At 42.7% G+C, this 144,179-nt stretch overlaps 1 protein-coding gene across 1 annotated transcript; it reads right to left on the bottom strand.

Annotated features, from left to right (window-relative positions):
• Nucleotides 1–39,363: 39,363 nt before the first annotated feature.
• Nucleotides 39,364–138,977, bottom strand: TBX15 (T-box transcription factor 15; the record flags this gene model as incomplete). Its single annotated transcript, XM_082833055.1, has 8 exons — nucleotides 39,364–40,549; nucleotides 49,814–49,911; nucleotides 63,342–63,406; nucleotides 72,259–72,426; nucleotides 73,544–73,715; nucleotides 75,274–75,375; nucleotides 80,572–80,785; nucleotides 138,773–138,977. 8 exons carry the CDS (start codon nucleotides 138,975–138,977, stop codon nucleotides 39,765–39,767), a joined length of 1,809 nt encoding a protein of 602 aa, XP_082689181.1. The 3' UTR covers nucleotides 39,364–39,764.
• Between the last annotated feature and the right edge of the window lie 5,202 nt (nucleotides 138,978–144,179).

The raw sequence follows: 144,179 nt of genomic DNA, 5'->3' as shown, positions 1-144,179 counted from the left end.
ATATTCCGCCAAACACCTAGCTCCGTCAAGTCCTTTATTTTCTACCACACCACAACTATGGAGCCTTACATGAAGTTAAGTTTGTATTCTGCTGCCACTTTCTCCAAAATATAAACTGTGAAAGATACAGTCAGAAGCCCCTTAGTTGCACAGATCTGTTTCCCAGTATGTGCTCCATGAACCACTGGCTCCATGAGATTCAAGCTTCCATACTCTTGCTAACACCATCCTCCCTGCCAAGGAGGCCCTTCACCTCTCATGGCTCTCAAGGCACACCTCCAGTGCCAACTTCTTGGGACATTTTCTTTGACCCTCTTTCAGCCAGGTCTCCCACATGGCCTGACAACTGTGATTCCTGTTGGGTGGCTCCAGACACCTGGCACCAAAGGGAAATCCTAGTTGTCCACAAACCAGATAAAGAGCAAAGGCCAGTGAACACCTCTGAGAACTAAGTCTGTGCTTCAGTACTACCCCAGTGCACAATTCCAGGGGACATTGGTAACACTGTATTCTCTGAGAATGGCACCCTCTATAGCGAAAACAATTGCATGATGTCTCCTGGGTGTGTGCAAAAAGGCAGCTCTACTATATTCATTCATGGCCCTACCTCCTTGCACTTAGCCATGCTACTCAGGACACAGAAGGGACAGAAGCTCACGTCATAGTTGAAAGTGGAAAGAAAAGTAGGACCCTGTAATTCCAATGGGAGAAACCAAGATGTGGAATGGCTTACACATTGGTCCAGATTTAATGTGGGCCAGTATTTCCTAGAGTATATTCTGTGAGATGATTGAGGTGTTACACAAAAATAAGGTTCTTTGGTCAAATTAGTTTGGATTTTCTCCAAGATTTCTTAGAGCATGTAATATGTGATTTTTCCATCATAAATTTCCAAGTGGAAGTGGAGAGACAATTCGGTAGTGTTTCCCAAACTCATTTTGCCAAGGAACCTATTTTTGTAAAGCATGGTTGTGGCTTTCTGAGAACCACATAAAACAAGAAAAAAGATGTGGTTTCCTGCCTTTTTACAGTATCCCACCTCAATCTGACTGCTTCACTTCAACCCAGTAACAGTTACTCTGCACCAATTGTCATTAATGTGAAGTCCATGGACGGGTTACAGGAGGTTTGTGAATGTCCTGAAGTCGGGTGCAAAATTGCATTTGCATATGTATTCTTAGGAAACGAATCTTCAGATGTGAAGAGAAGGCCAAGACTCTAAAGTAAGGCAATTCTCTCCAAAGCCCCTCTTCAATACCTTAGTACAATGCAGGGGGCTGGGGGAAGGAGTTCCTTTCATACACAGGTAAATGAGTGTGCAGTAAAAAAAAATCAATAACATAAATGTTTATCTTGATATTATTACCCTCTGGTCTGTAACAAGGTGAGCAATGTTCCTAATTTGGCCCAGAGTCCTTTTCTAGGCAGGATGTGGAATTTCTACTCTGAAAGGCCTGGTTTGGCATTTAACCTCATGATGAGAATTCTGGTTTCCAAGACCCTCACCTCACCCTCTGCCGTTCTACTGACAGGCAGGCTGGCAAGGGCGTGGATGGCAAATCCATTGGAACGGCCCCAGATGCCTTTAGGCATCACAGAAATGGGTCTCATTGTACAGGAAAAGGATCCAAGAAAAAAGGAGGGAGTTCAAAAGATCAAGATGCATTTTCATTGATCTTGGACTTGTAAGAGCTGGACCATCAATCAAAATCATTTAAAAATTCCTATTAATGATGCAGAGTGCTAGAGCTCCCATATGGTTTGTCTTTGTAACATTTGGTTTGGGCATCTCTTTGGAATCAGCATGAGAATCTGTCAGTGTCAGATTCTGCCCTGCGCCTGCTGCCTCACTCAGCGCAGAGGTGTAAGGGAAGGAAGGAAGAACATGTGCTTAATTAGATGCTTTAGGACAAGGGATATTGAGGGCTCAAAGAAGGAGCCAGAAGACTGAGAATCCTTTGTCCCTGGGAGAAGGCAGAAAGCTGAAGCAAGATTCAGCCAGCCCAAGGAGAAGGTCCTAGGACATGTCCTGAAATGATAGTGTGGAAGCAGAATGTCTGGAAAGGAATTCTGTTCTGTCCCACGTACTGCTGGCACCAGGGTCAGGGCTGGAAGTGATGCTCCTTGTAGAGAAGCAGTGGGTATTTGAGGGGCTGCGTGTTTGGGACAAATCAACAGGAATTGAGAGAACATCATGAGGCACAGTGCAAAGCGCAAAGGTTTTCCTTTCTTGCTCCCTCTCCTGCCTTCGTTGAAGTAAGGAAATGCATACAGGCTTGACACAGGGAGAGGAAAGTTCAGCCCTGCACTATCCACAATGGAAGCCGAGAGTCATGTGTGACAGGTAAAGACTTGAAATGGCTAGTTTGAAGTTGAGATGTGCTGTACATGTAAAATATACATCATAAATGACAGCCTCTTTAATAAGTGGTGCCGGGAAAACTGGACAACTACATGTAGAAGAATGAAATGAGAACACTCCCTAACACCATACACAAAAATAAACTCAAAATGGATTAGAGACCTAAATGTAAGGCCAGACACTCTAAAACTCTTAGAGGAAAACCTAGGCAGAACACTCTGACATAAGATCCTTTTTGACCCACCTCCTAGAGTAATGAAAATAAAAACAAAAATAAACAAATGGGACCTAATGAAACTTAAAAACTTTTGCACAGCAAAGGGAACCATAAACAAGATGAAAAGACAACATCAGAATGGGAGAAAATATTCACAAATGAAGCAACTGACAAAGCATTAATCTTCAAAATGTACAAGCAAGTCATACAGCTCAATATCAAAAAAAACAAACAGCCCAATCCAAAAATGGGTAGAAGACCTAAATAGACATTTCTCCAAAGAAGATATACAGATTGCCAACAAACACATGCAAGGATGCTCAACATCACTAATTATTAGAGAAATGTAAATCAAAACTACAATGAGGTATCACCTCACACCAGTCAGAATGGCCATCATCAAAAAAATCTACACACAATAAATGCTGGAGATGGGGTGGAGAAAAGGGAACCCGCCTGCACTGTTGGTGGGAAGGTAAATTGATACAGCCAATATGGAAAACAGTATGGAGGTTCCTTAAAAAACTAAAAATAGAACTACCATAGGACCCAGCAATCCCGCTACTGGGCATATACCCTGAGAAAACCATAATTCAAAAAGACACATGCACCCCAATGTTCATAGCAGCACTATTTACAATAACCAGGACATGGAAGCAACCTAAATATCCATCAACAGAGGAATGGATAAAGAAGATGTGGTACATATATACAATAGAATATTACTCAGCCATAAAAAGGAACAAAATTGGGTCATTTGTAGAGACGTGGATGGACCTAGAGAGTGTCATACAGAATGAAGTAAGTCAGAAAGAGAAAAACAAATATAATATATTAATGCTTATATGTAAAATCTAGAAAAATGGTATAGATGATCTTATCTACAAAGCAGAAATAGAGACATAGATGTAGAGAACAAATGTATGGGATACCAAGGCAGAAAGTGGTGGGGTGGGAGGGATTGGGAGATTGGGTTTGACACATATACACTATTGGTACTATGTATAAAATAGACAACTGGTAGGAACATACTGTATAGCACAGGGAACTCTACTTAATGCACTGTGGTGTCCCAAATGGGAGGGTAATCCAAAAGAGAGGGGATATATGTGTATGTATAGCTGATTCATTTTGCTGTGCAGTAGAAGCAAACCCAACATTGTAAAGCAACTACACTCCAATAAAAAACAGTCATCTAAATCAGAAAAAAAGACTTGAGAAAAGAAGATTGTAAAATATAGCATAAATAATTTTATATTGATTACATGTTTAAATGATAATTTTGTTTACATTTTTTGGGGCCTGATCTTATTTTTTTAACACTGTATTGAGGTATAATTGATATACAAAAATTGCATGTATTTAATGTGCACAATTTGATGAGTTTGGACGCACGCATACCCCTATGTACCATCACCACAATCAAGGTAATAAACATATTTATCACCACCAAAAGTCTCCTCATGTCCCTTCATTGTTTTGTTGTTGTTTGTTTTCTTTGTGGTAAGAACACTGAACATGAGATGTACCCTCTTAATGAAAAATGTTAAGTGCACAGTACATATTGTTAACTATAGACACAATATTGTACAGATTTCTGAAACTTATTCATCTTGCATAACTGACACTTGGGTAAATAAAATACATTACTGAAATTAATTTATCTTTTAAAAATTTTTATGAAGCTACTAAAATGTTTAAATTTACATATGTGGCAGGGATAGATTGGGAGTTTGGGATTGACATGTACACACTGTTATATTTAAAATAGATAATCAATAAGGACCTACTGTAAAAAAAATAAAGAAAAGAAAGGAAAAAATTACATATGTGAATCCCATTATCTTTCTATTAAACAATGATTTTTCAGAGCATAGCTATGTTAGTTTCCTAGGGCTGCATGACAGAGTATCACAATGTGGCTTAAAACAACAGAAATGTATTTTCTCACATTTCCGGAGGCCAGAGGTCTGAAAGCAATGTGGCATGAAGCTTGTTTCCTTCTGGAGGGCTCCGAGGGAGAGCCTGTTCCATGACTCTCTTAGCTTTCAGTGGTTGTCAGCACCCTTTGCATTACTTGACTTGTGAATGCATGTCTCCAATCTCTGTCTCCACCGTCAAATGGCCTTATTCCTAGTGTGTCTCTCTGTCTGTGTCTTTTCTTCTTATAAGGACACTAGTCGTGTTTAGGACCTACCCTACCCCAGGATGGCTTTATCTTAACTTACTAATTACATTTGCAAGGGCTCTATTTCCAAACAAGGTCACATTCTAAGGTTCCGAGAAGGACATGAATTTTGGAAACTCTATTCAATCCAGTATAATGGCTAAACTCATTCTTTTAAGGAAACAGAAGCTCGTGCCTTCCCTTCATGGAGAACACACATTTTCTCATCATGGAGTAGTGAGGTATACCTGCCATGTCCATCCCCTTCTAAGCTCATGCCGTGGACCCCAAAAGAACTGCTATCTAATGAGAAGCTTGCTGAGATAAACACACTTAGGACAGGAAATTAGGAGACCTGGGTTCTAGCCCTGGCCCTATCATTAACCATCACAGTGGTCATCAGCAGAAACGCTAAACCACTCTGAGCCTCAGAGTGTCCCCATTTCTGCAATGGAAATACAAGCCCCTACACTTCCAAATTCACAAGATAGCTGTGACGATCACATTGGAAAATTGTGAAAGTGCTTTTAAAAGTACTAGTAACCTACATGCAAATGTAAGCCTTTGTTACAGGCTGCCTACTGTGGTCCCTTCTCTATAACTTTGAGAGAAATAGGAGAATCATTCTGAATGCTGGGGGATCTGGGATATCTCAGCCTCAAGCACAGCTGGAGACGGACTCCTGCAAAATCTTCCCTGCAGAATTGTCCCTTTTGATCCAGTCTTCCTGCTGCAGCTAGAGAGTTATTCATTTTTAAAAAAATTTTTATCATGTTACTTACTCCCTGCTTAAAAGCTTTTACATATATATATATATAGGCTCATTATATATATATATATATATATATATATATATATAATGAACTTGCCTACTTCTGATGCAGAAAGAGAAGGAGTTTTGGATGGTCTTTTGCTAGTCTCTCTCCGATTGAGGCTCTAGGATTGGAGTCAGGCAAAATAAACAGAAGATCTCAGTTGATGAAAGATTTGAAAAATTGTCTGATGTAGGGAGGAGGAAATGGGCACCAAGCTACCTGGAATACACGCAGCCATTGAGACCCAGGATGACTAAGCCAACTGTAAACCAGGCCCAATCATCTGGGCAAAGAGCAGCAACTTCTGCAAGACCAGGTTCCAACGGCACATCAGAGAGAGGAGGCCCAGAGGAAGCCTGAATTAGAAACACTTGCTGTTTCTCATTAGGCCTAAGATAGTTATTTATTTTGTTTTTCCCAGACTGTTTTATTTGGCAGATACTGGGTGAAATGGCATCCTCTTTTCCCAGGGTCCTTGAAGCTGCTTGTTTGTTTTTGCAATTGGCCGTTTTACAAGTAGGGGTCACGGGCACTCACATGGAGACCCAATACCACTGGTGAGCCTGTTACGTTGCTGAAATACAGGGCTTGGGTAGGGTAGGCTGCACAGCAAAAAGGCCTGGTCCCAGGATGGCAACGCATTTCCCACCTACATTCCTGGTGGCTACTGTTTGCAGCTCTGCCAAGCAGCCTTCCAAAATCGTCCTCCCCCACCGCGCACTGAAAATCTCTAAGTCAACTGTGAATTTGCTATTGATGCCTCCTGCATCTCCAGCAAGTCTCTATCAATACCACCCCCTTCTTAAAAATCCCAGTGCTCCAGAGCCATGCCAATCAGCCTGTTTTGTGAGAAGCTAAGCCTATGCCATCCAAGTAGGGTGACCAGATGTCCCCAGTTTACCTGGGACAGTTCTAGTTTATACTTGTTATGCAGATATAATAGTGCCCTAGCTTTTCTGTCTCAAAACTTTCAAGAGTATGTAGGTTCCCCCAAAAAACTGAAAATAGAGCTACCATATGATCCAGCAATCCCACTCCTGGGCTATATCCAGAGAAAACCATGATTCGAAAAGATACATGCACCCCAATGTTCATTGCAGCGCTACTTACAATAGCCAAGACATGGAAGCAACCTAAATGTCCATCGACAGAGGAATGGATAAAGAAGATGTGGTACATATAAACAATGGAATATTACTCAGCCATAAAAAAAGAACAAAATAATGCCATTTGCAGCAACATGGATGGACCTAGAGATTATCATACTAAGTGAAGTAAGTCAGACAGAGAAAGACAAATATCATACGATATCACTCATATGTGGAATCTAATTTTTATAATGATACAAATGAACTTATTTATAAAACAGAAACAGACTTACAGATATCTCAACAAACTTATGGTTACCAAAGAGGAAACCTGTGGGGGGTGGGGAGGGATAAAGCAGGAGCTTGGGATTAACATATACACACTGCTATATATAAGATAGATAACCAGCAAGGACCTACTGTATAGCACAGGGATCTCTACTCAATATTCTATAACATATATGTATAACTGAATCACTTTGCTGTACACTTGAAACTAATACAACATTGTAAATCAACTATACTCAAATAAAATTTTTAAAAATACACAAAATTTTCAAGCATATATTTAATAATTTTTTGTGGAAACAAAAATAAAGATATACCTTTAAATACTGTCAAAAAAATTCAGAATTGTCCTGGTTTGGATGAAAAGTTATAGGGACTTTCCATTTCCAATGTATATTTTCTGAAGAGTGTTGTTTTGAATGATTGTGCCAGGAGATATCTAGAGCAATAAGTTTGGGAAACACCACATGCCTTGTCTTAGAGAGTCACAGTTTACGTTAGCAAATTAAGGGCTCTGAAAAGTCCCTGAGTAAAGATTTCTGTTTAATTTTGTTTAATCCAATGTTCCCTATACTTATTAAACCACAGCCCTGATTTTTAATAAACACCTATTAATAGTTTCTTGGAAAGCAGTTCGGAAAATGTCTTCTGAAGTGTTAGAGACTCAATGTGCTGCTCCTCTCAGGTACCAAATTTCAGAGCTCCCTCAGAGAGAATCACACAATCATCTGAAGGGTAGATGGCGTCCTTTGCAAATTATCTGTGGTGGTCATAACTATATTTTTTGCACTAAACATCAGACAATGTGATCTGACACATAGTCTAAAAATGAGACAAGAGATTTCAAATCAGCACAGACCTAAACAAACATGAGTCTTCTATATACAGGCCTCCCTCCATTCTCCCTCACAGTTGGCCTCAGGACAGATTTTCAGCTCCTCACCAGAAGCCTGCGGGGCTGGTACCACCAACAGGTCCCAGCTTACCTCTGAAATTCCCCCAGGGCAATAATGAGGCACCATTGCTCCCTCCCATAGTCTTGCCTCCTATACTTCACAGAAATGAACCACACAGAAGCCAAGTGTGTAGGCGTATGGGATCTCACGGATTCTTGCAGAGGCTCCCGCCATGGGGTCATAACAGCCTCCTCCCTGATTCATGAGATAAAGATATAAATGACCAGAGCTAGCCCACCCGCTCTGTAATTGTTGCCATGAAAACAAACCAAATTCTACTGTACTTCTGACAAATCTGGGTGTCTAAAAGGGCTAAGCCCTTATCCCATTGTGCAGTGCCCAGTACACAGAAGGCATCTGCAAACATTACAAACTAAAGACACTTAGAGACTAGAGAAGTCAACATCTTTGTTTTTTTAGACATAAATTTAGTATTTTTTTCTGTCGTAATTTTTTATTTCTCTACTCAAAAGATCTATGCTAACAAATTGTTTCTGGCTTTGAAATTTTTTTCCCATTTGTTACAAGCTTGGTCATAGTCCACAGATATCATCTGTAATGTTCCTCTGAAATCGTAAACAATACCTAGGGGATGTGCCAGTGTCCACCTCTTATAAAATGACTTCTCCCTGACCCTCAGCAGAGAGAGAGACAAAATAGACTCTGAACAATTCTGGGTATAAGTAGTAGATGACATAAAAACTGTAATCCTGAGGTGAGCCTCTGACAATCCATAATCTATTATAATCTGCAGAATTATTTGGTGATATTGACTCTCTTTATCCTGGTTCCCAACCCATAGATCCCCTTTGATCTTTGGGGGAATATTTTCTTCTCACCCAAACTGGACACTAAAATCATATACTACTCAGAAGAATTTTATAGAGCTGGACACTATTGGCCCTATCAAGTCATGCTGACTGCATCCTGGCCTCCTCAATATTGAGGATTAAACTGGAAGAATGAACCCTGTTATCGGTCAGTTTCCTCTGGAAATTTCCAGGAAGAATATTGGATATAGCTGAACAGTTGAAAAATAAGGCCTGCATGACTTTATTAAAAAAGTAAGGATTGTTTCTCTGTGGAAGGTGAAGGCTCAGGATGGTCTGCACTTGGTTATATAGAAATGATGTCTACATTTCCACTGAAGCCAAAATAAGAGAAAGTTGGAGTAAGAAACAATTTGGTTCTGTGGAAGGGCTCTGGGAGAGACTCTCTGGACATAGGATGCTTCATTCATTCACTTTTTGTTCATCAATCACTTAACAAAAATTTACTATGGTTTGGACACTGCAATCCCTAAGCTTATGGAGACCAGGAAGAACAATGCTGGTTCTTTAGATACACACCGACCAGTTGGGAAGACAGCATGCAAATGAATGATGACCATATGTGAGTTAGTACTAAGAGAGGGGAATGAAGAACCCAGAGGATGGAGCAAGTAATTAACGTTTTGAACAACATCCTAGAGGGGGTATTTCTTCTCATGGACAAAGTGGACCAGGGCATTCCTGTTAACAAGTGTTAAACAGTATAGCATTAGTTAGCACAAAGAACAATGAGGAAGGATGAGAGAGGAGGCTGGTGCTAGATTGCCCAAAGGCACAAATTTCAGAGGTCCTTCACTATTCAGCAACTCTAAGATTCATGACTATTTTCCTCCAGGCTGTCACCAGCTTTTCTGCCATGAAATGATAGAGTAGCTCTTGTTAACCATGTCAAAAGCTCAAAGGAGAAGGTCAAACCAAAGACAGAATGAGGACAATGCTGATGGATTTCCCTGCCCAGTTTAAGAGGATCCGTATGCTCACTGGAAACTGCACCAAGGGCCAAGATCATGTGCATATATACAAAGAGGATCAGCTAGGTTTTTCCTGACGAATGGATGTTTGACCCAACCAAAGATGCCCCCAGCCACAGGAGAAATCATATAGTGATCTGCCTGCTTTAAAGTTTCATAATCATACATTCTACACCCAGGCACCCTTCATGAGGCTGCTTGAATCTAAAGCCTCCACAGAACAATAGTGCCACCCATCTGGTTAAGCAAAGTGGGTGGGAATTTCTGCTAGCCCAAGGTTAGGATTTGCCCCATACTTGAAGAGAGCAGTACTACTCTCAAGAGAGCGCGTTGCCCCCAGAATGGAGCCCAGAACTAATTGAGCACGTTTGGCTTTATAGCTCAATGGGGATGGCAGCAGCACCTGTGATTTTCCATGAGCTAAGCCTTAGAGCAGAGGTCCCTGGGTATCTTCAGAAGAAACCTAGGCATCCAGCACCAGAAATATTGGAGCTGGTAGGGAATTGCTACAGACATCATGCCCACTGGCCCATGCTTTGTCATAAACATTATTGAATCCCTTTGGCCCAGAAGTCTCTCTTTTTGTTGCAAATATAGTGACTTCTCCTAAAGAAAGCCAGAGAGAAGTTCTACAGCACTGAGAGTCCCAGGAGCTGGAGCTTTACTTTCTACTCTACTTCTCTGAACAATTAGTTTTTGGACTTTTTCTTCTAGAAAATTTCCTACAAGCTCAATTCGATTGCCCCTGTCACCTGACAGGGTTGGCTTCATGGGTCCCACACTCAGAAGGGACCACACCTAGTTTAATGCTCTGTTGTGCCATCTTGAAATTATCAGATTTTTAACAAGGAGCCCCTCATTTTCATTTTGCACTGGACCCCGCCTATTATGTAGTGGTCTTGACTGCAACCAACAGAAATAATAATCTTTGGCTTTGGATAACACCCTTTTACATTTTCAAAGTGTCTTCACATCTCTTATCTCATTTGATCCTCATGATTAAGCAGTCAGAAAAGAAGAGAAAGCGGTAGAGAAGATGTCACCTTGAAGACAGAAGAAATCTGAGTTCAAATCTAGGCTCTGCAGTCATCCTGGGCTAGTGATTTAATTTCTCTGATCCTCAGCTTCCTCTTCTGTAAAACAGTAGTACTACCTGCCACATTAAAGCAGATGTGATAATTATGCAAAATATATGTGACAGTGCCTGGCGCATGGTAGACACTGAATAAGTCTCTCCCCTCTTCTCTTTGAACTCTTCTTTCTGTCCCCTGACTCTCCCAATTTGTAAAGTATAAAAATTAAAACTGAGAGGTTGAAATGCCCTGCCAAGTGTGTAATTCTGCATCCTCTGAAAAGTAAAGTCAAGCTGGGATTAAATGTACAATTATTTAATTAGGAGAATGCCTTTGTGAGTGAAATGGAGAAGGAGCCAGAAAAAAGATGGAAGAGCTGTCAGACCAGGAAGCAAGTCTGATTCTGAGTTAAAGGGAGAGCAAGAGAAAGTTGGGTGAAAATTTCCTAGACTCCCGTACCATTTAAGGAAGATGCGGCAAGGCCACTGGGGAGTCCTTGGGCGAGCTAGAGTCAGCTGTCAGCAGAATCCCACATCTCCCAGGAATGGTCTCACCTTAATATCCTGGCCACACCGTCCTTGGCTGGAGCAGCTCATGCAAGGCACAACCTCAATACCAAACATACTGTGGATTTCAGGGTGCAGCATTTAGACCCTTGGTCAATTATTCTACCTCTGTCTGGAGGGGTGTGAGATGCATTTTCATGGCCACCACATCAAACTTCACAATGAGTTGATGCCCAAGCCAGATCCACTCTTGACTCTTACCTGCAAGGAATTCAACTACCCCAGCATCCTCCTGGAATGTGAAGGAAATTGTTTTTGAGCCATTGCTTTCTCAAAGAGCAGGACAGCTTTCTGTTAGAATCGGCAATTCTGCCTCTGCTCCTGGACCGAGAGGGTCTGTCTGCTGAGGATGCCTTTGTCCTGTCTCTCTGAGGAAGTGAAACATTACTACAGAACGTTTCTGTGGCTGCTCAACTCAACTATGAGTTTTTGGAGCCCAGGAGAGATTTATGCAGTCATGGAGACATAACTCCATTCAGGGTTATCCAGGGGAAATTGTTCAAAAATTATCTTTTGACTGCAATGGTCCATGAAATAATTTAAAGGAAAGGAATGGGGAAAAAAAAGAAAGAAGGAAGGAAACAGCAGTGAAGGAAAAGGAAAGCAACTTCTTTCTTACAAAGAACATTCACATATATCACAATGTTGACCCATCACTCTGAGAAGCAGGTGAAGATAGATCGAGTGATATTATTCTCATTTTAAAAACGTGGAAATTGAGATTCAGAAAGGTTAAACCACTGGCCCAAATTTCCATAGCTCGTAAAAGGCAGAGCTGGAACGCCAGCCCCTGCCTTCTGCTCTCCTCCGGGAAGACTGGGTCTATACAACACCAGTAAAGGCCTTCAAGTGAATCATAGAAAATGGTAGTCATTTCTAACCGTTATTCTAACTGCAAACCGTTATTCTGGCAGTTCAACACCATCCCCCAGTTCCATATACACCCTCTCAAGCTTTCTTAGGGCTCTAGAGCCCAGGACATATAGTCACTGCTACCATTTGTAGGAGGGAGAAGGGAAGACGACAAAAAGCAGAGTCAAACTTAATTAATCAAGAGTAAGCAGATGGGGCTTCCCTGGTGGCGCAGTGGTTGAGAGTCCGCCTGCCGATGCAGGGGACGCGGGTTGGTGCCCCAGTCCGGGAAGATCCCACATACCGCGGAGCGGCTGGGCCCGTGAGCCGTGGCCGCTGAGCCTGCGCGTCCGGAGCCTGTGCTCCGCAACGGGAGAGGCCACAACAGTGAGAGGCCCGCATACCGCAAAAAAAAAAAAAAAAAAAAAAAAGAGTAAGCAGATGGTGGGCAGAGGAGAAGAGGAAGAAAGAGAGTAAGTGGTCTAGGCCTATATAGGCATGAATCCAAATAAAGGAATGTTTTCAAAGTAAATTCACTTTTGCTTTGCTGTTTTCACCTAAGTGAAGTTTTAGTAGAAATTCTTCAAAGATTTGCCTGCAGGAACAAAAATTGTTTATAATATATGTTTCTTGCTCAGTCAACTGTCCCTAATTCAGAGTTTTTAATGCTGAGAACAGAGTCTGAAATTCAGTTTACTTCTCTAGTACACATTGAGAAAGATGATTTAAACTGATTAGTGGGGGGAAATAACAAGAATATGGGGATATTTGATATTAATCCATTTCAATGAAAAATAAAATTTTATTTACCCATTTAGAGCACTGATTTATTTACCAAAAAAGGAATGCACAGATTAAGTTAGGCTTGTTCACTAAAAACAGACATAAAAATAGGTAAGATTTAATCAGGTTGAAAATGATAGAATAAAACCAACTTCCTTTTAGCTTGTTCACTAAAAACAAACATACAAATAGGTAAGATTTAATCAGGTTGAAAATGATAGAATAAAACCAACTTCCTTTTAGCTTGTTCACTAAAAACAAACATAAAAATAGGTAAGATTTAATCAGGTTGAAAATGATAGAATAAAACCAACTTCTTTTTAAAAATATTGTTTTATTCATTTTTGTTTGTTTGTTTTTTTGCGGTACACGGGCCTCTCACTGTTGTGGCCTCTCCCACTGCGGAGCACAGGCTCCGGACGCGCAGGCTCAGCAGCCATGGCTCACGGGCCCAGCCGCTCAGCGGCATGTGGGATCCTCCCGGACCGGGGCACGAACCCGCGTCCCCTGCATCAGCAGGCGGACTCTCAACCACTGCGCCACCAGGGAAGCCTGTGTTTTATTCATTCTTAATTCCTAATTCAGTCCAGCTTTCTTATATCCTACTTCCTCTTTACCAACACCACCACAGCTTCACACATACCCTGCTCAGTTAATCTAAATTAAAGAAATTTTGTTGTGTTTGCATGGTAAATTTGTAGAAGCCTATTTCCATCCATGATGCCAAGTGAGAAAGTGAAGGCCCATGGCGAAATCTAATACAGGCATTGTGCCTTTATTTTCCCCCGCAAAAATCATAGAACCAAAGCTTCTACCCAATTTGGGAGTCCCCATGACAATATCCTTCAAAAGTACTACTGTCTCCATAGGAACTCTCCAGGGATAAAGACTTCTTAGCAATGCCAGGAATCATGACTTTCTCAAATGAATGACTCCAACATCTAGAAAATCATTTCTTTTACTTTAAGTCAAATCAACTCTTCAATTATTGGAAGATATTTATCCCAGCACCCATTCGTCAAGTTACACATAAATAGTTCTGTCAAACTCACATGACATCCATAAAGAGATTGGCCCCATTTCTTTGAAACATGAAACTTGTCCTTATTCTTGAGTGTAATACAGAGATCTGAACTGTTACACCACTGAATCTGTCTTTCCTTTCTTTAAAATGGGGTTACTAATAGTATCTACCACATAGACGTGTGTTGAATAGGAAAAGACATGATCCAGACTGAAGTGCTTACCAGCATCTGTGTTCTGTTCATCCTCTTGGGCACACAGCTGGAATATCAGTTCCAGTTTCCCTTGCAGTTAGAGGAGGCATATAACTGAGTTCCAGGCAATGAAAGGTGAGCAGAAGCAACAAGTACCACGTTCAGATCTGTTCTGTTTCCCCCACCAAAATTTCTTGTGTGTGATTTTCCTTCTCTTTTTCCATCTGCTTGTTGAATGGAGAGGATTCCAGGAACCTAGAGGAGGATGGAACCACAAGGTAGATAGAGCCTGAGTTTCTGCATGACTGCATCCCTTCACCCCCATCTCTCCCCTGACCCACAAAGGTGTGTCACATAAAGAATAAAATTTTATTATATTGTCACTGAGATTTTAGAGTTGTTTCAGCCATTAGCCTAATACTACTTCTATGTATATTAGACTAATTCATTCATGTAAAAACACAGTGCCAGGTACAGAAAAAGTACTTAATAAATATGAGCTACTATTACCACTAACAGCACCTTTATCACTACTACTGCTGCAGTTACCCCTACTACAGACGTAGTCTGACTGCAATCCAATCAATGTATTATTTCACTTGGTCCAATCACTTCCGCCTGAAATCGGATCTACTAGTTCAGGAGCCACAGCAGACTTTGACTTAAACTGAAATTTCAGTCAACAGCTCTAAGAAGAAAGATCCAGATCTTTTTTCACATGTGCTTCTTTCAACATAGTTCTCCCCCTTTCTGTATTTTCAAGAACTGAAAATTTTCAAATTTTAAAGTAAAAATAAATAGGCACCTTCGATAGTTTTGCTGATTTTCATTATCGGTCCATTTTGAAGATGGGCAATATATTTTTGAATCTTGATAATTTCATTCAGTGTATTATTTTCCTCTTTCAGTTTTTATATGTGCTCTGAATTTTTCTGACTCATAATCTGTTTTCATCCAAATTGCTGATAAAGAGGTCAATGAGGATAAGACCAAGTAGAGAACCCAGGACATAGCCTTACGGGTTCCCTCAAGAACTGAGAGGGGTCTAGTCATCAACAGTATTATCATTCTTTCCAAGTCTCACCATTTTGTGCACAAAATATCTTGAAATCCATGTCAAATGACACATCAATAGTGTGATTAGCTAATCCACAGCATTCACCTAATCAATTAGTTTAGTGATTTGAGATAAAAGTTAAAATGGGATTGGCTTGGGATGACTTTTTCCTAACAATCTTGGGCTGACTTCTAGTAATCATTGCTGTCTTTTCTAAACACTCTCAAACCATCTGATGATTAATATATTATAGAATTTTGCCTGGGTTTGACACCAAGTCTATAGTATTGAAACTCTCTTCTAACTACTCTTTCAAAATAATGACACTTGCCCTTCTCCACTTTTTCTAGGACCTCTCTCAATATTCGTGATTTCTTAACCATGACCAACAACAGTTTCCTCATCTCGTCTATAAATTCTTCTGGTACCCAGGGTACGATTCATCTTGATCTAAAGAACTAAACTTACTGACACCTGAAACTCCATTCCCTTGGTCACAGAAAGCACTTGCAGCTACCAAATACTGTAACCACGACTACAAATAATCCCAGAGATAGGTCAGGAAACTCTATCTTACTTCTGGAGTACCTCCAGGATGAGAAACCCGTGTGTCTACTTAGTTATGTGCTCAGAGTCTGCTATGTGCCAGGCATTTAACACACATACTTCATTTGATCCCAACCATCAGAAGTGAGGTTCAGAGAAGAAAGCTGACCAAGGTTACGCAACGAGAGTCAGGCTGAGTCAGGAGTCAAACCCAAATCTGTCCAACTCCAAAACGTATGTTTTGCCCACTGAGCCATGCCTACCTTCTCACTAGGACTCTAATTCTGTCTTCCCATCTATCTTGGCCTTCAATTTCCTTTTAATTATATCTGTTCTACACTTTACAGTTAAGATACTTCTCCTTGGTGAAGAAAATGAGGACTTGTCAGAAACTGAGGTGTTTTCTCCCCTTCACGTCTGCCGTACATTCTAAGTATTCTCCAAATGACTGAGCGTGTTCTAGCAAAAGGAGCTTTATCCTTCTTTTCACAAGCTTCTTATTCTGCACATTTATGTCAACCCCAACCTCACCCCCACCCCATTTTTCACCTAAAATCCCTCTGATTGTGTTGGTGAGACTTGGTTCCTCAGGACAAGCCTTCTGCTCCTTATCAGAAGTTAAAATTTCTTATATCAGTCTTATTTTTTGAGTCCCATCCTCCCATTCCCTTCTTGCTATGCTGTCCTGATCTTCGACTGGAAAATTCATCTCAGTTTCTTCCCCACCCTCCTTCAAGTGCATTCTATACCCTCATGGACTTATAAGCGAAAAACATAGCCGTCAACTAACTATCCTCTGGTATCAGCCAATGAACACTCTAAGTCTCCCTTTACCTGTAGGCATTTCAGTTTTGGAAGGGACTGATGAAGTGAGGGACAATGATTCCAGGTACAACTTCTAGAGAGAGAATGTGCCTGGGTCCAAATCCTGACTTTACCATCTACTACCTCTGTGATCTTGGCAATTTACTTAACCTCTCTGAGCCTCAGTTTATTCATATGGAGAATGGAGATAATAATTCTGCTAGGACAAATGTTAGCTCTTACTTATCATCAAGTGTATCTTAATGTTGGCATTTTTGCCCTCTAGGTAAATGAAAGAATAAATATTTGAGAGTTGGGAGCCCTGAAGTTTACCACTAAATTCATACTATGTGAGTGGTTAGCTCATCTGCTTAGAAATAAGTAGCAACAGAATTTCTGAGTTGTAAATGTCATCACAACCAAACCAGAGGCCTGCAGTTACAGACTCAAATGCCAGTGAAGCAGACCAGATGAAGACTGTCAAACTGGAGAGCTCATGACCCTTCTGAAGACAGCAGCCCTATCTGGCACCCACATGAAACTGTGGCCTCAGTAATATCAATCTTTGCTTTTTCCCCAAAAATACCAGAAGTACAGACTCTTCCGTAAAACCTTCTAATTTTTAAATTTTGGCAAATTATTTTTTAAATATTTAGCATCTTACATGTTTACTGACAACATACCAGCAGTTTGAACCTCTGGCCTAAAGACTGAAGTTTGAAGCCCCACTCCCCTAGTTATAGAAAGCACTTGTAGCTATCACATGCTATAACCATGACTACAAATAATCCCAGAGATAGGTCAGGAAACTTTATCTTATTTATGGAGCACCTCCAGACTGGGAAACCTGCGTGTCCACTCAGCTATGTGCTAGAGTCACCCTTTTTTTGCCACAGATATTAATTTACCACAAGACTGCTCTTGTCAGATCCTCCAGAATCTCCAGGTCAAATTCCTGGCCCATCCCAAGATTCCAGGCACTCACCGGTGATCTTATCTATGGTGTCAATTTCTAATGGTGCTGAGATTAAGAACCTGGTGAAACAGTTGCCAGACAAGCTGTTGCTAAAATTGTCTATGTATGGTTAGAGGCAGGGAGAACCCCGCCCCTGTCCTGCGCATCTGTGGAAGAGAGGGGGAGGTTACTGGAGCCAGCACCTAATGTGCTCACAGTCAGGTCTGCTGAAGCCCACAAGATGACCCATTTGGGGAAACCAGGGCTGGTGGCAGCTGCTGAGTAAGCCTTGCTCATTGGAGGATTATAAGAGAGCTGGAGAAGCCTTGATAAGTCACTATGAGTCAAGTCTATCTTTGGAATATTCAACAAATTTTCCAGCAGATTCAACCCATAAAGGCTAGAGCCTAAACTTATCCAACTTTTAATGCATACAAGTGGCCAAAATGTATATTTTTAAAAGCTTATTTCAGCATTGTTTGGATTCACAAATAAATAAAATAGAAGCAACCTAAATGTCTATCTGTAGAGAACAGATAAAAATATAGTAAATCATACTACGAAGTAGTATAAAGGCAGCTATGGGATAAATGAAATTAATTTTAAAAAGCTACCTATAGAATAATACATATGGTACTAACACTTTGGGGTTAAAAATATTAAAAAAAAAAGAAAGGAAGGAAATAAAAACCTATGAGAATACATGTGTAAGTGTGACTAGATATGTGAATATGTGGGCTGAAAAGACTTAGGAAAAGACTCTGGTAAGATACATACTAAAGAATCAACAATAGTATGCCAGGAAAAAAATATTTTTATTGAATATATGTTGGCATATTATTTTGTTAAAACAAACAAGAAGTAATTTTATAAATTAAAAAAGTGAATATGTAAAGAAAATATTTAATCCTTATCAGATCAAGTCAACTCATTATTAATTTAGTACCTATTGTGACTCTAACAGGTGCTGCATATCATCAAAAATATAAAAGAAAAACTCCTATCCTCAAGTGTTATAATCCACCAGGAGAATATATATATATATATTTAATACTACTCAAACCCAAATAACTGAGTCCTTCTCATTTCATCAATAAAAGAAAGTTAGTAAAGCTGTCACTGTTTGCAGATGACATGATACTATATATAGAGAATCCTAAAGATGCTACCAGAAAACTACTAGAGCTAATCAATGAATTTGGTAAAGTACCAGGACACAAAATTAATGCACAGAAATCTCTGGCATTCCTATACACTAATGATGAAAAATCTGAAAGTGAAATCAAGAAAACACTCCCATTTACCATTGCAACAAAAAGAATAAAATATCTAGGAATAAAACTACCTAAGGAGAAAAAAGACCTGTATGCAGAAAATTATAAGACACTGATGAAAGAAATAAAAGATGATATAAACAGATGGAGAGATATACCATGTTCTTGGATTGGAAGAATCAACATTGTGAAAATGACTCTACTACCCAAAGCAATCTACAGATTCAATGCAATCCCTATCAAACTACCACTTGGGGCTTCCCTGGTGGCGCAGTGGTTGAGAGTCCGCCTGCCAATGCAGGGGACATGGGTTTGTGCCCTGGTCCGGGAAGATCCCACATGCCACGGAGTGGCTAGGCCCGTGAGCCATGGCCGCTGAGCCTGTGTGTCCGGAGCCTGTGCTCCGCAATGGGAGAGGCCACAACAGTGAGAGGCCCAAGTACCGCCAAAAAACAAAACAAAACAAAACACACAAGCATAGTAAAGATGATCCAAAATCTTGGAAATAGAATAGACAAAATGCAATAAACATTTAACACGGACCTAGAAGAACTAAAGATGAAACAAACAATGAACAACACAATAAATGAAACGAAAAATACTCTAGATGGGATCAATAGCAGAATAACTGAGCCAGAAGAACGGATAAGTGACGTGGAAGATAAAATAGTGGAAATAACTACTGCAGAGCAGAATAAAGAAAAAAGAATGAAAAGAAGTGAGGACAGTCACAGAGACCTCTGGGAAAACACTAAATGCACCAACATTCGAATTATAGGGGTTCCAGAAGAAGAAGAGAAAAAGAAAGGGACTGAGAAAATATTTGAAGAGATTATAGTTGAAAACTTCCCTAATATGAGAAAGGAAATAGTTAATCAAGTCCAGGAAGCACAGAGAGTCCCATACAGGATAAATCCAAGGAGAAATACGCCAAGACACATATTAATCAAACTGTCAAAAATTAAACACAAAGAAACATATTAAAAGCAGCAAGGGAAAAACAACAAATAACACACAAGGGAATCCCCATAAGGTTAACAGCTGATCTTTCAGCAGAAACTCTGCAAGCCAGAAGGGAGTGGCATGACATATTCAAAGTGATGAAGGAGAAAAACCTGCAACCAAGATTACTCTACCTAGCAAGGATCTCATTCAGATTTGATGGAGAAATTAAAACCTTTACAGACAAGCAAAAGCTAAGAGAGTTCAGCACCACCAAACCAGCTCTACAACAACTGCTAAAGGAACTTCTCTAGGCAAGAAACACAAGAGAAGGAAAAGACCTACAATAACGAACCCAAAACAATTAAGAAAATGGGAATAGGAACATACATATCGATAATTACCTTAAATGTAAATGGACTAAATGCTCCCACCAAAAGACACAGATTGGCTGAATGGATACAAAAACAAGACCCATATATTTGATGTCTACAAGAGACCAACTTCAGACCTAGAGACACATACAGACTGAAATTAAGGGGATGGAAAAAAATATTTCACCCAAATGGAAACCAAAAGAAAGCTTGAGTAGCAATTCTCATATCAGACAAAATAGACTTTAAAATAACGACTATTACAAGAGACAAAGAAGGACATTACATAATGATCAAGGGATCGATCCAAGAAGAAGATATAACAATTGTAAATATTTATGCACCCAACATAGGAGCACCTCAATACATAAGGCAAATACTAACAGCCATAAAAGGGGAAATCGCCAGTAACACATTCATAGTAGGGGACTTTAACACCACACTTTCACCAATGGACAGATCATCCAAAATGAACATAAATAAGGAAACACAAGCTTTAAGTGATACATTAAACAAGATGGACTTAACTGATATTTATAGGACATTCCATCCAAAAACAACAGAATACACATTTTTCTCTAGTGCTCATGGAACATTCTCCAGGATACATCATATTTTGGGTAACAAATCAAGTCTTGGTAAATTTAAGAAAATTGAAATCATATCAACTACCTTTCCTGACCACAAAGCTATGAGACTAGATATCAATTACAGGAAAGATCTGTAAAAAATACAAACACATGTAGGTTAAACAATACACTACTTAATAACGAAGTGATCACTGAAGAAATCAAAGAGGAAATTAAAAAAATACCTAGAAACAAATGACAATGGAGACACGACAACCCAAAATCTATGGGATGCAGCAAGCAGTTCTAAGAGGGAAGTTTATAGCAATACAATCCTACCTTAAGAAACAGGAAACATCTCAAATAAGCAATCTAAACTTGCACCTAAAGCAATTAGAGAAAGAAGAACAAAAAACCCCCAAAGTTAGCAGAAGGAAAGAAATCATAAAAATCAGATCAGAAATAAATGAAAAAGAAATGAAGGAAACGATAGCAAATATCAATAAAACTAAAAGCTGGTTATTTGAGAAGATAAACAAAATTGATAAACCATTAGCCAGACTCATCAAGAAAAAAAGGGAGAAGACTCAAATCAGTAGAATTAGAAATGAAAAAGGAGAAGTAACAATTGACACTGCAGAAATACAAAAGATCATGAGAGATTACTACAAGCAACTCTATGCCAATAAAATGGACAACCTGGAAGAAATGGACAAATTCTTAGAAAGGCACAACCTGCCAAGACTGAATAAGGAAGAAATAGAAAATATGAACAGACCAATCACAAGCACTGAAATTGAAACTGTGATAAAAATCTTCCAACAAACAAAAGCCCAGGGCCAGATGGCTTCACAGGCGAATTCTATCAAACATTTAGAGAAGAGCTAACACCTATTCTTCTCAAACTCTTCCAACATATAGCAGAGGGAGGAACACTCCCAAACTCATTCTACGAGGCCACCATCACCCTGATACGAAAACCAGACAAGGATGTCACAAAGAAAGAAAACTACAGGCCAATATCACTGAGGAACACAGATGCAAAAATCCTCAACAAAATACGAGCAAACAGAATCCAACAGCACATTAAATGGATCATACACCATGATCAAGTGGGGTTTATTCCAGGAATGCAAGGATTCTTCAATATACACAACTTAATCAACGTGATATACCATATTTACAAATTGAAGGAGAAAAACCATATGGTCATCTCAATAGATGCAGAGAAAGCTTTCGACAAAATTCAACACCGATTTATGATAAAAACCCTGCAGAAAGTAGGCATAGAGGGAACTTTCCTCAACATAATAAAGGCCATATATGACAAACCCACAGCCAACATCGTCCTCAATGGTGAAAAACTGAAAGCATTTCCACTAAGATCAGGAACAAGACAAGGTTGCCCACTCTCACCACTCTTATTCAACATAGCTTTGGAAGTTTTAGGCACAGCAATCAGAGAAGAAAAGGAAATAAAAGGAATCCAATTCAGAAAAGAAGAAGTAAAGCTGTCACTGTTTGCAGATGACATGATACTCTACATAGAGAATCCTAAAGATGCTACCAGAAAACTACTAGAGCTAATCAATGAATTTGGTAAAGTAGCAGGATACAAAATTAATGCACAGAAATCTCTGGCATTCCTATACACTAATGATGAAAAATCTGAAAGTGAAATCAAGAAAACACTCCCATTTACCATTGCAATAAAAAGAATAAAATCTCTAGGAATAAACCTACCTAAGGAGAAAAAAGACCTGTATGCAGAAAATTATAAGACTGATGAAAGAAATTAAAGATGATACAAATAGATGGAGAGATATACCATGTTCCTGGATTGGAAGAATCAACATTGTGAAAATGACTCTACTACCCAAAGCAATCTACAGATTCAATGCAATCCCTATCAAACTACCACTGGCATTTTTCACAGAACTAGAACAAAAAATTTCACAATTTGTATGGAAAGACAAAAGACCCTGAAGAGCCAAAGCAATCTTGAGAACGAAAAACGGAGCTGGAGGAATCAGGCTCCCTGACTTCAGACTACACTACAAAGCTACAGTAATCAAGACAGTATGGTAATGGCACAAAAACAGAAAGATCAATGGAACAGGATAGAAAGCCCAGAGATAAACCCACACACATATGGTCACCTTATCTTTGATAAAGGAGGCAGGAATGTACAGTGGAGAAAGGACAGCCTCTTTAATAAGTGGTGCTGGGAAAACTGGACAGGTACATGTAAAAGTATGAGATTAGATCTCTCCCTAACACCATACACAAAAATAACCTCAAAATGGATTAAAGACCTAAATGTAAGGCCAGAAACTATCAAACTCTTAGAGGAAAACATAGGTAGGACACTCTATGACATAAATAACAGCAAGATCCTTTTTGACCCACCTCCTAGAGAAATGGAACTAAAAACTAAAATAAACAAATGGGACCTAATGAAACTTCAAAGCTTTTGCACAGCAAAGGAAACCATAAACAAGATCAAAAGACAACCCTCAGAATGGGAGAAAATATTTGCAAATGAAGCAACTGACAAAGGATTAATCTCCAAAATTTATAAGAAGCTCACACAGCTTAATAACAAAAAGCAAACAACCCAATCCAAAACTGGGCGGAAGACCTAAATAGACATTTCTCCAAAGAAGATATACAGACTGCCAACAAACACATGAAAGAATGCTCAACATCACTAATCATTAGGGAAATGCAAATCAAAACTACAGTGAGATATCATCTCACACCAGTCAGAATGGGCATCATCAAAAAATCTAGAAACAATAAATGCTGGAGAGGGTGTGGAGAAAAAGGAACCCTCTTGCACTGTTGGTGGGAATGTAAATTGATACAGCCACTGTGGAGAACAGTATGGAGGTTCCTTAAAAAACTACAAATAGAACTACCATATGACCCAGCAATCCCACTACTGGGCATATACCCTGAGAAAACCATAATTCAAAAAGAGTCATATACCAAAATGTTCATTGCAGCTCTATTTACAATAGCCCAGAGATGGAAACAACCTAAGTGTCCATCATCGGATGAATGGATAAAGAAGATGTGGCACATATATACAATGGAATATTACTCAGCCATATAAAGAAACAAAATTGAGCTATTTGTAATGAGGTGGATAGACCTAGAGTCTGTCATACAGAGTGAAGTAAGTCAGAAAGAGAAAGACAAATACCGTATGCTAACACATATATATGGAATCTAAGAAAAAGAAATGTCATCAAGAACCTGGGGGTAAGACAGGAATAAAGACACAGACCTACTAGAGAATGGACTTGAGGATATGGGGAGGGGGAAGGGTATGCTGTGATAAAGTGAGAGAGTGGCATGGACGTATATACACCACCAAACGTAAAATAGATAGCTAGTGGGAAGCAGCTGCATAGTACAGGGAGATCCGGTAGGTGGTTTGTGACCACCTAGAGGGGTGGATAGGGAGGGTGGGAGGGAGGGAGACGGAAGAGGGAAGAGATATGGGAACATATGTATATGTATAACTGATTCACTTTGTTATAAAGCAGAAACTAACACACCATTTTAAAGCAATTATACTCCAATAAAGATGTAAAAATAATAATAAAAAATAAAAGGAAGTTATCATTATTTCTATTTTATAGATGAAGGAAACTGAGGTTCAGAGAAGCTGAATGACAGCAAGTGAAGTAACTGGGTTCTTGTTCTAAACCCAGGCATCTTCACTACTGAATGTTTAAAGGTGAATGTCTTTGGGGTTTTCTATTTCTTGGAGTGTTGTGACTGTGAAGAAGAAAGGACATTGCAACAAATACTAATTAAGTAACATTTAGAAGGTGCTTGGGCAGAGATGAGATATCCAAGTTTTCCTGTCTGCAGAAGTGAGATTTTTCAGCTTATTGTTGATCTTTCTTTTCACTTATTTCCTTAAGTAGAATCTATTCCAAAGATTGACCAAAACATCATGGATGAGATCCAGCTATCTTTCATGGAGTAACAAAGATGGCAGACACCTTAGAAATCACCTCTGTGACATCTCTATTTTAAGGACAGGATACTAAGGCCCAGAAAGGCCTGAGGACTGTAATACAGCTAACTGGAGGCAGGCATGAACCTACTACCATTTTAGCCCTTTCACTTCATGCTAGTCCCCGTGAATATCCCAGCTAGTAAGATATCAATTGGTGGGAGCACCTGCCTGGTAAACTGGGGTATCGAGGGATGCTACTTTGATGTCTCACTAGCTGGCAAGGTTCTCGCTGGTTCAAAGTAACCCAGATCAACTTTAATGGAACAGGCAGTCATGCCATTCTAATCATGTCTTTTTTGAAACAGTTTTTGCTAACACGTTATTTTCTATCAGAAAGACAGATGCACAAACACCAGTACAACTAGCATTTATCAAGTGCCTATGTTATGACCCTCACTGTGAGTAGGACTTTGTTTTGTTTTTGTTTCTGTTTTTGTTTTTAGCTGTACGCGGGCCTCTCACTGTTGTGGCCTCTCCTGTTGCGGAGCACAGGCTCCGGACGCACAGGCTCAGCGGCCATGGCTCACGGGCCCAGCCGCTCCGCGGCATGTGGGATCCTCCCGGACCGGGGCACGAACTCGTGTCCCCTGCATCGGCAGGCGGACTCTCAACCACTGCGCCACCAGGGAAGCCCATGAGTAGGACTTTTGATTGCACTGTCTTTTAATAATCTCAGAGGTAGATGATTATTTCCATTTTACAGAACCGAAGGCTCAAATCCAGGCCTTTTAAAGATACGTCTAGGGCATGTTTCCTGTGTGATGCCTTCCCTGGTGTAGCAGCAAAAGCACTGGATATGGCCCAAAGACTGTAGCTTCTCTAGAAGCAAAAGTGCTAATAAAAATCTCTGCTTCCATGGGGGAGCCAATTGAAATCAAATAAGGGTAAATTTCATTCTGTCATCTCCTGGCCTATAAAAGTGAGTTAGAAGAACAGACTCCTGGAGAGTTGCTGCCTCCGGGCTCTACAAGAGTCTCTACTCATTTCTTATTGTTCCAGATTTCTGGATCTTGTCTTCTGGCCAGCTTCCTGCTCTCCTGTAATCACAGCAGCACTCCATTCTGTGCTTGGACAGTTTGTAAAATCTGTACTCCCTGGGAACAGATGATAGGTCTCAGGCTTCAAAATTCAATAAATCTCATCCTGTGAGTTTCTGGAAGTGAGCATTCAGGAGAGCGGAAGCCAAAAATAGATGCTCTTCATTTAAGTCTAGGGGTTACTCTATCATCCTCCCACTTCCTTCTTAATGTTTCTTGGTTCTGATCAGGTGTACTGCTTAACTCAGTGGAAGAAGAAAGATGGTCTGGGTGCAGCAGGATGTCCCACTGGAGCTTGTGCTCCTGGAGTACAACTCTGCAAAGCAGCATTTTCCCTGAGATAATGAGCTGGAGTGAATTTACCCCCTACTACTGGTTCTTCTTTAATTATTTCTTGAAACAGAAAGGACAATGTCATTCAAAGTATAAAATGCACCTAAAAAAATATTCTTCAGTGAAGCCCAGTGGAATTAAGGTGTGACATCCCCAAGTCACAAAAGAGCTAGTCATGCTAAAGGCCAAGTTAAATAACTCATAATTTTGGATCTCTGGGTCCTGCTAGCACTCGAGTGTGGGCTTAGGAAATGCCTGAACTGAACAGGCAAGACGGCCCCTGTTGAATCTTGCTTGCCTTGGCCCTTGCATGGGTAACTCTTCCGTGATTTGGCTTTCCCCACACATCTCACACCTTCTCACAAGTGACATTTTCACCCAGTGCTTGGCTTTTCTGTGGTGGGTTAAGTGTCTGCGTACATTTACGTCATCAATTTCCCAGTGTGAGGATGACATGGCCATACATGCTGTTGCTCTCCAGACATGCGAGAGGAGTTGAAGTGCTGCTAGGGTTCCTGCAATCTTTCCTGGGATAAATATGGATGAAAAGGATATGGTGTAATGATGTATGCCTTATGTGTCTCTATGATGCTGCTTCCTGTAGCATCTTCTGATGGCCAGCACTTTTTTTTTTAATCAAACTGAGTTTCCACGTGGTTCCAATGGCACCTGGTTCCTTGGAACTAAATCTTCGACCAAGTGTTGTTATTTCCTAATATTCCAGATTCACATCTGCTGATATGAGATTTCCCTGAATTCCACAGGTATACTGCAAAGTGTAGCAGTGGGCTTCTGAACTTCTTTGGAGCATCAATACAGCCACCCTGATTACAATCACTGGTCCTCAGCTTATCCCATGTATGTGTGAAGCAGTCTTGCTTTAATCATCTATCATCACCTCCAGGAAGTCTTCTCTGAACTCTGGATTGAACCAACTACTTCTCTTCTGTGCTCCTGCAGCATCCACGTTTGTCTCTACCATAGCATTTCTACAACACACTACATTAATTGTTTCTGTTTATGGTCTGTCTCCATACTAGAACGTGAACTCCTAAATTGTAAGGACTATATATTACTGACATCTAGCACCATGTCCTGCACAAAATAGATTTTCAGTACATGTTGATGAGCCATTGTTGAAGGTTTAGTTGAATGAGTTTGGGTGAATATTATTTCCAGGCCTGTGAATTAATTCTACTCCAGAAATTTTTTTTTTTGCCAGTATTACTTTGTCAGGAAATGTTATATATGGCTTGTGTTGACACTCAAATAGAAGGACACACATCCAGCTAAAGTTGTTACCACAGAAAGACTAAGTAGTTTTAACACTCAAAGGGTAACTGTATTTAGCAGGTCTTGTGGAGGCCACGTGGAGGGAGATGACTGACTACCCCCCATGCTTTCACCTTGTTAAGAGACAAGGAATTAGCAGCCACTTTGGATTGGCCTTTAGTTTGGTCTATAACTCAGTATCTTCTGACCGCATCTTCCTTAAATCCTCCCAAAAGACTCTCCTGGGATTCATACACATTATGAAATCCAACTGTATGATATGACATATGGATGCCTCACCCTCTATATCAGATTTCCATCCACACACCCCACGAGTGTGTTCGTGTTCCTATATTAGATACAGACTGGGAACCCCAGAGATAATCTTCTTTCCCAATTTCAACAACTTCAGCTTGCTTGAGGGATAGTTCTGTTCAGCTACATAATAGAGAATGTCCTTGAGTGATTAAGTCTGGAGGAGTCTTGCATCCTGGTGGTTTGAGGGGAAAAAAAAAAAAAGTCTTTCCAACTCTGGATCCTCTGGTTTTTGCCCTGATATTTTACTAGGGCCTCAATATTCTCTAAATCTGAATGGTTAAGGAAGACCTTTCCAGGCCATGTTTCAGAAGAATTAACCCATGTTAGAGTGAGGCTTGGAGAGCTTGAAGGAAAAGATGTACGTAAGCCCGTATTACAAAGAAACAAAATCAGCATTTAGGAAAAAGGCTCTACTGATGAAGCATGAAACCCTGCTCAGGCCAACAGACTCTGCAAGTGGGAAACGGATCTTGTGGCAGTTTGCCTACATGTTTCTGGGAACCATTTCTGGATGAAGGGATTGTTGAACCAGTTCTCCTTGGAAAAGAAGACTAATTGGACCAAGATGGTGGTTGGCTTGTTCTACTGGGTGCCTCACTCTCTGAGCTTCCTCTCTGAGGCTCATCACCAGCAACACTCTGAGCCCAAAAGCCTGGGTGTCGTCTCAGGGTCAGGCAAAGCCTAGTTCCAGAAACCCAGCTTGGGAGTCACGGAGAAAGATGTTACTGGGTCTTTGGCTATTGCACAGAACGTTACATGACAAGGCTCTCTGTGCTCCTACTTAGGGGTAGGAAGGGTCATTCCCCAGGCCTGCAGAATTACAGGCTGCAGAGAAAGTGATCCTGATACTCTAGAGCTGGCTTCCGTATCTGGGTCTGTTTTGAGATGGTCTCAGCCTATGAATAGTGATGTTACTGGCTAGGAATGCCTGGGGGCACTCACCTGGTCCCTACTACTGTGACTAACCCCCACAGACTTTTCCCCAGCCAGAACCAATGTTGTGACTGGACCAGCCCTTGTGGTTCTTATTATGATTGCAAGATGCACCTCCGCAACAACCATCAGGAAACTTAGAAAAAAAACAAGTTTTCTTCACAGGTCCTGAAAGGTACACGGCAAGCCCAGGGCCACACAGCCAGATCATGGAGAGAAAGAGAGAAAGACAGAGCGTGGACCTGGGGTTCTGCCTTTGTTGGAATTGAGGGCAGGGTGCCTAGTGTTTTGTGGATTCACTAGTTACTGGTGAATTTAAAACATAAGAGCAGGAATTAAGGTACTGGAAGCGAGAAGCACAGTCAGTCAAGCCCTCAGTTATCTAGGTGACTGAGGACTTTCTAAAAGGAGAAATTTATGGATGGGGTGGCCTTTATCTGGTTGTGTAGGTGACAATACGTTTATTGAAGATGGATGTCTTTGAAGTGGATCCCTTGGGAATCAAAAGCTTAAGATCAGGCACTTACATTATAATCAAAAAAGCTAATCCTTATGTACTTACACTACAATGTCATATGTGGCATCTTTCTGGGTGAAACCAAATAAGAGTCTATTCCTAGGTATCCCATGCTCTTGAATTGGAAGAATTAATATTGTTAAAATGGCCATATTACCCAAAGCAATCTACAGATTTACTGTTTTCCCTATCAAATTACCCATGACATTTTTCACAGAACTAGAACAAGTAATCCTAAAATTTATATGAAACTGTAAAAGACCCAGAATCGCCAAAGAACTCCTGAGAAGAAAAAGCAAAGTTGGAGGCATAACACCTCCACAAGACTTCAGACAATACTACCAAGCTACGGTAATCAAAACATCATGGTATTGGCACAAAAACAGACATATGGATTAACAGAACAGAGAGTCCAGAAATAAACCACACACCTATAGTCAATTAACATTCAACAAAGTAGGTAAGAATATACAATGGGAAAAAGACAATCTCTTCGGCAAGTGGTGTTGGGAAAGCTGGACAGCTGCATGTAAACCAATGAAGTTAGAACACTCCCTCACACTATACACAAAAATAAACTCAAAATGGCTTAAAGACTTAAATATAAAACATGACACCATAAAATTCCTAGAAGAGAACATAGGCAAAACATTCTCTGACATAAATCATAGAAATGTTTTCTTAGGTCAGTCTCCCAAGGCGAAAGAAAATAAAAAATAAACAAATGGGACCTACTCAAACTTAAAAGCTTTTGCACAGCAAAGGAAACCATAAACAAGATGAAAAGACAACTTACAGAATGGGAGAAAATATTTGCAAATGATGCAACCAACAAGCACTTAATTTCCAAAATATATGAAAAGCTCATACAACTCAATAACTAAAAAACCAAAACCCAATCAAAAAATGGTCAGAAGACCTAAATAGATACTTCTCCAAAGAAAACATACAGATGGCCAATAGGCACATGAAAAGATTCTCAACATTGTTAATTATTAGAGAAATTCAAGTAAAAACTATAGTGAGGTATCTCTTAACACCAGTCAGAATGGCCATCACCAAAAAGTCTACAACTAATAAATACTGGAGAGGGTGTGGAGAAAAGGGAACCCTCATGCACTGTTGGTGGGAATGTAAATTGGTGCAGCCATTATGGAGGACAGTAGGGAGGTTCCTTAAACTAAAAAGAGATCTACCATCTACCATATGATCCAGCAATCCCACTTCTGGACATGTATCCAGAAAAGATGAAAACTCTAATTCAAAAAGATACATGCACCCCAATGTTCATAGCAGACTATTTACAGTAGCCAAGACATGGAAGCAACCTAAATGAACGTCCTTCAACAGATGAATGGATAAAGAAGATGTGGGGTGTGTGTGTGTGTGTGTGTGTGTATATATATATATATATATATATATATATATATATATATACACACACAGAGATATATGTATATGTATATATATGATGGAATATTATTCAGCCATAAAATGAATGAAATTCTGCCATTTGCAGCAACATGGATGGACCTAGAGATTACCATATTAAGTGAAGTAAGTCAGAAAGAGTGACAAATATCATATGATATCACTTACATGTGGAATCTAAAATATGACACAAATGACCTTATTTACAAAATAGAAACAGACTCGCGGACATAGAAAACAAACTTATGGTTACCAAAGGGGAAAGGCGGTGTTGGGGGGAATAAATGAGGAGTTTGGTATTAGTAGATACAAACTACTAATATGAAATAGATAAACAACAAGGTCCTACTGTATAGCACAGGGAACTGTATTCAATATCTTATAACAAACTATAATAGAAAAGAATCTGAAAAAGAATATATATATACATATATATATATATATACACACACACACATATATATGACTGAATCACTTTGCTGTACACCAGAAAATACAACATTGTAAATCAACCATACTTCAATTAAAAAAGAAAAAAGAGGCTATTCCTTCTATACTATAAGCTCTCTAGGGCAGAGAACATGACTTATCTATAGCATTCTCAGCATTTTGCCAAGTAAATAAATATAAAAACAAAGAAATGAAAAAGCCTGCTGTAATTAAGTAACATATTAATTAATAGTGCAGGTTCTGAATGGGACAGCTTGAGCGTGCCCTTGGGCAAGATTCTCAGCTTCTCTGTATATTTTCTCTTACCTACAATATGGGAATAATAATAATAGTATCTATCATGTAAGATTATTGTTCAGAATTAAATAAGATGATGTATGTAAAGCACTTAGCTGGCATGTAATAAGCACTTGATAAATATTTCTTGCTTTATAGTTATTACCACTTAAGAAAATCTCATTCTGCATTTTGTAAATCCTCGAGATGTTTTAGGAGAATGGGAAGGAACTCCTATTGAAAGATATATCTTAATGATGAACTGAACCCTAATGGGGTAAAGTCAACTTCTCCGGGTTGTTTTGCAAAACATTTGAGTAGCTGGGACCAGAAGCTAGCCCTCCCTTTATCTGCTGGGTTTATAGGACAAGTAGATCTTAGAAAATAAGCCTAGACTGGCTCAGGGGCTTGCAGAGACTCCTAAGTCATACCTAACAAATCTGTCTCCCTTCCTTCCTAGGTACTCAACTAGACTATATTTCCCAGGTTCTCCTGCAGTTAGGCGTGGTTAGAGTTCTAACCAAAAAATGGGGAGGAAGTCATGTAACCAATTCCAAGCCAGGCATATAAATATTTCCCATGTTCAAGTTTCCATTCTTCCTCCATCTGCTACCTGAATGGAAAGGTATCAAGCTATGTGTTGAAGATAGTGGAATTTGGAAGGAGCCTGGTTCTCAGAATCACTGCTTGGAGAAGAGCCACCTAACCAGGAAGCCCATGCAGATTGTGAGATGAGTGAGAAATAAACACTAAATTGTTAATATTTGGGGGTTTATCTGTTACATCATCTAGAGACAGCTTAAGGGGGATTTTACCTGCCCGTGGGTGAAAGAGGAATGTACAGTGTGGCAAGACAGGGAGAGCTCCGAGATTCCTCTTCATGGCCAGGAACTTCTCCTAGAACGAGAATTGCAGGAGGGTTGCCTTGGCCATCCTTTGGCAGCTCACTTTATCTGTTTTGGCTTTATTGAATAAAAGTACTAAAAAGGACTCAAAATCTCTTTGGTTTTCTGTGCCTATACTGGGCCTGCATTAAAGTTTAATAAAAGCAAAAAGTATGAGTAGGAAGCATCTGAAGTAGGAAATGCCGTTAGGGTGACCCATAAAACATGAGTGCTAGGAGCAGTTGCAGGGACGGAAAATTTTCTCTTACCTTCTGGGTTCTTTAGCTGATTTAATAATTAAATTGACACAAGACAGATTAACAGAAGCAAAACAAATTTAATTCTGTCTGTACAGAAGCCCCCAGAGATATGAGACTAAAGGGCAAGTAGGGCAATTGAGGCTTACATGACTTCCTGAGCTAAAGAATGTACTAGGGGGGCTTCCCTGGTGGCGCAGTGGTTGAGAGTCCGCCTGCCGATGCAGGGGACACGGGTTCGTGCCCCGGTCAGGGAAGATCCCACATGCCATGGAGCGGCTGGGCCCGTGAGCCATGGCGGCTGAGCCTGCGCTCCACAACGGAAGAGGCCACAACAGTGAGAGGCCCGCGTACCGCAAAAAGAAAAAGAATGTACTAGGAGCCTGGAGCTTCAAAGGGGAGCAGGGTAACTCACTGAAAGGTAAGAACAACTGATGTCTGGTAGTTAGAGGTTTGCCCTGCCATGCAGGTAATCAGCTAAAACAAGATGTCTCTGATAATGTTTTTGTTTTTTTTTTTCTTTCTGGTACAGGCCCCCTATTTAACTCATTTAGGTAATTAAGGGAGAGGTAAAAATTTTTCCCCAATCTGCTGGGTCTTGCTTGCCTTCAGCTGAAAATAATCCACACGCCAAAGTGGCATGTTTGGGGTTGGCATATTCTGCTCCCCTTCACAGTAGAATGAGCTAAGAAGGGAAACATGATCTATGTTTTCTCAGCCTTAAGCAGCAAGTTTCACCTCTCTCCATCTCATGTGGTACTGCTTTGCCTGGCCGAAGAAAGCAAAGGGCTCTGTGCAGAGCTGTATACAAGGAGCATGGCACCTGAAACTAACCCTGGGGACCTGGTGGGGTGGAGAGTGTTGGGGGGATGTAACTTGACTCCTCGATCACCCCCTAGTCCCCACTGGTCCTTTCCAGAGTGAAGGTTCCCACTGAGACACTGGATGGAATCCTGAACTGCCCAAGTTAGAGCGTTGGGCTGCACCCCACAGGCTTACAAGGCTTGCCCATCCTTAAGACCGAAGAAAGAGCCCGGAGTCAGCGACAGAGACATCAATGGTTTAACGGATGGGAGAGCTTACCTGTCTGAAGCAAGGTCCTGGCTTGACTGTGTGCGGTAGAGGGTCTGGCAAGTAATGGCGGCAGGCTTCGCTCCCCGGGGGAGGGGAGGGGTACTAGTTATAGGAGGAATTGATGTCAGGTGGGCTCATCGGTTACCAGGGAAACCAGCGGAGGAGCTCGCCCCTTAACAACCCTTTGATAAGCATAGTGGAGGGTTCTGATCTAAAGCTAGAACAGTCCTTAGCTGGGGCCTGGGGCGAGTATGTAGGAGGTGAAGCAGGTACTGGTGAGGGGGTGGGGGAGGAGGAGGATGTCCAGAGAGCAAGAGAACAGCCATCTTGAGTGGCCTGACCACACACAGAGCTAGGACATCTCCTATCAGAAAAGGGAGTCCAGGAGCTTCCCTGGTGGCGCAGTGGTTGAGAGTTCGCCTGCCGATGCAGGGGACACGGATTCGTGCCCCGGTCCGGGAAGATCCCACATGCCGCGGAGCGGCTGGGCCGGTGAGCCATGGCCGCCGAGCCTGCGTGTCTGGAGCCTGTGCTGCGCAATGGGAGCGGCCACAACAGTGAGAGGCCCGCGTACGGCCAAAAAAAAAAAAAAAAAAGGGGGAATCCAGAGTCATCGTACTAGGAGCAGCAGGGAGAACATACGACTTAAGATTTTTGAGATTTGACTTAAGAGAGCGAACATCCTCTCCCCCAATCCCACTACCATAACTCATTGTCCCATGCAGAGAACACCTGTCTTTGCCATGCTACTTCCCACCCTCGCATCTGGACGCCCTCCTTTCTCCTCAATTTATGCGGTTTCCATGAATTCTGAAAGGACAATTCAAATTCAACCTTCTCCATGAACACCTCTCTTTATTATTGACCTTATAAATCTCATTTTGGGAAAAACACAGTAGTGGAAAGGCTTTGGTTGCAGCTCTTTGTTGCATACAAGCTGTGTTCATTTTGTGCACCTCACTAAACCTCTGTAAGTTTCAGTTTCCCTATCTATAAAATAGGGAATGAAATACAAATCCCAGAGGGTAGTTGCAAGGATTATAGGATAACCTTGCATAATATGGAACATGTAATAAAGACTCAATGAAAATTTGCTTCGTTCTAAAGTTCTGCCCCATATATGGTCTCTACCACCAATTTAATGCTTTTATTATTCACTGTTTCATACACATATATCTTGACTCCTCGACCAGGCTGAAATCTTTTCGAAGGTAGAAATTTTTGCTATCTATTACACAGAATAGTTCTGAGAAAACTGTAGAATACTAAGCCGTATTTAGTATTTTCTTATTATTATGAATATGATTATTAATTGGTTGCTTGATCACTTGTTGTAACCTTTAATAAAGTCAGAGAGAAGGGATGACTCTCATCCTCTACCAAGACATGAAAATAGAACTTCATCGGGACCATGTAGAAGACAGATTCAGATCTGAAGAGCCCCTAAATGGCCCTGGTCCCAGAAAGTCAGCAGCAGGGCTTTAGTAAATAAGTATCAGTGCTACAAAGCCTTTGGAAAGACAAAAATGCCTGGCTTCAGCTAATGCAAAACTAGCAGAGCACGTCTTCTGGTGAGGATATGGCTGCCCTTGTCATAAGCTGGAGTAAGCAAATTCTAAGATAAGATCTTCCTTTGCACTAACTCAAATGTCACCCACTTAGAGTAGCCCCCTTAGAAAACCCTGTCTAGATGAGCCTCATTCCCCAATCACTATCATCCTATTATTTTTAATTTCCTCAAAATGATGTTTGCAGTCTGAAAGTATATTCTTCATTTGTTTGCTATGTCACTCACACCAGACCATGAGCTCTTTGAAAGCAGGAGCAAGTTTAATTGTTCATTTCTATGTCTTCATGTCAAGGGAGGGCAGTGACTGATAGGCATTAAATAAGTATTTATTGAATTGAATGAATGAAGCCGGTCACAGTCATGGCCCTCTCAGGAAATCAAATCTCCAGTTGACAATCATAAGCAGAAAAGCTTTGTGGAAATGTGTCTTTGTGACTGGTTTTCCTTGAGAGGACAACTCTCCTTTAGCTTATTGAATGCAAATTGGTACAGCAGAGCTTCTCTGAAATCCTAAGTACCTACCAATGAATCAAATATGTGTCATCAGCCAAAGAGCTCTGCCCTTCCATCTCAGCCCTCAAAACTTCCACTAATGATACAATATTTCATAGAAGAGGGTATTAGTCTGTAGGCTGCAAGAAGCTTCCGAATACCTCCAATTTTATTAAATTGCCAGGTTTCAATTGAGATGCTATCATTTTCCCTCCAAAACTTATTTATTGTATCGACTTTTAAAATGTTATTTCATTCTTAACCCGTCATTCTTAACTTCCATAAAAATTCTGAGCATCCTTCAAATCTCAGTCAAGTTCTACCTCCCCAGTGAAAACACTCCCAACTTCACCTTCTTACACTGAATAACTTCTTTGAATTTTCAGAGCGTTTTATATCATTTGCCTCACATGCGCATGACTGCCTAAAAAGTGAACTCTTTTAAGGACAAAACTATGACATGTATTTTTAAAAACCCCCTATTATGTGTAATGGATGCTGCCAAGCTAGTTTCTAAAGTAAATTTTCATTAATCTGTCACAGAACGCTATGTGAAGAACAATAAATCTTTGATAATGTGGGTCCCATTAATTTGGACTGAATTCGGCCACATAACCATTTTGCACTATCCTTCAAAAGTGGGTTTGGCCAACAAATTCAACAGTAAGAATGACTATGTATTAGGATTCATATTGGGGCCTTGAGGATCAAAGGGGAACACGACAGCCTTTCCTCAAAAACATGAGCATCTTAACTCAAAGAAGAATAATCTTTCAATAGCCCTTCGTATGCGATCATTGTGCCAATTGAAATAAAATTTCACCATTTCATTAAAGATAATTGGGTAGAGTATATTCTTGACAATTCTTTATCCAGTTTGTGTTAAATATTTTTATTACTTTCTCAGTTGCAGGTAGAAATGTATGCTACAATTCAAACGTAACCACCTTAGATTGTTCTAATTCATCCAAATTATAGAAATTACCTATACTTAAAACTCTTAAATGATTATTGCTCTTTAATAGGAAATAATAAATAAAATAAGAAATTATTATTCTTACTGTTAAATGAAAATATGGAGGTTCTGTGTTGAGTTTGCTGCTCAACGTATCATGCTTATCTATTACCTAAAACCTCAAACACTGGTAGACCAGTGAACAATACTTGGTATGCTGCTAAGTCAGTAAGAATAACAATAAGCTTCATATGTAGTTGGTCTCGGTCTACCGTTATGAAGCGAAGTGTTGACTGCAAGTTGGTCTCAGTCTACCGTTATGAAGCGAAGTGTTGACTGCAAGGTTTTCAAATAGCAGTGTCGTTTTAAGTTTTGAGATGTCGCCCAGAGAGTTTACAATCCATGAAGATACTCAATCAGCTGCTGTCCCGGCTGTTTTAGCAACAATCTGATGGCTAATGGAATTAACTGGCATGTCACTCTTTGAAGTTATTCATAAAACCAAAGCAATGACTAATTAAAGTTTTTGCTTTCCCAACCCAAGTATGGTGGTCCAGCAGCCTCCCCCTCCCCAAATCAAGCCCTGGTGAAATGGGTCAGTGGGCTTCCGTGTAACTGTTCACTGGGAAACAGTCTGAGGCAGGTGTAAGAGCAGGAGATTTTAAGTCCTGGCTCTGCTGCTTCCCAGCCACATTTATGTATAGACAGGCCCCAGGTTTTATAACCCTAGTCTCCCATTTGCAAAACAATGTGTCCTGCCTAACCACTGTGAAAATGCTTACAAATGGAATAGCCCTGGGCACTTTATTAGTCTCTTATATAAATCGTCATTTGATGCATGACAACTCAAAATCACTCCTCCTGCGCTGGGTGGCACATTCAAGGGGGAGAGTATATATTTATGATTAAACATCCTAATCTGAGGTCCTAACCCAGCCTCAGAGACACTTTTGCCCCAATCCCTTAGAATTCTTTCTTGATGGTCCACGGGCGTCCTGAGACTGCTGGGGCTCCAGCAGAAAGGCATAATGTCAAATTACCAGCTCAATCACTTGCTACCTGAGGGCCTTGGTCCATTACTTTACCTTTTTAAAGTTGGTTTCCAAATCTATAAAAAATAAAAATAATACCTACCGCAGAATTGTGGGAGGATTCACGTAAGACACATGGTATGATATCTGGCACTTAGCGACGATGAGGATTGCTATTAGACTCACAGGTTTTTGCAGCTAACATGAAAGTGGGTATCCCACTAGAGTCACACCTGGTTTCAAGTCCTAGTTCCCTCTCTGACTGGCTGTGTGGACCTGGATAATTCACTCAGTCCCTCTGGAGCTTAGTAACTAATCATAACATGAGGACGATAATATATACTTCATGTGTTCTGAATAAAGATCATGTTACATAGTAGAGATGAGAGTGCTGTGCTTATTGTAAAGCACAATGTAAAGGCATCGGCTGCTGCTTGCTTTTCCCATATGAACGAACACACAGAAAACAATTGCAAAGATTTTATTTAGCGGCTTTCTGTGCTTGGCACTTAGAAACAGAGTTCCGTGCATAAGGGCAAATTTTTATACACCTTTTCTTCATACATATTTTACATACCCTTTTTATTGCCCCCTTTTTTAATATTCATAATACTGGATTCCCCACTAGGCACATAAATACATTTATCTACAACACCTCAAAACCAAAACTCTTAATAATATCTGTATTCTTTTACTTGGTATTATTTGCATTTCCACACCACTTAAAAAGTTTAGCTTGTACCAAACTTCACTTGTTTTCTTATCATTAAAGGATTTGAAGGGGAAGGGAAAGATGAAGGAAAAAAATCCAAAACTTCAAAATTGCAATGAACTATTTGATTAAAAAAAAAAGGGCGATCTAAGGGCAGGTCGAAGGATGCAGAAGACCCATCTGCAATTCTCCGGAACATGACAGGACTCCTCCTGCCACAGGGGTGATGGGCAGGTGATCCAGGTCAGGCGTCTGGACCTGGCATTCGGAAGGCCAGACCTCCATTTGTCACCTCTGTTCTTGGTATCATCTGTCGGGATTGTAAAACCCTTCCTTCCTCACACTCCTTCTACTTCCTTTCCCCTGCCAGGCTGCATGCTCTGGAATCGGCACTTCCTGTGTGGCGCCCCTCTCTTCTGGATCACAATGGTCAGAACTGTGGCATGAAGACGCATTCCTTGCCCCGGTGCTTCTCACCAGTGCTCTGACCATGCAGTGTCCCAGAGAGGTTTACTCCTCAATGACTTCATGGTTCCTTCCATAACCTGTGGGGGAGAGGGGGAGAAACAAACCCAAACCACATTTCCTCGGTGAATTAAAACTCTCATCGTTGCTCTCACTTCATCATTCAGTCTTGCTCTCCACCTCTCCCTTGGTCTCTGTTCGTTCTTCTTTCTCTCTCTCTCTCTCTCTTTCATCTGCTCTTACTCCCCTTTTCACAGGCACCACTGGGAACATCAATGACCGCACACCAATTGAAGAGAGCCAATGTTCAAAAGCAATCTTTCTCAGGAAGCCCGGTCCAGTTGTAGTACTGATGTCTTTCCACCCTCACTGACCGGAAGGGGTTCCAGGATACACGGTTCATTCATTCCAGAAACAGGGTAAGCTGCAGAGGAGAAACGCTGGCAGCTACTGCTGGCCCAGTCCATCTACTGTTGTACCTAGCCACATTTTTGGTGAAAGCACCCATGCTGGGCTTCCCTCCACAGAGTTCACCCAGTTCCGAGTCCGTGTGCATGTATGTTTGTGTATGGATGAGTTTGTGTATGAATATATATGTATGTGTGTATGCATGCATGCACATATTGTGTGTGTATGTATGTATGTATAGACCTGTATTCGTGTGTGGGTAATTTTCATGACTGCTACATGCTAGCATCTCCCTTAACATTATTATAAAATGATTATTCAGTCTCTTCAAAGGCCACTCTGGGGAGACGATGCTTTATAAAACTAAGATTTGGGAAGGCAAGAGAATGGCCACTGAGTCAGAGATGATTCCACCACAAGTATCCTTCAGTGGCTTAAATGTCTCTTGTTCTTGGGTATGTGCTTTCCTCCTCCAGTAAAAAAATAATAATAATAATAATACACAGTTCCTGTTTTTCAAAGGCGTTGGGCTCCCAAAGAGGAGGATCTGCCCATGGAGACTCTGGGGCCTTGGCTGCTGTAGGCTCGGTGGTGCTAGGACTGGCCACTAAACCATGTGAACGGACATCTGGGAGGAGGAGCCTGGGACAGCCCCATACTGCCGGCCATCACAGGTGTTAGTCGCCTGCTGATTATTGGCTGAGGGGCTAATCATGTGCATGCCATGCTCCATCCCTGTAGGCAGGTACTGCCTCTCTCCAAAGGCCCCATTGGAAGGAGAAGAACAGAGTAAAGTGCTTTGAGAGGTGCTCAGTTTTTCTGGGCTTGCAGCTAGCCTTGGGGAAGTGGGGAAATTGTATCCATATAGATTATAAGGGTTGTGGAGAGAGAAGGCATTGTAGGAGCTCTGCTGCATGTGGCTGCCCCCAAACATGTGTGGTGATGAGGAGCTGGACGCTGCATTGCCTGCCTGCATGACATACTGAAACTGGGAAGTGGGGAAGGACCCCAGCTGGCCACCGTAGGCTTCCATCTTGCTGTTGCTAGGCAACGAGGAAGGAGTAGGTATTCCTGAGATCAGGGATGGAGTCCTCTGGGGCATGAAGGTTTCGGAGGGCTGAGGGGCTGAAGCAGTGCCACTCTGGAGCCTGTTGTAGCCACTGTCACTCAGCCCTGGGTAGCTCTGCAAGGCAGCCATGTTGCTTCGGGCACATGGTGGGTAATCAGAGAGGTTTAGGTTACACAGCTGGCTCTCTCGGCAGCCCACGTTGAAAGTGTTGGGGGCCAGATGAAATGTTGGAGGAGAACAGGATGGAGATAAAAGATGAGAAGAAGCTGAAGGGGATGGCGTCCCAGTGCTGGAGGTGGTTGGGGAAGTGCCTGTGCTGCCTCCTGAAAAATAAAACATAAGTACCGTTGAGACGTGAGAATCACCTGAAGGGCTTGTTAAACCACAGATCGCTGATTCTACCCCAGAGTTTCGAATTCTGTAGGTCTGGGACAGGGCCCGAGAATTTGCAACGAGTTCTCAGATGATACTGAGGCTGCTGGTCCGAGGACCACTCTTTGGCTAGAGGATGTCCAGGTCCCTTTTATCTCCTAAAATACCTGAATTTGTATTTGAGAGAGTTGTTCTAATAACCTGGGGATATTAAAACTGGGTTGGTGGCCGATGCACCAACAGACAAAGGGCCAGTTCAACCCAGTCTACTTCAAATGTGTTCTCAGGTAATTTAAGAAGGTCAAAACTGACCTTTCCAAGTCTCCCCTTTACTGGGCTGGGGAGCAGCAGTGCTGCACCCACTTCCTGGCTCATCTCCTGGAAGTTGAAGGCAGTGGTGAGTGTCAGGGTTACTGGACCTTTCATGTGAATTCCAGAATGGGCAGCTACTTTGGCTTCCATAGGGAATCTCCCATGATGGAATTTCTCTATCAGGGCAAGGTTGGGACTTGCCCAGAATTGTTGAGCGCTGTGATTCTCAAGGAGCATCTTATCCTTTAGGTCACCCACAACTCATGCAGGGGGTCCTAGAACATGAGATGCTATACAAGGGGAAAGGAACTTTTAAGTAGAAGGGAGCAGGAATAAGGTTTTTAACAGTGAGAAAAAAATGTGAATAAAATCATCAGGATTCCAGAAATATAGGGATACAAAGAAACCATCCACAGTGTACCAGGGAGGAAGGTCCAGGTGTGCAAGCTGAGAGGCAGATACCTCAAAGAGAAACCCAAAGCTAATTTTTAGCACAGGAAAAAAAAAACAAAAAGCCTTAGCCTACCTCCACAGATATTGTAGCAGTTTTGGCTGTAGAAATACAAATTTAGCTCTTGTTAATGGTTTTTTTCAGAGTTAAAGTTTTCACAAAGCCCAACCAATATCATCTCTTGCTTGGTCAAAAGAATTTCCCCAATGAACTTCCAAGGTAGAACTGGATTTAGATCTAAACAGCTCCTGATTTCAGAATCATTTCAGGAAATTCTCCTTCTCTGTTTCTTGTTTATATCTTAAATTCCCTTAAGAGAAGTAAAAAGATTTTTATTCCACAAATTGAGATATGGCCAACATTGTAAATACCATTGGAGAAGTAAGCCAGCACTGACCATGGAAGGAAGGGCATCAAGCCTGATTCTAGGTTCTCTGGCCTCCAGCCAGCTCCTGACCACAGGCAAGGCAGGCTATGTCTTAAATCTCCTCATCTGTGAAACAAGGGCTCCAACTGATAGGATTCAGTTTCTGTCCTTCTCAGAGTTTATGTCTGAGGATTAATTTCCGCTAAAGTGTGAATGGCCAGTAACAAGTACTTTCCGAGGAATCATTTAAGCACGAGGAAGTTCTTGAAGGGGAAAGCTAAGAAGGATGATGGAAAACACACTTCTTGTTTTTGTACCCCTGAACAGCCTAGCCTATGGTGACTTAACGCAAAGCTCAGGGGTTCCTTTTCTGCCAGCATGGGGCTCCTCTCTGAGGCGTCTTACACATTTTCTCCCTTTTCCACCCTAAATGCCAGGCACTTCAGTGAAATAAGTGCTACGGCACAAATAGAGAAACTCAACTCCAGCTGTAAAGAGATTTGTGTTTTATGGGATGTGTATCTAGTCTCCTCTCTTTGAAAGTCCGTCCTTGCCCTCCCAGATCTGGTGTTTATGTGGTCCTGGAGGAGACCCCCTGTTCAGCACGCTGTACTGTCCCGTGATAGGTATGCTCCATCAGGCCCGAGCCCTAGCCCTGCAGCAGGAAGTGCAAGATGGAGCAGATGACTTTTTACAACCCTAAATGGTTTTCTCGGATGGCCCAAGATGGAACGAATGGTACTGATTTAAGGCCTCAATTGGTTTCACTAGAAAAAAATAAGACGGGAACTATTAACAAGTTACAGGGATTTCTGCTGAGCAGATGAGAGGCACATGTTAAAAAGTTTGTAGTCAGCTTGCTTTGGCTTTCAAATGACACTCACTGGAAATGAGACTTGGTAGCCTGCTGAGCTTCAGGGGGAGAGAGTGCCCATACGAGCTAGTGTTTGAAGAGGGAGAGCAAGCCTGCCCAGGAGAAGGTCACATGGCTTCCATTCCCTTTGAAGAAGTGCTCTTGTGCACGTAAAATACTCAGTACAGATAACAGCCGTTTTTCAAAGTCCACACAGAGAGAGAAACTATGGCACTCGTTTATGCAGAGAAGCAAACCGAGATACTGAGAAGTCTTTACTCTCTTACGATCTAACAGCTTGTCAGCTGTTAAACAAGATTGGGCGTGCCGGCCAAGTGCTAAAGAAGCAGAAGGAGGCAGGCTGCCCTCCCTGTGCATTTCAACACAGCTGCGTAGAGGCCTCCCGTCCTAGAAGAGCCAGGGCCGAGCGGGAGGCCAGGCCACTCTGATACAGAGGGGTCAGAGATGCCCCTCAAAGGAAAACAGGCCTCCCTTTCCTGCGTGGCCTTCTCTTCTTTCCCTTATTCCCCTCTGTGCTCACTGGGTCCGGAAGGCTCTACGAGTCTGGATTTAAAGTTCATTAAATGGATGAGTGTGGACTACAGAGTCAGACAAGCCCAGTACTGATCCCAGCTGTCTTACTGATAAGGGAACCTTAGCAAGTGAGCCTCTCCAAATAAATGGAATTTTGAATATTGACCTTGTAAGTATGTATTGAGAATCAGATGAAATAATACAGATTACAAAGTGCACACGGGCATAAAAATGTGTTTCCTTTTCTTTTGTCTTCTATCAGTGAAGAAGAAGTGAAGGAAGGGGAAAGGCATCTTAGGGCATTTGGGTCCTAATGGGGATGGCTGTGGGGTGTTGGCCTCTGTCCATGGAGATGAGCATCTCAGCCTCTCCACACTCTGGGCAGCATCATGTCACGGCCAACTGCCTGGATGTAACAGGCTACAGGAGCCTTCAGAACTGTGAATGATGGAGAACTGGACACCCACCGGGCCCATATCCCCAAGGCTAATCCAACTCTGTTTCCTCTCCAAACTATCGGCCCCTGCCCGCTCACTCCCCACCTGGGATGGAAATCAGATGCCCCATGTCTCCATCTCTTCTCAGATCAGATCAAGCAAAATGGAATTGAACACAAACAGGTAGGTTGGTGTCTTCCCCACTATCCTCAGAGGTCTTAATCCACATCTGAGAGGTGACTAAAATGTAATGCTCTAAGTAGCTGAAAATTCTCCAGCCTCTCAGGACCCATCCCCCACCACCGCACTTCCCTGCATCCTATTTTACCCACGGCCCAAAGTGAGAAGGTACCCGAAATTCGTACTCAACATTAACTTGCTCCAATATCCAAAGCTAACAGTCAAAATGACCAAAAAGAATACGTGTTTAGCAGCGATTCCATACAAGGGCAATAACCTAGAATAGACTTGTGTACCATGAAGACAAATTAAATGTGACCATGAAAATCCTGAATACCAAACCTGCTGACTTTTGCATCTTTAGATTGATCACTTCCAGACTGTAGTATGGAGGCTTTCACGTACAGTTCCCTTTGGGGTTTATGTTGTTGTGCTTTCCGCCCCCTCACCAAAAAAAAAAAAAAAAAAAAAAAAAAAAATCGAAACACAGTGAAACACAACCCCATCTGGGCTAGCGAAGAATAAATCTCCGTGTAATTGCTCGGTGCCACGAACCACACTCTTCTGTCATAGAACTTGATGGCATCTGTCCCTGAGGAGTGCTGATTCACTGTGTGTCCTTGAGTAGCCTTCTTCAAGGCTTTCAAACAGGTAAGAGGTGATATGTCAGCACCCTATGGACCGATCCCAGGGAATAAACCCAGAGGCCATAAAGTTTCATGATCAGAACCCAGTTCATCCCAACTAAGGAATTCCCCTTCGTTGAAATAAGTGCCCTTCTCAAAATGCAAATGTGAAACATTATAGTGCTAATGGGAATTGCGTGCTTTCAATCCTAGAAAGATTCCTAGTGCATCCTTCTCCGTAAAATTTAAAGATATGCATAGATCCAAACCTCTTCCCTTTAGAATAGCTTTTAATATATTCACCCGTGCTCATTTTTCACATGGGTTCTCTGGGTTCTGAGTCTCTCTGCTTTTTCAATGGCCCTATTTCACACCTATCACATTCCCTAGGTGGAATACCCCCCACTTTTTCACTTTCCATTAACTTGCTTGTTTTCTCTGCTACTTGTTTTACTGCCTTCCCTGCTGCGGTTTACATCTGTTGTTATTGTCATTTAGAACTAATCTGCCTCTCTCCTGGCAACAGTACCATTTTCCCACTGAGAGACACCCCCTTTCCCGCTCTTACCCCTTCACCTGTACCTCCAGGGAAGGCACGTGACGCACGCCTGGACAATCTAAGCATCCCCACACCCTGCCACAGTAATTAATTCAATGGTATCCCAACTAGAGTCAGTGAGACTCAGTGAGATTGTGCTGGAAATCTTGAGAGAGAGGCACATGACCCTTGACGTCCGATTTAAGCCTAAAAAGATGCAGGTGCCAGGGATGCTGGTAGCTATGTCACCACCCTGGGGAGCCCGAGAATGAAGTCAGGTGAGAGATGATAATGGCTTGGAGTGGGGTGGTAGCAAGGGAGACTAGAGACGTGGGCAGAATCAAGAACCTGGTAAAGGTTGGATATGGTGGGTAAGGAGGGAGGCAACAGTCTCAGGTGATTAATGGATAGTGGCGTCCTTCCCCCAGGAGAGGGCGCCAAGTCTGTGAGGTAAATCATGGACTCCATTTTGGACGCATTGAGCATAAGGGACTTCGGGCCCAAATAGAATATGTAACCAATAACCATTTGCCTTAATAGACTGAATTGAGATACTCTCCCCTCCTTGTCAAGACCTCCTCACAGGCATTATTCCTTGTCTCAGGGATAAACGAGATCAGCATAAGTTGGCTACCTTTGAAACATTATAATGATCACACAGTAGTTCAAAGACTCCATTCCCAATCTTTTTACTACTATGAATTTGCTCAGTATTTGCTATCTTTCACTGACCAACCTCTAATTAACACAAATCAAACTGATGAAAATCCCAACACCAACAGAGACCTTCAGGATCCTAATTTTTAACTGCCTGACAAACATTAAAAGACGCAAAGGTGTTGAAATCTAGTGACGTCTACCACCAGTTGAGAAGGGAGGCCTTCTGTAAATGGCACGTCTCCTTCTATCCACAGATGGAGACGTGTGATCCGCTTTGGTGTTCTGGTCCAGGATGGCTCCTTTTCTCACAACAGTTGTCAGATCACTTGGAGATGCCACCCACAAAACCTCTCTCAGTTTTGGTTATGCAAATAGCTCCATTGTATGTATGTATATATATATCATCAGAACAACCTCACAGCAACATCAGGATATCATCAGAACAACAGGATTGAACGTGGCTCTTATTTCTTTTTACGTCTTCGTCTGTGTCACCTCACTCCACTTCTGCCAACATAACTTACTTGTTTAGTTCATTTTGTCCTGCCACAAGTACTGTTCAGGAAAAAGCCATTCCTGAAATATAATTCCTATCTCCAGACTCTCCGACAGTATAAACTCCTTGCTGATTCTAAATGAAGATGTCTGAAAATAAAACCATACACTTGACTTCATAAAAATGAAATATGGACCTACTATTTAGAGTTCACAGTCAAGTTGCTGACACTAAGCCATCAATTGGATGAGTGAGCTAATTGTGTGTGTGCGTGTGTGTGTGTGTTAGTAAAAAGGAAGAAGGTGTGGTGGAAAGGAAAGTGCCCAGTAAGGCAGGAGATCCTCTTTGGAGTTCTCAACTTAGTTCTGTCACCACTTAACTGCAGACATGTTACTAGGCTGCTCTACGCCTCAGTTTACTTTTGTGTTAAAGGCAGAGGATAATGAATCCCATGCATTCTTCTCCATCAGAAGGATGCTTTATAGAGCATCCATTCAATATGTTTTTGAAAGTACAAGGATTTGGACTTTTTTAAAACCATGGCTAATTCACCTAAGCACATTCCTTGAAATTTTATCAACAGATGGGTCTCAGTGAAAGAGAAATTACAATGACAGCAAGGGCAAGAGGGGAAAAGCACCCTGAACTTCACTCAAGCAGAATGGCTGATCCAGTGTCCAGTAGCAGCAACAGCACAAAACTGTCCCAAGGCCACATGTTTGACATCCAGATATTCATGTGCTTGAAGCAATGAGGTAATGTGGACACCTGGGTGGGTTGGTCACTTTGGATCTTCGGTTTGGTGCCAACACTGCCAATACTCTCTTCACCAAAAGGGAGTTACTACAAAATCAGTCTGCCACTGAAGCTTCCACTAGACGCTCACCACTCTTTACGTCTTCTAAGACACAAAACAGTTTGACACAGATGGCTGTGTCTCTTTTCTTCATTTTATGACTGATACTGTCCAGAGTTACTGGAACGCTCAGTTTTTAAAGGAAGAGGGAATGGGTATTGTTACTTTTACATCCTTTGCTAACGTCAAGAAACCAAGCCACATATTTTTTAATAATGAGAATCTGGATCAAGTTCAGTGTATAGTTCAAAAATGTATTCCAATTAAACTATTTAATAGAGTCTTGGCTTTTCCTCTAGCCCCATTTCACCACCATATGTATCCAATAATTCCACACTCATTTCCCCCCATCAGCATAAAAAGGGACTCAGTGAATAAGAGTGACATTTTGGTCTGAAAGTTCAGTGTCTCTTAAACCATTGTTTCCCACATGTCAATAATAAGTTTTCAGATCAATAAATTTTCAATAGAAGCACCATGAAACCTGCTATGCTGTACACCTTAGCAACGCAGGCTCCCCTGAAGCTTCCCCATGCATGCACCTGCCCAGTGGGTCCACATGCTGGTGAAATGCAGGTAGCCATCCACAACTATCACTCCACATCTGTATCCACGCACATGTCAGGTGGCTGTGCTCCAAGATTTAATCAGATAGTGACCCTGCCTACCTGAGCCACAGTGCCACCAAGTGCCACCTCATTCATTGTTCATTAAGTAGTTCCTGGGTTCCGGGCCCTGGAGTAGATTTTGGGGACACAGCAGCGAACACAATGTCGCCACCAATGCTTGCTCTCAGGAACTGGCAATATCCCTGCCCACCGTCTCGTACCAGCCTCTGTGATACAAACTCCTGCTTAGCTAGAGCTTGGAAAGTCAACACATAAAGCAAAGGCAGATGAGCAAGAAGCCACCTCAGAAATAAATACGGTCAAGCAAGTGTCTTTGCATGACACGTTCTCATTTATAAAGCATGTTTATATATTAAATATATTAAATGCATTTACAAATGCATATATTGGGGCTTCCCCGGTGGCGCAGTGGTTGAGAGTCCGCCTGCCGATGCAGGGGACACGGGTTCGTGCCCCGGTCTGGGAGGATCCCACATGCCGCGGAGCGGCTGGGCCCGTGAGCCTGTGCGTCCGGAGCCTGTGCTTCGCAACGGGAGAGGCCACAACAGTGAGAGGCCCGCGTACCGCAAAAAATAATAATAATAATAAATGCATATATTAAATAAAGCATGTTATATATTAAATTCTTCACAAAAAAGAATTATCCCTCTTTGGGGTGAGGAAATGGACTCAAGAGTAGAAGTAACTCGCCAAGGGTACATAGAGGGTTAGTGGACATCAGAGACGAAGGCCCAGATTTCCTGACTTCCAGAAACCTCTGCCCTCTTAAGGGCCACGAGGGCATCAAAGCCACAGTGACACCCTGAATACATATGGACCCTGCTTCTATGACAGCATTATGAGGAGCAAGTCGCTTCATACGAAGGGCTTCCATTTCTCCTCCACTTATTAAAAAAAGAGATGGAAATTCTGGATCACTTGCCTCCCCGGATCCCTGTGAAGATGTATGGTCTAATCATGTTTTGAATAATTATTCATCAGAACAGCAATATTTCCTGTCCCTGGTGCATTTTCTTCTCAGTTACATGAGGGGAATGAAGACAGTGATGATGTTGATGATGACAATGACAGTTAGCATGTACTGAGGGCTTACTGTGTTTTTAAATGCATTATCTCATTTAATCCTCACAAGAATTTTATTATATCCTCCCACTATACAGATGAGAAAACTAAATGTCAGAAAGGATGAGGGACTTGGCCAAGGTCACCAAGCTAGGCCAGAACAGTGATAAGAGCCTAACCCAAGTTGCCTCACTCCAGAGCCGTGGCTTTTAATCACCATCTCCATCTTAAAACCTGAGGGAGTTCAGTAATTTAGGTTACAAAACCTAATTTAGTGTGCAAACTGCTAGAACCTCCCTGAGAAGGGAATATACTATAATGTGTTATCAAGTCCCAGAAGGGGCTCCTACATCACAAAGCCCCAAATTCAAAAACTAGGACCCTATTAATGGCAATCATTTGACAGAACAGAAGGAGCTCCATCTGTAATTTTGATCCCTGTCACTTTGGGGCAAGAGGAGGGTGGAGAGGAAAACTCACAAAGTGTCTGACATTTTGGGAAGCTTTCACCTGGGTACCCAGGTGTATGGGTGCTGCGCCTTGGGAGAGCCAGTGGTTAGACTGAGAAAAGGAGTTGAAATCCGCCCATGAGCCATCTGTACACACGGCCACAGGCTTCCCAACCTGAGCTGCAAGAGAAGGGAGATTAGAAACTGGATGAAAAGCACAAAGCGATGGAAGGAAAAAGTCCACTTCGCCCATGCCCTTGAGATGGGTGTGGCTCCACGTCAGCAAAAAAGGAGAGAGCACAAGTTACAAGATTCAGAGGGGCTTGCGGCAGCTCCCTCCCCACTGTCGGACCTGAGCGACTTATCCCCACTGTCGGGAGCTAAGTTGTTTCTCATCTACAAACTAGAATAAGAAAGCCGATGAGGCTGCCATGAGTAATAAATGAAATTATTATGAAGATCTCCAAATCCCAAGGGCTACATGAGCGCTTAGTGATAGAAATAATCATGTCACCACCATTACGTAACCTTGCTTTCGGGAAGGGAGAGAGAATTTGGGGTGCCAGGTGAAACACTGCCTCTGAAACCTGCTTATTTGCACAAGTGGTGATGCCTTGGTTATTTACGGAGCTACCTAGTTCTCTTCATTCCGGGAGAGTCGGTGTAACTCGTGGCTTGGCTTGGGGCCAGATGTGCTATATTCAGTTCGGCTCCCATTCCCTCCCCAGCGCTGCCTCTAAGCAGAGGCCTTGCCCAGGGCTTTACCTTGCTGCTTCTGCATGGTGGTGAAATCTTCAAAGGTGAGCGTGCGCACAGGGGGTCTCCAGAATGCATAAGTCTCCATGATGGCTTCCAGTCCGGTTCTACACAGAGAAAAGCCAGCAAAGGAAGTTGTAAATAATCCCAAGAAATGCATGGACTTTTAAAAAAAAAATCCTTAAGTGGTTTGTCTGAGAAGCGGTATATGCATAGGCACTGAGAGATACCACCACCAGGGTAAATCAGTCTGGAAGAGCACAGGTACAGATGCCGCTGGATTGCAAGAGAAAGAAGAAATTAACCCAATTCAGATTATCTGCAAGCAAGTCAGAGCTATGACGGAATTTCACTTCAACCTTTCTTCAGAGAAGGTTTGGTCTGCTTGAAAAAAAATGTTAAGTGTGTTAAAGGTCAAGGTCACTGGTAGCATGAATAGAGTTGAGCAGAGAGTAGCACTGACCATTTCTCTAGCACAGGACGATGTGATCATCATTACCACAACACACTGACACAGCCTGTTCCGGAGTCAACTCCACCACCGGGTATGTGGAGTCCATGAAACTGTCATACTGCTGCGCCTTGAAAGGCTTCTTAAATCCTCTTAAACAGAGACAAGCACCGTAATGGAAATAGGAGAGGTAAGCACTCAAATATACTTGAGTTTCTGCTGCAACAAGAAATACCTACCTGAGGGCACAAAGAGGGTTTGGTCCCAGAAACTAGACCTCAAACAAAAAGACCAATACATTTCTGCAAATGTTTATCTGTATTTCGTCATATAATAGCCAAACTGGTCTTTGAGAGTCATGTACTTGGGACTTTAGGAAACATCCCGTATTTTACCCATGTATTACTTTAAGGCTTCTGTTTCATTGACACTAGAAATCCCATTAATTGAACTACGTGCACATTGCCTAATTTATCCTTCAATAAATTCTCTCTGTCATATATATGTATAGATATATATGAGATGTTGGCGAACATTGTTTTAACATAATTATCCAGGCTATCTGGATTATCTTAGACATATTCTTGCTGATACTCGGTATCCTCAAAACAGAATATTGGCTGGTGCCTTGTTTGAAGCTTTGAACACAGCTTCTGATTACTGACTCCTCTTTAAAACTAACTGCTTCATTTCTAGCTAAGTGGAAAGAGGGGAAGTTAGGGTAGAGGAAGGTAGGAGAAGGAGGGTGGAGAAGAGTAGGTGGCATAAGTCCTTTCACTGCAAAGTTGCTGGAAAGTAACATGGTGTCCCTTCCTGGAAAAGACAAGCTTTCCCTCTTGAGATGAAACTTATGCTGCCTGTTCTTCTCCCTAGGTAATACATTTCCAGCATTCTCCTCAGTCTGGCACAGCAAGAATAAAGTGAGAAGCTTTACTTTAAGTGAGAACAAATAGCTCTTCCTTATAAATGACTATAAGGTCCCCTGAGGTTCTTCTGTGATGAGCTGCTGATACACTGATTGGCTCTTTGTGTTGGAAAATTTCCTCTCTGAACTGGCCTTACTTGCACAGTTAACTTTCTAAAGTCTCCCCTGGAATCTTGGAGGCTTTAAATACACCAATGTTGGCAAATTAAACTCTGTATTTTTAGAAGAGGTTGAGAGGAGAGGGTGTTGCATGGTGTTTATTAGCTGTTAATCTGTTAAAAGTAGGAATAGAAGACATTTCCACATAGTCACCCTGCATTAACGCTGAATGCAGTACATGAAACTACTTGTGGGAAGAAAGAGTTCAGGCAATTAGGGAGCTCAGAATAATAAGGGGATAGGCAGATAAAGCCATGCTGAGCCTTGATGGATATAAAAAATAGATAGGCCAGGCTTAGATCTTACTGCCCTGTTTTGGAATGTTGGGGGCTCACCAGAACATCTTAGGATTCCCTTTAATGGCACGGGAGGCTCACTGCAAATGGCAAGGTCTCTATTGTTCCACCTCCTATTCCATTCTTTCCAGCAACATGTACCAATGATGAGGACAAAATATTAGCTCAAGGACAAAGAACAGTCCTTTCTCATTTCATAATAAAGTGATAGAAGACTGTGAGGTAGCTATAATACACCGATATACTTCCAATGTTATATTTATTAAGGGAATAAAAAATCAACGTTGATTTTATTTTCATAACAGGCAAGAAGACTATGGCAAAGGTATTAATAATTTTATTTAAGTAGTCAACGCTGTATAGGATAGCGACCATTTATCCAAATCTAATGATACCATCTTAGATGGAGAGTTATCCAGCCTCTGTTTGAGTATTTCCCAAGGAAAATATTTTGTTTGGGGACAGATCTGTTAGAAAGTTTTCTTTGACCTTGTGCTGAAGTATCTGAGGTAACTATTTCCCTCTGGTTCCATTACCAATGGGTAAATGGTAAGAGTGCCAAACACTTTCCACATCCTCATCAGGAAGACCTTCCTTTAACTGTTAAGAACACAATGTGTGGCACACCACATATGGACACACCCATGGTCCATCCAGTCCAGGTGTCTTCACAAGAAGGGTCTTTTTGGTGACGAAGTTGGGTGAGGGAGATGACTACCAAAATCTAATGGCTAAGTCCACACATTCCTTACCACACTTTACTAATCTGTTGTGGATCTCTCTCTCATAGATTCATCCTGGACCTTACTGAATCTATTTATATATTCAGGGTGGATCTCTTTTTTAGGGAATTAATCCTATTTGTTTACTATATGCCACATCTTATTTGTCCTCAAACTCCATTAAGCTTCCTTGGATAGATCTAATTTTTCAGTAGTACTAATTCTATTTATCAGGATTTGGTGAAGTGACACAGCAAGACAAGTATTAGCTAATTCACTCTCCACCAGGTTTTCCACCTCCCAGTACTTAGCACAGTGCCTATTACCTGACAAGGCTTCAATTGATAGGCATTAAATTAATAAGTAAAGGAATTATTTGTATTACTATTTTTATTTATTTAATATTTATTACTATTTTTATTACTGAGTCACAATTTCCTGAACTTTAACCAGCAATCATTTTTTCTAAGCCTAAATCTTAGGAAAACAACTTGATATCAAATCAAGAATCTGAAGACAGAGAGAGTCCTCTAGAACTGGTGACTTGGGAATTGCTTCTACGTATAGCTGTTTGTGCCTTTCTTGACTCAGGTCCCAGAGAGGTTTCAGTTTTCCTTTGGTTTCTTCTTTTCTGGTCATGGAATTTCTGACCTTCAACAGAGTCTGAGTTCCCTAGCAGAGGACAGTCATTTATACTCTCATCTTCTCTTATAAGAATCCTTGCCAACCACCTGTTGACATCTTCAGCCCCTTGGATGTCTATTCAAAGTTTATACTGAGCAACACGTTGTTTACTTATTCATCATCACTGTATCCCAGTTTTATAAAACTTTATCTCAAGGTTCTTAAAAGTGAATTCATTGTCTAACAGATAAAAAAAAGTGGTGTTAGGTAACCACATGTCATTAACATATTCCACATGGTGGGCCTCTCCGGGTCTGCTGAACACCAGAGACCTGATGTCATCTCTTAAGTTTCCAATCAAAGATGATCAAATTGGCAAGTGTCCCCCTCTTGCTTACTTTTCCCTGTTTGCTCCAGTGACAACAGAGACCATATCCAAACCCCCTTTGTTAAGTCATTTGGCTGTAATCACCTCTCTGATTTCCAGGCCTCTTCTCTTTAGACTTTTCAGTCTGCTCACTGGCCAAACCAACAGAATGTACTGAAGAGGAGAGAGAAAAGGAAGGAGAGGAAGCAAGCCAAAGAGGCCTTTTGCAAATTGATGATGCCTCGAGATCAACTGATTTGGAAAAATAGCCAAAGTGCAAAGAAATATTCTTCCAACCTTCTCATTCAAAAAAAAAAAAAAAAAAAAAAAAAGCTGGGACCATCCTTTTGAAGTTCAGCAAACATATGATAATTATAACAATTACATCTACATTCATGAACCTGTTAGGCAACACACCAATGCATAGTTTCTGCTTTTTATTTCTCTTGAGATAGAAAATTACTTTTTATGTTTCTTTCATTTATTTTCTTTGTAATTCTGACATCTGACTCTCTTTGCTGGTGATACCGTTAACAACAGGAACCTACGCTAGGGATTGATAAGATCCCTGGTTATCTCTCAATAGAAGACCGTCAAGGACTAAGGGAAGTCTACTGAGATGGGGTCTTGAAGTCAAAAAGGGGTTATCCAATCAGGAAAACAATTATGTGCTAGGTTCAAGAGATATAAAGGCAAAAAAGACACAGGGTGTTTACCCTTAAGGAGAATCCTGCTCAACAAAAAGATAACAACATGTAAATGACTAATTTCTGAACTGTGTGATAGATGCTACACTGGAGATGTGTAGACAATGCCATGAGGCACTGAGCAAGATGTACTGAATATACCTGGAAACTCAAGGGGGATTCCATAAAAGGCCAGTTGTTTAAGGTTAATGTCACAGGGCACTCAGTAGTTTTCCACACAGACAAGAGGCAGAAAGAGCTTTCTTAGTAGAGTTAATAGTATATGCAAAGACGTGGAGGTATGGAAGAGAAGCCATGTTCTAGGAACTGAAAATAGTTCAGGGTGACTGGAGCTCCAGGTGTGAGATGGGGGCCGGGGGTGGGGGGAGGCAGGCGGACACCATGGGTATTTATTCCATGTGAGGCGCTTGGATTTTATCCCATGGGCGATACTATGCCCCTGAACTCCTTTTCTTTCTCCTCCTGTTCCAACATTTGAAAAGACACAAAACCAGAATATACTGTTCTTTCAAATCTAATCACCATGTGTCAACATTCTAATCCTTTTCCTTAGACTGTCGTTGGTCCACTGAGGTTAGGTCAAACCTTCCACACATCCCTCTCCTTCACTGGATCTGGAATTCGCTCCTATCTTTAGATTCCTCAGGGTTTTTATTGTCCAGAGATATTCTTAAAGACCTCCCAGTGGAGGTCTGCAAACTGGCAAAAGAGCCATCAATTCAAAACTTGGCTTTAGATGTACAATAAATATATCTACCTGATGAACTGGATGTCACTATGTGCTTTACAATGGTTTGGATGAACACGTGTCCAATGGACAGATGACTGGAGTTGAGTTAAAATTGTTCCTTGCCCAGTGATTCCCAACTTGGGAACCCTGTCCCCACTTGGAGTCTGAATAGGTAGCGATGGTGGTCCATAAGGAGTTTTCGCTGCCTCAAGAGGTACGATAAAAATCCTTGCTAACACAAAGCAGGCTGCCTAAAACATTAAGTTTCTTTGCATTTGACTGGCATTTGACTGGTCTCGCTTTAACTTAGTAATACTAAATCACACAAGGGGCAGATTAGCATAGTGGTTAAGAGCACAAGGTCAGGAGCCAGACCGCCTGGGTTCCAACTGCAACCCTGCCGCTTACTAGTGCAGTGTTGCTTAGTTGTATAACCCTTTCACTCCTAAAGTCTCCCTACCTGTAAAATGGGGATAATGATATTATCCCCTCCTAATTGTAACTTAATAAATGCATATTGATTAAAGACAAAATATTTCAAAACAAGAGAGAAAATACAATGAAAGCGTGAGGACCATTGGTCTAACTCAAGTAAAAGAAATCCCGCCATCTGCTCAGATTGTGATCTGTAACATGAGAAAACACTTTTCCTTCACTGGGATTCAAAGCTGTGTCAGCCCCCTGGCTCTGGATTGAATGTGGAAGGACCTCTACGTTACCTAATTTCATTTCTCATTCTCTCCTCCAAAAACAAAAAAACGTGTCCCTCAAGCCTCTTTAGGCCTCATTATCTTGCAGATATTTCAGATTCCAATATGTTAGCCATTAAACAGACGTCTATCTGTTAGATGACACCATCCCTGGGCAAGAGCCATAGATAATAAAACAACTGCCAACTTTCTCTGGCAAACCCACATGGCCAAGAGGACAATGGTGGAAAAGATTCATGACAGAGGAGGGAGAACAAATAACAAGGCAGAGAAAAATGTTAAATACTGGTTGAAAGACCGTAAGCCAGGGGACATGAAAAACAACTAATGCCTGGATGAATAGGAGGAGTCTGGCAGGATGCTGCTGCCGGAGTCCAGTATGGAGCCAGCTACCTTGAACTGCAGATGCGGCAAGGCCTGCAGGGGAGTCCAGCACTGATTACTTCCATAGATCTGCCGAATAGCACCCATGCCAGGGATAACAAGAGTATACACAATCTACAGGGGCTAGTGAGACTGCCAGGAATGAGCAGGATGAGATTGGCTGGAAAAATACAGCCAATGGCTCTAGGGAGAACAAATGAAAATAGAGAAATTGAAAGTGAGAGAGATAGTTGGAAAGTTGTGCTGGTTGAAGGAAAGCGAGTGGTCAGCTCCTTGGCTCGAAGCTTGCCTTCAGGAGTGACAGGGAAATGGAGGTGGACAAGGGCAAGCTATGCCTATCAGAGGAGTGAGACCTCATTCTCTGGATGTTGTCAGTGGCTGGCTTTGCAAATTCTAAAAGCTAATACCTCACTGTACTCAGTTTTACCGTCAGTAAATGGGAAACACTTTACCGATACCAATCAACTCAGAGGTAAAAATAGAAAACTTGGACCACAGATACTAAATGAAATGATTCTTACTATTATTTGTATACGTATGATTTGATGCCTAGAAATAAATTTACAAGGTTGAACTATATGAAATTGCTAATATCTTACTATTTTTGACCTACAACTAAGGAAATTTTGTATGTTCAGCTTAATAGCTAGATAAGGGTGTAGACAAGATTTGAGACACTTAATTATACTAGAGAAATCTACCAACGGATTTATACTAGAGACCCACCCTGTACCTTGACTCCCAGAGAAAAGTTGTTTCTTTTGGATCTAAGCAAGGATGATCTGGCCCTGGGGCTAATCTTTTTTCCTCTTCCCTCCTGTTAACTTTCAGCACTCTAATTCCTCATCTCACAGTCCTCTTTCTGTCTGCGTACTTGTCTTTGTTGGGTGTTGTGAGGAGGGGCTGGACCTTGACAGGAGTTCCCATCGTGCCAAGGAGGTGGCTCTTCACTCCGTGAACATGGCCTTGGGACAGCAGCTGCTTAAGAGGAGGCATCACAAACAAATCTTTACTCCCAAATACTTTCCCCACAACCAGTAGAGTCCTTCCTTTGGGTTAAGTCTTAGCCTCGTTAAGCATCCTCTTCCAGCAAGTAAATACATCCATTCCTGTGAGGCACCGAATGGCTCCATTTTTAGAGCACCATCCCCCGACACATGTAAGGGACACTAGGCACTGGAAAGACTGTCACCAGCCACATTCCCAGCAAACAGCAGTGCTTGCTGGAAACACTCTGAGAATTAGCTCAGACTCAGTGCCTCCTACACTTCAAGCTGCAGGCCCTATTGTTTTTTTAGTGAGGGGCAACCTATTAAAACTACTTTTCCATGTAAACCAACCTCCCCATAATACAGGGCCTGCCACTGGCCCTTTCTGACAGTCCCTGCCTTGTGGAACTTGAGTGTCCTTGTTCAAGCCTCCAGGGGAGAACTCCACAAAGACAAAGACACCCTCCAAAAAAGCTGCAGCAACTCCCTGGACTACAGAAGGGCCACTCCAAGGGGGAACTGTCATGCAGCCATAGCAGTGGCTCCTGGAGCACCAGGCCAGTAAGGAGCATCTGGAGGAAACCATGTCACCTGGGACAATCCCCCTTGCCGTTGTTTTAGATACTATGGAAGCTGGAAGTACAGGTAAATCCCAAGGTCAAGACAGGATGAAGGTTGCTGACAGAGGAGAACCCAGGGTCACAGAGTCCACGGCACCTCGAAAACAAGTTCGTAGGACCTTCACGCCACTTGACAGGTCATAACTTTAATCCTCCCCTCTTTATGTATGTGTTTGCTTCGGAGGAAGTCGCTGGGAATTATATGAAAGTTCCCAAGCTTACTCGGGCTTTCGGTAAAATCTCGGCAGCCGCTCCTCACAGGGACAAAGTTTTCACTTTAGATGTGGGCTGAGACCCACAGAGTCTTTCCTTATGCTCATCTGTCTATCCCCTTTCAAGTGCAAGGTCTCTGCAGCGGCAATTCTCCCTCTAGCTGAGCACAGTGGGCTCCCCAGGCACGTGGACAGATAGACATCCCGAGGCTGCTTCTCAACCATGAGACTCAGTGCAGAGACGACTGCTTCTCTTCAGCCTCATGCCCTTCGTCTTCTCTTTGTAAAGAACTGAACCATTGGGGTGGCCATCACCAAAGATGTAATTTGACCTCTCAGTTTGCTACTGAGTGACCTTTCTCAACCAAACCTCACTCTGCTTGGGCTCATCCTCTGCGAGCCCTTCTTTCCTGAGGCTCATGCCTCTGGAACTTGCTGGGTGTCTTCCTTCTCCAGGGAGCCAGGCAGCACAGACATGCACCCACTGTGCAGAGCCAGCTCAGATGGCCTGAAGGGTGTGCATGTCTAATCTACAGTTAAGCTAAATCAGTGTCTTCCAGCAGCAGTCCGTCTCAGATTTGAATCAAAATTGCCCTTAATCTTTCAAACAAAGACTATTTATAGATTCACTCTTTCTTCCTTTCTCGGTTAGTATCTAAAACTAGCTCCCCACTCTTTCTCTACCTGACTCACCCTTAGTTGGGGTAAGGCTTTCTCACTCCCGAGGTCCTGGTTTTTAACTTCTCTGCCACTCGTCAACTCTGTTCAATGTTTTGTAACTAAATGAATGATGATTATTTTACTTTATATACCGGGCACTACAGGAAAAGAAATCTAAGAACAGGAAGCTGAAAAAGGTAGAGTTCTTTCTTCAAAGGTCTTCATTCTAGCGGGGGCCAGACAGAACCCAGGAACACAGACCACATGACAAAACTTATTGTCAGGCCGAGGGAATCTATTTTCCCCCAGGAACAAGAAGGTGTTACTGTCTCCTCCTTATAGGAGGAATCTCCCACAGGTAATGCTGGATATTGTACCATGGGGCTAGGCCTGTTAAAGGTAAATATATATTGACCCTTTCACCCAAAACTATATTTGGGCCACATAATTTCTGAGAAGTCTAGAAGGAAGAACAATTTAGACATAAACAATTTCCCTCCCATTGCAGAGACAATGCCTGGAAGCAAAATCTGTCAGTGTTTCCACGCCAAAAGAACCATATGTCTACTACTCTTCTCCATAACATGAACATACACACACACACACACACACACACACACACACTTTGGTGGAGACTTCTAATGAGGGACACAATTACATGGGAATGAAAAGTAACAGCTCCATAAGTAAAGGCTGAAGGGTGGTGACCTTCTCACACTGCAGCGTGAGAATGACATTTCTTAAAGAATCAGGAGGAACTATGATGGGCTCCGATGACGGTGATATCACAGAGCCGACACAGTGAACTCACTAGGACTCCTGTTGGGGTTCTGCATGGCCCAATGGATATCATCCCTTGTCCTCATTTGAACTCAGAATAAACTTCCAAGAAAGACCTAGGAGACTGATGTAGTAGAGACCAAAATACCAGTTTTATTATTGATAAAAAGTGTCTGGAGACTATAACATAGGTGTGAAGGCTGAAGGAGTGAGCTAGAACTCCCTGAAATAAGCTGACTTCCCAGAGCTGCAGGCCTCCTCTGCTGGGCTTACCACACAGTGGGAAGAGCCCAGATGGTACACTTTCTGCAGACAAGCGAGTCCTAAAGAGTTCCAGACTCAGCAGTCACATCAGTCACCTTGGTTCCCACTGAGGGGAAGGAGAAAGTGATGGGGCTAGAAGCCAGGAATACTTCTCATGGATATCTCTTTTCATTCAAATAAGAATGGGGACTAAGTGTCCTGGCCACAGCTGCCTCAAGTTCTTCTCGACACTCAGAGGGCACTGTTGCCGAACCCAGCCAGCTTCTGATTGCACTGCAGTGAGAGGCTTGCAGGATGAGAGAGACTCATGAGAGGCATTTCAAGAGAGTGCCGTGGGCGGCTGTGTCCTCCCCAGCTTTCCTCTCACACTCCCTTCTGGAGCCTCGGGATCGCACTGGCATGGATTGAGATCGACAAACCTGAACGTGTTTTGGTTTGAGGTTTGGCAATTTCTGTAACTCCAAAGTATTCCACAAATGTTTTGTGTTCTACAAAACCAAAAAATATTGGCCAAGCACTTTCCCCCCTAATTTTTAAGCTCATGTGTTTTTCAAGGAAATGTAATCCGTATGTTTGGGGTACATTTCTATGCAACTCATCAAACCATGCTCGTCTGTACGAGTCATTTGATGTCTGAAATGCATGGGGAAAATCACAGATTGATGAGAAGCACTGTGTTAGCACAAGCAGGGCCAGCGATGGGGCACTGGTGGGCACTGCTGGGAAGGCGGTGAACTAACTGGATTCTGGTTTTGGCACAGGCCACCTCTTCCCAAAGATTTATAAATAATCCTCTGTATCCTCAGCCATCAATTTTCGCATCTGCAAAATGGCATTAATAATTCTTGCCCTCATCCTTCAGGCAGCTAGTGAGAGTTAAAGTGTGATTATCAGGTAATTTTGAGCTTTTTAGAGAAAATATAAGGGCTTCAATATTTGTCCCAACAAGTTGATTTTAGTCTAGCTTCCCAGAGTGCTGGAGGATGAAAATGGCTTCTACCTTCCCTAATTCATCCTTGTCCCTTCATGACACAGGTGACTTCAGTCTCCTCATATCACAGTTTCACCTGCTAGGGACGTTCAGCCTGACTTTCTGTCCTTGACTATGGAACCCTTTTTTGGGATATAGGAAGTAAATGACACAGTCATGGGGAAGAGTCTACACAGACAGAGAATATAGGTTGATTTACGTGGAAAAGAGAAGGTTCTGGCTACTTGAGTAGGATCTTTAAGTGGATGAAGGGGGGTTAGAGAAAGAGCTCTATTCTCGATATCTGTTGAAGATAAAATAAGTCAAGTTTAAACTGTTAGCATGATAAAGCAAAAGTGCACAGACTTTGACATCAGATGGACTTGGGTTTTCATCCCTTCTTCAATTTACTGTGTGACACTAGGAAAGCTGCTTAAACTCTCGGAGCCTGTTTCCTCATTTGTAAAATACAGGTTGCTTTAAAGATTAGAAAGAATGTAAGTAAAAGGTCTGGAACACGGTAAGTGTTCAATCACAAATAACTTCTATAATTACTGATATTACTTAAAACAGCCTGCAGATTTAATAGGACATAATGAAGAATTTCCATGCGATCAGAAATAAATAAATAAGGCACTGACATGGGCTAATGAAGATGCATAGTTTTGCTTTCCTGGAGTTCTTACAAAGAAGAGCAGCCCACCAGGCAGGACAGGCAAGTAACTGTCTGTCCTGAGCAGTAAGATATTCACCAGCCTTAAGGCAGACACAGGCCAGGGCCAAATGATGTGTCAAGGTCCTTTCTAGCCCAGTGAGAGGACAGAAGAACCTTGGGACTTTCACTGAGCTGTCATCACAATTTCCTAACCAGAGACAAATGCTTCAAGACACAAGGTCTTAATCTCAAGATTAAAGCGTGGCTCCAATTCCCAGCGCAAGCTCTAATGCTGGTCAATACAGCCACTCTCTTCCAATTTTCTGTTCTAAGTCATGCCTCTGAAAAACAAGGAATCCAATGGGATGACAAAGCAAAGAAAAAAGAGACAAAAAGAAAGCAGTCTTTGGAGTGCCAAGAATAAAATAAACAAATACTAAATGCCACTGGAGATGCAGAAGGAAAGAAAAAGAAAGTAGTTGGATAACTAAAGTCAGTAGGGTTGGTCTCTGGAGACAGATGGTGATGTCTAGAGTGGAAATTCTTAACTTTTGGTCACAGACATTTTTGAAAATTTGAAGAAAGCTGTAAACCTCTCCCCAGAAAAATGTACACGGCTCATCCACATACATGTTTCCTTTCAATATCTGGGAACTCACAGAACTCCTGAAATGCATGCATGGACCCCAAGCTAAAGATTTTAAACACCCTAGAGGCTTCTTTATGAAAGGACAGCTTCTATTTGAGCTCCTTATCACTAACAAGTTCCTCAATAAGCCCAGAAGGCAGAGCCCTGAAAAGGAGGCAACAGGAAATGGCTCACAGGCATGTTTTGTGACCTGGACATGGAATAGAAACTAATTGGGAGGAAGAGGACTGTCTATCTGAAATGGAAGGAATAAGTATTGGCTTCTTCATTGGCTAAATTTTGAAAACAAAGGCCTCTTATTTTAAACAAAGAGTCATTAACTGGAAAGCATTCAGCCTGGAGTCCATATGCCTGAGGCTATACAACTAACCAGTTGCTTGACCTAGAAAATATTACTCAATTTTGTCATCTTCAAACCAGAAGTTCAAGTGAATTTTACTTAATAGATGTGACCTTAAAAAATTCTGAGGAAAATAAAATTTTAAAGAAATCTAAGTGTATTTTAAATATGATAAAAGTTTCATAAAAAGTGCTTTCATATTCATTTTGTAAACAAAATGATCACTACACACATCTGATTTTTAGCATAAACTAGGTTCTAATATAATGTGCTACACAGTTCACGAGGTGATTCTAAATATAATATTAGATAGTTTATCTGAAAACTCTTGAAGAGAAAATAGCAAAGATAAATCCTGACAAACTGTGTCATTCAGATGTTAAAAAAAGGCCCCCAAATTAGGAAAATGTCTGAACATTAAAGTAAATAGTTATCGCAAGGTCTACACACTTACAGGACACATGTGTCATATTTGCTGTTTCAGTATAGTTCATATAAAATGAAATTTTCTGATTGAACAATCTTCGATGTATCTGCTTTCCCTGCCAATTTCAGCTCTCTCCTAACTCTCTGTGAATAACAGATTTTAATTTTATATATGAAGAATGAGACAGGAAGGATTTAGACAGAAGCAGAGTTAACCAGAAAAATACCACAGTCCCTAAGGCTATTTACAACAGGCACAGATAGTCCTACAAAGGTCACCAATTCCTAAGAGTTCCACAGTATAACAACCTAATCATAATGATGATGCTGGGTCATCAAGAAAGAGTGTTCTATAAACCCTCTTTACTAAAGCAGAAAACATCTAGTAGAGTTTGGAAATATTTCCTAGGAGAAAAATGGTCAATTTTTAAACGAAGTTTTAGCTCTTATAGGGAATACTTTTCTGAAAAATTTTATTTGTCCACAATTCCTTTTTTCCTGATAATGAAAAATAAAGGAGATATTACTATAGTTGCTGTAGCCACCTATAGACACTTATCAGAAAAAGTTGCAATCTTTTAATGACAATAAATCACTGTCAAATTTGTTTTAAGTGACTAAATTACCAAGTACGATATGCAGGGAGAAAAACACCATGAGGGATTCAATCTGATGATTTACAGTGTGTTAACAAAGAATTTGGAGAGTTCAACCTTTGGGGGGCAGCTTTTTGATTCTTGGATCAACTACCCATTTCTCTTTGCCTGCGGCAGCACAGTTGCCTAGCATGCAAACGTTCTCCAAAAAACCAGAGCCAGAAGCCACCGATGGGGCTTGGAAAAAAAGAATGTCATATAGAAAAGAAAGGTCAGTGAGTCTCTTGCCCAGTTTGCTCACCTGTTTCTTCCAGAATCTCTGAATCCTTTAGCAAAAGGGTTTCTGTCAATTTTTAATCTGGTGATCTGGAAACAAACAAAAAAAGCATGAATTGTATTTATATTAACTGACTTTTTTGGTTGCTCCTAGAACGTTAATAAAAATCACTCTGTTAACAACAGCTGTTGTTTTTATTTCGTTTCCTCTTAGTGTGAGATTTAGATTGAAGTTGATACAGGACTTGGTCCTGGCACACAGACGTCTGACCCATCTGACCCACATCTCCCTAAAAACCAAGGTTTTCCCAGTATGCGACTCTGTAAGCTCTCTTCTGCTCACCATCCTTGCCCCAAAATGGTGATAACTCACTTGCCCAGACAAACAAAGGTATCAAAATGGAAAATGGGACAGTGGTCAGATCCATAGTGCATGACACACAGGAGACAGTTGAAACATGCTTGTTGAATGAATGAGTAAATGAATGAGTGAGCAAGTGAGTGAAGAACGAATGAATGGGTTCAGTCAATCCAATCAGGTCACCAGACAACATGCCTCAGCCTGAAAGAACCAAATAGTTGACTGCATTTCCCATTTCACTTAAGTTGTGCCTTTCTTGCCGCTAGGGGTTGTTCATTTGATGACCTAAAATGGTCTTGTAAAAGACACAAAAAAGTAGCTGCACTTTTGTCAGGGTTGCATCCAAAGAAAAATCTACAAATGTGGGACGGGACGGGGCAGGACACAGTGCAACTCACCCAGTCTCCAAGTCCCACAAGCCAATCAGAAGAAACAAAGAAGCAGCTTCATAAGGCTAAGCAAATCCAGTGCAAACAGTTGTATGACCTGGGTTGGATGGGTCCTTAGTAGACATCTGGTTCGACCTCCACTCAGTGCAAGAGTCCCTCTCTATTGCATCCTATCTTAGTCCCCTCCCACTCTGCAACCATATATATTACCCTCTCGCCTCCAGACTAGAATGGCCTGACCAACGAATTCCATCTGCGCTCTTGTGTTTCCGCCTTTAGCCTTTGTCATGGAAGGCATTTGGATACCTTCTGTCTGAACCTGATGTTAATGACGCGCTACATTCAAGCGATAGAGACTTAGAGGTGGGGGTTAAGGAGCTCAGGAAAGGAGGAAAGTCCCTCTCAATAGAAGGGAATTCTGAAAAGAAGGGGATCTCATTTTCAAGACCATCTTCCCATTTCTGATCACTGTAGAATTTATCACTAGGATGGCTGAAGTTGTTTCTTGGGTTGCAAATCTTTCCTAGTCTCTCTTCTGTCTCACTTCGTCAGAGTGGAGTTTCCTAAAGCCACATTCTAAAGGTCTTTAAAACGCAATGTGAGATTCTGACAGACTCTGACTTGAAAGTACCAAAGTTTTCTTTTCCCCCTAAACGTCCTCTGCCTCTAGAGTGGCACACTAATAATGTAGTACTCATAATGAAGCAAAAGCAATTTTACATCTATTTTATAGACCAGAGCAGGAGCCTGAAGCGTTGGCTTTCTAAAGTCTAGCGTCTGCCCTGCGAATATTGTATTGAGTTTAAAGACTGTCACTGCTTTTCTGTTGTTGACTTAAAATCAGTTCTTTCTTCCTCCATAATCCACAGCAATAAATCACACACCATATTTTCTTTTCAAGTTGGGGTTATAATATTTTATTTTCTCCTTCAAGTTGGCTTATCCTGTCTGACTCATTTATGATAGGGGTTTCTGATATATGATTGTGCTGCTATGTTTTGGGGGCACAGACCCCTGTAAATATAACGACCTTCTATTTCACGGTCCTGGGAGAAATGGTCGAAAACCAGTTCCCCAGAGCACCTTGTATCACAGGCCAAGGAGTCTGCATGGAGATTTAATAGACAAATGACACCACATGTTAGGAAACACAACACCTCTCTACTTGTTTCAAAGCTTTTATTGTGGGATTTGGACCGCTTTATGAAGAGTGTGATCGTGCTACTCATTATTCATTTATTATCAAGTGCCTTTTGTGTGCAAAGCAATGTGACAGGTAGCACAGGTGACAGCGTGGCAGACAGTCAGTATACGGCTGTGTATCATCCCCCCCCCCAAGAAATTTATAATTGAGGAGAAAAAAGAAGACATACATATTAATAATTACAATGTAAAACAGAAAGTGATAAGGTTTGAAATAAAGGTAAAGTGCCCCAAGAGCTTAGAGGAAGCAGTAATTGCTCCGAGCTGAAAGGCTCTGGGGTTTCACTTTAGTGGAAGCACGTGAGCCAAGCTGGGAAGGATGCATAGGATTTTCATGAAAACTGCAAAAAGGGGAGAAAGGAACAAGGGAAGCATTTCAGAAAAAAGGTCCTATGTAAGCCATAGAATTGAAGTGGGAAGGAATGAAGCATTTTTGAGAAACACTGAAGATTCCAATTTGACCAGAGCACAGGGTACAGGAAGAGAAGCAGTGAGAAAGAAAGCTGAGATGCTGGCCTGAGGCCACATCATGAAAAGCCTTTACTACCCTGTAGACATTTAGATACCTTATAGGTAGAAGAGAGCAATTCTAGCTATCCAAACCAAATTGTGATCCCAGTTAATGCTTGTGCTGACAACTTAGGCTATATCTACAAATAGCAAGGGTAACAATGAGAGTATTTTGGAGGAATAAATCAATGTATTCACAACCTCAATAATCCTTAGCTTCTAATAGTCCCACGGTTTCCATATCAAGAAACTCCTGGTAGACTCAGTATAGAAAGGGATGCAAATGACAGCTTGCTGTCCTACAGGAGACAAGGATGTTGCATAAGGTGAATTCTCATCAGGTAGAAAAAGAAGTAAAAGTCCTCCCCTTCCACTCCAGTGGAACATGAGGAGAGGAGAGAGAGGCAGAAGAGAAGCAATCAGTTAGACTTACATGTACCTTAGCTTTCTACTCAAACCAAAATCCAAGGGCGGTGGGGGAGACTCAGAGGAACACGGGCAGGGTCACCTCCATACACACATGGGGGTGGCTGCACCAGTGTAAGTGCTGTAGGAAGAGGCCTGAGTTAGGATCCCCAAGCCTTCCATGGCCCTTCGGCAGTGGGTCAGGGACTCAGAGGTCCTCACATGCCATGACAGGTAAGGCAGGGTGACCCCGACATAGAGGTGCTACAGTCCAGACAGGAGTCAAACAGAGGCCCTGGATGAGAACTGAGGTGAGGCTGAGTCATTCAGGGAGGCCCAGGAGGTCCAACTGAGGCAAGAACACAAAAGCACAAGGTCAGCAGTCTCCTGCCAGTAAAACAAATCAACACAAGGAACCCCAGGACCAGCCCAGACCTGACCCCACCCCAGCAGAGGCCAGTGAGGGCCAGAGAACAGCACAGGGGTCCACAAGCAACCACAGTGAGGGCTCAGAAACCTCACTGCCTCCACCCCTGCCCATGCACCGTACATCTAGAGGCCGTCTGGAGGAGGAGGCGAGGCCCATTTGAATAGTTAATTTTCAACCCTCCCCTCAATTATATTTATCAACTAGGCTCAAATATGGCGGTCGATCTCCACCTCATCACCTTAGACCAGGTCAGTGTCATATTTTGACTAAACTACTCTAAATACTCTTCAAACTGATCTCCCTTCTTCCACTCTTTTCCCTGTCCAATCTCTTCCTTCAGCAACCAAAGCGATCTTGGTTAACGCACCATAGTTGGACGATGTCATTCCTTCAGTGCCTACCACTATGCTCAGAATTCAATCCAAACTCCTTGCCTGGCCTTGCGGGGCCAGCATGCCCTGACCCCTGCCTATCTCTCCATCCCCACCCACCCTCCCCTGACTCTGGTCCCCAGGCTCCAGGCAACCTGAGCTGCTCTCAGTGCTGGCATGTGCCAAGCTCTTTTCCTGCTCAGATTCCTCACGTGCACTCTACCTCCAGACTGAAATGCTCTCTTCTGTACTCTTCATATAGCTGACTCCTCATTCTAAGTCTGAATCTAAATGTTATCTCCTGAGAGGCATCTTCCTTGACCCATCCCTCCAAAATAGGATATTTCTGCCACTCTCTTTAACTACACCCTCTCTAATTCCATCTTTACTCTTAACCCAGTTGGTAATTATACATTTATTTTGTCGTTTACATATTTACTATGTGTCTCTCCCCCTAGACTACAACTAGGAACCCTGTCTATTTGATATACCATTTTATGAAACAGAACTGAATAGGATATGCTATTCATGCTCAATGAATATTTGTTCAGTGAATGCATGGAGTGAGGGAGTAAATGAATGCATGAGGATGCGGGAAACAGAAATCACCAGTCCCAAAGCCATCACAAGCCTTAGAGGATACAAATCAAACAACTCCCCCAATCCCATTTGCTTTCACTGTAGGCATTACAGACAAAAGTCTTGAATGTCTTTCCAGTCAGAACAAGGTCTGTTAGTAACTTCCATCGTAGCTAAAGCTATGCCACAGCAGTCATGCTCAAACTTGGTCTGATGATAATGAGGCAACATGGAAAATACAGAGGCTGTGGAAGCATTTTTCTTCCCTGATTTTCTTTCCATAACCTTATACTGATGTGTATAGTCTGAGTTATTGAAGACTATGGGATATAAGGGGGTAATTACTGGCTTGCCACCATTCATTTTAATCATTTTCCCTCACTATTTTGCCTAGTAACATAGAGGCAGTTAATAAATGAGGTATACCTCACCATGCACAGTGCAGACAGAAATAGCACGACCTACAAAGAAAATGAAACCTGAATATTCTCAGTATAATTTTACAGGACCAAGGCTCAAAGAGACTTCCCTTATTAACACTCTTATTCTTATTTTTTTTTACCATATTGCTTGAAAAGCATTCCATCAGGATAAAAAAAAAAATTTAAGCCAACATAAGAAAAAAATTCTGCACTAATTTGATTGGAAAGTTAAAGCAAAACTGGCTCAATAGTTCAGGATCTAATGAGTGGCTCAGAAATCCTATTGAATTTGCTTATACAACCCTGGCTGTGGTTTCAGACTTCCTATGTAGTTCATGTAGCCAATTCTCATCAAGAAATAAGACTGTATTACCTGAGGAGAACATGGCTGTGTCATTTTGAAATCTAGTTTCCTGTTTGGAAAAAAGAAAAACAAATCAAGGTTCAGCTGTCTTTTTCCCTTAGAAAAGACAAAGACTCTGCAATGGAAATTTCCTGCTAATTCCATGAGGACATATTGGCGTCAGCTTCTTCCAAGGAAAAGCATTAAGTGTAGGATCACCTTTATTCCCACTTCTCCCACCTCGTTCTCCATGATGAGAGTCTGGGCATGGTGTGCTTTCCTCTCTGCGATAAGCCTGCCAAGTTGGCACTCCAAGAGCAAATAATCGTAATAATAACTTCAGTATGCTAGCGGCCCTGGGAGTCTATGCATCAGTCAGCGAGGGTGAGAAGGAATGGGAAAGGGGGAAAGAAAAGCATAAACTATTCCATGAAAATAGAAACTCTTTCTTCACACTTCACTCCTACTTATATCCAAGGAAGCAGAACCTCGGATACATAAGGAAACTGGTAGTACAGGTATGCGGGCTAGTTATTCAGTCATTTTCCAAGCATGTAGTCAGTACTATGCATAGACTATAACTATCTTAGAATTATGGAAATGGAAGGGTCCTTCCTCCTAATTAGTGGTTTGTGGGCTTCAAAATGTCATAGGCCAATTCTAATCCCCTCCCCTTCCAACATGTGAAGGATCAACAATGGCATGACAATTTTTTATTCTACCAGATAAAGAGAATTAACAGCTCTCTATTATCTCCTGCCATCATTATTCCATAAAATAAATGAGATTTTAGTAACAAACTGAAGCCCAGAAAGAGAAAATAGCTTGCTCAGAGTGACACAGGTAGCTAGTGGAGAATTTAGGACCAAAACCCAGGTCTCCAAATGCCTAACCCATTGCTATCTGTGGAACAGGACACTGCCTTTCCTTAGGAAGGCTAGGCAACCGTTCATTTCAGTTCCGTTCCCTCCATTGTCCTTCCTGACTTGTGCTCCTCCGAACAAGTCCCTGAGAGCAATGAGGATCTATCGCTGACTCTTCTCTCTTTCCTTTCTCATAGAGTTCCTAACCCTTCCCTTTAAAAAAAAAATGAAGTAAACAACTTTGCTTTAAAATATTATTTGTTCTCAATCTAGAAGGTTGAAGGAAATAAAAACACAGTAATCACTGAATATAGCTCACAAAAGAGAACAGTTTATGCTACCCAGCATCTTCATGACAAGTCTGAAAATTATTTTTAGGTAACAGATCTGACTTACAGGATGCAGACCTCAAGATTCCTGGGGGAGAGACCTGAGGTTAGTTTGCTTTATTAGAAGGCACTGCATCCTATTAAATCATATCTACGCAGCTAAAGGGAATGTTAAACAATCACACTTGATTTACCCAGGGACTGGAGGCTTGTTAAACAGGCAAAAGCTGTTATCTAGATTTTAAAATGGGCAGAATTGAGAATGACTCATCTATTTTGAATGTCAGCACATCATGAATTCACTAACGTGACATGAGAACAGAGAGATCAAGGTAGTTACCTATTGAATATAATACCTTCGAGAGCCCACGTAGCTCCTCCAATTCCCAAGAATCTACTTTCTTCTTAATGAGCAATTTATTCTTTAAAATTGCCTCTATTCCCCACTAGCCTTCATGCCTGTGCAGGTGCAGGTATTTAGCAATGTAGGCTGACTACTGACAATTTGATGCCAGGTTTGTGTCAGTGACTTAATGCAGGTTCCCTCGTCTAGTCCTTATAATTCTATGAGGCCAGGACATTTTCAGACCAGGAAACACAAGTTGAAAGGGGTTAAGAAACTTGCTCAAGGTCACACAATTCACCAGTGAAAAGGTCAGAAACCAAACTAGATATGCCTACTACCAAGTCCCATGATCTTAGTCATGGCATCCTACCCCCACCAAACCACCACTGCCCCACTCAAGTCCAAATATAGACAAAATATTTATATGAATAGAATGTACTCAGGTGCAGGAACACTGTGAAATAATGCAGAGGAAGTGAAAGGGATTTCAGGTACCCATGTTTGGTCTTCACAGTGAGCTGTAGGTTTTTAGTTTTAGCTTGGGTTATACTGACCCTTCTTGGCCTCTAGAACCGATCTCAGTGAGGCAGTAGAATGGTCATTTATCAGTGTTCTAGTTTGCTCTACCAACTACGTTCTAGAGTCATATTTATTGCCACATCTGTCTGTCTTCATGAGAAAGTAATGATAAAAATGGCGGCTGGGGTAGTCTTGGAAAAAATCCAAACAATTTTCCGAAGAACTTAGACTTATATTCCCCCTTTCCTGTAACACAGTTAATCCCAGAGTTCCAGTTGCTCAAAAGCCATGTCTATATTGCTGCTCTGTCTAGCATCAGAGCTTAAAACATCTTGATTATTAAAGTTTTCTGTAAGGACTCTCCATGGTCTCTGCAATTTTACTATCTGAAGAGTTCGAGAGAGCTTAATAATTTTAAAATAGCGTCCATGGCAAACTAAAGCTCTTCTTCTACTTTAGATCAAATGCGGCATCTAAAAGGAAAGTCCAAAGTTGGGAACACTTTACAGCTGCTGAGAAAGCCCAGCAACCGTAGAGCACTTAACATTTATTGGACTAAAGGGTTGTTGTATATCAAATTCCCCTGAAGGTAAAAAGCATCTAAGGAATTTTATCAGGACGTGCCATGAAAGATAGAAAAATTCTTTCTACTGTATATGAACTAAAGATTGTATCACTCACCTCCATCTGCCTGTTACATACTAAGCCCTTGATAAATATTTAGTAAATCAATGTTTTTCCTCATTGCTTTCTTTGTCAGAGCACAGTATCCATTATAAAAGGTATTAAGTACTATAGTATATACGTCCATTTTGCTCCAAGCAGGCCCAAAATAAAAGTAAGCAGACTTTCAAACTAAATAAACACGCAAAAACTCTGTTTTAGAGAAGAATTCACTGCAGGATCCTACGAATTAGACAATTTACCAAAATAGGAAATACAATCTAACTTACGAAAATGAGATTCACATACAACTTTCAGAGAACTGCATAAAGTGAGATCACTTGTGAATCCAACCAGTCACCCTCCTCAGAAAAAGAACATTGTTTAGAAATGCCCACAGTAATTCCAGACTTGGCCTCTCTCTTCCCCTCACCCGCTCACTGTCTAAGTAGTGTCTCAATGTCAGAAAAAGCATCAGTTCTTCCACAAAGACTTCCCTCATTCCCCAAACCAAAACAAAAAAACAAACAAAAATCTGTGTCCATATCTCTGTTGTTAAGTTATTCCACTGTATTATCATTATGTATTTATGTGCCTTTCACTCAACTAAAACTCTTCTTTTCTTAGGGAGAAATGCCTTAATCTGCTAAGCTTAGAATATCGTAAATTCTCAATAAACATTAATGGAATGAATGAATATATTACTAACATAAAAACATACACATCTTAGGGTGTGGCTGGTGAGCACACGGAGGCCAATTTAGTCTGAAAGTGTTAATGGAAGCAGTGGGTCTGACATAGAGTTCGAGAGGCTTGATGACTTTGATGTAGCCTGATGGATGGCTCCACGGAGAGGATAAGAGGGAAGGAATGAATCAAACCTCAGGAATTTCAAGTGATGAGGAACATTTGCCAGGATGTAGTAGAGATCATGAAACATGGGTACAAGTACAGAGAGACATGAAAATGACTTAGGAGGTTTGGTCCTCCTGGTCAAAGATCTTGCCTCTGATCTAAATCTAGACTCTGACAGCTGCTACTAGGCATTACCCCCTTGTCATCACCAGTGCCGCGTGTGCGCCGCCAGCCTGGTGTCTCTCATTCCAGCATTTCAGTGCCATGCAGAAGGACTAAGCACTTCTTACAAAAGGATGAGTAAACTCCTTTAAAAGTGGCTGCAGCAGGAGACTCTCCAAGGCAGCCTCTTACCTGCTGGTTCTGATAGGCTGTGACTGTGGTAAACACGGTCTCAGGAAAGTTGAATGTCTTCACTCCATCCCCAACAGGAACGGCTTTGGTGGGTGAAAGGTCGCTGCTGAAATCCTTGCGAATCACATGAACCCGAGGCTGGTATTTGTGCATAGAGTGAAGAATGATCTGAAATGAGAAGGGGAAACATTACTCCACCGCTGTCTCTAAGGTCCCTACATCTTTTCCAGCTCTCATGCAAACAAAATTACAGGATAAAAGCGTTACAGGAAGAGCACAGTTTAGAGGTGGGATGTATGGGAAACTGGAAATCAGTGTACTTTCCCATGGCTGGAAGGACTAAGTGATCGGATAGCATCACATCACATGAAACCATGTAGCAAATATCCCAATCATAGGTGGCGAGTGCAATATGTTTGCTTTAATTGGATAAATACTGAATGAATTGGTTCCAGTACCAGCAAACATCACTCCACTAAAAGGTCTCAGAACCTCTGCCATGTGACAGTTGTTCCCTCCTGCTTCAAATTTTCAGCACGAGTTCATCTGTCTTTAAATTCTACAAGCTATTATTTGCACTTTGTTATTGATTTTACGGACATTCTCTTATGTCATGTCAGAGTTAAGGGTATATGCGTCTTCTCTCTTCCTTGGAAAATTATCATTTCCCTAAAGATAGGAGCCATGGTTTTAGCTTCTTTCATCTCCCCATATCATCCAGTATGAATCCCAGCATTCAGTGAAAATTCAGTATGTGTTTTACTGCCAAAAATAAATTAATAACATCAGTTGCACCAATTATACCTGGCAAGCCTTACAACCTATTCTTCTCTTATAAATTCATAAATTTCTTGACCAATCAGCCAGAACTGTCCCCCAACAGTTTCCCTGAGTTTACTGCCCTGTGAGTTATTCTATTAAATACTGTGATTTATTCACCATTTTAAAATGTGTCCTCTGTTTCTGTCGCTGAATTCTCCTGACTTGACCGTGAGTTCCTGGAGCACAAGAGCTCTGTCTGATAAACACAACCTGACTTACGGCAGATGTTTGCTAAATGTTAGATTTGTAATAAATGTAATTTCACAAAAGGAAAAAAAGACTTTTATGCTTACTTACTTAAAATGACTCAAAGATTCATTTGAGATTCTCAAAATCTCAAATGAATTTAAGAATCTCAAAAATATTCTTATTTTACATGTTTGAAAAAAGCCTGGGGCTAGTTATTTCTAGAGCAAAAGAGGGGGAAGAGGGAGGAAGAGGAAGATGGGATTATTTGACTCACATGTCCTTGATCATCCAATTCATTGTTGGTCAGCTTGAGTTTGTCGAAACTGACCACCTGTCTCATCCAAGTATCTCCAGAAGCTAGAGAATCAGGGTGTATATAAACTCTTGGGGGCACAGGGGAATCAGCATTGCCAGCCACCATCCACTTGGAGCTGTGATACACATATCTGAGACAGAGAGGGAGAGAGGAGAACTCAGACACAGATGCAGAGAGGGAATAGAGGCCCAGGAAACAATTAGGGACAGGAGGAAGGAGACACAAAGAGATGAGAAGAATGGAGTAGGATGGATTAAACAGAGAATACAGAGGAGAAAGAGAGAAGGGTGGATAACCAGGGAATATGAAATAGAGATGGAAATGGAAAACAAGATGGGTGGGGGAGGGCAGGAAAGTGTTGTAGTTAATGATCAAAGCTGCAGCTCTCACAAGGAAAACATTCTCACAGTCCTTTTTCTTTCTTCTTCCTCTCCTTGCCTTGCACCCCTGTGTGCACACAGGCATCCTGAACCCACGTGTTTAGCTATGGAAAAGGTATTTTACTGCAACCTTTCACCTTTCAAATGCAAACCATATAATCCATTGGCCACTTGTTCAGGATTTGGTTCCTTATTAAAAACATCTTCCATATTGTCCTATAAAACACAGCCATGTGCAGAGACCCTCCAAGCCTCTCACTTGTTAACCATTTCCTAGCTAAGAGTCTGAATTTAGAAGCATTTCAATGAAAACCTAGTTTTGAACACCATCATCTTCCACATTATTTTCCCACAAAGTCACTGGAAATGAGACTAGGTTAATCAAAGTCTTCCCACTAAGTGGGAAGACTTAGCAGTGTTTCTGGGAATGGCTGCACTAAGGCAGAGACCTCCATTTTCATTGAAATGGAGGATGTTTTTAAAGAAAAAAGCATCTCCCCTCCTAAGTCCTACATCAAGACCACTTCTTTCTTAGCCAGCTCGCCCTCTAAAATACAAGTAATGGTCTTCTCTATTCACCTCTCACCTCCAAATTCATGGGCTCAGGGCCAAGTTCTGAAATATCTCAAAAATGAGCCATGACTCACTGATTTGACTGAGAGCTCAGGAGATCAATTAAGCCACAACTTGTTTCAGACAAGAACTATGTGTAAGGCACATGGAGACTATGTTGGCTTTTAATGGCTTTGAAGGAAAGTTATTTAACAAACTTGTTCACAACCCATTTTAATGAACAAAAACTCCCCTTAACTAGATGTTCTTCTTGAGGTCTTACCCAATTCTCCCATTCTTCCCCTCCATCATCCACAGGATAATCCCTCAGATATATGATTGAAGGTACTGTACTAATCCACTTCTCCTCCCATTTTCCAAAATAAATCATCTCAACTCACTTAGTATTTCATAAACCAAATCATTCAATATGTTAATCACTTTCAGTGTTAAGTGAGTTCGTTTTAGACTTAAGATCCATTTGACTTTTGCTGCTCTGGCAGACCTTATACAATCCCACTCTTTAGAGAGATGTAAGGAGGATTCCAAACCAAACCATTACTGGTCTAACTTCCTACCTCTAGTGACTACTTCCTGTCTGGTGTTCTGCCACAGGCCATTGGCATGTCCTCCATCCTTGTTCCTTATCCAGTACATTGTACAGTGCACTGTTAAAATGCTTCATCTAATGAGTTTATAGAACCATCCTGGGATACTGGTGATGCCCACAGTTCCACATCTCAGAGTCATCCTTACCTGTATCTTTTATTGTCCACAGGTACAATGTCCATTGCTATGTAGTACTGCTGGTGTGGATCCAGGCCAGTGATCTTCACTCTCATGGCAGGAAACATCCTCCTGTGGATGGGAATAATGTAGGAAGCTCAGCAGTCAGAGGGGGAGAAGTAGCAAGAGTAAAAGCTTGATGAGTCTCTTAATAGGAATGCTAAGCGCACAAAGTCCCATATCCTGTAATTCTCAAAGTTGGCTGTTTGTTTTCACTTTGGAGATTATCACTGTCAAATATGCTGAGGATTTACATTGCTGAAATAGCACCTCTTCTTAACTTAAATTGAACTGTTTGATTATTCATACACTCAAAGACCTCATACCATAACTTGTTTTATAGTATTAGTTAATCTTTAATGTGAGATAGATGGATAGACAAGAGAGAGATACATAGACAGATAGAATGTGTGTATATACATTTCCTATTAGACTATAACATTCTTAAATATACTTATACTCTTGTACTTAATATACTTGAATAACTTATATTCTTCTTATTCCCCAAGTAGCTTGTCACAGTTGATTGTAGTAATCATGAAATATTTTCTGATTGAGTCTATTTGAAAATGACCACTCTAAAAATAATATCTCAAGAAAAGAAGAAAAAAAGGAATGTGCTACCAGTTCCTAAATGAAGGACCACCAAAGTCTTTTTATTTTTATGCATAAAACTGTAGAAAAATTTCTGCAAGTTCTCAGGCTGTCAACGTGTCTGTCAGAGGAAGGACACCGCAGAATAGGGAGCAAATACCAAATGAATTCTAGTGGCCTCTGGGCAATACCTTGTTTCTACCACAATGGCTTGTTAAACTTGCCAAAGCAAGCGAGGTCAGGATATGACACTTTACAACTACTCTCATAATTGAAGAGGAGAAGAGGGAGCAGCCCCACAGAGGTATTGAGTTTCAAGGAGACTAAAACAAAATTCACCATTCTTCTTTAACCGTAAGAAAGAAGAAAAACATCAAACTCTTTTGCATGTCGTGAATTTAGGAACCAGACATAAGAAGTGCTTGGTTCAAAAATTTGGATTGCCCTGAATGTGCTCTAGAGTACTTGTACACAAAATGCTGCATTAAGCTTAACCATCTGGGGCCAGTTAGTTGAGCTGGGCAGAGCGCGGTGCTAATGAGGTCAAGGTCACAGGCTTGATTCACATATGGCCTAATTGGCTTTGCTCCATTTCACGGCCATAGACCATACCCTGACCCCAGACAGCCATCTTGCAAGTGTGCACTGGTTGTTTACATGACAGGCTTTCTGTGCTAGTCACACACTCTACTACTCAACAGAAACAACTCAAAAAGCAAATATCCTCTGGCAATAGGTTGGTGACATCATAATCATATTTGGGGCGAAAGCACAGAGGGACCACAGACCTTCAACAGGGATGATGGCTAATTCTTAAATATTTGCAAAGAATAATATATTACCAATTCTTTCCCACTTTATAACTTTTCAGAAGCTTCTATTGGTATATCATTGTAGATTTTCTTTCTCTACCCTCACAAGCTTAATTAGAAAGCCTTATATTTTATTTTATTTTAAATTTATTTATTTATTTATTTTTGGCTGCATTGGGTCTTTGTTGCTGGGCACGGGCTTTCTCTAGTTGGTGCGAGTGGGGGCTACGCCTCATTTGCGGTGCTCAAGCTTCTCATGGCAGTGTCTTCTCTTGCTGCAGTTGCAGAGCATGGGCTCTAGGGCATGCAGGCTTCAGTAGTTGCAGCACATGGGCTCAGTAGCTGTGGCTCGCCGGCTCCAGAGCACAGGCTCAGTAGTTGTGGCGCACGGGCTTAGTTGCTCTGCCGCATGTGGGATCTTCCTGGACCAGGGATTGAACCTGTGTCCCCTGCATTGGCAGGCGGATTCTTAACCACTGTGCCACCAGGGAAGTCCCAAAAGCCTTATATTTTAGTCTTATGGTTGGTAATGAAATTTGATGGTGGGTTGCTCATAATGACTAAATCTAACATTCACTATAGGTGAGGCACTTTGACTCACATTAACTCTTTCCAAAAATTTGGGAACCTTGGTCTATACATGTATATATAGATCATTAATTCCCGACTTAATAACAATGATTTATGATTGCCCTGTATATATAAATATTTGGAGAGCATCTTGCCAGGGATGGAAAGTCCTCTCCCTTGCTATCTGAGATACGAAAATGTGGTTCCTCTCAGCCATCTAAAGAGGCTGCATTACATTGAAAGAGATAAATTTATTTTCTTGATGACTTTCAAAAAAGGGGTTAAGATGTTTTTAAAGTCAATACCTGTTTTGTCTGAAACACTTATATGACCTTGAGTAGAGAAGCTACCTGTCTCTTTTCAGAACTCAGGTTCTAAAATGAATGAGCTGTGTGGCTCTGGATAAGCCATTTAACCTCACCATCTATAAAACAGAGGAAAGGAACTAAATAATCCTTAAGGTGACCTTTTGCTTTAACATTCTCTGACAGTTCTTAAAATCTGACCAAAGTTGCTCTTTCTTTTTGTCAGTATTTTAGCACAGAATATCAGGTAATGTCATAACATCCTAGAGAAAAATTAATCTTTCATATTCATAAAATGAGATGTGTTTGGTTTTAATTTTATGTCTAAATTTAGGCCAATTCTTTTGACTTCCAAACCCGTTTATCCCTACAAACACCTCTGTCCATGGTGCTGATCATGCAGGTTTTGTTGGTGCATTCAAAGATTGAGGGCTCTGTAGACTACAGTAGTTCTGAATCAACGGGATTATACTTTGGGATGTGAGAAGAAGTAGGTGGTGACTAAGATCTTCTGAGAGGGAAAAAGAACAGAGAGTCATACATAACTAACAGTAACTAAGAAAATGGAAATTGGGGCTTCCCTGGTGGCGCAGTGGTTGAGAGTCCGCCTGCCGATGCAGGGGACACGGGTTCGTGCCCCGGTCCAGGAAGATCCCACATGCCACGGAGCGGCTGGGCCCGTGAGCCATGGCCGCTGAGCCTGCGCGTCCGGAGACTGTGCTCCGCAACGGGAGAGGCCACAACAGTGAGAGGCCCGCGTACCACAAAAAAAAAAAAGAAAGAAAGAAAGAAAATGGAAATTGGAGTTAAAACTGAAAAAGACACTACATAGGAAGAAAAATGAAGTGAAAAGGAAAGAATCAACTTGGAGGATGGGGAGGGAATGAAAAAAATTAACAGAAGAGGAAGACTTCTTTGCATGTTTCTGAGTGGTTCTGGAATTACTTGAGCAGAGTTACTGGTAGCAACAGCAATGGCTGAGGCACTCCAATATGGAAGCAATGAATGTAGTTTCTAAACCTAAATAAAGGGATATGATTAAAGAACAAACTGTATGTCTGTGCTGGGAATCTCCGGATATATTCAGGTATCAACATGAATTTGTGAAGGCAGAGATATGGAAAAGTAAACATTGCAGAAAATCATGAAATGAGGTCACAGGAGAATTGTCAAGGAGGTGCTCGGGTAAACTGAATTCACTGAAGTGCAGGGAACAAGGGAATGATATCAGGAACAAAAGTGACTAAAATACACAGACATAATAGTCGTAAGTAAAGACCCAAAATAAAAACTGGAAAATCTTACAGACAAAAAAAGTCATATTTCCCCTCTCACCAAACCAATGCCCTTGCCAAAAACTAAGAAAAAGAGTAAACACTTTTTCCTTGAATTGCTGTTTCTTTCCAAGTCATATCTCAAAATGTAGACTCAAGATGTAGACTGAAACACAAGCAACAAAAAAGAGATGGTTTTTGAAAGTGATTCTGGATAAACAACAAGGTCTTACTGTATAGCACAGGGAACTATACTCACTATCCTGTGATAAACCATAACGAAAAAGAATATAAAAAATAATGTGTATATGTGTGTGTGTGTATAACTGAATTACTTTGCTGTACAGCAGAAATTAACACAACATTGTAAATCAACTATACTTCAATTTTAAAAACAAGAAATTCCGAAAAGTAATTTTGAAAGTAATTCTCCTTCAAAATTGCTCCTCCTAAGAAGCTTTTTAATGGTTTTATTCTCTACTAAAACTTAAAGAAGGAAGAGGGTTTACCGAGGAGGATGAAAATGAATAAGACTTCAGGTTCATTTTAAGCTCACCATTTTGTGATATATTATTGTATTGAGAGGTTTCTCTATATGCATTCAAGTGAACTAGACCCAACCAAACTATGCTTTTACTTTAAACGTCTATGTGCATGAAGACAGCTTATGATCAATGAGGTGAGTCTTTTTGGTCTCTGTGATGTGAGACAGTGGGTTGACTTTGTAAATATGAAAGCACTATAATTATTTTAATTTCAGTGAACTATTCCTATATACTAATAAACTCAGTCCAAATTTATTTTGATTTAAATCATTTTCATTTTAAATCCAAGGGGCGAAAGGTATAACCATTTCTTAACAGTGCAGACTTACAAACAGTTGAGACAATTGTTTTGGAGCCAAACAGATTTGGGTAGAATTCTGGAGCTGCCCTTTACTACCTGTGTGGCCTTAGTCAAGTTAATTAACCTCTTCCAGGTTTTGCATCCTCATCCATATACGGAATTATCACATCCTACCTCATAGGATTCCTGTGAAGTTTAAATAATGAAATACATGTTGAATATCCAGCACAAAACAGATACCTAACCATGAAAAATTTAAAGATACCAATAAAAGAGTAGCTTAATTAACAGTGTTTATTTCAAGAGACGTTGTGTTTTTAAAACTTTTATCATCCTACATAAATCATTTTGCAAGAGTTTCCACCAGGTCCCATTAAAGTAATCACATTTCAAGCCAACTATAAAACACAATGGATCAATCCGCAGGGCTCCAAAAATGCACCAAGCCCAAATTTTACCAAAAACAAAATTCTTACAAAAATACCTGGCTGATTTAAATGCCTTAGAAGATGCAAGCTTTTTCTCTTGAAAACATTGGTTGGTGAAGTAACACTTGCTTTGGAAATCTATTGTTTGACTGTTATGCACCATGGATCTCCAGTATTAGCTGGAATACATTTGCAGGCAGAAAATGTTTGTGAGGGTAGAGGCGATTTAGGTTTGAGTGGTCCCTGGAGGAAAATAGCAAAATCACAGTAAACACAAGAAAAGCACTTTACCAAGACATCCAGATGCTGAAAAGTGAGTGTGAGTTGCTTTGGCTGCACCAATGCTACTACCACAAATAAGTGAAAAGAAAAATGTAACAGCTCCTACATTTGTTTTCTTGTTCTTCGAACGTGGCTCTGCAAAGGAACTTGTCCTTACCTGCCTGCTTTGGTGATGATCATCTCGGTTCCAATGTCATGGAACCTCTTCCAGAGGTCAGCACACTGCAGCTCCACCTGAATCTCCTCCATGGAAGACATGGCAGCAGGCACAGGGCCTGCAGCACCAGGGCCCAGGTCAGCGTGAGTGTCAAAGGAGCAGGAAGACCGCTCAGTGATCACCTCAGAGTCTGAACCAGTGCTCTGCTCGGAATCTGCAAAATAAACAGTCAAGACTTAGGTGAGAAACTGCTGAGCTCCCACCACACCCCTGGTCCTAAAAGATGGAGGCAGGGTAGGGAGCACGATGGGGTGGGGAGAGGGGTGAACAAAAGGAGACTTAAAGCTGGGAAGCTCCAGAGCACAGCGCTCAGCGTATTTTATTATTTTTTCTTTATGGTTTGTTTTTGTGATTTATGACCTTCTTTCAGGTTTCGTGTTTCCAACATGACATCTGGCATTTTAGTAAGTTTTAGCAACAGCTGAAGAAAATTGGTCCACAATAGGCAACATAAAAAGTACTAATGTCACCATGTTGAAGGGAATGAAGCCAAACTGGAGCAACAAAATAGACAAATGCTAAATTTTAAAAATAATAATAATCACAGGCTATAGCTGCAAATCTAGATTAGACCATTTAACTTGGGGTAAAAGATTCAATGCTAACAACAATGTGTTCTTTAATTCCATACCACTCAGCATCACTGTCCTTCAGTCAGTTATTTTTAAACACAGTGAGTTTTCCTCCATTTATATATCCTGGTCATCAAAAGTAATGAAAAGTTATTTGGGATCTTCAGAAACACTTTGTTGTATACTTGAGTAAATGGCTTTTCCTAAGTCTAATCAGGCCATTTTGGATGAAAAAAAAAAAGTCTGTTGTGAGGCAAGGATGTAAGCATATGGAAAAAGTTACCCAAGAAGGTGGTTGAAACAAAGGGAATAAATGAGTTTAGGAGACACCTTGATTGGTTTCTGAAGTATGGGCAGAGGGGAGGGTTGATCCAAACAGGAAGGTAGGATTGAGAGCAACCAAATAAAAAGCTGGCATGCTGGGCCAGATGGTCCCTTCCTCTTTCGTCTTCTGTTCTCATGAAGAGGGGGCTGGTGGGGGGGGTGGGGGGGGAGGCAGGGGGGATGTAGACCGATGGAGAAACCTAGAGTCAGATCTACTAGAGAATTTTCTGTAATTTTTCAGATTTTTTACTTTTAGAGGCCCTATGCCAAGAACTTTATCTCCTAATATTTTCCAAACTTGGATTAGCTAGTACAGTTTCCTTATGTCACACGATACTGCAAGCCAAGCCTGAGAACCTATTTCTCTAACTCACCCTTAACATCTAGGATTCCGATTGCTTCCCCCATAATTAAATACATACATAAAGAAAGGTTGAAAACAATGATGTCTTACTCTGACAACTGGCTTTTCAATGCTGTCAAAGGTCAGGACCTCTTGGGTACCAGTCCTTGACACTAGCAGGATGGAAGGAGGCTGGGACAGAAAGCCATATCATCTCGCTGCCATCCTCACTAACTGGAGCAGGTTTCTAGGCCTGTGAACAACCCCTCTCATGACACCTTTAATTTTCTTTTCTTCTAGCCCTAGCGTGCTCCTCTCTCAAACCCGGGCAGCATCACTGCTGAAGACATTCAGTACACTGCAGAAGTGAACCAAGCTCCTAAATAACACGGAAGTCTCTGCCCCAAATCTTTAGTTTATCCACGATCACTGGTCCAGTCACCATCTTCATCAAAAACATTAAAAAGTTATATGGCAAGATACTACATGTCTAAGCATATCATTTTATATCTTGGACTAAACTGGAGCTAATATTCGTCTCCTTCAAGTACAGAAAAGTGGAGCTGCTTTTCTAAGGTGAGAGCTGTTGAGTGACAATCAGGCTCTATCCCAGCCTGATGCTATCTGCTTTTCGGTAGCAGAGCCATGATATCCTCACACATTCTCCAAACACAGTAATCTGATCCCTTGAGACATGGATTCCCAAATCCCATTTTGTTCCTGCGATATGCCAAGAGCTCCTCACTTATCACTAAAATTGTGAATTTTTCAAGAACTTCTTGAAGCAAGATTTTTAAAAAATAGTCTTGTCCTACCTTTAGAAGCAAAGTGTTATGAAATCTCCTTACCATAAAGTGCTACGGTTATGAAACAGTTGTAAATAGGCAGGGCCCAGCAAAACTTCTGGACATATAATTTCTCCAATGTGTGTTTAGGAAGGGGGAAAGGAAAGATATCACTGCACTAAGTGATAATATTTTTAAGGTAGACAACTTGAGGTTAGGATTGGAATGGGAACTGTGGCTGGAGATTTACGAAGTAAGAGACTGCTCTTAACTCTCTATGTCATCTGGAATAAAACAGGTACTCAGGGCTTCCCTGGTGGCGCTGTGGTTCAGAGTCCGCCTGCCGATTTTGCCGGGTTTGTGCCCCGGTCCGGGAAGATCCCACAGGCCGCGGAGTGGCTGGGCCCGTGAGCCATGGCCACTGAGCCCGCACGTCCGGAGCCTGTGCTCCGCAGCGGGAGAGGCAACAACAGTGTGAGGCCCGCGTACCGCAAAAAAACAAACAAACAAACAGGTACTCAAAATGTAACATTAAATGGATTGATGAATAACCTTGGACAAGTCACTTAGCCACAATGGACCTATTTCTTCATAGTACAATTAAAAGGATTGAACTGAAATCTCTTATAATCTCTTCCACCTCCAATGGCTTAAAGAATGTAAGACTCCTTCCTAATGCAATTTTCAGTGATAACCCAGGTGACCTCAATCAGAAGCATCAAAATTTTCTTTCTTCTACTTAAAAACTTTTATTTAGGAAAAAGTCCAAAATACATGTAAATAAGTCAAAAGAGAGAATCCTTTTCAAAGATCATTATACAAATTGCTTAATTGGGACTTTAGTTCTACGTAACTCAATGGCCAATCCTTTGTAATATAGATTGTTAGTTGTTCATGTTTTTTTTTTAGGTAAAACACCAAAACCATGATTTGTGAAAGAAGAAATTGATAAGTTGGAGTTTAAAAAACTGTAGAAGCATCAAACTTAAAACCGTCTGGGAAAGACAAGTTAAATGAGAAAAAAGACTGAGAGCTCAAATTCACATTATCACAGGAGTTAAAGAATTGAGTTAGTATTCTGTTTATAGTTTCAATCAAACCCATCAATAAGCACCTATCAGCATGTGGCCCTATATGAGATACCATTCAGATAATCTGAAACAGAATCCAGACCTTGGGAAATTTCCCAGTTAGTGTTGATTAATTATGCATCTACTGAGTGCTTACTATGTGCCCGGCACTGTGCTGGATTCTGGGAAATATCAAAGTACACAATGGGGCTCCTCTTAAAGGTATTTACAGTACAAGTGGAAACTGGGAGCATTCACGAATAATCAGAGACCAAGACAAACACTACCATGCAGTTTTCCACACCATTACATACTTTCCTGTATGTCTCATAGGAATTCAGAAAACAGAGGGATCTGAGAGGGCTGGAACATTCCTGGGGAACCCGTGGTTACTAATAAAGAAATGGACAAGATGTGGAGGCATAGGCAGTATTTTCCCATGAAGAGGATTTCCAGAGACAGTTATTTGTTTCCCTGGAAATACTCTGTGCTCCTCTACTCTCACTCCCTCACAAAATAGAGTCCAAGTGACTTTTATATACAGAATGCAGGCACCAGCCCTCATTTTCAGTCACATGAATGTATCATGTAATTTTCCATTCTTGATTGTTTCTTAACTTCCATAGGTTGGAAACAAAATTAGTATTATATTTTATATAGTTTGTTTTGAACCCCTAGAGTAATGAGGGTTACCTGTGATATAAACTACTCTACAATACCCTTCAAATAGTAATCTCAGAGTCCACGTCAACAGCCTAGGTAAAAATAAAGTTTAATTCTTTGTAAAATATATTTCTAAATCATAGTTATATAAAATATTTCAGCTAACCAGATCAATTATTTCAGCTATTAATCAGAATGTATAATCAAGTTACCTAAGTCATAAATGTAAGAAATGCATACAGAGCGGGTGGGTTATTTCAATCAGATCAGGTCATCCATTCAGAAATATAATCAGTCTTTTGAAGATCAGAAAACACCTCTGTGTTTTCAAGATTTTTTCATTCTTGGCAATTTGTGACTTCCTGCCTTCAAAAAATAACCACTAGGAACTCATTTGAATGATCTGGAAAGATTTCTTGGCCATCAGACGTCTCTTGTGAGTAGTATTTTAACAAGGAACGTTTTAGTAAGTCAGAACACAAATGATAAAGTTATACATAACTAAGGAAGTTAAAGAAGAAAACTTTGGGAACCTGCGCTAAGCCAGTTACAAGTCACTGGAGAATATCATGTGACTGACTCATAGGGTCAAACTAACATATCTATTACCATCCAAAAAAAAAATCTCTAAGAAAGAGAATCTAACCATCCATTCGTTGTGTCACTCATTTTCTATCTCTGACCTATTTCATATTGAGAAAATGGATACGGTTAACGCTAAGTTCCCAGAGAAAGTTGAGTTTAGCTTAGAGAGAATTTCAGTTCTCAACTCATACAAAATAGTAGCAATAATAAAATAGTTTCTTAATTTATATTTTACATATTATCTAATATATCCTTCCATTGGATGAGCTAGACATGGCCTCTATTTTTATGTCCATTTTGTGGATGAGGAAACTGAGACTAAGAAAAATTGAAAACCACATGGCCCACAAAGTAGGTCTTCTGCCTCCTGAATCAACAATCAGGGCTCCCCAAGATCCTACTACATTCATCCCTGGCCAAAGCAGTCAGCAATTCTGTAAGACCCTTCAACTGTTTGGGCCATCCTTACAACTGAAATAGCTTAACATGTTTGATCTTGGCCAAGTCACATAACTATCCTGGTCCCTATTTTCCTTGATCTTTATAGCAAGGCACACGCACATTTAATTAGGGCCGCTATAAAGTCTCTTTTAAGTTTAATGTTTAATGGATGGATTCGTAGTACAGCTTAAAGACCACCAAGTCTAACAGCAGGAACCCAACCACGATAAGCTGATTTGGTTGACATGTATAGAAAAAGCCTGAGTTATGTGTTCTCTGACTTCATTTCCACATTAGGGGACTTCCCTGGTGGTCCAGTGGGTAGGACTCCACGCTCCCAATGCAGGGGGCCTGGGTTCGATCCCTATTCAGGGAACTAGATCCCCCATGCATGCCTCACCTAAGAGTCCGCATGCTACAACTAAAAGATCCCACATGCCGCCACTAAAGGATCCCGCCTGCTGCAACTAAGACCTGGCGCACCAAAATAAATAATTTTTTTTTAAATTAGACGTTATTAGAACATATTTCACAGTCTGCCAGGTGATTTTCATCTCCACTTAACTAATAATTTTAAGGAATCATTTTTTACTACAGGTAACAAGGCACATTTACTTTTAGGGCTCTGCTACCCACCAAGTGTGGGGTCTTGGAAAGTCACCTCATTTCACCAAGCCTCAGTTTCCTTATCTTTAGTATTTCCTTATTTTACTATTAGGGTCAAGGAAAAGATACCTTCCTTCTCAAAAATTACATTTATATCTGTATGATAAAGACGGAATCTAATGGTTCTGCTGATAACAATGTTAGTGACTTTGGACAGTGAGACGACTATAAGCTCACAACAACTATCTCAACCAAACAGTTAAGTGCTCACCTGTTGAGCACTTACTGGCACTCTGCTAAGACCTTACATACATACCATCATTTAATAGAACAACTCTAAGAGTTATTATTATTATCTCCATTTCAAATATTATTTACAGCCAAATCCTAATTGCATCGGTTCTACCTCCTAAGGATTGCAGGCATATGAAATTATATTTAGTTCCTTTTTTTTAAGAAGATGTTGGGGGTAGGAGTTTATTAATTAATTTATTTATCTTTGCTGTGTTGGGTCTTTGTTTCTGTGCCAGGGCTTTCTCCAGTTGCAGCGAGCGGGGGCCACTCTTCATTGCAGTGGGCGGGCCTCTCACTATCGCGGCCTCCCTTGTTGCGGAGCACAGGCTCCAGACGCGCAGGCCCAGCAGTTGTGGCTCACAGGCCCAGTTGCTCCGCGGCAAGTGGGATCCTCCCAGACCAGGGCTCGAACCCATGTCCCCTGCATTAGCAGGCAGGTTCTCAAGCACTGCGCCACCAGGGAAGCCCTTTAATTCCATTTATATTCCACCAAACATTTCTGCTTTGTATAGACCAGGTTGTGTATTCATGTAGGAAGACAGACAAAACAGGTTCTTGCTCTGAAGGAGCTCACAATCTGGTAGGAAGGATACAGAAACTGTTAAAGAAGATGGACTGTGATAGGTGCTCCGGCAGATGTATAGGAGCAAAGCGCTACCAGAAGCTTTGAAGAGCAAACAAGCCAATGGACAAGAGGATCGAGAAGACGTCATGAGGTGACATTTGAGAGTGGGCTTGAAATCTATATGCGCTTTATATGAGTTTAATATGAGCAAGCAAAGAAACTATGGGGACAGAATCTCAGGTACTGGGAATAGCATAAGTAAGACCTTGTCATTTTTAGAAAATTACAAGCACACAGATATGGCCAGAGCTTAAAATACATAAGGGAAGAGGGGAGGGGAGATAAGAGATAAGTTGGAAAATCAGGTTCAACACAATTATACAACAACTTATTTAACATTTAGTATGTGCCAATCACTTTTCTAGATTCTTGAGACATCATCAGGGAAAAAACAAAAATCCCTGGCCACGTGGAGTTTATATTTTAGGAGAAATGTGTGTGTCATAATATGGAGTTTAGACTTTATTTTCTTTATACCAAAGTTTTCTTTTAAACGTAGGTGATGATGGTTCGGTCTTCCCTTCTAGACTATGAATTCCATAAACTGAGTTTCATGCTTTGCCACATCTCCTGAACGAATGATACACGATAGCCTGGTTTCAATGTGGAAGATGGGTGGTAGAAGACTACTGCAGAGTCAGATAAGAGACGCTGAATTTTCTGAGATTAGATGCACAAGCCACTTCCATGAGACTGGACCTCAGCTGTCATATTTTACCCAAGGGAGAAGATAGCTTGAAACAATTAAAAGAGAAAGACCCAAACCAGATGATAATCAAACAATCGTTCTTGTTTTTGTTTCTGCCAATAACTGGGACATGACTACATTGAGTGGTGCCCCCTAACTGATACTAGCAGGGCAACCACTCCTTGGCCTACTTCTTAAGTCCCAAAGTCTCTAAAACCAAGACCCACCCACAGTCATCTCAGGGCTCCCATTCACACCATAGGAGACATCAGAAGCTATAACCCAGGTAGCACTCTCTGTACCAGGCTCAAGTAAATTCTTATTCCCAGAGGACCTCTGCAGTGGAAATTGGTTCTGGGACATCAGATTTTATCAGATAGCTTAGCAAAATCTGGTGATGAAACTTTTCATAGAGTAATTCTAAATACAGCAGAAGCAGAGCATTTGGCACTGACCTGAGTACGCACTGAGCCCACATTTGATACCCAGTCCAGAGCTTCAAGGGAATGAACTATAACCCAGGTTGGATTAAACTAAAATTATGATGATAGCAAACACTCAAATGAGCCTGTTAGATGACTTTAGTAATGGAATGAAGTCTCTGAGCCCTCCATGCCCTCCAAGTTCTATTTGGGAAAAAGGGGGGTGGTAACCTGAAGCCTGCAATTCCCATGCCAATAATCCAATTAGGGAGACTGAGAGCACATATCCTTCAGCTGCCTAAAGCACTCTCCACCTGACAACCAGCACCTCTCTCACTGACATACAGACCACAGGCAAGGACCCAACGTCATCCCTGAGATCTAAGCCTTTTAAAGGGGCTTTGCAAAGAAGTGGCGGCAGTCATTTCTACATCTATTTCTTGTTGATCAAACCAAGGCTCAAGGTCATTAAAGGTTCAGCCTCTAGTGCTCCAGCTTGCTTTGAAGGTGGAAGCAAACAAAAGAAGAGAAATAACAGGCACTACGCTAAATAGTCTGTATACATTTATATTTAAGCCTCATGCAATTTTCACAGAAAACCCTATGAAGTAGGCATTATTGCTGCCACTTTATAAGTGAGAAAGCTGAGGTCTGGCAGATGCAAAAGCTTTTCTCACATTATATAACTAGGAGGTGTCAGAGTGGGATTTGACTTAGTCTGACACTAGAGGTGATGCTCTTTCCACCATCAACTGTTGCCCAGCTTTTAGAACTAGACCTGCACAGTTCTGTGCTTCCCACTCTGAACTTGGAAATGCAGAGCTCACGTTCAGGCTGCTCGGTCAGAAGATAGCTCTATGGAAACTAAAACATTATCAGTTATTTGGGGAAAACAGAAAATTCAAAGCCAGGTCAGATGGGAATTTACCTTTCGCAGTAGCAGAGCAGTTATGTTCAGGAATATTTTAGGTCTCTTCACTAACTTAACATTATTTAACAAGTAAGAACAAATGTAAAAGGCCCTCTTTTGTTGTATTTCACTTCCTGTTCCCAGCACCCCCCATGTAAAAGATACAAATGTGACAGAGAGATCACTGAAGATCACTGTCAGCGTCAAATCACTCTTTTGCTTTAGCCTAGAGCATAAGAAAAATAATGTTAGAAAGTACTTGGAAGATGTCTGGACTTTGAGAAGTGTGTAATGACAGCATTGAGAGACAACAAAAGGCAGCTGAAGTAGTTCCTACTTGTACATAATTTGGTTTACACAGGCTCAAGTCAGAGTTCAGGGCACAGAAGTGTTTGATAGTATTAAATATATATCTGTACTTGAGGAGAAATCAACTGATAATTATATATATGAAAGCACTTTATAAACAGTAAAGTGCTAAATTAGCAGATAAGATTATATGCCAATGATCAAGGTAGTCGGGAAGGCCAAGAAAAAATAAGGACAAATATGGGTCCTGGATTTTCTAGAACAATCCTAATTTCAAATATTTTATTTCATCCTCCCCATAAAATTAAAAGTTTTGAGACCAACTTTTGGTTCAGAAAACATTCTTGATGAAAGCACAGAAAATGCATAAATGGAATAGTCAAAAATTGGTCAGAAGCCACGTGGCAATATTCAAATCTAAATACCTCTTGCCCCAGAGGTCCTCCAAAAGTTGATCCTGATGGACTGGGTGGTCTTCAAGATTTACCAGGCAATTTTAGGCCAGTAGCTGTCAACACAAGCCCCTTCACAAGGCTCTTGGCATTTTTTCTGAGTGAATTGACACATTAGCTCATTCCTGAGCCAATGCTTATTTGCTCTTTGCAACCACAGCTACTCCCAACCTCCCACCCCCACCCCCATCATCACAGCAGCTACTACCATTAACACCGTCAGATGTTTGCCACAGTGGTCTTTTAATTTCCATGATGTGAAAAGGAGGCCTTCCCCCAAAGGCCCTGGAAGAACTTGCCTTATATCGTGTTAGGATATTCTCACTGAGCACCAATAAATAAATAAACCCATGCTAATATGCTAAAGGGGAAGAACTAAGCAGCCAGTTTCCAAGCAACAAGTGTAATTTAACTATGACTTCAGGAGACAGTGCCCTTGGAGGTGGCAATGTCAAACATGTAAGTAGGATAGACATTCGAGTACAGCCAGGAACATGCAATACCCTTCAAATTATGCTCAGGATACCACCAGCTACACTGAGTTTAAAATCTCCCCAACCACTTTGTTATAAAGCAGAAACTAACACACCATTGTAAAGCAATTATACTCCAATAAAAACGTTAAAAATAAATAAATAAAATAAACTCTCCCCTACCTATCAGGCCAAACATAAAGAACCATCTGTTTGATGAATAAAAGAGCTAAATGGCTGGCAAATATAACAACTTCTCCAGTAATTTTCTGAATTCATCCATTCAATCAATTATTTATTTTTTCAACAAATACTAGTTGATTATCTAGCCTGAGCCTGGCACTGTGTTAGGTAATGTGAGGGGCACAAAATTAAATAAGATACGTTCCTATCTCCTCAGGAACTTACAAAATCACTTAGGAGACAGGACAGGTTAATAAATAATCTAATAAAAGTAGAAGAGTCAAAATCCAGCATGGCATAGAGCATGCTGAGGGACTGTAATTCAAAAGACCAAGTTCTAAAGTTCATCTCTTCTTTTTCCAACTGTCTAATCTTGAACAAGTCACTTCACCTCTTTGAGCCTTAGTTTTATCATTTGCAAAATGAGGATATCATTAGTACCTACTTTGTGAAATGTTTATGAATCACTAACAAAGTGTGTGTCTGTGTGTTTATGTAAATACTTTATCAGTAGTGAAAGGGATATATGAATGCTAATTTTCATGTATTATCTAAAAGGAGTATCAACAAAATGCTATGGGGGTTTAGAGGTGAGAAGAACTTCTTCCCACCCGGTGGTCTTTTCTGGACCTAATGGAGAGATGTGTGCAAGATGAAAAGGAAGAGATGGGGAAGGAGGAGAAAGATCTTCCAGGAAAAGGGAATTTTATGGCAGAGGTACAGGAGTAAAGTCTACCAAGCAGGTCTAGAGAACAGCAAGTAATTGAGACCACATCTGTGTGATTCCTCTTGTAACCTCAGCACCTGGGACAGTGTCTGGCACCTATCATGCACTCAATAAAATGTTGGTTTTGTTGAATCAGTGAATGAATGAATGAATAAAACGCTGTATGTTTAGCAAAGCAAGAGAAGACACGTGGCCAGAGAAGAAGGCTGGAGCCACATCAAGAATCTTGAATGCTATTCTTCTGATCCTCTTCAGGAGACCACTATATCCCTAGTAATGAGGTGTTTTAATTGAACGCCATGTTCCCAACAAAATCCCAGCAGGGTCACCTCTACACATAACCTAAGCTATTGGAATCCCACTAGCTTTTCCTTCCATGACCGTGAGTTGGCAAGGTCTAACCCGAAATCTTTCAGGGGCATCAAATGAATTCAGTGACTTCGGTCACTTCTTTGAGTAGCAGTCACAGTCTATCATCTAGAAAATTCTCAATACTAACTCTCCTTCACCTGAACCTAAGAAGAAAAGGTGCCTGTGATCACAAGGGTAAAATGAGGAAAGGAGCAAGCCCTTCTACAAGTGCTGGAGCTGGTGATGCTTGTGTGTGTGTGTGTGTGTGTGTGTGTGTGTGTGTGACCTGGCAGGGGATGGGGTGCAGAGATGTTCCTTCAGGAACAGGATGACTCCTGCACACAGAGCTTCTGCACCCTCTAGACCCCCACACAGCAAGCGTCCCTGCTATCTGCAATGAAGTGGGGTTTCCAGAGAAGCTGCCAGGAGGGGGAAAGAGCACGGTCCTTCTTTAGCATCATACAGACCCAGCTTTATGACTTTGGGCAAGTGATTTAACCTGCCTGAGCCAATTTCCTCAATAAAACAGATATGCCCATGGCTCTCCGTAAAGCCCCTGGCACACAGTAGGAGTATATTAAATGTTAGTTCTGTCCATAATTTGGAAAGGGAGGTGGCCACAGGGTTAGATCTTTTCCCAATCACTTGCCAATCCACATTTGAGAGGGAGAAAGAAGGCTTGTGTTCTTTCAAAAGGAGAAAAGCAAATCCTAACAAAGAAAATTTTAAATGTAGAATGGGAAAATATCACATAATGAGGAAAATAATTCAGGGCCTGAAGCAAAATTATCAGAATTGAATATGTTAGAAGGAGAAATTGTGGAAAGGCAGAAGGAGGGAAAAGCAAAGGAGTAGTAAAAATGCCAGCTAAGAAAGCCTGTTTTGGTGTAGGTCTACTCCAGGTTCATGATGGCTGCCATACTAGTTGAGAAGGAAAATGACTAGAATCTGAAAGAAGAGAAAACAGGTTAGACCACTGAGAAAAGAGGTAGGCTGGATCTTCAGTTAGGAAATGGGGCCCCGAGAGCAAATTCTAGCCTTCAACAGAGAAGCAGAGAGATCAACCTTGGCCGAAGAAGCAGCCCAAGGGCTTTGCTCCACAAGAGGTGGGAAAGACAGAAAAGAGCTGGGGGGGGCTGCAGGGTCCCCTGACTCCAAATTGACAACCTTGTCAAGAGCTCTCACCCTCTGGCTCAGGCTAAGGAAAATATACATTGAGGAGACAGAAAAGATCTAGTGCCTAAGGGAGTCTCCCAAGAGCCTCAAGGTGAGACCTGAGAGTTGTGCATTATAACCTATTTGACAGGTGAGATTACTGAGACTTAGTCAAGGTAACACGCCCAGTGCCACTCACCCAGAAGCATCAGAGAGAAGAAAAGGATCCAGGTCTTTCTTACCCCAAAGCTTGAATCAACCACCATCCACTCCACCTTCAGAAACCCTAAAATAAAATGCTTTAACAACAGAAATGAATCTACTTTTGGGGCAGGGGGCAAGCATTAAGAGTTAAACAAATACTCTGGATTAATTGTATTCATAGCAGTGTCTGTGTACTTACAATACACCATCCCCTGCTTAAGATGCTTGCCAACCTCAGAAGCTTACTCTCATATCCCAAGTCCCCAGACTCCTCCAGGAAAAGTCCACCTGCCAGGTGTCTCTCCTGCCTTCTTTTTTTCCTACAAAGCTCTCCCCGGAGGAGAGTGAGTTGTCAAAGGAGTCTAACCTGATGGGAATTTTGGTGATAGCCAAGAGAGTGGAGCAGGGTAAAACACAGCCTAACACTGTCTTCTATGTAAAAGCCGATTTGGGAATCCCGGAGTCAATATTCTTACCTCCATTCCTGACTCCTCGAACCGTCTTGACCAGGTCACTTAATGCCATTCATTCCTCAGCCAACCCCTTGGCCATAGCATGCCTCTGTTTCTCCCCAGGCCTACCTACCTTGAACGGTCCCAATGACCTCTGAAGAAAGAGTGTCCTCCAAGGGTGCTAGCAATTCAGAAACAGACAGCTTCTAAAATAGCTGGTATGTTGTTGGGTGTTGGTTGCCTTCTGAAGGAGTGGTGGTGTCGCAGAGGCAGCAGGATTTCCTTGCCAACGTTGCTCCCACCCTGCTCCCTGTGAGGCTCTGCACTGCCTCTCCCAATCCCAGCCCATGAAGAGTTCAAGCCCAGGGGCCGCAGCATTTAAGCACTGTCAGAGTTCCCACTCCAGTCCTCATAGTGGTGCCAGTTCAGCATCTGTCATGATGACCCAGCCTGAACCGTATTTAGAAGTTCTGGACACGGCACCATGTCCTGGCCCATCTCAGAGTGACAGGAGATTTCCTGAGCACCTGGGCCTGTGATTCAAGGGCTCCTCCTCCCAGGGAATGGGGGTCAGAAGGACTTTCCTAACGGTCTGTTTCCTCCTCGGGAGGGGACCCATCTGTTGGAGGAATCTCTTAGAGAGTCGATCTCCATCAATATTATTATACAATGTTATTTTTTTAAAAATACATACTTTTTATAAAGCCTGTAAGACATGGCAGAGGAAAAAGAGAAAAGCAGTCAGAAAATGGGTTTAGTGCTCTGTTCACGGACTACTCTTACAAAGATAAATTTCCCTGGAATTACATCCTGGGAGTGCTCAGAATCTAGCAGATACTGCCAGTGAATAGAAAGGGCTAGCCTAGGACTCAGCCTCTAGGGACAGTGCATAATAATTCACATCATCTTCTTGACAGGCTCTATGCCAGTCCTGAAAGTAGCCTACTGGAGTCCAAAAAAATTTATAAGTGATCCCTGGTTAGCGGTTAACAAAATAAAATTTAATTTATTTACAGTTTAACATAATCTCCGCCAGGCAGGAAGACTGATAATTAAATAACACTAATCGGGTGGGCTTTGAGGGTTACTACACACAGAGTGGGTGTGGGTCCTCAACTCTGCTAGACCACAGGAGAGAGAAAGGCTTTTTCCCAATTGACCCTCAACTCTCTGCCCCAGTGTCCCTGACCAGAGTCCCATGGAGATACCCTGTCATTTAAAAGGCATCAGTGTTTGTGGCCTCTCCTCATTTCTGGGCAAGGACCCAACATTCAGAGAATGTGGTTTTAGGATCAGGGCATCTAATCCATTCAAGGATTATTTTTCCCCCCTACTGCTCAAATGGGTGTGTTAATCATCACCTCCCTTTGTTCTGTAATAAATTCAGCCCTGGCTAATTCCAAGCCTCTATGCATCACTAAAGTTTAAAGATGGCGTTTTGACAGGTCAGATATTTAGAATCAATAGACCACCAACCAGTCAAAAATCTTAAGTAGTTTTAGGAACATGTGGAAGTAATTTTTTCCAAGAATTCACAAGTTTGGAGGATGAGATCTTATTGATGGTGTGTGGGCTGTTGTAGATATTAAAGTATTACTTTATATACCATATTCTACATGTAATCAAAATTGATTTACAGTGAAGGCAGATTTTCCTTATTATACCAAATATTACACATTATCAGATATAAATTACAATGGAATGCACGCTATATAGCATCTTTAAAAGAAACCAATAAAATACTGAGATAAACTTATAAGTGAATGTGCAATGATTATACATGTAAAATACAAATGTCATAGGCTAGGGAATTTCATAGAAATCAGAATATTTTGTGTGACACTGGCTATAGACCTACATTTTAATTATAATCATCTCAATTGCATGCAGTGAATCTGTTTGTAAAGGAAAAATTATTTCATAAAGTGTTAATTTCTAATTTTTTTACTTTTTAAGAGAAATATTGATTTTAATTCAACATAAGGTAAGTTCTAGTCATCTGTCATCTTTCAGCCTAAAAATTAGCAAAATTGTTGAAACAAGGCACAATTTTCCCCGTACTTGCTACATGGCTCCAGTTATGAAATATATATATATATATGAACATTTTAAAACAAAAATAGAAGTCTGAGGGTTTTTTTAAGTGTATAAAACTCCCACAAAACCTATCAGCGCTGTTTCTTATTCTACAAAGTAACACCAGTAAGAAGAGTAAAGGGTGTTAAAAACCATTATGACAGCATTTCTGAAATTAGGGATACATGTCTAATTTTTTAAATGAAGAGGTTATTAACCTGAAGTCAATGGATGGGTTTTGGGCGTTTATAGGTGACCTAAAATTATAAGTTAAATTTGTAGGAGCTTTCATTTTTCTGGGAAGAGGATGTATGGTATTCATGGAATTCTCAAAGGAATCTATGACTTTAAAAGGACAAGGACCACTGGTTTAATAGGATTCCTTCAAGTGGGAAAATTGTCTATGTTCCAAGCTCTCTTCTGCTGTAATGTAAAGCATTTCCCCTTAGCTGGATATTTCCAATGGGAGAAATATTCAAAAGAATATGACACAGAATACTAGTGGCGCATCCTAAGAGAAATATATTCTTTGTCTCCCTTACGAAGACAAAGCGGTTTCATTTTCTGGGACTGTTAAATGGTCATATGGGACCGCCCCAACTTTCTCTGTATGGGCCCTTATTTCCTATCTGTCTTTATTTTAGCCACATATACATGCATGTGTAATTTTTTTACTGTAATTCATAACACATCATTTTGGGAAGTAGGGAGATTAGAAATTATCTTTAAGTGAACGAAAATGGGGCTTTTCCTTTAGCCTGGCTACTTCTATTCTTTCGTACTCTCTCAGTGTCCTTCTCCCTGCCCCTCAGAAAAACCTCAGTGGCGCAAGAATCCTGGGGTCCCCAGGCTGTTTCTCCTGCTGTGTGCCAAAACCAAGCAAGCTTGCTGCTGTGGGACACACGGTCCAGTCCCCACACTAGGGGTGTGCTCTCAATCCATGGTCTCCAAACCTCAGAAGAAATCTTCCTCTCCCTCCACATCCCCCACCCCTGCCCTGTGTCCTCTAGGGCAGCACCTGCTTCTGGCCCTGGAGCCAAGAAGCAGCTCCTCAGGGAAAGCTGGACGAGGTGAGTAGCTGACGCTGTCCTCAGCAGGACTGCCAAGGCTTTCCTAAAGGCCACGGCAACCAAGCCTGCCTGCGAGAACATTTTGATGAGCTCAGTTTGTTTGCTACCGCGAACCTCCTTGCCCTCACAGTCTATTTTTACCATGTTGTGACGCTGAAGACTCTGCTGTCATTAAAGCGAATGATAAACGGAGTAAACTGTCCATTATCTATTGTTCTATGGTGAAAGAAACCCCGGATTCAGAATCAGAAGGCAGGAGCTTGAGTCCTGGTTCTGACCTTGACGTGGCCTTGAGGACGCCCCTGAACCCTGCTGAGTCTCAGTTGAAGCATCCGTGGAAAGTGGTTACGGAATCCTACGGCTTACCCAACTCTGTGAGTCCTCAGCAGGATAAAATAATGCAGATGAAAGCACTTTGTAAACTACAAAGTGACTTAGAAATGGAAGTGATCAGTACTACATTTAATCACTCATCTCATTCACAGAGACTTCTCCCTGTGCACTAAACACATGCTAAATCCTCACTTATCTTATAGAGCCCATTAAAGACGGGAAAGTGAGACTCAGAAGCAGAGCAGTGACATGAGAAGACCTGGATTCCCTCCTCTCATCCGTCTACACCTCCCCCGTGTTGCACCCTTAATGTACTCTTACTGAGCAACTACTGCCTTGTCTTTAAAATGTAGATGATAATCCCTAGCTCCTGTGAGGCAAAGATGTAGACAAAATGACCTCCCAGCATCTCATTCCATGACCTATGATTCCACTAGATGTGAACAAAGTCAAAGGGTGCCTAGTGGTAGAGTGGGAATGAGCACCCAGGTCTGCTGACCCATGGGCCCCATCATATCCTTGCTGCCATGTCCTCTGAACCATAGCACCTGCTCATCTCCCAAGTGATGACCCTGCAATATGACAAGATCCCGAATTATCAACGAGAAATCACAGTACAGTTAGATGCTAAGTATATCTTACTATAGTCTGATCCCCTGTTAATCAAAGTATGTTGCATCTTTTCACCGATCAAGCAAAATAGCCCACCCTCTAGTGAGGCAAGCAGATTACTTCTTTAAATGATCATTTATACTCCATTCCAGGAGATCAGCTCTATCACGTACCCCTTTATATGGAGGTCATGAGGCTGTAGGATAGTTATTATAGCCATACTGCTTTAATCATTACCAGTGACAGGAGGTTTTGTTCAATCCAATGGTGAAATGTCTTGTCCCTAGGCCCATGGAATTCCCAGACCTGCATCAAAGCTGGCCTTCTGCTCCCTTCGTGTGAAATGAAGGCCAGTCCCAATGAAACCTCAGGTTTTCCATAAAGTTACTCAGCTTCTCCAGGGTCCATCATTCCTGTCTCTTTGCTCTCCAAGCCTCAAAGTAGCTCTTCTCTCAAAGCCTGCCTCACTTTGCCCCACAGAGTCACTGTTGTGGCAGGACTCAACAATGTCTACAACCTTCTTTAAACTCTGCAAGGAAATGCTTAATGAAGGATCCTGCCTTGATTCTCATTTCTTTTTTCTTTTTTTTTTTTTTGCGGTATGTGGGCCTCTCACTGTTGTGGCCTCTCCCGTTGCGGAGCACAGGCTCCGGACCCGCAGGCTCAGCGGCCATGGCTCACGGGCCCAGCCACTCCGCAACATGTGAGATCTTCCCGGACCAGGGCACGAACCCGTGTCCCCTGCATCGGCAGGCGGACTCTCAACCACTGCGCCACCAGGGAAGCCTGATTCTCATTTCTTAAAAGGACCTTGTTCAGAGGAACTGACTTCCTTCCCCTCCAGAAAGATCCTACTGTGGTTTGGGTTAGGATTGCACATCTGGATTCAGTTCGCACAAAACTGTTTATCTCTGGCATTAGATGTTCTGCTAACTTAGTCTTTAGAAGAAAGAATATGACTTGTTTCTTGTCAGCACCTAAACTAAACTACCTGTGAAAGACTTCCTTCTTGTCGTTATTTACAATTTAATGATGAGCCAAGATGGCCCATGATAAAATACATCCCCTTAGACAAAGCGGACAAATGAGTTTTAACTAACCTATGTCAACTCTGGTCATTTGATGGGAGATCACAAAATTGAGGAGTATGAGGCCCAATCCAAGCTTAGAAGAAGAGATCGATTAGTGATGTCTGCCATGGGCACAGGAGTAGGGAATAGCAGCCCACATGTTACATATTCACTATCATATTCTTTCCAAGGTTTCTACTGAAATGCTGCCATGCATGAATTGCAATGCTGTCCCTCTTATCTGTTTTAAGGGAATAAACGCTACTGTATCATTGTTCGTATTTTGTGTCATTCTTTCCAAGTGGACCAGGTTTTCCAGAGGCAGCAGATAGGCCACTAATCTTTCTCCTTTACCAACAAGGTCATCATGTTAGCAAACGTCCTCTGCTCTGACACAGTTTTGGTTTTAATGGCGAACTAATGTCTTCATCAGTATCTGTGCTATTTCACACTTCATTTCCGTCCCTAACTCTTGGATGCAAACCATCCAGTCCTGGTGATTTACTTTGCGAGAGTTTCTTTCAAGTTACTTTCCTTCTCTAGGGATGCCACGCAAGCATTTTCAGGGCTCCAGCTGGGGAGCACCCAGCCTTGAAACATCAGCATGTGATCAAGTCATTCAAGAAAGCCAAAGGCCTTGGCAGGGATCTGACAGTGAGGCCCTTAGCTGAGGCCTTCGAGTCTGAGGGTAACAGAAGCAGCTGCTAGTTGTTCTGCTTCTCAGTCAGCACAGTGGCTCAAGGTGGTCCAGATCATCAGAACCAGAGAACTGTGAGCAGATGGAAAGAACACAGATGCTTTGAAATTGTGATCCACAATTCAAGCTGTTTCCAGAGCTCTCAATGCGTTTCACAAAATCTCCAAACACTCTCAAGGTAAGAATGGTCTTAAACTTCTTTTCTATGTCCTCTAGTTGCTGCAATCATCCAACCCAGACTTCTCTAAAATAGTCCTAATTTCAGATAGTTCATTCTGTGGTCCTTGAAATACATTTGCATTTAAAATGTAAAGATAGGAGATAATATCCTAATATCTTGCTTGAAAAACCATCCCTTAGCATAAGTACACAATAAATACTTTACCTTTGATTTAGTACATTCTGGCCACAAGGCACAGCTGGGAGGAGTGAATAGGGAGGGTGAAGAAAGAAGTGTCACGATTTCAAGAAGTCTGTAAAGGATGGCTCTTATGGAACAGAAACAGAAAGTATCCCTCTACGGTAAGAGTCACCCAGCCCTGGGGGCTGTGCATACGTGGCTTGTGGAGAAGAGGTTTCTCTGCTGAGGTCTGAAGCTTCATCGGGGCAGGGCCATGTCTGACTTTTCTCTACAGGGAGGGAACACGAGGGGCTGAGGATGAAAGACCCAGGATGAAGCTGGCTAATGCCAAGACCCAGTGGCATAAAGAGGACCTCTCTCTTCACGCATCCTTGGGGCAGAAGCCCTCATGATGTGGTCTCATTTTGGGCCATAAAGATAGTTTAAATGAGGACCACTGAAGTACCTGTCAGTAGCAGCAGAAGTAAATATATAAGCACCTTCCCTCAGAGCACACTCCAAATAGAAGGCAGAGCTGAGGCCTTCCAGACAAGCCTGAGCTGCGTGACCTCTGATGTGGCTTTGCTGTTACTGTTTTGTTTTTGTAAATGAATATCCAATATTTATACCTTGATAACTGTGAGACTACCCCTCACCATTCTACCAAAGGTAAGCTTTAATCAGAGCACCCGACAGAGCTCAAAGAGCATTACCAAGAAAAATAAGAAAAGACAGCTTCAGTTTCTCAAAGCTTGCTGGTATGAAAGCACAATGTGCTTCATGTTTCTCATTGGAGGAGCAGGTGGGTCAGTCTCAACATCAGCCTGTGACCTTGGTTCTTTGCCAAATGAGGCAGTGAAGACGGACAGGAAGGCTGCGCGTGTCGCTCTGAATAGGTGCCGCCGTTTATGACCCCAGAAAGCAACACACACTAGCAATTTTGATATGCAACGAATTTAAACTTTTAAGAACAGATAGACTCATGAATTCACATGTCATCCAGCTATATGCAGTAAGGGCAGATTACTCCAGAAAACAAATGACTAGAAGTAAATTTCCTCAGTAATGTCACAAAACATTGGAATAAATTTCCTTGACAGCAAAGGTTCTCTTTAACCAGAGACTAACAATGTCCAAATTGCAGCTGTCAGAGGATAACAAAATAATGAGGAAAAAGTTCATCTCCCAACAGTAGGAGATACTGGCCCCAGTTGGCTTGGTATCCTAAGTTCTTAGCAGAATCCCGCATTGAGTTCTGTGGAGTTCCACACACAGGCTACTGCTAATGTGAAATTCCCCAGAATAAGAAGCAGGACGTCTCTCTGCTAAGGAATAGGAGTGGCCTGTGTCCTCCTACTTCTCCCAGCTGGATAAGGGCCACTGGAGGAGTTTTGGGGTAACTGTAACAACAGTCATTGGCCCTGAGCCTGGGGCAGCAGATCTGTGGAATCCCAGGCCCTGGTCCTCCCCTTCTGGCTGGCAGGGTCTCCAAATGGCTCTTGAGCTCTCCTTGGCAGTCATTACAGTTCACCTGCTGCAACCGCAGGTGCCATTTTCTGCTCGGCCTCATGGACGTTGTTGCAACACCCCATTGTCCCTGATCCTGTGTGCTGAAAACTGAAGGTCACCACTGACCTCAGCCAAAATTGCTTCCTGCTCCCACCCCTGCCAATCTGTACCACACACTCCAAAGGTCACCAGCCCGATGTCAGTGCCCCCTGTCCCAACGTGGGCCTTGCTGCTTCTCCAGACTTACAGCCCCTACAAGGTCCTCTCTCTTCCCTGTGCCACCCCTGCTGCTGCAAGTGTGAGAAGGCCCTGTCCTCGCCAGTGTTAGAAATCTGAATGTGACTCTTCAGCAATGCATTCAGCTGGCAGGAACGTAGGGCTGGGGTGTAAGATGATACAAGTCTAAACAAGGAGTTCAATTTTTTCTAAGTGATATTACATGCTTAAAACCAACCATGCCTTCAAAACAAAACAAAAACAAAAACATAAAACAAACAAAGGGGGTTTTCCTGGTGGCGCAGTTGTTGAGAGTCCCCCTGCCGATGCAGGGGACACAGGTTCGTGCCCCGGTCCGGGAAGATCCCACAAGCCGCGGAGTGGCTGGGCCTGTGAGCCATGGCCGCTGAGCCTGCACGTCCAGAGGCTGTGCTCCGCAATGGGACAGGCCACAGCAGTGAGAGGCCCACATACCGCAAAAAACAAAAACAAAAACAAAAACAAAAACTAACCATGCCTTCACAGATTGAAACCAAAACTCAATTCTCAATTATTTTATGTGCAAGTTCCACTCTCACCCAGGGCTCTGAGAGGCAACAGTCTTAGGCCCACTGTTTTTAAAAGACCTTTTACAACCCTGGAGCCAACCATCAGTTCCAGGTGTTTAATCCCTCTGTCTCCTGGTAAGCCTGCCCTAACATAGGCTTAAACACACACAAATGCCCAGACTGGGCACCCACATGAAGTATGGCTGAATTTCGCAAGTAGACTAGCCGTAGGAAGCTCAGCAAATAGAATCACAGCTACACTTTGGCTCCCGGAAAGCTGACAAGGACTTTTTCCTTGGCTAAGGACCTGCACTAGAGCCCACAAAAGACAGAAATTGAGTACTTCTTTTACTTGAAATTCTGTCTCAGAAAACCAAGAGCAGGAAACCACCAGGAAAAGGCTGTTAGCACTTGAAGCAACGGTACATCTCATATTTAGATCTACCCTCAGCTCAGGCCTCTGAGCAGTACGAAATAGAGAAAGCAGCCACAAAAGAAGGCTGGAGAAAAGGGGGGCATTTCATTTAAAAAAAATATAGACCCAGTACTGACATTTTTTCCATATTACAAAGGACTGGGTTCTGGCCTGTGGACAGCTGAGATAATACTCTTTAAAAGTGGATTTTATAAAAAAAAATGAATTAAAGCCACTGATTCTAATTATAAAACACATTTTAAAATTCAGTTTCATTATTTCACAGTTCACACCAGAAGATTTCAGATGGGAATGGATGACACACGAGAAATGCCGAGTGCTTATAATATGTATGATGTTACACATATGGGAATTATCTGAAACCAATGTCTTCCTAACCCAGCACTAATGTTTTACACACAGGGTTGTTTCAGTTTTCTTTTCCTCCCTCCCTTCCTCTCTCCCTCCCTCCCTTCCTCCCTTCCTTTTTAAGTTTACTGACCTTCACACTCAAGAAAGTCAACAATTCTCCTCTTTCCTAAATGAAAACTTTTAATGAATTTTGGTGAATACTTTCTTGCCCCATACAAAGGTAGACATTATTTCAGCAGATCTGAATTTATTCTAAATAAACACTCTAAAATTAACCGGGCCAAGCAGTTATCTTTATTTGCAGTGGGAGTGGACTTAACGTGAATATTGTAAGCTGTCCATAGTGGCCTTGCCTACCTTTCCAGGTTCTCATAACCAGGAAGACCAAATAAAGCCCGATGTCCTATTCCTCAAGAATTGTCCCATGACAGCCAGGTGATGGCTGGGAGGAATACTAATCCTCACATGGAGGCTTGGAAAAGCTACTTTCCAGTAGACCATCAAAGCTTTTTGTTCTCCAACCAGCAATCAAATCAATCTGTAATTTGAAGACTAAATGTCACAAATTCTCAAAGTCAGATGAATTTTGGGGGACCAAGGAAAGCTAAGGAGTTCCCCTACTTGGCTTGCCAAAGCAAGGATCAAAGGAAGCTTGGAGTGGGTGCAATATCACAGCCCTGGAACGGAGGTCAGGTATTTGGCCTTTCCCCGGCTTCCAATGATATTGAATACAACAGATAAATTAAGATCAAGGCACACGGCAGTTCTAAAAGCACCAGCCTGTCCCCAGGAGATCCCAAGAGAGAGTCATCATCTACCACAGGCCAGGTCTTTTCCTCACTTGGAAGAATGCCTGTTAACATGGGGATGGATTACATACAATAACGTGTAATCCAAAGCCCTACAACATGATCACAGAAGGGGGCAAACTCAACAAGAGCGTTCACTTGACCAAGGAAGAGATTCTAATGCAGCACAGGACACAACCAACAAAATTCACTCTGCTCCGACTCCTGATGAAGCATATGTGTGTGGAGAGGTGATTACCCGAAATAGCAAGAGAGCTCAAGTGCTTACAGGAAAATCTGACCCTTTAACTTAAGGCAAGCATAGCCTACCACCAAATCTCAAAGACAGGAAATATTGCTGGGCTTAATAACTCAAGCCGATATTCATTTCAAGTTGGGGGATTTCCTTAATCCAACTGTTGGTTTCCACAACTGATATACGCAGACATCCTAGCTGGGAGCGCTGCATGATTTAATAAGTTCTTACTCAGCACAGCCTTCAGGTTCCACCAGACCTACCCATACCAGTAAGACAGCAGAATCCTAAGCACCTCCTAGGTTGGAGGAATTACAGGATACCAAGCTTCAGGCTTCATCAGGCTCAAGAGTAAGGCCCAAGAAGGGAGTATGAAGAATGTACGCCATCTTTCCAGAAGCCATCTTCACAGGCAATGTAGAAGTCACCTACATTTTAGGGTTGCCAGGAAGGCCTCTCTTGCTCTAAGTTTGCCTATAGCTCAATACTGGAGATCATCTAGGCCATGGTTTTATTTTTATTTAAAAGAAATTTTTCAGTATATAGGAGCCTCCTTCTTTTAAAAGGCCAGCTGCATTTTAAATAAGGAAGAATATGTTAAAATATATATATGTATGTATATAAAAATATATATATACACATATATCTATATATAGATATATGTGTATGTGTGTGTGTATATATATATTTTTTCCTTAGGAAAAGTGAGGTCTGGAACTGCTATGGTGATTTTGCTTCTGCAAGGGAAAATTTAGAGCCACTCCAGGGCCACAATGTTAAGCTAACACAGCAAAGGCTTTATATTTACAAGAGTCAACAAATTTCATCATTCTGTCTCCTATCACACATATCCCAAAGCAATCAGGGTTTTTCAGAAAACCAATCAATCAATGAATAATTCATGCAGTGGGGGCACAGGCAATGGGGGATGCCAAAAAGTATAATGCAGGGCCCTGCCCCCAAAGCATTTACAACCAGAGTGTAGACAGTATAGAAATATAAAATTGTTGGGTCAGAAAAAAAACCCTGTCATGCTTTTCTGCTAGGTAATATTCTTTCTGCGAGCGTCTGGAAACACAGCTCACAGAACAAGTTCACAGAAAGGAAGAGCTTCCTGCTCTAGGACAGTCATGGAGTGAAAAAAAGGCAGAGAATCACATAGGTCATGCTCTCCTGCTTCAACTCCATGATCCTGTTCTAGGCTCCAAGGAATGCTTGTGTATGGAAATTTATGAGCCCCGAGGCTTAGTGACAGCAGCCCACTCTTCCCCATGTATGTCCTATTGAGATTTACAACCCCTGTGTAAAAGGTCACCTATAAAAGATCTCATCTTTCCAGGCAAGGTAAATGTGCAGAGTCCATCCTAGGTCTGTAAAGACCTCCTGTCCTGATGGCTGTGAGCTGTAGAATCTTGTCTGCCTTCTCCATCCTCATCCATAACCTCCTCTCAGAATTGGTACAGACTTACTGTTGGTACCCGTATAACACAGTGATGATTTATATACCTTAATGCAGTACTGGCCATGGCTTAGTATATGCTCTTCTTGTCCACCCTTTAAGAATATAAACTTCTTGGGAGGAGGAACCATGTTTTATGCTCTACAGAATCTATAAAGACTAGCAAAGAACCAACCACCACTAGACAAAAGCATATTAGTTAACTGAGGGGTTTATTGCAGTTCTCAACAAATATTCAAATAAATCAATTACCTAAACAAAAATTATACATCAATGCACCTGTGTGAATCACACCCAGGCTTGAAATGGTGAACCAAAGCAGATTCAAAGAAGACTAACTGATGACACCTTCTCACAGGAAATACTGATGACGTCACATAAAGAATATGCTGCATAGCACAGTGAACACAACAAATAACATCAAGTTGACTTTCCACATGGAATCAAAACTCCATCCTCAGTTAGAATAACCTCCTCAAAAATGAAAATAGTTAATGAACTAAAATTCAATCATATTATTCTAGGGCTTGGGCAGAAAACGTACAAGTCAAGCCCAGAACATCTTGTTTCATCAGAAAGTAAGAAAGTGCTCAAAGAGTACTGGGAACACGTCAAAGCACACAGGAGCTAATTGGAAAGGACTTCCTCTGGCCAAGTCAGGAGTGATTGGAGTATCAAAGTGAATAATAATAACAGATTATAATCCATTAAATAAAATAGGAACTAAAGAGCCCAGAAGTTCATTTAAATCAAGTTAATTAATTAACCAACTAACTAATATAAAAGAAAAGCTCTTCCTTAGAGTAAAAGGTCAACTAATAAATATAGAAGGAATGATGGAGACAAAAACGTCATTATCAATAGACTTCCAGTTCCCATGCCAGCATGTAAGGAGCTTAGAAGTCATCACTCCACTTTAACAACAAGTAAAAACCTGAACAAACTGAAAAATCAACTACTCTTCTTAGATATGTCAAAGAAATGAGGTCACAAGGCAAGTCCCTCTCCCAAATCAAAGAGACAGAGAGGGGGATACTTAGAATCACAACTTACCATAGCAGAAACCCATGAGCACAAACCTCTGCAGGAACTGGTGCCAGGGTAGGAAAACCAAAACCGTAATTGACTGACTGCTGGAGGCAACTCCAGGGAGACCCAGTTATAGGGGGAATCCCACACTTTTGTGAGTTTTACCTCTAGGAGCTCTTTTTAGTGAGTATCAGAGAAAAATACCTTCATACTTCCATCATGGAGAGGGAAAAGGGAACCATTTTGAAATACACCAGAGCATTCTCTTCTCAACAAGGCCTCCCCTAAGAAACTATTTGCCAGAGCATAACATACCTGGGGGAAGGAAATTACCCAACTTCAGCACCCCTCTATCCATCCTGTACCACTCAAGGGGAAGGAAGGAGGAAACTGAGAATCACTGGTGAAGTTTACAGTCCAGGACACAGGCTCACCTGTGCACTAATTATAGAACTATAGAACACTTTCTCTCCCTTCCACACCTTACCACCACACCACTAAAAGCCTGTTTACTACAGTTCCTTTCACCCAGTACAACATGTCCAGATTTCAACCAAAAATTACAAGGCATACTAAAAGGCAAAAAAAAAAACAGATTGAAGAGACTGAACAGCAGCAGAATCAGAGTCAGATGGCAGGGATGTTGGAATTATCAGACCAGGAATTTAAAACAACTATGATTACTAATGGAATTTAAAACAACTATGATTAGCAATGGCTCTAATGGAAAAAGTAGACAACATTCAATAATAGATGGATAATGTAAGCATAGAGATGGAAATTCTAAGAAAGAGTCAAAAAGAAATGCTACAGATTAAAAATACTATAACAAAAATGGAAAATGGTTGTAATGAGCTCATTGGTATACTGGAGAAGGGTGGGGAAAGAATCTCTGAGATTGGAGTTATAAAAATAGTAACTTCCAAAACTAAAAATTAAAGATAAAAAGACTGAAAAAAAACCAGAACAGAATATCCAAGAACTCTGGGACAACTATAAAAGGTGTAACATACACATAATGAGAATACCAAAAAAAAAAAAAAAAAAAGGGTGATAGGAATGGAAGCAATATATGAAGCAATAATAACTCAGAATTTCCCCAAATTAATGTCAGACACCAAGCTACAGATCCAGGAAGCTGAGAAAACACCAAAGAAGATAAATAAAAGAACAAAACAAACAAACAAAAAACTACCTGGGCACATCATATTCCAACTTCAGAAAATCAAAGATAAAGAAAAAAATCTTGAAAGAAGCCAGAGGGGAAAAAAACACATTACCTAAAGAGGAACAAAAATAAGAATTACTTCTGACCTTTTCTCAGAAACCATGCAAGAAAGTGGAGAGTGGAGTGAAATATTTAAAGAGTTGAGAGAAAAAAACAACCAACCCAGAAGTTTGAACCGTCCAAAATTCTCCTTCAAAAGTGAAGGAAAGATAAAGACTTTCTCAGGTAAAAGTTGAGGAAACTTACTGCCAGTAGACCTGCCTTGTAAGAAATGTTGAAAAAAGTTCTTCTCAGAGAAGAAAAATGATACAGGTCAGAAACCCGAATCTACATAAAGGAAGGAAGAGCATCAAAGAATATGTGAAGGTAAAATAAAAACTTTTTTTTTCTTATTAGTTGATATAACAGAATAATGCTTATATATTTCTTTATGCTTATGTGTGTATATATATATTTACATATATATGCTTATTTATGTATGCTTATGTGTATATACATATGTGCAAAAGCATATATATATATATATATGCAGACATACAAATAATATACTTATGTATAAGTGAAATGAATGACAGCAATGATTCAAGAATGGGAGGGAATAACCTATATGGGAAAAGAATCTGAAAAAGAATATATATATTCATATATATATTCATATATATATATATATCTGAATCACTGTGCTGTACACCTGAAACTAACATGACATTGTAAATCAACAGTACTTCAATTAAAAAATGAAGAATGGAAGGGAAGAATTAGGAATATTTGGTTATTATAGGAAATTATAAGGGAATTCCCTGGTGGTCCAGTGGTTAGGAATCAGCACTTTCACTGCAGGGGCCCAGGTTCAATCCCTGGCTGGGGAACTAAGATCCCACATGCCACGCAGTGTGGTCAAATTTAAAAAAAAAAAAAGAAAGAAATTATTACTCACACTACCCATGAAAATACACTTGGATTAGTTGTAAATGTATATTACAAACTCTAGAGCAACCACTAAAAAAAGTATTAAAAAAAGAGTATAATTGATATTCTAAGAAAAGAGAGAAAGTGGAATCATATAAAATGCTCAATTAAAACCACAAAAGGCAGAAAAGTCAAAAGAAAGCAGAAGTAGCTATTAAGTTCAAACACAGCAGATTTCAGAGCAGGAAAATTATCAGCGATAAAGAGGGTAATTACATAATAATAAAGGGGTCAATACTCCAAGAAATCATAACACTATTTCATGTGCATGTGCCTAACAACAGAGCATCAAACGACATGAGACAAAAACTGACAGAACTACAAGGAGAAATAGGTGAATCTACTATTATGGTTGGAGACTTCAAATACCACTCTGTCAGAAACAGACAGATCCAGCAGGTAGAAAAATCAGTAAGGACACAGTTGAACTCAACGACACCATCAATCAACTTGATATAATTGACATCTATAGACTACTTCAGCTAACAACAGCAGACTACACATTTTTCTCAAGTTCACATGGAATAGTCACCAAGATAGACCGCATTCTGGGCCATAAAACACACCATGATGAGTTTAAAAGAACAGAAATAATACAATGTCTGCTTTCAGACCACAGTGGAGCTAAACTAGAAATCAATAACAGAATGATAGCTAGAAAATCCCATAATACTTGGAGATTAAGCAACACACTTATAAATAATGCATAGGTCAAAGAAGAAACATCAAGAGAAATTTTAAAATATTTTGAATGAAATAAAATGTAACAAAATCATCAATGTATGCTAAAACAAGTGGGTGAAAGTTTGATTAGGAACAAGATACATAGTCTCAAAATATCTCTTCATAAATTATTTTTCGATTTCAAAGTAGAACAAACTAACTTTACAGTGGAGAGAAATGGTTGACACCATCTTAACCAAGTGATCAGCGTTAACATCACCAAGATGGACTTATTGTGGTAATCATTTCACATTAAACGCATATATCAAATAATCAGATTGTACACCTTAAACTTACACAATGTTATACATTGATTATATCTTAATAATACTGGTCACAAAAAGACTGGGGGGAAATGCAGTTAGGTGATGTCTTCTTTAAAACAAAGTTAACATCACTAAAATTGGGAGAAACCAGTATCATGTGCTCTTGATATGGTGGTGTACTTAGGACACACTTCTGTGGTATTCCTGCCAAAAAAATGTATAACCTGAGTCTAAACATGAGGAAACATCAGACAAGCCCAAAATAGCTGGCCTATAAAATAACTGGCCTGTGCATTTCAAAAAATAACAAGGTCAAGAAAGATAGAGAAAGGCTGAGGAAACTGTGCTGCAGATTAAATGAGATTAAAGGAATTGGACAGTCAAATGCAATGCATGATCTTGGATTAGATCTTGAGTTGGCAAAAAAGAATATCTGTAATGAACATTAGGACAAATAACGAAAATTAAAAGACTTGATTATATAACAGATTGTATCAGTGAACGAGGTCTCCAATTTATTAACAAATGGTTCAGAAAACAATTATATAAATGTGTGTGTATGTATACACACACAGACAGAAGCAAATGAAACAAAGTATACAATTAGTGAAACTGAATAAAAAGTATACAGACAGAAGTTCCTTGCACAGTTCCTATAACTTTTCTGTAAATTTAATATTATATCAAAACAAAAAGTTTAAAAAATGCTTAATTTTAGGAAAATTTCAAAAATTTTTTGAAAAAAGTCACCATAATATCAGATAGCTGAAGAGACATTTGTAGTCTTTAAAATTAGCTTAAATCTGCTGACACACCAAAATTGCAGAAGTCACCACAAAAGTTTGCCTAACAAAGCTGAACATTCAGAATGGGTTCTCTGGTTCCTGCCTACCTCCATTTATAGGAGAAATGTAAAAATTAGACTTGATTATGGAATACTATATTTAATTAATTGCAGTGTTGGATGAAATGCAAAGTACTGTGAAACAATGAAAATAATTAAATGTTGAAAATGCAACCATACACTTGACAATAATCAAGGAAGAAATAGGAAATGAAGAATTTGGTCAGCATTGGACAATCCAATGAGTGATCAGACCCTGACCCTTTGGCTCAGGGTGATGCCTTGGCCCAATGCCCCCACCCCAGAACCAAGAGTAGGGGTTTCCCTAAGGCAGGGCCAGGATTGAAAATTTTAAGGAAGCACCAAAAAATTCAGCTATCAAGATAAACGATATTTTAATGCAATTTTTTTATGGGGACCATTTTTAAAGTCTTTATTGAATTTGTTACAATATTATAACAAATATCTTTTATGTTTTGGTTTTTTGGCCACAAGGCATACGGGATCTTAGCTCCCCAACCAGGGATTGAACCTGTACCCCCTGCATTGGAAGGCCAAGTCTTAACCACTGGAAAACCAGGGAATGAACAAAATATCAAAATATTAAATAGAGACAGTGGTATGAACTGAATGTTTGTGTCCCTGCCAAAATTCGTATGTTAAAGCTCTAACCCCAATGTGATGGTATTTGGAAATGAGGTCTTTGGGAGGTAATTAGGGTTACATGAGGTCATGAGAATGGGGCCCTCATAATGGGATTAGTGCCCTTATAAGAAGAGACACTAGACCTCTCTCTCTCTCTCTCTCTCTCTCTTCCACGTGAAAACACAGTGAGAAGGCAGTCATCTGTAAGCCAGGAAAAGAGCCCTCACCAGAAACCAACCCTGCTGGACCTTGATCTGGCACTTCTCAGCCTCCAGAACTGTGAGAAATAAATTTCTGTCATTTAAGCCAGCAGTCCCCAAACTTTTAGCACCAGGGACTGGTTTTGTGGAAGACAATTTTTCCATGGACGGGGCGGGGGTGGTGGAGTGGTGGTGGTAGTTCAGGCGGTAATGCGAGCGATGGGGAGCGGCAGATGAAGCTTTGCTCACTCGCCCGCCACTCACCTCCTGCTGTGGGGCCTGGTTCCTAACAGGCAGTGGACCAGTACTGGTCTGCAGCCTGGGGTTTGGGGACCCCTGATTTAACCACCCAGTCTATGATATTTTGTTATAGCAGCCCAAGCAAACTAATGCAAATAAAATCAGTACTACCAACTTTTCCTTTTGCCTCAGGCTCCAATATCACTCTAATATTTTGATATTTAGTTCACTATGGATTTTTTTCACCTTAACTTTGATTTTTTAAATATTGCACTAAAGTATTATCTTGATTAGTGTAGTAAGCTTTTTCTCTCCCTGGTCCTAGCCCCACAATAGGAAATACAGTCTAGGACTTAACTCTGCTCCCACAATATCCTCATATATCGCCACCAGCTCACCTTCCCACAGCAAAGTAGCCAAATACCCATGGTTCCAGCCCATATTTTACCAATATCTTGCCTTCTTAGGCAATGTTGAGGTGCTCATCAATTCCCTAACAACTCCACTTGGCCAGCCCTGCCTCTTCTGTTTTCCAATGACCTAGCTCCAAACAAGGAAAATATTAAACAGATGTCTCACCCTAGGAAAGGCAAAGACAGAGATTAGGACAGTAAGTGAGATGTCAAAGGATCAGTAGAAGACCATGTTTAGTGTTCCAGTATTATAAATACTATTTAACAGAGAATCAAACTCAGAGAAAAGAAGCGTTACCAATCATCAAAGAGTATAACATCTTTCATTATGTGTATACATATAATGGGAAATTAAATGCAAGTTCTGGTAACTTTCCTTGAGGGAGAAGGTAGGAAGAAAGCAGAAAAGGGAGGTGGAATAGAGGAAGGAACGTCAACAATTAAGTGCCTAGAGAAAGACGAATACCATATAATATCACTTACATGTGGAATCTAAAATATGACACAAATGAACATATCTATGAAACAGAAACAGACGCAGGGACATAGAGAACAGACTTGTGGTTGCCAAGGGGGTTTGGGGTGGGGGAGTGAAGTATTGGAAGTTTGCGATTAGCAGGTGCGAACTATTACATATTGGGTGGATAAACAATAAGGTCCTACTGTAGGCACAGGGAACTATATTCAATATCCTGTGATAAACCATAATGGAAAAGAATATGAAAAAGAATATATATATGTATAAATGAGTCACTCTGCTGTACAGCAGAAATTAACACAACATTGTAAATCAACTATACTTTAATAAAATAAAATTTAAAAACCATTAAGTGCCTGATCTGCACTAGGGTCTGTGCTAGGTGCTTCCCGATTACCTTACTGAATCCTCCCAATTCTGAACGCTGGGCTGTGAGGGATACACTCTGCCCCTATGCCAGAAAGCTTTCAGGCAAGTAAGAGTATGTATTTATAGACATCTGCGAAAGAGACCATCATCTCTCCCTGCTGGAAGGCAGAAAGCTGTGGTCTGCCAGGTGTGCAAGCCTTCTGTATCTGAATGTTAAATGTATGAGGTGTCTCGGGCTGGTGCCTGAGCCATGATGGTCCTGGTTATTGCCAGTACCTGACCTCTGTCAGCACTGCAGGGGCTCCAGTCTGTGGAGCACAGTCTGCCAAGCTGTGCTGAGCCCTCCCTGGAGTTACCGCTGCTACAGCACCTGTTTCATTACTATTATCTTTTACCCATCTCCCCAAATCACCTTAACACTCTGAGCAGTAGCAAAATATAGAGATTTGTTCTTCAGTGCCAGTCCTACTTCAGTCTCCTAATTCATTACTACCAAATAGAGAGCTACCCACAGACCAAATGAGAAAGAGATGAAATCTGACTTCCAAACCAGAGTACGCATAAATACCTGCCATAAATTCAACACATCCAAAAACACTCTGATGAAAACTTGAGTTAGGGGCTTCCCTGGTGGCGCAGTGGACGCGGGGACGTGCCCCGGTCCGGGATGCAGGGGACGCGGGTTCGTGCCCCGGTCCGGGAAGATCCCACATGCCGCGGAGCGGCTGGGCCCATGAGCCATGGCTGCTGAGCCTGTGCGTCCGGAGCCTGTGCTCCGCAACGGGAGAGGCCACAACAGTGAGAGGCCCGCGTACCACACACACACACACACACACACAAAACCTTGAGTTAGGAGTCAATTTCTCCTCCTTGTTCAGACACCTGGAATATATTGCCTTTGGCTAAGCAGAGAGGCATGTTTCCTATGGCTTCCCAGAGAGGAAGCCCTTGGGGAAGACCAGATTCTCTGCATCCCTCCTGCACACCAAGAAAAGACCCAGCAACTCAGAGACTGGCAAGACAACCATAGTCCTGTAGGCTAGCTGAAGAGATCCTGAAGCAAGTCAAAACTTGAAGAGACAAAGGAAAACCAAGAAGAAGGCAAAGCAAGGGAGAGGAATGTCTGGCAGGAGCTGGTAGGTTTGAATGAGGCAAGATGGGGACCCCTGAGCTATTTTTGCCTCTGCTTTTGGCGGCTTCTCCTGCTTGCTGTGTTTATGGGCCTGACGTGACTTTCCACCCAAGCACACTTGCTAGGCTTGCATTGGAAAACTTGCCACCTTCCACACAGCTCAGGTTTCATCTGATTCATACCAGCAAGCTCTAGTTTCAAAAGCCCGATGCGTGTTTTTGCAACTGGATGGAAACAGTGATGCAAATCAGACCCAGAGAACACCTGCAGCTCTTCACCACACTGGTAACTTCGTCCTTGCCACCAGCTCCCCCATCTTCGGGGTAACTGACTCGGTGGCCCGATTCAATGCCCAACCTTCTCAAGGCATTGGTGTCCACAGCTGCCAACTTTCCAGGACCCCAGAAGAAGGAGCCGGTCCCCCTAAGCACCAGAGTTTACACAGCAAGGTACGGTGACCAGGAGGCCAGACTGGAGGTTGAAAGGAAGGGCTGCTGGCCTACGTGCCAGGGCAGGAGGCACAGGGCTGTAATTTATAGGACATGACACAGCCTCCCAAGCAGACTAGTGTGTGAACCGGCAGAGTTTCCCTCAGGATCAGGCCTTCGTGTTCCAAAGCTGAGCCGGTGTGAGGAAGTAGGGACAAGGGGCCACTCTGACTCAGTCATACCAAATTTTAGCTACTCATTGCTTGGAAGGGAGGAGGGAAGGCAGAAACCAAGACCTGGTCAACACAGAAGTGGCTGAGGTGCAATTTAATCATCCTGGGCTTGGCCCAACCCATCCTCTTGGGGTGAGGGAGGAAAGATTTGTTACTGCTGCTGTCATGGACACTGGGCAGCCACAGCCAGAGACCCGCAGGAAGCAGTAGGAGGAGAGGCTGAGAACAGACGAAGGGGAGTGGCTGTGGTACTAGACTATGGGTTCAGCAGGAGAGGGGTGACCGCACAGGAACTAGGAATTCATGCAAGGTCTTCCTTCATCCAGGCCCTGCTTCTGGGAAACCTGGTGGGAACCAGGAAACTAAAAATTGCTTCCTGGCTCCTTCCCAACCCAGGCTAGGTCAGGCATCCCTGCTCTGTGCTCTGTACACAGCACATAGGCTGTCAGAGCGCTCATCACCCTGCATTACATTCGTCTGTTTACAAATCTGTCTCTTGGGAGCAGGGACGGTATGTATCCATCTTTCTGCCTTCCAGCACCTAGTAGCCTATCTGCCTAGGTTAATGCTTGGTGAATGAGTGAATGAACTACTGCCGTGATTAAAGTGCGACGCGTTCCCTGTACTGAAACGGCGGGGGTGCTGCTGTGTTGCAGAGCCGTCTCTAAGTGTCCAGGGCACTAGCTGGGATAAGGCAGCCGTCTCAGCCAGGGCAAAGGAGCATCACTTGGGGCTTTCTCGTCACTGTCACGTGACCTCACCTATCCTGACTAAATTCTGACCTCCCCATTCTTCTCTCTCCCCATTCCACACTTTATCATCTCATTTCCTACTATCACACAGCTCTTCCTAAGGCATAGCCCTGATGACAAAACATCTGCTGACATTAACTGATCACTAACTATGGATGCCTTTATGTAATTCTTATAACAGCCCTAAATAGATAAGGAAATTGAAGTCAAGAGGAATTAAGCAAGCTTGACTTGAGCAGTCAAGTTTTCAGAGCCAGTAAGGGACAAAACTCACAGTTCAAACCCACCTGAAACTTATAACCGCTATCCTCAGAATCTTGCAGGGGCTCTAAATAACTTACTCATTTATCCTTTTTGTCTAGATTTTAAAGTCCTTAGGGCAGAGACTCTTCCTCACTCATCAACATGCTGTCAGTGTTCAATAAATAGTTGTTGAATTTAATTGAATGCGCCATTTGTCTTAGGCCTCTTGTAAAAACAACCTGAAGAGCTTGTGCATGGGTCAAAGACGCAGAAGCACTGGGACTGAACAAGCAGCATGGATCATAAGGGCTCACAGCCATTCTTCGGAGAAAGGTGGGAATAGTCATGTAGGAAGCATCCTCTGGGTCCCCCTCCAGGCTTTTGCAGTGGTTCCAACTCTTTCTGCTACAGGAAGAGATAAACACCCTTCATGTATTTCCTCTCACCCCCAACTGCAAGGAAAACAGTAACACTAATTAGTTGTAACAGGGTGTTCATTTCACACAGTTCTCAGCAGGTTGCCCTGCTGTTCTTTGAAATGGTCTGGAAACAGCCTTGATTTTAAACATCTGAAGATAATTGAACCAAAGTTGCACCCAGAAACCCTGAGTGACAGGCCTTTTATTCTCTCCCTCACTAACAAGAAATGTTTGCTGCCGTTTCTTATTGACTCAACACCTTGAAAGCCTCCGGCACTGATGGCTTGCACCCCAGGATCCTAAAAGAATAAGTTAAAGTAACCATTGGTAATAAATGGAGGAGCAGGGACGCCTGAGCGATTAAACAAAACCCTATGCCTGTTTAAAGGGAAGAAGGAATTGCCCTACAGCCCCATAAACTTAAGGTCTGTACCTTGAAAAAATAGGGAAGTTGCGGGGAGAGCTGAAAAGAATTTATGACAAGATCAATTTGCAAACATTTTTCAAAGACAAGGATATTAGTTAGCAAATATGGAAACATTTTCTAATACATTGTTGGCAAGTGGGTGGGAAAATAGGCTGTCATGTCTTGTGGGTGGAAGTGTAAATTGCACAAACGCTTTTGGAACATCCATCAAAATTTTAAATGACGTAACTTCAACTATACAACTCTACTTCTAGAATGTATTCTATAAATGCTATCACAAGAGTGCCCCCCAAAGTAATCAAGGAGCTTTATTTATAGAAGCAAAAAACTGAAAACAACCTAAAGGTCCATGAAAATAGTTTGGATAAAAATTACGATAGATCCACACAATGGAATACTATGGGACTTTTAAAACAGTGGGAAGGGGGGAACCTGTAAGTATGTCTATTTAACAATCTCCAGTATAACAGTTTGAAACTAACTTCATAAAGTCCAAAGTACTGTGTGTATTATGCCACATTCTATGTTTTAATGTTAAAGGTTTGTATATATACACAATTAAATATGTACATATAATGATTCATAGACATCACACCTATATGATGCAAAACAAAGTAGTAACAGTGACTGATCCTGGAATGATAACCTAGGAGACTAGGGATGGGAGATTAATTTTCACTCTATGCTTTTCAGTGATTACTTTCTATCCTATCTGAATTTTTTTAATATGTGTACAAATTATTTGGGTTTTTTAAATTTGTAAGCAAAAGAGAAGAATAAGTAACAACTGTCACAGCCTATTAAGGAACAGAATCTTGCAGGACAAGTATGATCATCTAAGACACAGAGGTGGGCCTGGTACTTTAAGAGGAAAAGTACAAAACCTACCTTGTGATTTTGAGGCCTTGATTCAGTCTGTCAAGGAAAACCTACAGACGTACTTGCCAAGCAGACATTGATTGAACAGGTATACAGGTAACCAGAGGCCCATCCCCAGAAGGAGGTACCTAACGATCACTGTCACTCAGCAGGAATTTAACAAATAGTACAGAGCAGGTGCTCCTGGGCCTACTGGGCAGCAGCTGGGGAAACGTACAGGTAGACATTCTGGGCCCAGAAACCCTGGCTCCTCAAGAAGAGTGAAGGAAACCGTCTACATCGCTACCACGTGCCTACAAGCCCAGCCCACGGACAGACCCCCGTAGAACCAGAGGAAAACCCACTGCACATTCAAAGGCCCTCAGACAGTAAAACAGTATTCTTCCTGCCTCCAGCTCATCTTCCAACCCCCCGCCCCATTTCCCAGGGTAAGGGCAGTGGGGGTACTGAGTCTGAGGGGAGGCTGTTAATGGGAAACCAACGGCTCCGTCCCAGGGCTCTGCTCATACCTGGCTGTGATCTTGGGCAATTTGTCTTCACTCGTTTCCTCACCTCCAAAATAAGATGACTAGTAGCTCCCTTTTGCGTGGTTTTGAGAGAATCAAATGAGATTATCATGATTTTCCTGCTCTGAGAAAACAAACTACCATACAACTATAAAATATTAGCAATATTACCCTGGTGATTGGTTGCGTGAGAAGCCAGCAACTTGACTGAATTGTCTAGCCATTTGGTTTAGTCAAAACAGTCAATCAGACAAACAAAACCCAAAGTTAAGATCAGTTCATTAATTGCCATGCAGATATATTATTTTTTTATTATTATATCATTATGTATTAGCGCAAGGCAGGGGTGGTGTGAGGACTGGAGACACAGAGATAAAGACAGATTCCTGACGTACAGGAAAGGCCAGGTCCAGTCAGGGGATATGTGAACAAATAACTGTACTCCAATATTGTCACTACCCTATTCTGTTAGAGGTACAGGAGAGGTGCCACTGGAGAAAAACAAAAGGATTGACCCTGTGATACTTACAGAATCAACCTCCAAATACTGACTCACCAAATACCAAGGTATACAGACCAGTAACAATTGCTCACCAAATTACACATTTATTTGTTAAGGAATCTGCAAGTGATTCGGAGTAATTTTTGGTATCAGAATGTTAACCAACATATTTGTTTAATATTGTTTGGATTTAGTCAAGCCTCTCATTGAATAATTTCAAAACTAAAGGACAAAAAAAAAAGGACCCCATAATTGGTAGCCATTTCAGATTTCACAGTGGTAGGAACACTGGGTAAAAATTAAAGAAATGACCTGTAAGTAGCAGCACTATTAGGCAATATTTCAATCAAGATAACTTCAAATAATATCTTTACCACCATCGCGCTCAGGGCTATGTTCTCCAGATGCCTGACAGACATAGCTGTATTCCATCAAAACAGCAGTTCACCCACCAATTCAGTGGATCCCGTCCATCAGTTAAGTGAAGGAGAGGGACAAGTAGAAGATAAAATAGACAAAGCAGTTGTTTAAAGTCATGTAGACAAAAGAAACGGTTAACCAAATGTTTCACTTTCAAACACGTGTTATATTCAACTGGATGTTTCATTCAGGTCTAAATATCATTCTAAGAGTTGCAACTGTTGGGCAGAGCTCCCTGAGTTAACCTGCATAAAATTAAATTAAATTCTAATTTAATTCACTTCCAGAATGGTATTCTGTTGCCAATGTTAAAACCCTGAAGGAGTCTCCTTTTCCATGACCTCTATAAAGTAACAAGTCGTAGTTGCCACAACCAGAAAAACATCCTGAGCCTCATTTGCCTAGGGAGCCTGTAATCAGATCTTACTTACCGCCCCACGTTATTTCAAGAGCCACAAGTCATTCCTATTAAAACAAAAAGTAATTTTCTGTCCTTGCTACAGTAATGAATGTTCTCGGTTATGACATTTATTTGGGTGCCGGCAGAACTAGTACAATTGCTTTTAAAATACAGGGTCCAGAGCACTCATTTAAGATGCCAAACATGCACTAACGAGTCCCTTGTCTCCTAGGCATTACCAATGAAAAGATAGTGGCAGAGAACACTAGTTTCCATACCTGTTGCCCATCAAAATCATCTGAGGACTTTTCTAAAACACAGACTTCACCCCCTCATCCCCATCCAGATCTTCTGAAAGGAGTATTTGGATTGGGGCCCTAGAATCTATCCCAGTAAAGTACCCTTCAGGTACATTGGACAGTCAGCCCTAGTGCAGAACCTTGTTTAGTGTGTGGTGTCATGAAAAGAACCAAGTAGGCGGGCTTCCCTGGTGGCGCAGTGGTTGAGAGTCTGCCTGCCGATGCAGGGGACACGGGTTCGTGCCCTGGTCCGGGAGGATCCCACATGCCGTGGAGCGGCTGGGCCCGTGAGCCATGGCTGCTGAGCCTGCGCGTCCGGAGCCTGTGCTCCGCAACGGGAGAGGCCACAACAGTGAGAGGCCCACGTACCACAAAAAAAAAAGAAAGAAATTCCCTGAAAATAGACACTTTTATTTTCAATTAGAAATACATTGGGGCTTCCCTGGTGGCACAGTGGTTAAGAATCCACCTCCCAGTGCAGGGGACGTGGGTTCGATCCCTGGTCAGGGAACTAGACCCCACATGCATGCCGCAACTAAGAGTTTGCATACCACAACTAAGGAGTCTGCCAGCTGCAACTAAGGAGCACACATGCTGCAACTAAGGAGCCAGTGAGCCACAACTAAGGAGCTCACCTGCCGCAACTAAGACTCAGCACAACCAAAAATAAATAAATAAAATTTTAAAAAATAAGAAAGCAGTACTGCATGTTTAAAAAAAAATCATGAAAAAAACCAAAAAGAAATACACTGAATCTGTGAGCTTTGCAATGCAGAAGGTAAAATCCAAGTCATCAAGTATACAAAATGGGTCTATTTTCTTTTTTTTCTTTTCTTTTTTTTTTTTTTGCGGTACGTGGGCCTCTCACTGCTGTGGCCTGTCCCGTTGCGGAGCACAGGCTCCGGATGCACAGGCTCAGCGGTCATGGCTCACGGGCCCAGCCGCTCCACGGCATGTGGGATCCTCCCGGACCGGGGCACGAACCCGTGTCCCCTGCATCGGCAGGCGGACTCTCTCAACCACTGCGTCACCAGGGAAGCCCTGGGTCTATTTTCAAGGCCAAACAAAAAGTACAGAATCTGTTACAGGAAGATATGACTTACTTTTAGCAAAGTTGGAATATGAAAATCTGGCATTACCAAAGTGATAGGAATTTGTCTTCATTTTATCAATGGGTTCTTTTTTTGCCTTCATAGCATTTCACTCTCTATCACCAAAAATAACAAACATTCTTTGCACATTGAAAAGCAAGTTTATCATCCAAAGATTCTATGTACACATTTGGTGAAAAGTGAGGTATAGCAGGACCTAGCAATAAGTCCCACTGGGCAAAATTAAACATAAATTTATTTACAGAGACTATTCAGATATTAGAAAAGTTGGTGCTGATAATATTTTGCACTTCAGTATCTGAAGACCCCAGCTGTCCTTCAGAGACAGGATACTTCATGACCGACAACTAGATCTTGGTGAGCTGTCATGTGCACCCCTCCTAAGTTTGAGTTTCTGGATCACATTCTCTTTCCAAAGAGGACTCAGAGTAAGCCTTAAGTTGGAATGGTGGACTCCCAAAAGACACCAGGACATTCAACACGTCCTATAATCTGTTGGCTATTAACATTTAGGGACCCACAAGCTCATCTTGAAGTATCCTCACAATTCAGGATCAAAGATGTTCAATGAGAGAAAGACAGACTCAGAGTCATCCTGCTGTTTACATATAAACGGTGGAGAAGCTCTCTTTTCCCACAACTTGGAGCTCAAGGCATCAACTCATCCCAGGTCTGTCAGCCTTCATGTAATTTTGTCTCCCTTCTGCTGTGTTTAGAATTGAGCGATGGCTTGAAAGCCACCAGTCTTGCGGAACCCACAGTGATACTGGGCTGGTCCCAGCAGTCAGGCACCATCGTGGACATGGTAACCAAGAGCCCAAACAAAGACAAGCTTGAAGAGCCTTTTCCTCTAAAGTAAGTTCCAGCTACACACAGCAGTAAGGCAAAGCATAAAGAACGAAAGGAAATAGCAAAGTAAGGCTGGTTTTCTTCTTGACAATCTGAATCAGACCACAGATTTTATATGTAATTTGACAGGTACCAAAAAGTACCTGGCACTTTGTATCTCAGTCCCTGACTCTTCTTTTATGACTGTGCTGGTTCTGAAAAGCATTCTCAGAGCTGCCACACATTCCTCAGCCCTCCATCTTCCTCAAAGGTTACCTTGTGTTTCAGAGGGTTTTCTCTTTTTTCCTCCTGACAGCTCACCTTCTTTCCCATCATGGGGCTGAGCCCTGAGCTGGGACCTCCTGCCAGTTCACTCACATATTCCTACGGCTCATAGGAAGAAACAGCCAGAAGAATTTCTATCATTCTGCTTCAGCTTAACACAACTCTACTTTCTCAGGCAAACTTGTGCAATCTGTCTTTCATTTGGAGATATTTTTGTACTTCTGTTTGACACTGGGGATTTTCAGATTGCCTTTTATTCTCTTTCATTTTCTCCCTTGCTGGGCAGAAAACAGAGGCTGCCATGGACATAAGGCCTGAAACAAACAGGGTAAGATGAGGCAGAGTTATTCCCACAAACTAATTGTGCTTCCAAATGCTAGTGCCCGGTCAGGAGAGAGCTCTGAAATAGACTCCATGCAGACAGCATTCGGCAAATCCCAGCTACAAAAACTTCTTGTTAATGGGGCAATTAGAGATCCTTTCCTTCTTAAAATCCAGTGGTCTTATCTCTATTAGAGATAGAGACTTCAGAGTATAGAGATATCAACTCACACGTGCAAGATCACATCTAGAGGCAACTGGCAAACGCCTCATGCTGGGCCTCCAGGACCATCTGGAAGCCAAATCATTTGTAAAGTGGCTGTAGTGGTTACCATACCCCTCACTAAAGTTGGACAACTACCAATTCAGTTTAGCAAATGTTCATGAAGAGTTAACAGGGATTCGAAGAGGAGAGAGTCACAGTGCTCTGCAGGGTTTTCCAGTCTTACAAAACAAATATGCCCTCCAAAAAGCTAACACTCAAGGCAAAATGTGTTAAGTGTCATAAGAAAGGTACAAAGGATTGACTTTTACAGGCTTCTACTTTGTCCTTTCTTCTGTGACCAATTTTAAAGCATAGAGAAGATCGATCAAAAGCACTGTGAGAGCGTACGTGTGTGCATGTGCACAGAGATGGCCACAGAACCAAGAGAGACAGCCAAAGTCACTGCCTCCTTGGCTACAGACATCAATTGCCCGAGAGTCTACAGGTTAATCCAGTCTAATAGGACAACAAGAGGATAACACGTGTATATGCTGCCAAGAAAAGAAAGAACTAAATTCACATTACTCTCCTGCTGGCAATGCAAAGTCTGTAGGGATTCTATGAAGCCAGAGGCGGGGCAGGAACCTTGCTCATAAATGGTCTAATCAGATTACTCAGTGAAGACCTCCCCTCAGAGGAGCTTTATGGTGATGATGGCCAGTGGGGAACCTCTGTATTCTTACCATCTTGGCTTCACATTTGATAGTTGCAGTTTACCTAGCTGAGACTCCCTTATTACTATAAAGTCACAGATGCACACTGGCACCATTGTGAGAGGAAATTACAGAGAGGCCCCTAAAAGGGAGTTCCCAAGTGGGAAGCAGCCACATAGCACAGAGAGATCAGCTCGGTGCTTTGTGACCATCTAGAGGGATGGGATAGGGAGGGTGGGAGGGAGATGCAAGAGGGAGGAGATATGGGGATATATGTATATGTATAGCTGATTCACTTTATTATAAAGCAGAAAGTAACATACCATTGTAAAGCAATTATACTCCAATAAAGATGTTAAAAAAATAAAATAACATGAACACAGAACCCAAAAAAAAGAGGAGTTCCCTATAGCGGACTCCAAGTGAAGAAAATGTTGGTGACGTCTGAGAACTTTCTTCCCTATGGCAATATCTAAATTGGATTTGAGCTCTGCATGGATATATGTGGTTTTCTTCTGAGGTCATCCTATGTTTGAATGTGTACATCATGCCAATTAACATTTATATCAAATTATTCTTTTTCATCTTGGAATAATTTTCTTATATTAGGTGCTTAAGATGAGTCTTGAAAGTAGGATAAACTTTCTTCAAAAGAAATTTTAGGGAAGGAGAAGGAGAAAAGTACTCGGGACAGGAAGAGCAGGAGCAACTGCATGGAGGACAATAAAAGTTAGCCTCTGGGGGCTTCCCTGGTGGCACAGTGATTGAGAGTCCGCCTGCCGATGCAGGGGACACGGGTTTGTGCCCCGGTCTGGGAGGATCCCACATGCCGCGGAGCGGCTGGGCCCGTGAGTCATGGCCGCGGAGCCTCTGCTCCGCAACGGGAGAGGCCACAACAGTGAGAGGCCCGCGTACCGCAAAAAAAAAAAAAAGTTAGCCTCTGTCCAAAGGAAATGCAGTATCCCGAAAAGAGATCTGCACTCCATGTTTGTTGCAGTATTATTCACAACAGCTAAGATATAAACACACTATGTGCACAGGGAACTATATTCAATATCCTGTGATAAACCATAATGGAAAAGAACATGAAAAAGAATATATATATGTATAAATGATTCACTTTGCTGTATAGTAGAAATTAACACAACATTGTAAATCAACTATACTTCAATAAAATAAATTATAAAATAAAAAATAAAATAAAGTGACCATCCATGGGTGGATAAAGAAATGGATATATAAATATAAATATATATACATACATATATGTGTATATATATAAGTGTGTGTATGTGTGTGTGTGAATATTATTCAGCCAGGGGAAAGAAAGAAATCCTACCATTTGCCACAATGTGAACGGACCTTGCGGGCATTATGCTGAGAGAAATAAATCAGAGAAAGACAAATACTGTATAATCTTACCTATATGTTGTATTTCTAAAAGTTGAACTCACAGGAACAGAGTAGAATGGTAGTTACTAGGGTGTGAGGTGGGGGAATTAAAGAGATGTTAGTCAAAGGGTACAAACTTGCAGTTAGAAGATAATTGAGTTCTGGAGATCTAAAGCACAGCAGTGTGATTATAGTCAACAAACTGTACTATATACCTTCAAGTTGCTGAGACCACAAAAGGTGGTAATCATATTTCAGTATATTAATGTATCAAATCAACACACTGTATACCTTAAACTTACACAATATGTATGTCAATTTTTTTTTTTAAGTCAGCCTGTGTAAAGGGAATTGGACAAGCAGTGGAGATAAGCTAAGAAGGGTAGGTTGGGACAACCCTATCTGACACTCACCAAAAGGTTTCTCATAAGAACACTGAAGTGTTTCTGAGTTCCAAAATTTACCAAAAATATCATTATGAGCATGGTAATACGGAGCACTTTCCATGGGCCTGGCACTGTGTCAAGCACTTTGCATTTGTTATCTCACTTAATTCTCACAACAGCTCTGCAGCAGGTATTCTTACCCTCATTTTACACAGACGCACCGGAGGCACAGAAGTCAGTCACTTGCCCAAGGTCACACAGCCAGAACCATGTGCAGGGGTCTGGTCCCCCCGACCCGCCCTCCATGCTCTTCACTGTTGCGCAAGGCTGCCTCTTTGGCTTCCACCTGTTGTCTTAGTTTCCCACACCAGCCAGTTTCTTCTGCTTCTAGGATATGAAGGACCGTCTGCTTTCTTTAGAATTTCATACTCATTCCCCAACAGAGGCCATCCAAGGCAACACAGGGTTGGTACCCAGCTGGCAAGATGATGGACCAAAAATTATCCTCAAAATTTAGGAAAGACGCTGGATGAGAACGCCTCAAAATCTACCTATACACATGCCCCCAAATTGCCCTTGCGTTAAAGCCAGATCTGTCATTCTCAACACTCACCAGCGATGAGCCACGCAGCTGTGGAGGCCTAACAGACAGGCAGGAAAACAGGCAAAGAAAGAGAAGAATGTAGTCAAGCCCCAAAGAAAAAATGTTAACATCCGGAACAAACTCACCCACACAGGCTGGGGAACCGTTACACTGAGCTCTCCGTAACATCCCCCAGGCACCGTCCCGCCCAGCCCTCCCTACACACACGCGCGCACTCACACACGGATCCACACACACTCTCCAGGGCTTGGTTTACTATTTGCTCACCCGCACAGCAGTCAGGTTGTCCTGTGTCTGTAGGAGGTGCCTTCTGCCGTACCTACCACCCAGTCAGGGTATCACAGAGATGCCTTAAATCTCTGTGATGTCACAGTCTAATCTGGGTAACGCACAGTTGCAGCAGATGGGATCTAATGTTCCCAGGACTAATGCTGGTCATACCACCAGTGCTCTGAACACTAAAGGAACATGGAACTGGCCAAGGCCTGGCTGGTTTCATATCTTGCAGCAGTTCTAAATGGACAGATCTCATGGATGAGATCCAGTAAATCACCTAAGACTGCAGCATTCATCTCATCCTCTGTCACACTCTACACTTCAAGAGTCTGGCTCCACATGGGTTCCTCGAGCAAGGAAATGGGCCCAGAGGTTCATATGCTTCTGTTGCTGCAAGAACATATCAAATCCCATCAGTCGCTGCCTGCCCCGAGGGAGGTGGGCAATAGGAGAAAGTAAAGCTTTAAAACAGAGATTGACTTTACATCTTTCTCTTTTTAGCTTCTAAAAGCCATTTTCCTATCACTGTGTACAACAGACAAGAATATGATAGACCTTACAGTTAAACAGCAAAGAAATACAGTAATACTAAAGTCCACACACTGAAAGCGGGGGTCGAGGTGGGGGTAGCTTTTCTACAAATCCCTGTTGGAGGCATGAGACTTCCTAAGTGGGGAAGGTTACTCAGAGTGGAGGAGAGGGTGGGAAATGATGGAAAGACAGTGAACAGGTCCACCAAAAACTTGAAACCCATTGTTAATGTCCCTGAAACTCACTGCTGAGATCACAACCAGTTAAAGCGGGTCAGAGGAGTAAAGGAGCTCAGAGTGTAAGTGTTTATCGGAACGCGAGATTTCTGCAAATCACTGATCCCACACGGAACTAGGCTGCTCTAATAGAGCTGTTACAAAATAAATGAATCAGAGCAGTCACTCAGAGGTTAAAGTTAAAGCCATGACTCTGAGAGTGAGTGTACTTGCTGTGGGTCCTCAAGGCAGTTTCCTAATCCTTAGGCATTAGAAAGAAGCCACTGTGGAAATCAGAATCTCCTCCTTTGTAAATTCAATCCACGGCAAAGGGATTTCAGCTGAGATTGCTGAGTTCGAAAAAATCAGCAGTACTTAGAAATGCACGAATTGCTCGTCACTGCAACTGATACGTTCCTAAGCCGTTCCATTTTGAATCAATTACCAGTGAGATGCCATCCATCCCGTTGTGAATGGAGAAGGGAATGGGTAAAACAGAGCAGTTAACGTTTCCCCTTCATTTCACTGCATGAGGGGATTCAGGATGAGGAGGCTTTAGGTCGAAATCAATATTTCAGACACTAAGATTTCTGTGCATGAAACTCAAAGAAAAGCAAGTCACATCGGGAAGGCTGCACTCGCCCCGTTCCAAAAACCATGGTGTAGAAACTCCACCCTGTGATCACTGTCACAGCGGCTTCTATCAGCAGGTATGAAGAAGGCACCTTAGGGCTAGAGGGACTAACAACCATAGGAAAGAAAGAGACCCAGAAACTATAAATGAGCTCTCTCTCATTTATGATTTAAGAATTGGTTTGGGGGGACAGCATGGAGAGCAAGCATAAATTTCCGTCTACGAAAGTTCAAAATTCTCTCCATAGCACTGCAGAGTCATCCGCAGCGGGGAGCAGTACAGTCTAGTGGTTAAGACATTGACTCTGGAGCCCCATGGAGCTGGGTTTAAATTCTGGCCACACCAGCTAAAGTGAACGGGAGGTGTGTGTCTGTGGGCAAGTTATTTGAGTCTCAATATCCTCACGTGTAAATGGGGAAACAATTACCTCCCTTGAAGGACTATTGGGTGCATACAATGAAAGAATGTACGACCATCAGCACAGTGCCTGGTACCCTCTAGCCGTGAAAGCTCTTATGGTTAGCAGCTGTGGGGACACTGAGATAATATGATGCTTGTAAGACTGGAAGTATGGAAACATCTGATAAAATGTGGAGCAGAGAGTCTATTTTGAAGACTGAGACCTGCCTTCCAGCCAGGACAAAGCAGCTCCCTCCTCTGAATGGCCAGGCAGGACCTGAGTGCTACTGGTGAAGGGCCCTGGGCTCCTTGAAGGAGGGAGGGCTTGGGAGAGATCCTTTCTCTGTTCCTCTTCCCTGGGAATGCACCTTCTCCCTCTGTGGTGGAGAATCAATATAAACAAAGTCTGGGGTGTGACTATTTAAAAAAAAAAAAAAAAGTAAATGATCAAATCCAGCCTTCCGTTTTCTGGAAGGAAGAGAACGGTGCAAAACTGTGCAGCCAGATGTGAGTTCTAACAGAATGGCTGGAGCTTCTGCAGTTTCCCTGGAAAAAGACTTCCTAGCGTCTTCTTCCTGAACAGTCAGCTTGGTTATAGGTTTTCCTTTCACTTAGTCCCTTCCCCTCCACCTCCATTTCTTTGAACTCAACCAAGGGCACCTAAAACTCCTTCACTGCAGCCTCAGCTAATCGGTGCAACTGGCTCATTTTGCCCAGAATCCTAGGGGGTCCATCAGAATACAGGCTTTACAAACAAAGCCTTAGGAAAATGAATGTTCTTTATTTCCTATACGATAAAACCTGAATTTGGGGGGATTTCTAGGCTCCAAAAACTAACCGAAGAGAAACACGCTCATGTTATTCCACTTTCCTGCATCCAGAAAGGCCCCTCTGTCTGCTGTCAGAGCTGAGTTCCTGAAGAGCCGGTAAAGCTGAGGCTCCGTAGCTCCACCCTCTGCCCACCCCCTCTTCCTACCGTACGCCAGGGGGCTGACCCCCACCCTTGGAAGCCCTCTCCCCCTCCCGTCAGTGCTCACTCAGGTGCTGGCTTTTTGCCTCAGTGGGACCCTAAATAGCAATGGCTCTCAAAGTTTAATTTGATTTGATTAAGCCATGCCTGCTTCAAAGCCTGTACTCTGTTTCCAGCCACACGCTATACACCAAGTACGGATCCCACTCCAAGTCCCAAACATCCCATTTAAAGCAAAAAACTGGGGGAGAGGGGCGGTGGCTACAATAGCTTATGATTTGCAACAATTTCTTATTTAAACTGGTCACTAAGGTAAGTAATCACTGTCAATTCAACTGATAGGAATAACAGGCACCGTGCTAAATCCTTTGTTCCTTCAACACGCGCTATCTCATTTAATCCTCACAAACACCTGTTGATGAATACATTTATTATTACCAATGCAGAAACTGGGGTTGACAGAGATTAAGTAACTTGCCCAAGTTCATACAACTAGCAAGTGTTGGAAGTAGGGCTCAGACACAAGCTGTTTAACCCCAGAAACCTGAGTTTTTAACCATTCTACAATCCATTCATTGTAACAAATAGTAATGATAATAGGAGTAATTATCTCATTAGAGTGTTCTGGGAAATCATACATATATATACAATTGTTATATATTATTATTTGGAATATATATATAATTGTTACATATTACATTTGGAATCTATGTATATATATAAAACTTAGCACAGTGGCTGGTACATAGTGTTCAATAAATTTGTTGTCATTGTTCTTGTTGTGTTATCACTACCATTATACTTTTATCATTTACTAAGTATTTCCTCTGTGTCAGCCACTTGTGTCAGGCTCTAGAGATACAAAAGCAATGAAGACAACATCCCTGCCCCACAGCAGTTTATAGGGCAGTAGTGAGAGAGGATGACCAGTAAATCTACAAGCTCCATGATGACAGAGGTCTGCACAGGGGCTGGGGCTGCAGAGAATGGGGCATCAACTGAGGGCGGGGAACTGTCACCGGGCTTTGAAGCCCAGCTGTACCAGTCTGTAAGGAAATAAGGTCCCACAAGACAGAAACATGAGAAACCCTCTTAGGTGTGTCCTGAGCCCAGTTTTTTGTCTGACCCTGCCCTCAAGTTCAGCAGCTATGAATAGAGAGGTCTTGAACACTAAGCTGTCTTCTGATCTATCTTGTTGACAAGCGTTTTGCCTGTTACTAAGTCATCCTTTTAGCATTCTCACAACTCTGCCAGATGAAGATCTCGGCTTAGCAGACTGGACATGGAAAATAGTTACTAGTGCTTTCCATTAGGCTCAAATAGAAATGAGGGGCAACTGATTTTGGGGGGATGGAGGCAGGTGGGAAGGGTGGTCCACCAATTCAGTTTACCAGTGATGAAGTTTTTCTCATTCTTCATTTTTCAAATCCATAGAGTTTTTCCAGCTATTTCTGAGAATGGTACAAAAAAATGTTCAAAGCATAAATAACTTATATTTCCTTTAAATTCACTAATGCCATAGAACTCTTTTAGTAGGAGGGTCCTGGGCATTCACACAAACAATAGATTACATCAGACACAAAAGACGAGAAATCACTGATCCAGGACTTCTGAACATGTGATACTAATCTAAAAACTTTTCAAGAGCTTTATGGAAGCTCTTAATTCTAGCTGTAAAAATCTTTTTTTTTTTTTTGGCCTTGTGTTGCTATTACTGTTACTTTCTACAACTGCAGTAAAACTTCCCTCATTCAAACAAAGTAAGGGATGAGTCAAGTGATAGCCACAGTGCATCAGGAGAAAAAAAAAATTTTTTTTACGATAACAAGATCACAGAATCTTATAGCTAATGGGCTTCAGGTGTTATTTAAGCCTCTTGCATCTCACAAGCCAGGAACTATGGCCTCATCAGTTACTATAAAACAACTTTAAAACATTTTTTTCAACATTTATATGTCCTCCTTTAAAACAAATATCCCTGGTTCCAACATTAATGACAAAACTAGCACTAGCATCTAGGTCTAATTTAAGCGAGTATAGCCCTCTTCCTACTTTAATACATGGATATAATCTAGAATACGAGGGCCTGTGTTGAAAGCTCTGTAGTATAGTGAAGACTCATAGATATCCACATAAGCAATTAAGGCTTCCGAAACGTTTTACAATTCAGTATTCCTCTGCAAGCTTGCATATACGATTAATTTTCTAAGTCCTTTTTTTCCTATATAGCACATAGGTATATAGATATATATACACCTAGCCCCTCCCCAGCTTTGCTGCAAACAAATAAAGAAATCAAAGTATTAGACTTCTGAATTAAGGAAGATTTGTCACATCCAGGGAAAGCATTGCTGCGTTCACAATCATTTATTGGCCCAAGTGCTTGCCTCTCCCCACTGTGAAAAGCAAGTATTTATTTTTCGGAAGCAAAAACATAAGGCCTGAACCACCCAGGTCACCTAACCCCTAGGTTAAAATTCTGGGCTCTTGGGGCCTGGTGTGATTGATGCTTTGGGGCCAGGATGCCTCGAGGGGGGACTTCCCTCTCAGCTAACGCTGAGCTCTTGAAGGGAAGCTGTCTGGCCGGCTTCTTACAGAATATAGTCATTTCTCAATCTGCTTGGTAAAGATGGGTGGCTTCTTTGTTTTTTTTTTAAGAAAAGAATTACTTCATTGTTTTAAATCTCCAAGAACAATGCAAAGAACAATTGCCTGTTGTCCCTTTGTCTCGGTGGGCAATGCCGGGTTTCTGGGAGGGGAACATCTCTGCGGTTATGAGCCCTACACTCTCGGGGATCATGTGTGTCTCGAACCGACAAAATGACCTTCCTTTTTAATGGACTGCCTGTGATATTGACTGACCCTAGAATTACCCATTTGGAAATGGTTAGAGATTAAAAATCCTACAAGCCGAGGGATTCTTGGTTTCTAATTGCTAATGTTTGAAGTGAGTTTGATTCCTCAAAAATTTGTTCAGTCTGATAAAAGCAAAAGCTCAAACTCCCCTCAGGGCGCGAAGTGTAAGATCCTTGGGTGCTGTCTGATTTGAGGTTGGTTTGGGGTTTTTTTCCCCTGATTTTTTTTGTGGGAGGGGGGACGGCAATCTTTCACCAAAGCCTTCCTAATTAGCCCCATAGTCCCCGCATTTCTCCAAGATGTAAACAGAGCTGAGAAAAGCACCCACCATCCCTCAGAATGCCGGCACTGGTTTCAAAGGCCCCGCGCTAACCCTGGGCCCACGCGGCCCTGCGGATCGGCCAGGCGGAGCCCCGAGCGCCGGAGCAGGAACGCGGGCCGCGCTCCCCGAGGCCCGGCCGCCGCTCCCGCCCGGCGAGGCGGCCGAGACCCGAGCGAGGGACGGAAAGCGGGCAGCCCCAGCCGCGGCCCACTTCGCCGACTCGTGAAGGTCACCCGAGCGGCCCTGGTTTCCCAGGGATGGTTTCACGAAAAGAGATGCAATCCCAATGCCTTCCTCGGTGAAACGTCATCTGAAAATTTTTTAAGGGGGTGAAAAAATGAGCTACCAACGTGTGTGTAGGAGATTGGAGGAGGGGACCAGGTCGGGGTGAGGGGAAGTGAGGAGGGAGGGGAAATACAGGGGGGTGAACTGCACTCCGAGCCCTTGTCTGGGGCTTTGACATCACGTTCTGGGCTGTGGGACAGTAAAGAAAGGCAGGGGGTGTTCGGGGTCAGAATTTCGGTTCACCTGGTGGAGAACTAGGCGTTAAAACTCTAAGGATCCGTCTAGGTGTGTAATGACCTCCAGTGATCCTTGTAAAGGGAACTCTACTGTTATCTGTAGCATTTTGGTTTTTAAACGAAGACTGTATTAGGAGATTAGTTCTGCAATCCACAATTAGGGGTTGGTGTTTTGTTTGCTGTAATCCTCTAAAGTGTGTGGCAATTTGGAAACAGCTAATTTGAACCTCAGCAGCTATATTGTAGAAAATATAAGAGGACAAATAGGGACAAGATGTTGAATATATTTCCTATCTTCTTAAATTATTTCCCCCAAATCATACTGTTTCTCTCACTCTTTCTATTAACCATTATTATTATCCAGATTCCTTTCAGTTGTTCCATTAGCTCTCTTCATGGAAGAACATGAAATTACTCTTCAGAATACAAGGCAGCTTCTGTCCATCCAAAATGAAGATGGCATTATTCACAAAATTAAAAGCCAAATTTAGAAAAATTTCCACTCTCCTCGTTCTTTTAAATTGCATCTGCACAGTCTCATTTTCTGCTGTTTTCTCTTAGGTTTTAGTCAAAATCATCAATTTGAGAGTTAAATAAAAACACCAATAGCTAGAAGTTTCAGGTCTGGGGATACTCTTGAATTGTCAAAGGATACCTAGAGATGACAAAGTTTCTTGCCCCCCAGATTTTAGGTGTTCCCAATTTGTTAAACTGGCTCCACACACACACACACACACACAAAAGCAGTTTATTTTCTCTGCAACTTCATCTATGTCTCATTCAGAACTTAAAGCTCACACATAAATTTGTGTATAAAACACATACACTTGTGTAAATACTTTTTAAATATCCTGTATATACTTATGTATAAAGGGCAGAACTAGACATTGGCTGATTTAAAAAGTACAGAATAAAAAGTAGTGATTACAAGGCCTATTTTCACCTCCGGTATCAAAAGCTCATCATCAGTTTGTAGTCAGCAAAAAATGTCCTGCCCTGCCTCAAAGTGAAGCCATTAATGGCAGGGAATAAATGTTGATTTGTCGTCACCAGTTGCTTTAATTCCCCACCTCTTCCCATTTCACCTCCGGTCCTCCCTACTGAGTCTCATTTTCCACCCTGACACTTAGAGTGAGGGCCTCACTTAAATTAACTAATAATTATCCTTGCCCAAAGAAGTGTAAACAGACCTTAATTTCAAAATTTGCTAATTGCTGTTCCCAGTACAGACCCCTGAGTATCTCTATCATGCACATATAAAATTCAAAGCTCACTAGAAACCAGAAAAGGCAAAGCAAAAATAAACCATAGGGATGAGAGAAAGAAGGGGGAAAGATTCCATGTTCCACCAGCTCCCTACTTTCCGCTGTGGAAAAATATCCCAAAAGGTTAAAACTAGAAAACCACTTAAATATTCTCCCCATGCTTAACTACTTTATCTTTTGGGAGTAAGAAAGCACTAACCAGCTACACCCCTGGAATAATCATTGGACAGATTTCTGCGTTTCCAAAAAGGAAAGTGAAATGCCAATCTGCTCTTTATCCCTGTGGAATTTGCACAGTTCAGCCTGGCTTTTTTTTTTTTTTTTTAAATCTACAGTCACCTAGAGAAGAAACTCCCAGATTTAAGAAGTAATCATTTTTCTCCCAGGTGTGAGAAATAAACTTCTACTAGAGTCCATAATAAGAATCTCAAAAAAAGTGCTCTCATCTTATTAATATTATAATTTTGGCAATAGAGAAAAGGATTGTCACAGACCTGGAATATTTCACTCCTTAATACTAGCAATGCCCTTGGAGAGGCTTAGACGAACAAAATAGTTGTCTTCTGAGCCAAAATGTATTTGTCCCTCCCTCTTTGTGGCCCAACATGAAGGATTAATGATGAGGGACTTGCTTCCATTAAACTCTCATCCACACAAGGAATTATACAAATAAACGGGGGAACACAAACCACCAATACCCAATCATTTTAGTACTGGCTCCCAGGTTAGGCATTTCCTACCATTCTTCACTTACTCCTCACGTGCCGAGTATATGAACTAAATATGTTAAACAAATTTTCTTTAATAATTAAAAGATGTTCATGATACCATTTGAAGTAATGGGGTGGAGGTGCACAGGAAAACGGCAGCGGGTATGCGTCAATATAATTTCAATCCAAGCCCCACCATAAGAAATTTAATTCCCCCTTCCCCCTGCATGAACGTCACCTCGTAAACTTTTCTTTCTGGAAGTTTTATCTATAAAATCAGGAAATCTAAAGTGGCTAGCTCTGAAACCAAATAAAGTATTCAATAAGAAAGAGCGTTGGGTGGGCCGTAGAAGACGCGAATTCAGAATCGCTGCGCACCGAGGCTGGAAGCTGATCTGTCCAGGAAAGCCTTCGCCGCCCTTTAGGCTTGTGCTCTTCGGAACGGTCTCCGAGGGGTAGGGGTGGCTGTGAAGCCAGCCGGGCAAAGGGGCAGCCCTGCACCGAGTAGCGAAGAAACGAGAGCAACCCGTCCCACCCGCGCGCACGCCTTCCACACGCTTCACGTGGGTTTCTGAACCCCCCGGGGGAGGTGGAGGGGGGTATGGGGGCGACCTGCAGAGGTGCAAACCACAGCCCACTCCATTTCTTCCAACACAGTCCAAACTCTGGGCACCAGGGTTTTCCGCATTCCCTGTCCTCCCCACTGCCCTCGAGCAGTTTGCTCCATCTATGGGACAGAATGGGTTGGAATTATCTCCTTTTTCCGAGTGGCTTCTATCGTGCCACCACTCCAGGACCGGAGCTTTACGCAGAATGTCTCCATAACCTTCCCCACCGCGCGGGGGACATTGTGGCGCGCTCTCCCAGCCCCGTACATCCAGAAGGCACTAATTTAGCCACTGTCGGAGCAGAGCGCGAAAAAGGCATTTGGCAGTCATGCCCCAGCAAACCACCATCCTTAACCGGCCTACAACGAATTCAGATCTTGCCTACCCCTTCACTCCCTTTCAGAATCGTGACACAAGGTCACTGACCAAAGAGGCAGCCACCGCGGAAGGCCGTTTTGACCTGGCAACCGGGAGGTTTGGGCATGTTCATCAGGTCCTACACTTGGCTTACTCGCAGGGCGCAGAGCCGGCACTTCGAGGCCTGCATCGGTGCCGGGACGCACGCACCGCCGAGGAGCCGGAGTTCTACCCGAGAAAGACCCTTGGCGTCTTGCCCAGAGCGCCGCATACCCATACACTGCGGTCCACGCCCCAGCCTGCGCCCTGGCTGGTGCTTGCCTCGCACAAGTACGTTCTCCCCACTGGCTTCAAACTCATCGCCTTTTCTCCATTACTTAAACATCAGTGAAGAGTCACTTCTTCCGTTTTGACCCTAGTGTTCCCGTATTGGGGGGTTGGGAGTGGGTAGAGGGGTGATGTCAAGATTAAAATCTTGGAGTTCTACTCTGAGCAAACAAGCCGTAAACCGGCAGATTAATTCCTGTGACCGGTTGGTCTAGCTAACTCGAAGGAAGCAAGTGCCTGGGGCACTGCGAGGAATTTTCTTGTCTCATTTCACTAGGGGTTGCGCAGCCGGGTGCCTGGGAGAAGGCGAGCGCCTGACGTGTGTGCACGTGTGCGCGGAGTGCGTATCTCCGTCGCGTTATTGTGTGTGCCTGCTTTGTGTGCCCACCCGCGTGCGCCGCCACCTCCTTAGGCCGCCGAGCGCCTTGGCTGCGAAACTCAGGCCCGCGGGCTCCGGAGGGGGAAAATCCCATCGCAGAAGGTTTAAATCATTTTTCTCCGCGGGGGATCGGGCCTCGGCCGCACTCGGCTGTGGGTTTGGGCGGGAAAGACCCAAACCCGAGCTGGGGAAGCCGGGTGGAGCCGGGGCTGCGGTCCGAGCGCAGATGGCGCCGCCGCGTGCCTGAAATATACTTCCAAGGCCGCAGCCGGAGCAGCTGTTCCCGGCGATCCTGGCTCGAAAGTTTCCTCCGTTGCTGCTGTGTGAGAGGCGGGGGCAAGGCGACCCGAGAGCCAGGCTTTTCAGAGACCGGTTTTGAGACCCTCCGCAGCCCGCAGAGGCTGAGTGCTGGCGGCTTCTCCAAAAGACTGGAGCGCTGGCCCGGGTGTAAAAATGACGGTACCTTACAGGCCCTTCTCAGGGCCTTCTCCAAGGCCCGGAGGGCCTCAGGATTTTTTGGGCCCACCAGGCTCGGTGGAAATCTTTGAAATACATACTGTGTGTCCTCTGATGTGTGAGGGCCTACAGCGAGCAGGCCAGGCTGGTGCCCCCGCTTATGCAGGTTGGTGCCCCAGGCTGCGGGCGCTTGGCGCCAACTAAAGCCAGCTCTGTCCGGACGTCGAAAGGAAAACGGGCTGTGAAAAAGCAAAAAGCCACGTCTTTGAAAAAAACTTAAGCATTAAAATCGGACCCTTCGGTTGTCTGAGGATCCCGGAATTTTGAGGGAGGGCTGAAAACGACGGTACCAGTCAGGGAGGGTATGGTGAGAATGATAAATACGGCTGCTCTAAGGCGGGTGGCCTGTGTATGTGTGTGTTTGTTTAATCCTTCTCCAGCCCCTTGGCAATATTCTTTTTGTCGCTGTGGGTTTTTTTCTGTTCCTGACTTCTTTTCGGCCTAGGGCCGGCGAGCCACGCAGTGGGTCCAGCCCCCTCTTCTCCTAATCGGGAGAAGAAAATTTAATGATAATTGTGAGGGCCAGCCGGCTAGAGACTCGGCCCTGGGCATAATGGAGTCGCCCGCGCCCCCTTTCCCGCCTCCAACACCATGCACACACCATTAAATGTGGCTCTGCCTTTGTATTTGTTAGGGCGCTGTATTAAAGACAAAAAGAAAGGCCTATAGGGAACTCCAAGCCCTGGTGTGCCTTCTACTACCCCGCTCAAAGCCCAAAGCTCTGTCTGCTCCACTCTCCTGACTGCCAAGTCTCCACATCAGAGCACGCTTTTTCTGAAAGATATTTTTTCATCCTACATCCTGTTCGTCCTGTTCAAAAGAAAGTCTTGGCCACCACGGGAACTCCAACTTGGAGATCCCCTCGGCCCACAACGGGACCGGCCCAGCTGCACGCAGCCTGGCTCCGCAGAGGGCCCGCGAGTGCTTTTGACTTCCGGCTTCTTCCTCCTACCAGACCTTTGCCCCACAAACATATTTCGTTTTCTCTAACCCAAACGCCCATCTTTTTCTTTAAAAAAAAAAAAAAGTGACAAAGGTAATGAGAACTGGTCAACTGACCTCTCTATTATGTAAAGTTCTATGTTAGGTCCTCACCCCCTACCCCCATCCCGCGGGAGCCAGGAAAGAGCATTCTGGATGCCAGGTTCTCGTGTTCACATCCCTGGACTGGTCTCTCCTTGTCCCCAATCCTCATTGTTTTCTCCCCATTATTTTCTGAGAAGGACGGCGGAAAGAAAACTGCCAGTTGAGTCTCATTATGATCCCACATGTTGGTCCTTTTGAACATAAGACCCTACACGGGCTCCCTACGACCTGTACCCCCCTCCCAGAGAAAAGTACCCGTGGACAGGACAGGGCGTCTGCCATACTCAGTTAGATAACTTCTGCCTTTTCCACCATCGGGAAAATAAAATAAACTACATCGCCAATCGTGAGTTGTCATAAGGCCTGAGAAAACTTCCACTAAACTGTGTGAAGGCCCAAACGAGATTCTGACAACAAATAAGTACGGTGAGGAAATAGGGTCTGGCCAGAGATGGGAAACACACATTAGCCATGCGTTCCATTCTGGATTGCCCACACAGGGGTCCGCGTGGACAGGCACCCGCATCCAAATACAACGAAAGGCTTGAGCAGACGAAATAAATCTCCTTTTAATTTTCTTTTCATCGACTAATAAAAATAATTCCCCAGCACGAAACCCAAATACCGTAACCGGCCGCAAGAACACGGAGAATTCATCAAACTCTGTCTCTGCAGGTCACCCGCTAATCGCGTTATTATTAGCCTCAGGAGCATGGAAATTGAACTGTCACTGCCGAAAGAGAAAATGTAAGCGACAGCTGTCCCTCCTTGGGTCGGCCAGCTTTCCAGCCCCCAAGCTCCTGGGCCCCAAGCTGGGTCCCCAAGCTCCTGGGCCTGCGGCCAGCCCCATCCCTTTGCGGGCAGCCCTTCCCTTCCGACTTGCCGGCGCTCTGACCCAAATCTACTCTCCAGCCCTAGCTGGTCAGCAGGAGCACCTCCAGAAAAGTTTTAGAAATCCTGTACGGAAACTTTCTGAAGCGCTAAACCAAGCCGCTGCGAGCGTTGAGTGTGTGCGCGCTCGCGCTCGCGCGCGCGCGCGGGCAAAATTCTTCCGACAACAGCTGTTCCCCCTGTGTTTTGCACAGTTGAAATCTTGGCACTTAATACAAAACGTTTTTTTCTCGCCTTCCTAGGGTTCTGTTAAAGTACTGATGTAGACACCCGCCCGCTGTTTTACGTGTTGTGTGTATATAACGTGCATAGAAGGCGCACAGATCCGAGACACGTTGCTGCACTGATCCCCACAAATACGCAGAGATGTGGGCCCTGAAGAGTGGCCCAGGGCGCAGGGTAAGCGGGCTAAAATCCATTCCTCTTTCCACAAATGCCAACTAAGTAGAAATATAATTATGCTCCCTCGTCACGGGCATTAGGAGAAACACAACTTGAGTCCCAGAAAAGTTGGTGTGGAAAGGGAAAGGACCGAGGTTGAAGGCTAAATGGGACAAACTGGGCAATTCCCACAGGGGTGTCGGACCGAGAACTCCGTGCCAGTCCTCGGACCTCTCAGAAGTGAGTCCCAGCTCCTCTCCGCTCCCGCCACTGCCTTGCATCGGCGCCCCTCTTAACCCCAGGGGCCTGCAGCCCCAGCAGCTGCGGGCACCGTGAACACTGCATTCTGCTCCCAGAAGGAGAAGGGGATGCGAGCAAGAAGGCCTCCCGGTTTGAGGTTGGCGACGAAACTGCAAGGCTCAGGCCAGTTTCCCCAAATTGGTTCCGGCGAATTTGGGGAAGGCTCAAGGCATTTGCGCAAAGAAAAAGAAACCCGGGTTGGAGCAAGACGTCGTCACCGCCAGGGCCTTCCTCTTCGCCACTCTCCCCGCCCGCTGGCCGCCCGGCGTCCCTTCTCCGCCCGCCTCCCGTGTTCTGGCCCTACGCACTCACCCGGGTGAGGCTCCAGGCCGTGCGCGGCCTCGTCCTCCGTGTCTCCGAGTGGGCCCGCGGGGCTCAGCGCCTCCATGGACAGGTCCAGCCCCTTCTCCTCCCAGTCTCGCAGCTTCCGCTTTTTATTTGAGCCGATCAAGGCTTCAACGGAGAAGGCATGTGCTCGCGAGCTCAGGGCGACTGCAGATCTTCTCCTTTCACTCATCTTAGCCGCCCGCACCCCGGCCCCCGCTCGCCCCCGCTACAGAGGGAGCAGCCCGAGCCCTCACGCTCCGAGCGCCCGCCGGGCCGGGCCCGGGAGAGGCGGCGGCGAGGCGGCCGAGACTGAGGCGGCGGCTTTGCGGGTCCTCGGCACCCTCCCCCTGCGCCCTCCGCCGCCGGCTCGGACCGACGTCCCTGGCTGCCCCAGCCCCTAGGAAAGAGCGCCCCGAGCGCTACCCGCTCGCTGCATGAGCGCCCGAGTCCTGCTTCCCACCCACCCGGGCAGGCGCTCACAGGCTGTGCAGACTGGACTTCATCTTTTTTTTATTCTCTCTCCCTCCTCCCTCTCCCTTTCTCTCCTCCCTCTCCCTCTTCCTCCCGTGGTCTTCCCGTCCTTCTTCTGATCCAAACTTCTGGGAAACCTTTTTTTCTAAATTCCTCCCTTCTCGAGGAGCTGGGGGCAGGCGGTGCGCTCCTGTCCGAGGGGCGAGGGAGAGGGAGGGGGGAGGAAGAGAAAGACTGAGGGGAAAAAAAAAAAGCCCCCGACCAATGGCGAAGAGGGAACAGGAGAAACCCTGAGAGCGCCGGCCAATGAGAGGAGGGGAGAGACTGAGGCTCGGGCCAAGGCTCCGCGCGGATTGTCCCCGGGATGTTCCTGGGCCGACTTTAACTCCTGGCTTCCCAGTCCCCCACGGTTCCTCGTGGGGCGGGGGGGCGGGGGGGTGGGGGGGAAGGGAGGGGAGCTGAAAGTCGAGGTCTGATCTGTGCCGTTACAAACTCCTGCAAGTCCCACATCCATACCTTTTCCTCCCAAATCTGCTAGGTCTCACAGACGCTGCAAGCGCAGAGTCATTTAAATTACGGATCTGGAATTGGGAGGCTCTGACAAAAGGTCAACCTGTCCAAATACGCCAGAAAAAGATTCCGACAATCTCGCGCTTGTCCCCCAGATGCTATTAGATCTGCTAGTTCCGCCGGGGTTTCGCTACACAGGTTCTTATTTTCCTGTTGAACGATTTCTAAGCGACTCTGGTTAAGGCAAAACGAAAGAAACAACAAGAAAGCCTCGTTACTATCCGAGGTCTTGTAATTGAAAATACAAAAATCGCTTCGTCCTTCCAGCTCTACCTGGTAGAGAAGGAGACTAGGCGCCCTCAAAGCGAGAGGGCTGCGGTGGGACACCCGGCTTACCGCGCGCTCCTCAGGCGGATCCCGACTGGGCCCGCACGCAGCAAATGCTCTCCTGCTGTTCGGCGTGGATGCTAAGCCGGGCTTCGCCTGCTTGGGGCGCTTGCTCTGGAGAACCCGCCGAGAGGGGCTGGGAGAGGGCAGCCAGGAACTTTGACAGTGGAGAAGGAGCTTTTTCAAAATTCCCTTTAAATCCGATCACCTCGGGAGCCCGGCTCTCCCCGCCCCACTGATCCTCCCTCCACCCTTCAAAAAAAAAAAAAAAATCTTTCAGGACAGTGTGGTCGTCAGGGATTTCTAAGGAACTTAAACCCAACACTTCTGGCCATTCTGATTCCCCACACCCGCTACCGGTTTCGGGCCGCTGGAGACCCCGCGCTTAGCCCAGCACAGAGCAAGTTCAGAGGGGCCAAGAAGTTGATCCTGCCAAGCTGGAAAAAGGTCTCGGATTTCGCGGACGACGGCCGAGCCACAGCCCCATCGCCCCAACGCCCTGGTCCAGACGCTTCTGTCCCAGCGCGAAGAGGCAGGAAAGAGCCAGCTCCCACATGCCAACGACAGACTGACAGGCCCCTGCAGACAAGTCTTGCCGACACCCAGGCTCTGAGCAGGGTCTAAACCCGAAAGCCTAGGGCAGAGGAGCACACGGTGTGTCACAGACCCCCCAAGAACGAACACCCATTGGTCCTTCCACCTTGGGGTGAGAAGGGAGGGCCTGTTGGACCTCTGAAAGGCCACATTCCCCTCCTGACCACCGAGAAATCCATTATAGTTCTTGCTATTACGGTTGGATGTGCTCTGGTGCTGGAGACAACTGCAGGGTGTCCTCAATGTACCTTGGGCCTCTTAGGAGGAGAGCAAGAAAGGCCAGTGTGGGAGCCCCCTCAGATGGGCCTCCAGCCTGGAGGAGAGGAAGCTATCCGCGCAGCAAATGCAGAAAGAATAACGAAAAGCCACCGGATGAGTACGATTCAGCCAGGCTTGGCCTCCCAGGCCTTCCAGGAGCCTGAGTCCCAGGCTTGGGGGTCCCCCAGCAGCACTCCAAGAACCCTGGGATCCGGCACTGAGCTCTTCAGCCTCTCCCACCGTGCTGCCGGGCAAAAGCCTGGGTGGCAAGGTGCAGGGTCTCCCACCTCAGTCACTCAGGGTTGCTTTCAGGCGACCTTGCTGAAAGTGATGGCGCATTCACCACTGCCAGGCTTCAGCAAAGGAGCTGGAGACAAGGCAGGTCAGGAAGGTGCAGTTACCTTCCCCCCTGGCTCAGACCTCTCTTTCGGCTCCCAATTCTGATATTACCACCCTTGGCCGGAGCCTGCCAGGACCAGGCCCGATGGAGTAACCATGGGGCAGGCCTCTATTGTTTCCCAGCATTTCCCTCCTCCCCCAGCACCTGTATGTCCCATCTCCCTCTGGTAGACTCTTGCCTTCCTTTCTCTCACAGACCTTCCTGGGTTTGAGAAGTAGATGCACTATAGGCCACACACCCTCCCTGAGGTCATGAAAGTTTCTCAGAAAGAAGACATTTTGGTTACCCACCACCTAGATGCAGGTCCTGAAGGCCTGCCTGATGTAAGTGTCACTACCCATGTGTCCACGAGTCATGCGTAGAAAAATCCTGAGCAGTGCCTTCAACATCCTGCATCTGCACCCCACCCCAAAACCTATGCTCTGCACAGAGTTCTCAGAGGAGCTCCTACACCCTTCCTTCAGGTTGCACATAGGTTGCCGCCTCCCCCGTCCCACATACACATACATCCTAGAATTGTGGGTTAGTCCATTAAAACAAATCAGATGATAACGAAGCCAGACTGGTTTAGAATAGTCATGAAAATAGGAGTTTTCCTCTAGGTAAATGGAGGGGCAGGGAAGTTTTCTTTCTGTCACTATAGGAATCAATTGAAGTTTTTCGGTGTGTGACCTTGTGCTGACAGGGAAGAAGGTCTGGAGAAAGATTCATCAGGATGGTTTAACATCCGTGACTTAGATACATAATTTTATGCAACTGGAGAGACGAAGAAAAAGAGGGTTAGGGGGATTAAATGTGATTATCTGGGAGTACGGTAGGCATTTTCCTTCTCCTCATTGCATCAAGGGGCTTTCAAAATTTCCTCTCATTACCACAGTTTCTCTCTCCTTTAACCTTCAGGAATGAGAGTGGGGTCTCCATTGTCTGAGGCCAATTCCTGAGGCAATCCCCAGGTTTCCCCGCCGTAGGCTCCACCCTTGGGTCCTGGGTGGAATCTACAGATGGTAAGTCCAGTTCAGGTCTATTTCAGGCTTGAAGATGACTGACAAGGACCAAGCTGGAAACCCTACTCTACACCCTGCAGGGCCCCCAAAAGGATGAAAAGGTTGTTAAGCACCTGAGATGTCAGAGTGGTGGGGGAGGGGGAAGGAGAACTCACTAACCCCCTCAATAAGGGAAGTGGATGTCCAGGCCTAGCCTTGACCAGAGGAAAGCCGAGAAGAGAAGGGCAGCATAGTGACTGCTCACCTAAAGCTGACTGTGTCCAGATAATTTGATTTTCCAAAGGAACATCAGAGTTCTGCAGGATAGGGACAAGAATCCTAGAAATGGAGCCCTGCATCCTCCACATAGCTGTCCTTTCCTTTTGTTTCTCCACACTAAATACCCCTAAATACCACCACGGCTAATGCCTCAATACCAAGGTGATCTGCCAGATGCTGTGACTTTGCAGTTTTGAGTAAGTAACTGAAAACAAAATTAAAAAAACAGGTGGTGGGGCTTCCCTGGTGGCGCAGTGGTTGAGAGTCCGCCTGCCGATGCAGGGGACACGGGTTCATGCCCCGGTCCGGGAGGATCCCACCTGCCTCGGAGCGGCTGGGCCCGTGAGCCATGGCCGCTGAGCCTGCGCGTCCGGAGCCTGTGCTCCGCAACGGAGGACACCCTATAGAGGTGGGAAAATTACAATGAATTCGGCCTCTCAAGCGGGTTTGACACATTATAAGGCGGCGGTGGGGTGCGAGGAAATTATCAGGACTCCAAGGCAGGTGGAGCCTAGCGACCAGGTCCCGTTCAGCTCTAAACTATGGGAGCTTAGGCAAATCGATGAGTGGCCCCGAGCCTCAGTTTCCCTGTCTGCAGAGTGAAGGGGTCCTAAATACTTTACAGCTAAGCAAAGCAGGCAAGATAATCGGTGGGAGACTGGACAGACCTGAGGTTTTGTTATTGCTGTGATAGAATCTTCCGGGAACGTGAGGCCAATGGACCCACTTTTCACTTCTTTTCCTAAATTGGCGCCCAGTTATGGGGTGGCACAACTGGCCTGGAGCCCTCGCGTGAGCGTAGGCTGGGAATTGGTTACTGGAAAGGCCTGCCCAGTGCCGGTCCCGCGAACCTGCGCGGGCTCACTCCTGTGGGCCGCATCTCCAGTCTTTCGGCTGCGTCCAAGTTGCCGGGAGCTGTGGGTCCGTCGTGCGTCTTTGACTACTCAACCAACCCCTCTCACTTTTAAAAAAACAAAAGTCCGTGGGGGCGAAAGGGTCTTTAATGATGTGTTTTTGTTTGCGCGAAATAAAATCTTTTGCTTTTATTTTCAACCAGCAGCGTGCCCACCTCTCGGTCCTTCCAGATGTTTGCAATAAAATCGCAGGTTTTGCCTTTGGGACTGGAAATAAAATTTAACGGCCTTTACCCTGTAATTATTCTCTTAGCTCGCCCTTCATAAATTTATCTGCTTTATATCGGACTTGAGGTAGGGGGTGAGCGTAAAGGGAGAAAACCCCAATTTTATATTGGCGACTATAAAAAAGCGCCACCCGGTTTCCTCGCCTTCGGCGGCCGTGGTGTAGCCGGGAGAGCCTGGCCCGGCGGGCGGCAACATTGCGCTATTGTTCGCCGCCTTCGGTACGCGCCGGAGCCGGGCCCCTCCACAAAGGGGTCCTTGTGCGGCGGGGCCGAGCAGCCGCGCCCAGGAGGCGAGGAAATCGTGTTCCCCCAGGCCGGGCTCCTCTGTCCCCAGGGCGTCCCGTGCGAGCCGCAGCCGGCCCTCGGCCT

This window comes from Leucopleurus acutus (genome assembly GCF_964270905.1).
Source record: "Leucopleurus acutus genome assembly, chromosome: 2".
NCBI classification, from domain to species: domain Eukaryota; kingdom Metazoa; phylum Chordata; class Mammalia; order Artiodactyla; family Delphinidae; genus Leucopleurus; species Leucopleurus acutus.
This window is presented reverse-complemented; position numbering and strand designations above follow the sequence as displayed.